Source organism: Temnothorax nylanderi, unplaced genomic scaffold (genome assembly GCF_030848795.1).
Source record: "Temnothorax nylanderi isolate EJ_2023f unplaced genomic scaffold, tnyl_v1.0 TNYL_tig0423_pilon, whole genome shotgun sequence".
In the NCBI taxonomy this organism is placed as follows: domain Eukaryota; kingdom Metazoa; phylum Arthropoda; class Insecta; order Hymenoptera; family Formicidae; genus Temnothorax; species Temnothorax nylanderi.
The window spans coordinates 1-120000 of NW_027249485.1; the positions used below are offsets into that span (position 1 = coordinate 1).

Below are 120000 nucleotides of genomic sequence, written 5' to 3' on the forward strand. Positions count from 1 at the left end.
TTGATACATATTTTGCAACAGGCTATTATAACCGTAAAAATATAAACCTATTAACATCTCCTAGATTAGACTTAGATAAGAATTAAAAGTTAATGTGAAACATATGGAAAAGAAAGGTAAAAATTTTATTATGATTACGGATTAAACTGTAATTTAAGTTAAATTTATTCGCTGGAGCGAGCGTAAAACCGATAATAAAGAAACAATTATAAAAGGAAAAAGAAAAAAAAGAAAAAAGAAAATAAAAAAAACGCAAAATTATAATATGAGAGAACGTAAAATTAAGAGTCTAAAATTATTCGCTAGAGCGAGCGCAAAATTAATAATAAAGAAACAATTACGGCTTAGAAAAGGTAAACCCAAAGAGAAAAGAAAGGTTACAATAGACTCGCTCTAGCTTGCTCGTTGGGATTTTTTTTGTTTTGTTTTTTATAATAATGTAGGGGATAATCCCAGGGATGGCCACCACCTCTTCGAATTGGCTGTGCTGGAACATCCCATTTGTACGAGCAATTGCGCCAGGTCTGGCGTCTCGTCTTCGTGCTCGGGCTGCGCTCGGAAGTCGATGATGGCGGCCTCGTCCTTGACCGGCAGCCGGATCTTGATCCATCCCTCTCTTTTTTCGACTAGGTGTTTCGTTAAGGCGATGGACCTACGGGACCATCGGAGTCTTCCTTCGAGTGGTCGGAGGTGGGCTAATCCACAGGGGATGGCCTGCCACTCTAGCTCGCGAAAGCGATCCTCGAGGGTGTATATCTCGAACATGGGCCGCTGGACAGCGCGGCCCCAATCTCTGAGGGCAACCGTAACCGGTTCCCTCTTTCAACTCGGAGCACGAGGCCCCTCTGCCACCGTCTTCCCTCACGAACGGCGACCTCCATTTTGGGCACAATTTCGTCTGGCGGGAGATGGAGGAACTCACTCCTACGCATCATTCTCCGCGTTAGGTCCTCGATGAGCTCGTCGAGGTCTTCACGTGAATTCTCTAGATGGACCCACAGGAAGGTCGGGGAGTCCACCCGGATGACCTTTGCCTTGAGCGGGCCGCGGGTCAACAAGCTAGTGTTGATGCATTTGATTTCCATGGCTTCGGCTACAAGAATTCGTTGTTAGATTATCTGCATGTCGCAGCATGCGATTATAGGGGCAGGGCGTTAATGATAGATAATGAGGTGTCGTGCAATTCGTCCCCTTTCCCTTGTGCCCCCCTTTTTTTTTATTATTATTATATATATATTTTTTTTTTTTTTTATTTTACCCTCTGAGTTCGAAAGTATAGGTACTCTCTTTCAAAGGTAGAGAAGGATAGGCGTGTTCCGATTTTCCGTTTGTTGACCCGACAGGCTGGACATTTGCCTGCCATTCAAGATCATGGAGTGGTGCGCTAGCTGACGCTCCTTGTTCCGGATCGTCTTTCGGAGCATTGGCATTTTTAGTTTTAGGCCTTGCCTGTCCCAGATGTAATAAAAGCTGAGTTAATGAATCCCATATTGCTCCTATTAGATATATTGACCACCCATATACTGTATGAAGAGCATATCCATGTACAAGTGTATCCAATATTAATTTAATGCCTCTTATAAAAAGATATATTCCAAGTAGGCCAGCGCTAATATTGCCAAAGATTAAAAATTTGCTCCAGAAATTTTCCCAGGCTGAGAGTGCAATTTTTTCGATTGAAGCTTCGTCGATTAGGTTGGCGAACGATCCTCCACTCAGCACGGTTGATTCTCCCATTACTCCTCTTGCTACGGTGTTAAGGACAGCGGGTCTCTCAGCGGGAAACATTATGTTCCTTTAGATCTTCCAGATCCTTTTGTGTGTATATGCCGCTGGTAGCGAGTGCTCCAGGGCTAGTGTACTTCCAGGTAGTTTTGGTCATGGGTTTTATGACAGTAGGTGCTAGTGTTTCTATTGGCCTTGGCGTAATTTTATACCAAGAGTCTCCCAAAAGATACATAGGAGGTGCGAAAGAATTACAGTTAATTTGTGTTCCTTGCCGTAGTAGTACGTGTGTTTGAGGCGTTAGGAAGAAGGTCTTATTATTAAACATTACTGGGAGTTGCTCATAGCATTCTTGGGTGTGGACTAATTTTACCTCGACTGAACGATTTACTATTTTTTATTATGGTTCGCCTGCTAGAAGGGCCATATATCCAGGTCCCTTCATAAAATGATAGGCGAAGATGTCGGGAGATTGTGTAGCTATTGCTAAAGCGTTTTGCAACATCTTTAACTCAAGGTTACATTGTTGTAGTAAGATGTTCCTGTACAGTTGATTAATCTGGTTACGGATGTGCTTTTCTACGTAAACGAATTTCGAATTCATATAAGTAAAAAGGTCGAGATTTTCTACACGGCCGGTTCGTTTAGCGATGTCCATTTCAGGTGAGGTTTCCCAAATTACTAATTTTGGGTGTTCAGTTCGAATGAGCGAATATCCACACGCTAAGTCTCTCCCGGTGCTGGTTAAAGCAAAGACTGTATCGTCGGCATTCACAGTATAAGCGGTTTGAGAGTGCTCGTTTACGTTATCGATTACCTTTTCCGCGTAACCTCTATATAAGGTGCTATATGAAGTGAATTTACAGGAGTCATTAGGTATGGACTCCCAAAAGGTATCTCCTCCTTCTATATCGGTGCATCTGGCGGTACTAAAATCACAGACCACTCCTGATCTAAGTTGTATACGGTTAGTGTTTAGTTTAACGTTAGCTAAGTAATCTTGCAAGGTGATTGTGACAGTTGCCTGTACGAGAACATTTGTCCACGTTCCGTAAAGGTCTGAATAGGATCCTCCAGAACATTTTCCGTCGGCGTCCACAACGCCAGTTAGGACCGCCGGGCGACTGGTGGTCTGGTTAGATTTTAGTGCTACTATGTATGTTCCTTTAAATTCGAGAGTTCCATAATAATGCATTCGTATGCAGGCCTCCCTGGTTACTTCGTGTATATATGCGTATTTTCCATTTAGAACGTCCGAATTATGAGAAAACATTCCACATTTCCGGATCGTACGATCGATTTCTACTTTGCATTGTATCACTTTTACAGATTCGAATTCGTTGAGCTGCAATAATTGTATGAAGACTTGGCTAGAATTGACCTTTGGTAGTGGAATATCGCATTCTTCAACGTTTATTAATGATAAGGTTGTTAAATTGGTAGTTGGGGAAGTACAATCATATCCTATTATTCCGTAGGTTTGGCGTATCCATATGGTTATTATTAATATTGTGGTTACTCCTTTAATCCGGGGATCCATCTGAAATTTATTGAGTTGTTTTTATAGTATATTGTATCTATTTAATTATTCATTTATTTATTTATTTATTTATTGGTTTGATATGAGAAATTCGCAATCGGTTGGGGTGTACAACTCGGCTATTTTTCTTGATTCTGATTTTCACGTTGTTTTTATTCAGTATTTCTAAGATTTCATGAGGTCCAGTATATTGATCTCCAAATTTACCTGGTTTAGGCCCTTTTAGCAAAAACACGTGGTCTCCAGGTTTAAAGGTTCGAGGGTTAATTTTTTTGTCGTAGTGTTTCTTGGATTTGAATTTAGCTTCGACGACGTTTTCACGAGCGTTCGTCTGTATAGTGTGAAGCTGCGTGACGAGATTTATCAAATATTCGTTGTAATTTCCTAATTTATCTTCTGGAGCCAGAGGCTCGCTTGATGGAATCCTGGCTATTTTACCGAAAACTAATTCGTACGGGGTATGTTTTGTTGCTTCATGTATGCTGGTATTATAATTAAACATTGCAAGACTAATCCATCTATCCCACTGCTTTTGCTCATTTGCATATTGTTTAAGATATTCTCCTAATGCATGATGTGATCTTTCTAATGATCCGTTTGATTGAGGGTGAAAGGCAGTTGTGCGAAATTTGCGTATTCTGAATATCTTAGCAATCTTTCTCATTAAATCGCTAATAAAATTTCTTCCTTGGTCGGTCAATATTGCTTTAGGTGCCCCTAATACACAGATAAATCTGTCCACGAAGGCTTCCGCTATTGTTTCGGAAGTTTGATCTGGTAGGGGTACTCCCATGCAAAATTTAGTTAATTGATCTTGTAAGGTTAAAATATATTCGTTGCCTCTTTCGGTTTTGGACAGAGGTCCTACGATATCCATTGCTACCTTGTCGAAAGAAGATCCTGGTGTGTCAGTAATTATCATAGGTTGTTTAGTTTTTACTCGCACTAATTTTTTCAATTGACATTGTAAGCATTGTTGTATATATTGTTGAACGTCGGATTTTAAGTTCTCCCAATAATATTTATGTTTAATTCTATGATATGTCTTTGTAACACCTCGGTGTCCTCCGGTAGGCGAACAGTGCATTTCGCCGATTATAATAGAACGGAGATCTCTAGGAGGGTATTTAATTAATCCGTTACATATGATTAGTTTGGTTGTTGAATTAGTAAAATTAATTGTAAAACAGATTTTATATTATTCCATGGTACATTGTTAACAAAATCTGTTTTTGCGATGCTGAGTGTTTCTAATTTTAGTCCTGTCGGCGAACGTCCTGTAAGTGTTTTATAACTGTAATAATCTGCGTTAGGGTCATTGTTGGGCCCTCCCGTTGTCCTTCACTGATGGGTAGGCTATATGGTAATATTTTTTTATACTTTACGGCCTTTGCTTTACCTAAGGTAAGCGGGCTCAAGCGTGGGATCTCGTTTCGTTCGAATAGCTTTGTGATCCGGAATCTAATGGTTTTCCACTAGTGTCGACAAAGTATGCCACGTATCTTTACGTAAAAATAGCAAATCGCGAGTTTCTATTATATTGCCTTTGAGTATTTGATATCAATAATGGTGGATTTTATTCGTGGATTTTTATTTTGTGAGCGGGGTCGTCAGATTCGTCTTTCTTCGTCTATTTCATTATCTTCTATGTCACTTTCTTTGTCTGGCGGATCGTTTCTTTCTTCTACCTCCTCGATTTCATCTCCCTGATCCTGTGATCTTTCTTGCTGATCATGCATATTTTTCGCTGTCTGGCTTCGAGTTTGTATTCTATTATAATTAGGAGGATCGTGGACTAATTGCTTTTTCTACAATTTCCGATTTCGGCGGCTCACGGCAGTTCTTCCTGCGTAAAAGGTATAGAATCTTTGTTTCTATCAGGTGGATTATCGTTAGGTGGTAAATCTTCCATTTTTCGTCATCTGAAAGGTATAGATCGAAATCCTCGTCTCCTCCTCCTCATCAGATTTCTTCCTAACATTTTAGCAATTGTTTCTGCATCTCTGGGATCATTCGGATTTAAAAGCTTTTTATGATTAATTACGTTGCAGTCTGCTTCTTCGAAATTTACCGGGTTTCTTGACAAGGCATCGGCGTTAACATTGGTCTTGCCTGCTTTATATACTACGTCGTATTCGTACTCCGCTAATTTCAATCTCCAACGGAGAATTCTCATGTTTGCATCTTGTGCATTTTGAACCAAAGCAAGGGTTTATGATCTGTAACTAGAGTAAATTTTCGCCCGTATAGATATGGTCGGAAATGTTTGACGCAATATATTATCGCTAAAGCTTCCTTTTCATAAGTGTCGTATTTTAGTTCGTTGTCGGTTAAAGTTCGCGACGCGTATGCTATTGGCCGATCTTTGTTTATTTCTCCTTGCGATAATATGCCCCCTACGGCAGTTCCGGAAGCGTCGGTAGTTAAAATGAAAGGTGTCGAAAAGTCGGGATATTGCAAGACTGGTTCTTCGCATAATTTCTGTTTCAACATTTCGAAAGATTCTTCTTGAACAGATGTCCAGTTAAAAGGCGTAATCGTTTTTTAATAAATTTGTTAAAGGTTTAGGCTAATTTGGAAAAATTTGGTATAAATCTTCTGTAATACCCTGCTAATCCAAGAAATTGTTTAATATTTTTCGGTGTTTTTGGCCTAGGGAATTGTCTTATACGGCTTCCAATTTTTTTGGATCGGGTTTAATTCCATCGCTACTTATTATGTGTCCCAAGTACGCCACTTCGGTTTTTAAGAATTCACATTTATCTGGCTGTAATTTCAAATTAGCTTGGCGGAGTCGTTCTATTACTAATTTGTATCTTCTTTCATGTTCTTCTAACGTAGGAGCGGGAAATAATAATATCGTCCATGTAGATAAATACACCTTCTATTCCTGTTAGTATTAGGTCCATTAGTCGTTGGAAAGTGGCGGGAGCATTCTTTAAACCCGAAAGGCATTCTTACGAATTCATAATGGCCATTAGGAGTGGTAAATGCGGTTTTGTGGCTATCTGCAGGATCCATTTCTATTGGTGAAATCCAGAGGCGAGATCACATACTGTGAAATATTTTGCATTGCCTAATTGATCAATAATTTCGACAATATTCGGTAATGGGTAGGCATCGCCCATAGTTTTTTTCGTTCACACCTCGGAAATCTAATACCATTCTCCAACGTTTGTTTCCTTTTGAGTCTTCCTTTTTTGGCACTATCCAATGGGTGTATTGTAAGGTGACTGAGAGGGTTTTATGATCCCTGTTTCGAGCAGTTCTCTTACCTGTTTATTTATTTCCTCCTTGTGGATTTGCGGAAATCTATATTGTCGAGTATTTATAGGTCGATCATCTGTTGTCGGTATTGATGTCGCAACACATGAGTTGCTGTTAATTTGTCTCCGGGAATATGAAATCGATCTTGACTATTACTTATGAGTTTATAACGCTTTTCCTTTCTTCAGTATTTAAATGCCTAGTCGTAGCAATTTCGTAATCTCCGTAAGCCTATCTTTCTTAGGTTCTCCGGATGATACAAACATTCACTTGAAATAATGTCATTAGTCGGTGCTTCTGACATTAGCTGATGTTGCTTTGATTTACGTTTATACCGGAAATTTTCCATTATTTTTTGGAATCGAGCTTGTGCGCAAGCCAAGTTTTTGAAGACGGTTTACTTTTTCTGTTAATTCATAAATCTTTTCCATATTAGGATTATATGATTTTACTCTTCTCATGAGTTCTCCAATAGTAACATGAGAAGTATTATTCTTATTAATATCTGCACTTTTTATGGGTATTCCAACCCTTGGAAATATTATTTTCTCTACATGATTTAAAGAGCTCTCAACTTTCGGCCCTCTTAAACAAAATTCTGTCGTATTACGTAGTGAGGTTTGGTTACTTCCCTCCTCGCAATCGACGGGAGTAGAATATATTAGAAGAGTCTGGAAATTTACCTCTGCAATTCTAGGATTATTTAAATCTTCTGGAGAGGTTTGGTAACCCCCTCCTCCGAGATCTTGTTATTCAATATTTCAGGAGGGGTTTGGTAACTTCCCCCTCCAGGATTTTGGGAATCTTCTGGAGAGGTTTGGTAACTTCCCCCTCCAGAGATTTTGGAATTATTTAATATTTCAGGAGGGGTTTGGTAACTTCCCCCTCCAGGATTTTGGGAATCTTCTGGAGAGGTTTGGTAACTTCCCCCTCCAGAGATTTTGGAATTATTTAATATTTCAGGAGGGTTTGGTAACTTCCCCCTCCAGGATTTTGGGAATCTTCTGGAGAGGTTTGGTAACTTCCCCCTCCAGAGATTTTGGAATTATTTAATATTTCAGGAGGGGTTTGGTAACTTCCCCCTCCAGAGATTTTGTTATTCAATATTTCAGGAGGGGTTTGGTAACTTCCCCTCCAGGATTTTGGGAATCTTCTGGAGAGGTTTGGTAACTTCCCCCTCCAGAGATTTTCGAATTATTTAATATTTCAGGAGGGGTTTGGTAACTTCCCCTCCAGGATTTTGGGAATCTAGCATTTCGGGAAAGATTTGGAAACCTTCCTCCTGAATATCTAGATTAAGAGTTTTATCTGATTTCATACTTTCTCTCATAATTTTATTCTCATTTATAATCCCGTCTTCACTATTCGAACCTGCATAATTATTTTTATTTTCATTATTGATGTCATCTTTTGTTTCTTCTTCATTTGTTCCGTCAATTATTTTACAATAAACTTGATTATCCACTAAGTGTCGAGGGTTAATTTGCGTATTCGCAATTTCTTCTCGGTTATTATGCGTCTCCATATTTGACTCAGGATTGTCAAATAATTCGTTTAATGGTTTAAGACGCAGGGTTGGTACTTGAACTTCCACTTCTTCGTCCAAAGTACTTATAACTTTTAAATATGCCTTTCCGGAATTGTTTTCTACTATGGTATCTGCTAGATAAATCCCGTGGGCTATTTTTAATTTTGGTAGATATCCTATTTTTATTTTCTGGATTTTCCACTCTTATAAAAAATAGAGATTCTGACCGCGGAAAAGCTGTAATAGTTTCCGGTGAGAGGAAAGGTATACTAATTCCTGATACGTTAAGTGTCCCGTCGCGTAATCTATGTTTGAGGAAGTTTGCTGAAAAAAGTCGTTCCCTAATAGACCGGCTTGTGGAATCGGCAAATCATCTGACACTACGTTAAAAGTTACTGGCTTTTCAAAAAGTGGTAAAATAACCTCTCCGAGGGTATAAACGGGGTATTCATTTATACCGCTTAATTGCAAAAGTTTATTGTGATTGACTGTATTGTTATTGATAAAAATTTTTCTTTAATTAAATTCGGGCCGGAACCGGTATCCAGCATAAGGGTAACGTGTGAAATTGGTTTACCGAAATCTACCTGAATAGTCGGCACGCGACGGTGTTTATCGAGATTTACGGTTACGGGTCGTATCTCTATTGATTTTTTGTCTATTGAGTTTTCTGAGATGTTGATGGGTGTGAGATCCGTTCGGACCCCTGCTGCACACCCGACTTCGAGGGGCCATTGGAGTTTTCCTGATTAATAATTGCTTGCCTGCGGTTATTACTCGCAATGCGTAATTCGCAATTTTCGAGGAGATGCCCTTCTCCTTTGCAATAACGACAAAATAATGAGGTTTTAGGTGTCGCGTTTGTTCCATTTTATTTCGACAGTTTTTTGCGATATGCCCGACACCATTACAAATCTGGCAGACAATTTTCGGTCTGTTTGCCGTGTCGCGTTGTTCGTTTGCTTTTTCCAGCAATTGTTAGCCGAATGTCCCGGTTTATCACACCATTGACAAATTATGGTCGGTTTACTCTGATTGTTAATAGTATTTGTTCTACAAGATTTAGCATCGTGACCGGATTTTGAACACAATTGACAAGTGACATGACTTTCTTGAATTACATTGACGGATCGTCGGGCCTGAGGGTCGCGGAGGCGACATTTGTCGGCGCTATGCCCGCGTTTTTTACATATCTGACATATGAGAATTTCGGTTCCAAGATCAATTTTATTATGAGGTTGCGGCGAAAGGCTGAGTTAATTTCCTACAGTTAGAGGCTGAATGTCCCTCTTTATAACAGATCTGGCAGGTTTCCCGCAAACGATTAGTGTTCGATGTTTTGCCTGCAAGATTACCTTGACCCTGTCGTAAATCTGTCATTTCGTACAGCTCTCTTTCTATTCTCAATGCGTCGGCCACAGTGGCTTGGACATCCAAATTTCTTGTCACTCTTTGTTCAATTTCCGGTTTCAACCCTCTAATGAAACATTTACACATGTCCCTTTCTAAAGAGGCTTTAATATTTTGACCGGAGCGGCAGCATGTCCTGAATTTTTATGTGCTTCTAGTATCTGTTTTCCCAACAATTTGACCCGATTCGCGTAAGTTACTACATCTTCCTCTATTTTTGATAGATGCAACCTAACTCTCCTTGTAATTGATAAATATTTTTAGCAGCGCCATAGACTTGTTCTAAATATTTTGTTAACGAGGCTACCGTATCGAAATCTTGATCTTGTATGGTACGACGAGCTTCGCCTATAATTCGGGTTCTGATTATTTTAGTGAATTGAGATTCTGCCTCAGCGGGCAGCATAGCTTTCGCTTCCTCGCATCCCTCGATAAAATATGTTAACGGAATATTTTTTCCGTCAAAGAAGGGAACGGCCTCTACCGCGTATTTTAATGTGGCGAAAGGGTTAACGTGGGCCATTGTTCCTGCGATGCTTATAAAAGAATTATACTGATCTTGCCGCACAGGTAGTATTGTTTTATCCCAGGAATCAGAAACGCGAAGGGTGAAATCGGACGCGTCGGTTATATTTGATTTGTCCTCCGCGGTCTCGCCAACGTTTGGGGTGAAAAGTTGTCTAGGTGCTGATTTAATGTTAGGAAAGGGAGTGGATGTATATGGTGTAGAGCTAGGTATAATTTTGCCTTGATTCTCTAGGGCTTGTTTATAGAGATCGTCAACTTGATCTTTATCAGATTTTGACCTCGTATTCATCACCACTCTCGAAAAATCACACCAAAATCCCGGACGAGCCCCCAATTTTTAAGTTCTGTTACGTCCAACCCCGGGATTAGTATAAGAAAATCTGGGAAAGCGAAGGAAAGGCTAACCAGAGGGGTCGGGGTAAGGAAGGACGCAACTAGACGCTTAAGAATACTGCTCGCAGGTACGCGCTCTGAGGCGCGTGGCGCGAGCCGAACGCACTTTTATGACTCTGGAAGGGTCAGGGTCCGCAGGGACCCTAGGACGCCTTCCGTGAGCGGTGCGATCGTCGGTCCTTTTTTAAATCAAGGAATTTAATCCCTTTAACTTAGGATCGGACCTCGTGCGATTTCGAGTGGGAGATGGGTGGTAATTGAGGTCTTAAATTAAAGAAAGAATGGAGATGTCTTTAACATAAGTAATTATATTTATTTGACATAAAAAAAATGTTATTTAGTATAAAAAAAAATATATTTATAAACTAGGGGTTAGTGTAAAATGTGTATATGTATATAATGGAGAGTTGGTATGCGCATTCTTCGCGGGTATAACAAAAGTGCGGGGCGATCGGGCAGGACCTTTTGAGGGGAAATCTATTTGCAAGTGGACATCCTGCCCGCTATTATTACATCGAGATCGGGATTGAATAGCATAATGATTTGGTTAGGTGTGGGTGCGGTGTTTATGAGTACTTGAAACTAATTTAAGTCGACATTAAGAACTAAATATAAAGAAAAATTTGGGGAGTGAAAGCAGAGGGACAAGAATTTATGGATAAAAAAAAAATAATAATTGTCAATCTAGGGTCACTATTTCGGGACCGACCATTTCCTCGTGGGTGTCAAGGGTCGAGGCGGTCGACGGAGTCGGGGATGGTCCTCGGGAAGAGGAGGGGGAGTGGGGAGGTTCGAGGAGGGTGGCGGGATCGGGGTTGACGGGGACCACGCGAAACGGGGCCACGCGACAAACAGGGCGAGAAGATGGGGGGGAAAGGGCGAGAAGGCAGGACGACAGGGCGAGAAAGGGGGAAAACGGGGCGATTCTGCTGTGAAGAACAGGGTTCTTCTGTAAAAGCTGGGGGAGGGGGTGGAGTGGCGAGTCGCGGAGGACCTGCGTTGATCGATTCCTGCGGGATGTCAAGCTCCCTTCGTCCCCGCTTGTTCCGACGATTCCTTTCGTGTCTCGCGGCGTTTTTCGACCTCTTGTGGGTGGGACAGCCCGAATCCACTACAAGTTAGCGGATTGTTAAATATTAAAGTCCTTTAACTGTGGGGAAGTCACCTCGGGTTTCGGAGATTAAAGAAATCAAAAGAATACCTCGAATCCACTGACGAGTCAGCTAACTCGAAATAATAGAGAGAGATTATTCCGAGCCCACCGAAAAAATCGGCTAACTCGGAACAACGAAGGGAGATTATTCCGAGTCCACCGAAAAATCGGCTAATTCAGAACAATAGAGACTATTCCGAATCCACCGATAAATCGGCTAACTCGGAACAACGAACAGAGATTATTCCGACTCCACCGAAAAATCGGCTAATTCAGAACAATAGAGACTATTCCGAATCCACCGATAAATCGGCTAATTCGGAACAACGAACAGAGATTATTCCGACTCCACCGAAAAATCGGCTAATTCGGAACAATAGAGATTCCCCCGAATCCACCGATAAATCGGCTAATTCGGAATAGTGAAAAGAATTGGAGGGTTGGAAGGGTTAATGTTTAATGTTTAACCGAGGGACTTCCCGAACGCGTGAGTGTTCGAGTGAATACAAAAGGGGTAAGATAATGATAAAAGGGGCCCGATATCAGTATGTGAATAGGTATGTAGAGGACTTACTTCTTGGTGCTGATCGAACTAAAGTAGAACAGCTGAATCTTTTTGAGCCCCGTGGGTAACTAGCTGGATCTCTTTGGGCCCTGTGGATAGCCTCTCGTCGACACTCGGTGAGTTTAAGTCCACGCACAGAATTTAACTTAAAACTTGAGATCGGATTTGAATGTGATAGTGTTCGTAAACGGAAGAGAGGCGAAGTAAATTGAACTGGGCCGAAGAGGTGAACCGTCAGAAGAGAAGCTGAACTAAGAGAGCAAGTGCTGCGATGTCGAGATTTATATAGGAAAGTTCTAAGGATGGGAAGGGTGAATCGCGTGTGGGATGTGTCAGGTTTTCATTTTTGGGAACTTCTGGTTGGAGGGATGTTTCTAATTTTTGTCTGAAGGATTTCTTATTGGGCGAGATGTTTCTCATCCAAGAGCTAGATTCTTAAGTCTTTGCCTATCCTAGAAGTTTAGAGACGGTTGTCGATTTTTCCGACTGTTCATTGGCGAGTCTTCTCGTAAGGCCCCCACTGCCTTATTGGGGGTGCAACCCATCGCTTCCTCCAGTGACTCACTTGTTTTTCGGTTAGGTTTCTCCTTTATTAGGGTTTCTTTTTTAGTGTTGACGGACGATGCACACCTCTCAATCTTAAATGCAAGCAAAAACTCCGCCACGTGTATTTACGGACACGTCTCAGGCTTTGTTTCCGCTTGCCGGAAACATCGTACGTGCATTTTGAAAGCTCGCTTGATGCAATAAAGATCTTCATCAACCCATTAAGGCCCATTTGGCGCGTCGAGTCGCCAGGTTTACATTCTTTCAGTTTTAGGCCTGACAAAGCCGATGAAAATCCTGTTACGTATGCCCCGTCCGTCACTAATTCGTCATTTGGAAGGTTGCGTTTAAGCGCCTAGGTAAACAGATACTTTACCCTTATAAAAAAAAAAGGAAAAGGAATGTGCAAGGATCAAGGCTCACTCGTCGATCGACAACCGTCCGTGCTTAGTTTACCTTATCCTAATCTTAACGGCTATCCTGAGCGCAGAGGAATTTAAGCGAAAAAGGGAAATCGTGGAGTTCGCAGGACGTAACAACTGTAAAAGGTACCAACATGATTGGACATTAATTTTTCCATTACTCGCTTGGCTCATTCTTTATCACTGGTCCCTCTAGCAGCTAGACACAGTCTCTTGATCTGAAAAAGATATGACAATGTTAATAAAAAGCAGAGAATACTGAATAATTAATAACTTCTTTATACTTACAACATAGTCTTTCTGTGACTCTTCTCGATTTATTTTTTCCTCCAAGTGTTTTGAATCAGCATAAGCTTGTAGAGGCAGCTTTGGTAAATTTTTAGGGTGAGTCAAAGTCTCTGTTCTAGAAAGTAGAAGTTGCTTAATCTCCTCGATATTGTTTTCTAAGTTTGTCTGCCTTTGTTCTATTTTTTTAGTTTTCTCATACATTTGTTTCAAAAGTGCTGAAAACCAAGAAATGTATTAAATTTAATATTCATCAAACTATACAAATAATATTGTACTCATGAATATAGTAAATGGTACCTATGACGCCTGTTCTTTTTCCATCTGTGTCGGCGGCTGTATCTGTTTGAACTGGATCGTCCTCATTTGGTTCTTCCTCTTCAGTTATGTTCTCCAGACTTTTGTTTTCGTCAGCTTCTGAACTCGCTGTGAAAAACCAAATTAAAGAAGAATCAAAGAAGTTGTAATTGATATATAAAGAGGGTGTACACAAACTGACTTACAATCAGATGAACCCCTAATATCCATATCTATATCCATATGCGGGTCATATGTCCTGTCGGACATATCTTTTTCTCGATCATCATGACAATCAAAATCATCTTCACCTGAGACTGGAATCTCGTCATTATTTGCTGTAAAAAAGGAGAAGTATAAAATATCTCTGTATGCTTATGACAATGCTAAAATAAAAAACATCACTAACCATTCTCTTCGACTGTTTTGGAACAACTTAGTTTTGATGTACCATTTTTGTTAGGAGTACTCGTGGCACAACGTTTTAATCCAATATTCCCTGCAAATAACATTATATGAAAAGGTATTTCCTTTATTAATCTTATTATAAGAATATTTATAGGTATATACCACAGATTCGTGCATATTGTAGTGCATTAATGCCTTAAGACATAAATTTGCGTCAAATTTTAATATTTTTGGCGGGTACGACGTATGTATCTATAGATATTTGTGCATCATGATTGTTAGTAAGAAATCCGAAATTACTTTATAAATTTACTTATTGTATGAGCTATTTCTTTTTGTTTACATTTAACTTTTCACACATATTAAACGTTTAATGATGCCAAATTATCAAACAATCCTGAATCATGATACACAAATATCTAGATACATGTACCTCGAAATATCCAAATTTGATGCTGCTTATGGTGAAACATTAATGTACTTGAGTGTGCTATAGAAAATGATGTAAAGATCCATATTACTTACTCTGTAATTTCACTCTCTATATAAAAAACACACCTGTTCCAGTTTTGCTCTTTTCTGTACCATTAATCCTTGAGACAAACTCTGTCATAGACATTTCTTCAAAGCTTTTATCTAGAAATTACAAAGCATTGATGCGAGAATCTCAGATACAAAACCACATATGTCACATAGATTGCAGTATTACAATGCAAAAATAAAGTTAAATACCAGATTGGTCGTGTTGATCATTCAGAGCAATATTTTCTTTTCCACCTTTATTTTCAACAATTTGACCTGGCTTGTTTGATATTCGTCTTTTTGTGGAGGTCCCTTTTGCATGAAAGAGGTGAAATGTAACATTATCCCAAAATAAATTAAGAAAGTGCTGAACATAATTTAATCAAAAGAATAACAGGTACCTTCAGTTTTCTTATATGATAAATTTTTATTGCCTCGAAAGATTTTACCTTTCAATGTTCTTTTGGAAGACCCTTCAATATTTCGGGTTGTTTTATTTACATCAACATCTGAAGATTTAAATTAAAAAACCTTCTAAGAAATATGAAAATAAGTTTATCCTATGAGAGCGCTCAGACAATGTTTAGTAATCAGTTAATGTGTTAAAGTCCATTAGGATGGATATATTGAAGAAGTTACTTATAAATAGAAAAAAAAACAGATAAACAGATTTAAAACAGATTTTAGTACTACAACATTTGGATCAGATTTGGACGTACATGAAAAATAAAGTAAATAAAGTAATAGATTATTTAAAGCATAAAAAACTTATTTGTTTTACAAATAAGTATTACAAACAAATTCTTCACAAATAAGTCTTTATAAATAACAATTTATTTTTACAGCATTACCCGGCAAAGAACCAAAGATGGGGAACTGAGGCGGTTGGATTTTGCGCTTCTTGACATTACTGATACCACTTTCACCCTTCTTGCTTTTCTTTCTTGAGTAGTTGTCTAATTCTTCATCTGTATAGTCATTTGAATTTTCATCTGACACATCTTCAATCTGTTTTTTTTTTGCGTTTGGCCCTGCTTGCTTTGTCATCCGCAGACTCAATATCCGTATGCATTGTTGCTCGATCTAATCTTGTGCAACCATAAAGTTTCATCATGGAATATAAACACACCGGAGCACTTTCACCAACAATCCTAACTTTGATTGTAATCGGTAAGCGCACATAGCGATGAAACGAAAATTCAATTTCAGACAATTTGCCGGGAGAGTTATTTAAGCCGAACGCGGGGATCGAGGCGCCGCGCGGTCGCCGCCTCCTAATTCGCCTTCCCGCCTCCTTTGTTATCGCGTGCTCCCCGATACACCTGATTCTTCCTCCCTGCTCGTATTCCCCGGTTCGCCCCGGGGAACTTCCCGATTCCCCCTCCCTCTCGCCTGCCTCCAATCCTCTCCCCATACAGGAGAGGTCATATTCCCCTGTTCCTTTCGAGGAACTTTCCAGAGGACCATCCCCGACGCTGTCGACCGTCTCGACCGTTGAGGTTCTAGAGGAAGGTCCTCAACACCCGCATTTCCTTCGCAATATACCCGCGTATTTTCCCCCCTATACTAAACACATTCCGGAAGGGACTTTTACCATTGGTCCTGGGAAGTTCGACATTAACGAACTTCGCTCGGTCATCCTCAAGGCCGATTCCCGCCACATCACTCTCGTTTTTATCCCCAACCATGAATTCCCGTATAAAATTCCCGTTTACCTCGTAAAAGAGTTATTCCATCGCTCAGCCACCCTCGAGAAAGTAGTCGATCCCGAGGTGATCACCATAGACTGATAATTAACACGTCTAATAGTATAAATATTATTTATTTTCCTTTATGTTTTAATCTAATTCAAATACTCATATACATCCCATACATACATAGTTAAATTCATGTAACTTCAATCCTAAACTAATTGTAATAATAGCGGGAAGGATGTGCATTGAATAGGTTTCCCCTTCAAAGATTCTACCCGATCACCCCCACACCAATGTAACACCCGCGGTAACTATACACTCACACACACACACACACAAATAACATACACTCCGGTTTATCACAATACCTGATTCTCTACTCAATGTCAGTAACAAGTATTATTTTATTGTAATAAATGTTCAATCTACTCAATGTCAGTAACATTAAAAGTTATTGAAACAGAAGACTTATTTGCACAAGTGAAAACTTCTATTGACAAAGGTAAGAGAGAAATATAATAGTAATAATAATAATAATAATAATAATAATTTATTATATTTTATTTTTACAAATTTAAAGATTTTAAAAAATAGTATACTTTTACAGAAACTATGAGACCACCGGTAGAACCGCTGGAGGCTGACGGGGTCCTCCTCGAAGTCTACGACGAAGATTATAGCCCATATCATATGTTGAACAGATATCATTGTGTAATCGGAATTCGACCGTTCTACGTATGGGGAGTGCACCCGCGAGAGCGATTATGCGAGGCGTGCTATCCGTTCCGTCGTAATCGCAGATTGCCAGGTTACGTATTTAAGCGGTCCTGGCACGCGATTATGAATGAGTTATACGGATTAGAGATGTTTAAAAAAATAGAATGCGTGGAATGTAGAAGTATATTATGTGTGATTAAACCGGCCAATCAATGTCGAGAGTGCATCGGCAAGTGGTTGGATTCCGAGGAAATGCTAAAAAGATTCGACTATATTGGTAGAAATTCCCTTATGGAAAAATACACTCAACTTTTGGTGTTAACCGTTAAAAAAACACCATAGAAAAACCCTTAAAGTTGAGTGTGATTTCGGACCGCCAATTGAAGGTTAACCATCATTTGAAGGTTAATCTTCAATTGGCGGTCCAAAATCACACCCAACTTTAAGGGTTTTTCTTTGGATGATGGTTAACCTTCAAGTGATAGTTAACCTTCAATTAATGGTTAATCCTTAAAAATGACGGTATAAACTCTAAACATATGAACCCTCAAATGAAAGTAACAAATATGGCGTCCCAATGAGAATCTCTTAAGGGCTCCGCTCGCTGAACCGGACTCCTCGCCTTGATCCTCCCTCTCGGACGCTAGCTGCCGCAGCTCTCCCTTTCCTGGCGGTGAGTTTTCCCTGGTGATCCGACTCTCGCTCGGTTGGTCTCCAGAACACGCGCCGCAACGATCAATCCGTCAAGAAAGAGGTAACGGACTCGACACGTTCGAAGAAACGCAAGCAAGTGCGGCCATGACACCTAACGAGTGAGGAAAGAGGCGGGGGCTCTTTGAGAGTGGCGACTCGCGCGTCGCGCCATCTAATGTGAAACGATCGGGTGTTATAAAACGCGAAAAGAATTCGAGCGCAATATCTGAACAAATTATTTAATTTTTAATAAGTTCAATTTATTAATATTTATTTTCATAATTGAACTTATTTTTTATTTTGATAAATGTAAATACAAATATCTTATTGTATTAATATTTAATATTAATAATTTATTTAGTTGCTTAATTTAACTTCTTGTTTAATAAATGAGCGGATGTAGTACTGAAAATGTACCTATTATATAATATTTTAATTTTCAAAATTGTGAAATTACAAACAGGAATTTTGTTGTGACTTTTACATTTATAAAGTAACTATTTAATGGAAATGGAAGCCTAAAAAAATTAATATTGTAACGCAATTATTATAATACTCAAATCATAAAATATTTACATTATCCATGTCTGCCAATACAATATAATTTTTTATTCATATTGCATTCTATATAATGGCAATGTTATTATATATTTGACAGGCAAATTAAAATAGCTTCGAATCGATATCGAAATGATGAAGTATCGATGTCTTAACAGAAAATACATAATTTGCCTGTTTACAGTCTGGCGCGATGAATGTATGTCACAAATAATCTCTTCTTTTAAAAAATGTCATATAGCACAAACATCGAAATAAGCTTCAAATTTCGAGCATTATTTCGATATGATGTAATATCGATGATTTCGACGTCAATTAGACGTTGATTCGATGGGTCATTTCTCGCTGGCCTAAGTCAAATTTTTTAAATGAAAACCCCTATTTTTTATTGTACCATCTTTCTCTATTAATTAATTTAAATAACTTTTGTTTGAAAAATTTTTTTATTTGCCTAATACTTTTTGAGATATTCAAGGAAAACTTGGTAACTTTTTCAATATTTAGCTTATGATATCTTGATAATTGTTTGCCAGAGGAAAAAGTGGTATAGAGGATTTTTTGACTTGATTATGTCTTAAGAATATGCTGTTGCAATAGCACTCCAATTTTTTTAAATATTTGTAAACACTCCAAGAAGATGCATACACAAATATTTAAAAAAAATTGGAGTATACTATCGCAACAGCACATTTTTGAAATAAAATTAAGTTAAAAAGTTCTCTGTATCACTTTTTTCTCTGGCAAACGATCATCAAGATATCACAAGCTAAATAATGAAAAAGTTACCAAGTTTTCCTTGAATATCTCAAAAAGTATTAAGCAAATAAAAGAATTTTTCAAACAAAAGTTGTTCAAATTAATTAATAGAGAAAGATAGTACAATAAAAAATAGGGGTTTTTATTTAAAAAATTTGACTTAGGCCCTATTGGGCTCAATACAGGCACTAGATCCAAAATCCAATGAGATCGTCTATTGGCCCCCTTCAAACCTTTCAACTTTTATCTGAAACACTTTTTCAATAAACCAAGCCGTCAATTGACACTTAACGAAGATTAACACAATAACATATAAACGACACCCAACGATAAAAGGATCATGGCGACACTGATTAAATCGACATAGAACATTAAAGGTTAACACCCTGTTAACACCAAACCAACATCCAACGATGACGATCAATCTCCAACCTACACTAAACATTGAGGCTTAATCCCCAACCTACACTTATCATTGAGAATAAACTCTCAATATAAACTCATCATTGAGGATTAAACCTACAACTTACCTAAACCTTAATGGTCAACACTTAATCTACACCTAAATTTAAGTGTTGACACTTAACTTTGATGACAAACACTAAACTTACGCCCAAATTTGAGTGTTAACTTGGTGTTAACACTCAACTTTGGGTGTCAACCATCAAAGTTGAGTGTACTTTTTCATAAGGGTTATTAATTACCATTGTATGTAGATTGAAATATATACATATATGTTATTACATTAATATTAAAAGTATTTTATTAAATAAATCAAACCGTCCTTTCTACACATAAAAATATATACTACCCGCAAGTAAATATTACTTGTTCTAAATATTTGATAAGTTCATATATCCACAAATCTACCATAAAGTCATCGCAAGCATCATATTTACTCAAAACATATTCTAGATATTAGCAAGTCTAGTAGGGGAGACCGGGGCCTAACCGTCAGTTTTTTTTCGGTGCCGATTTTTAACAAAAAAATAAATAATTTTAGTTAAATGTGGTATACCACTGTAAAGAGTGAACCTTTAGCTACAAAATTTATATAGGAAATTTTTATCTACGTCGCTTTGTTTAACCGGTGCAAAAACGACAACGGTGGAAAAATTGAAATCTCAAAAGTGCCGGGGTTTAACCGTCACACTGCATTTTCAATACATATTACGTACATCTAATCCTGAAAAATGATAGGATACATCTTAATAATTGTTTTTAAGAGAAAATATAAAAATTTATTTAAAATTTTTATGCGAAACATTATTAAAAAATAGTTACGAGGGTTCCTCTTTCCGCAGAAGTCACTCGCCCGACTTGTTTCACTCCTCGACGTCCGATGACTCTATTCGGTGTCTGAACGGTTGTAATTCCCGTCTCATCCATATTCCATGTGCAGTGAGCCTGGAAATGCCCGGAAATGCCTTGGAAATGCACCCGGACTGCTGACTGACGGATTAACCCCAAACACAAGTTTCAGGTTTGATCGCCCACGAAATATTAGACATCAACGATAATGAAAAAACTACACTGGATTCGTGTTCAGCATGCATTACTCTTTATAATCACGTACCTCGAGATTTGGAGAGCAAATATTATTGCAGATATTACAAAATTTCCACTCGCAGAAAATGTAACTTTCACCTTCCGAAAACACGTTTGCCCTCGTAAAAATCATAACACGGCAGGTAACCTGCCGAAACTCCGTTGGTCACATGGGTACCATAAGCAGCGTTTACAATGTTAATAGCGAGTTCGCACAATATACAGGTTCCGAGATATTTGATTTGACGGTTCAACCCCGGCGACGGTTAGGCCCCGGTCTCCCCTACTTGAAATAAGAATATTTAATTAATACAAGAATTCGGATTACTTACTATATACAGTCTACTGAAGAGAAGTACCTATAATATTCTTGAAAGAAGAATGAATTCTTGTTTTGAGCACAAAATTATGAGCTTTTCTAAGATTTGTGCTAAGTATATCTTAAAGCTATTATTAAGATAATATTTTCTATTGAAGAAACCTATTACTTAAAATAAATAAAATAAAATAAATAATTGCTTTTCTTGGCTGTAGAGTGATATTTTTCTGTGTGTATAGTACGATAAAATGAAGGGAGATACATGAAAATTTCTCAAGAAACACACAGCGTTACAGAGTGGTTAGAGACCCTTTACTAGAGACTGGCCATTCGAGGATTCCGCGTGATTGGTGCACGTGACTTGGGCCCACAAGATGACAGCGCCAATAAGGAACGCTGCTGACCGAGCGCAAACGGGTATAAAATTTAGATTGAAATACGCTTGTACTCTGAATGCATAGTGCTATAGTTGATGAATGATGTATAAACTAGTGTATAAATAATGATGTAAATAAATATGAATATAGTGATGTATAAATGTATGTCCTGAAAAATGTTTCGTAAGTGAAATAACATTGTTAAATAATAGGGAATCAATCGATAGTAATTACAAATAATATAATGCCGAAAGAAAAAATATTGTTTGGTAATTATTTTTATTTTTGTTTTTATTATTTTGATTTTTAACGTAGGTACAATATATATGTAAAATAAAATATAATGCAGTAAATAATTATATGAATTAAATACATTAAATAAAAGAATACAAGTTTAATTTTTTAAATGACTTACACAAAGTTAAATTAAATATTTAATTAAACTCTTTTATACATTTATTTTCTTTTGTATATAGCTATAAAGAACACTGCAACTTGGCATATTTATATCTACAAAATTAATTATTTAAATAATAAGAGAAAACACGACCGTTATACAATTAAATACGAATAACACGCCACATTCGGTCTGTTGCGAATCGAATAAAGGAATATTCGCGACGGAAATATTCCTGAGTGCGAACATTCTTCGAGATCGCTCGAGTGGCTCCAAACCGCGAAGGTTTACTTTTTTTGTTGTTTTCGAGCCAACTGCCAGGTGTTTCTCGCGTGATCGCAAGGAGCACGACCAATAGACGATTTGGAGCCCCTCAGTATTTCTCACACCACCGAATTCCTCGCGGCCTAACGCGAAGCTCCGGCCGCGATCCCTTGCCTGCTCCGGCCGGGACGGACCAGTGAGCCCTAGAAATCCGTTCGCGACACTCGTGCTTCTTGGCGAGTGTTCCGCGACAAAACGAATCCGTATCGTTGCGCGTGCGGTATCGTATCGGAGCGAGTGCGCGACAGGAAAGGTGCGAGCGCGAAACCGTCATCAGCTGTGAAATAAAGAACTATTTTTACGCTATCTCCGAGCGCTTTATTCATTGTGCTTTCCTCGACTTCCACGGCGCAAAAACCTGAGCGGTCCACTAACATTTAATGGTCCTTCGAGCCGGATTGTGATAAAAGACCGGCATAGACAGTTCGATCGCCTCAAAAGTGATCGCGTTGTGCTGCTCCAAAAAAGACGAACAGTCGCGCTCACTCGACTCGCTCGAAACGGAGTTCGCCGTTCGAACCGTTGTCCCGGTTCATCGGGTACTTCGCGATACGTGCCCTCGACTCCGTGGCTCACTCCGAACATTGAGCGCTCGGCACCCGCTCTCCTAAAGATTGGTGCCTTGTAACTTGTGAAGTGCTTCGGAGGCTCCTGCGTGACCTCCAGCAAACGTATCGTGCTCCTTGCGATACGCATCCGCCGCCCGACGGCGCCCTGCTTTGCGACGTGCTATACGTCCCTGCCTCCCGCGAGTATCGCCCTGCTACTCGCCGCGGAGTCGCACCCCGAGACGTGCGAGACGTCCCTGCCTCCCGCGAGTACCTGCTACTCGCCGCGGAGTCACCGAGACGTGCCAGACGTCCCTGGCTCCCGCGAGTACCGCCCTGCTGCTCGCCGCGGAGTCCTACAAGCTCCCGCGAGTACCGCCTTGCGGCTCCAGCAAACATATCGTGCTCATCCGCCTCCCGACGGCGCCCTGTTTGTGCGACGTGCTATACGTCCCTGACTCCCGCGAGTATCGCCCTGCTTCTCGCCGCGGAGTCGTACAAGAGCGTCTTCGCTCTTCAATCCGATCGACACACAGGTGTCAGATCGTTGCAAAAAAGATCCAGACATTTCGCTAACATGTCTTCGGATCTCGAAAATCTACTCGTTGCTCAAGGCAACGCGATGGACCAGCTCCGAAGGTCGCTGATTAACTTCAGGAAGCTTCCCAAGGCTCAGATCACTCTCCCTAAAACGAAGGGGAGACTGACGAATTTGGAAAGTCTCTGGGAGAAGGTTCAAGCCCTCCATGTCCAGCTGCTGCAGACGGCTACGGCGGAGGAGAAGAAGTCGACCCTCTACTTCAAAGAAGAGGAATTTCTTGCCGCTGAGGACGCCTACTTCGAAGCAGCGGACCACCTCCACGAGACCATCGGTAAAATAAGTAACGACGCTCCGCACGCGCCGTATCGAGGTAACGAATCATCTTATCGCGATGCGCACTCCGGAATGTCATTGCATCTGCCTCGTATCTCGCTTCCGAACTTTTCTGGTGCTTTCCCGGAACGGGAAAATTTTCGTGGAATTTTCGAGTCCCTCGTTGCGGGGAACGATTCTTTAACGCGAACTCAAAAGTTGCATTACTTGAAAGCGAGCCTCTCCGGCGAGGCTGCGTCGTTGATTAATACTGTTCAAATTTCTGACGCGAACTACGAGGCAGCGTGGCAACTTCTTCTCGACGAGTACGACAACCGTAACGCGATTATTCACGCGCACATCCATTCGTTCGCCGACTTACCGAGAATGAAAAACGAGAACGTTTCCGAATTGAAAAAACTTCGCGATAATGTGTCCGCGTCTCTCGCCGCGTTAACGAATCTCGATCGTCCCGTCGATACGTGGGACGACCTCTTGGTGTACATCATATCGCAGAAGTTCAGTCCGCGAACGCGAAACGAATGGAACCTAACTCGAGGCCATACGGATGCCTACCCTACGTACCATGAAATTCATGATTTCATGACCCGACGCATTCGCGGTCTCGCGGATTACCCCTCCGCTCTCTCCCCTCCTTCATCGGAAAGGATTAGTTAATCTGGCTGGGCGGCCGGCTCTAGAAACATTGGCCGACCGCTCACTCGCGGGCCGGACGAATGCGAATCGTTGTCGGTTACCTACGTCTACCTGTCCGTCCGCGACGGGAGAATCCCGTTAAACTTAAGTTAAGCTATCGTTGTTTCTCATTAGATTTAAGGACATTGTACAAAACATTTTGATAACAAGTGTATGTAAAGCTTTGAATCATAAGTCGTCCACACGCTTCTCTGTGCGACCATGTCCACCCCCGTTGTTTCGCATTATCATGCAAGGCGGGCGGTATGTTGCGAATCGAATAAAGGAATATTCGCGACGGGAATATTCCTGAGTGCGAACATTCTTCGAGATCGCTCGAGTGGCTCCAAACCGCGAAGGTTTACTTTTTTTGTTGTTTTCGAGCCAACGGCCAGGTGTTTCTCGCGTGATCGCAAGGAGCACGACCAATAGACGATTTGGAGCCCCTCAGCATTTCTCACACCACCGAATTCCTCGCGGCCTAACGCGAAGCTCCGGCCGCGATCCCTTGCCTGCTCCGGCCAGGACGGACCAGTGAGCCCTAGAAATCCGTTTGCGACACTCGTGCTTCTTGGCGAGTGTTCCGCGACAAAACGAATCCGTATCGTTGCGCGTGCGGTATCGTATCGGAGCGAGTGCGCGACAGGAAAGGTGCGAGCGCGAAACCGTCATCAGCTGTGAAATAAAGAACTATTTTTACGCTATCTCCGAGCGCTTTATTCATTGTGCTTTCCTCGACTTCCACGGCGCAAAAACCTGAGCGGTCCACTAACACGGTCCGAGCTTAGATTTTTTATTCTTTTTGTGGCTCAATATTAAATACCGTATACATATATATATAAATATATATTATTAATGTTTTTTATATTTATTATATACAAATTAGTTTTTCCAAAATAAATATTTGTTATATTAGTTATATATTAGTTATCGCAGGCACATCAAACATACTACTTTCTTATTTTTCAATTGATAAGATGTTACTTGTTATTGATATTGTTATTACAATGAAACAAATCATATTACTTACACGACGCAGTAGCGCAGAATGCAACGGATGACAGCGATAAACAAAGCGCACTGCACGCACACATATATCGAGTTCACGTATTAACACACACACATACGACTTCGCCGCCATTTTGTGGTCGCATTCCTGAAGTTGGCCAGTCTCTAGTAAAGGGTCTCTAAGAGTGGTGAGACGCGCGCGACGTTCCGTCCATCAATCGTGCAACTTGCACACGTTCTCCATGGCGCAGTTCTTCGCGTGGCGCCCGCAGAGGAAAGATCGGATCGCACCGAGGGTCTCCAGTCGTCCGATGTCTTCGTATTCGACGTCCATCGACTCGATTTTAGCGTTGAATTCACCGACGGCGTCGCCGAGAATCTCCTCCAGCCATCCTTTCTTTTCAGCGCCCTTTACGTAGACGAGCTTGAGCGTCTCGCAGTTCAGCCCGTCGCACACGGCGCGTCGGATGATCGTTCTCGCCCGAACGTAATTCACCTTTCCATCGTTCCACTTCAAACCATGATGATTCGCCGTCATTTACGAGCTCGTTTAAATAGAGGTGGTATTAAACAAGATAAGTTAGTCGATCATCTGTGTGAATATTTGTGGCGATATACAATAAACGAGCTTGTGAAGCGCGCCACGAACCCATGTGACAACTTGTCTCGCGTGGAAAGTATATGCGTGAACTTTTTCGACATATATATTAGTCATTTATGCCTTCCAATACTCACATATATTCAATATACAATTTATCAACAATTTACTGCTTTAAATGTTGTGTTTTGGTAAAGCAGCGACTTTTCGCGAAATAAAGTATTCTCTGCTTTAACAAAAAGACTTCAATTTATCAACAATTTACTGCTTTAAATGTTGTGTTTTGGTAAAGCAGCGACTTTTTCGCGAAACGAGGTATTCTCTGCTTTAACAAAAAGACTTCAATTTATCAACAATTTACTGCTTTAAATGTTGTGTTTTGGTAAAGCAGCAACTTTCACGCAAAACGAGATATTTTCTACTTAAAAAAAAAGACGTAATATTAATCGTTTATGCCTCTCAATACTTAAAATAACTGCTATATTTTCCAAACTTTTTTTGTTAATAACTTTTTAACGAATAACGAGCGACGGCTAAAACCTTCCGAAGGTCACTCAGGAGGGTGACCTTGACAACATATGTCAAGGTCAAGGTCATCGGAGGGTGGTCCCTATTACTGCATAATTACCGCTTTTTTTAAAATAAAAACATTTTTTTATAATGTACGCACGTATTGTAAATGTTTATAATATTTACTGATTACACACTTGTCGTTTGATTTAACAGCGATGAAGTCAATGTGAATATAGTATTAATTAATATTATTAACCATGCGCATTCTAAAAAGCAACTCGATAAGGTAAACTTTATAATTATAATCCAAAAACTATCCCACTTTATAGTACTTTATTATAAAACTTACTTATTTAATAACAGATTTTTTAATTATATCGTATGCCATAATTGTGCTGAAAGCCAAAACTACCCTCACGGAAAAAAACTTGTAGAACTATTGAAATGACAACTATTCGTAACTATTAGTGCACACTACTCAATAGTAATTTCGCGCACTGTTGGAATTCGCACTAGTAGTGTTACGTCCGCACTAGTAGTTATCGATCTAATAGTGATCCTCAAGTGTGCGCAACAGTGGACCATTAGTTTACTAGTTGCCAGTCCACTAGTTCTCACTGAAATTGAGACTAGTGCATTTTTTCTAAATAACGACGTGAATAAAAATGGACCTGCACAGTTTTTAATAAGAACGATATATATATATATATATTTCTATAGAAATAAAGCAACACTGTGACATTAATTGTTAATTGTACTTTTATTCGCATGATCAAATACAAATAATAATACAACAATCTGACTATTTGTATTGTAGTTGTATTGATCTCAATTATTAAAAAACACTGGAAAATAATCGTTATTCTACTCAACCTATTTACGACGCTTAATCCTGCATTGTTTAGGTTCTTCGCCTTTACGTTGGTTCCTTATTTAATCTTACTTAGTTGGTTTCTCCTTTATTATTTGGTCCTCTATTTCGAGGAACTGCATTATTGCACTTCTGCTGCACTGCTTTGCGGAACATCTTGTCGAAATCTTTTTCTTTTGGAAATTTCTTCTTAACGTATGCTAAAGCACGTATATTTATCAGTTTTCAAACTACACCTATATGAAATCAATACTGCATGTTGCACAAATTATAGTCATACCTTTCATAGCTTCAATTTTCACCGTGTCGAGTTTCTTTTTAGCGGCTATACCTTTTTCGCAATGAAAATTTGCCACAGTTCCTGTAAGCGAAGAGGTAGCTAACTCTTCTTTTGAAAATAGCAAAGACATCATCTCGCATATCAACTTAGAGACAGATGTGTGATTGCACAAGGAAAGGCGAATGGCATTCACTATACAAGGTTCTGGCCCTCCAAGGTCGACTGTCTGTTCCTGTGTTAAATATTTTGTATAAAATATGATAAAATTTTTAGATAATTATTAAATGTAACGATATTCATATTCATAAAATTGCATTACGTGAGAATTGAAAACCAAACCAACATCTATATACTACACTTGAAAATCAAAACTCCAAAAATATTAATTTCTATTTTAAATAGCATTGTAATTGAAATATATAATAATTTTAACCTTAGGCTTGTGTATTGCGATTGATTGATGATCATTCGAAGACTTCACTTTATCTGCTGCATGGTTCGATTCATGTACATGTTCCAATTCATGTGTGTTGACTACTTTTATCGCAACGTCTGGAGTATCAGGGAAGTCTTCCGGCAATGATTTTGGGTTGGAATTTTGTGGTACTAAATTATGTCCGAATGTCAGAGGTGTCGACTCATGTGATGCTGGTTCACAAAACTCTGTCCCCGATCTTTGAGACGATTTCAACTTATCGCTTGGTAGATCTAACTCCTTATTTTGCATTATCAATGCTGGCGATGCATCGGTTGCAGACGATTCCAATTTATTGTTTGGTAGATTCAATTTGCTGATGTAAAACGGATCTCTGTTGTTTGCTTTCTTGTGAACTGTTTCCTGTCATGTTTATCAAATTCAGTGACACCATACTTTTCCAAATTGTCTCTGATTTCGCGCATTTTGATCCATCCTAAAATTTTAATAAAGCATTTTGTCATTTTCAATTTTATATAAACTTATATTTATATTTACTTAAACTGAAAATGATTGCCAATTAAGACTCCTCTTTGGAGATAAAACTTTAAAAATGCTGCATAAAGATTTAGTTCAATGGTATGGAAAATTGTAGTGTAAACACCGACCATAATGTACAAAAATTAGGGATTTTTTATAGACATTATTCGATAAAACAAAAAAAATAATGCATGTTAGAATCATAATTATAGCCATTTTGCTATGGGATATCTTAGTAGTTAATTCTAATAACAATTAGGTATTTTAAAGTTTTCATCACTTCGTATTTTTTTTTGTGAACTGCAGTATAGATGCAATTACACAAAACTCAATTCAACTATATAATCTGCTATGCACATTAAGAAACCGATATTGCCGCATCGAATAGTTCTTTATTATTCAATATCGTTGCTTACCTCCATATGCTCGTAATTTTGTTACAACCATTTCCCACTGACAATTGGCCAATTTTTTTTTCATTGTTGCTGTTGCTGGGCCTACATCACAGCTTTTTGGCCATCGAACTTTCACTATCGTCCCACGTTTAATTATATCATCTAATTCAGTAATTGTAAATTTATCTTCCAGCCATTCCAAATATCCAATAGATATACTATCTTCTTCATTTGGAAACTCGCACACCATATATCTTTCGTGGTCCATTGTCTGTAAAAGCAAAATACAGGAGCGTTTCAATACTAGCTGCGAGTATACTGACAGCATTATCATGTCTATATTGAACTGCATACGTTTGACAGACACAACATACTCGCAGCAGTTCGCAGCTAATACTGAAATGCAGTTGCAATGTATATACAGACATACAACACATTAAAATACTTGAAATAACTGTTTTGATTAAACGCAACTTAGGTTAATTTACTTTGGGATGTCTATGATGGTTGCATTTATTAAATCATAGTTTCTATCTCGAATATGTGAGGAAGAAACTAAAAAGGTCACGCAATAAAATCTAACGGTGGCAATAAAATAATTAATTATATATTAATTACAGTAAATGTTATACAATGTGAATTTACTGACATATGCAAACACTAGCTGGTTACCCGGGCTTCGCCCCGGAGGACATATGTAATAAGACACGCAAATAGTCTCTCTCTCTCCCCCTCTCTCCCCCTCTCTCCCCCTTTCTCCCCCTCTCTCCCTCTCTCTCCCTCTCCCCCCTCTCTCTCTCCCCCCTCTCTCTCTCTCTCTCTCTCTCTCTCTCTCTCTCTCTCTCTCTCTCTCTCTCTCTCTCTCTCTCTCTCTTTCTCTCTCTCTCTCTCTCTCTCTCTCTCTCTCTCTCTCTCTCTCGATTAATTCCCGAAAAATTGAAAAAATTTCGGTACCGGCTTCCAAAAAGATCGGTAACGAAAAATTATACACTTTATAGCACTCCCCGGAAAATTCTATCCCTGTTTAATCTATAATTCTTTGAGATTCGGTCAATTATTTCCCGAAAAATTAGAAAAATTAGAAAAACCAGTTTCCATAAAATCGATAACAAAAAACTATACACATAGTGGCACTCCCCGGAAAATTCTACCCCTATTTCATATACTTTTGGTAAAAATTCGGTTCAGGGGTTTGAGATTCGGTCAATTATTTCTCGAAAAATTAGAAAAATTAAAAAAACCGGTTTCCAGAAAATCGGTAACGAAAAACTATACACATAGTGGCACTCCCCGGAAAATTCTACCCCTATTTCATATACTTTTGGTAAAAATTCGGTTCAGGGGTTTAGGCTGGGCGTTGATGAGTGAGTGAGTCAGTCAGGACATCTTCCTTTATATATATAGATTTAAATATGAAAATTGGCACGATATAATATTTGTAAACACTCGAGAATCTTATATAATGCCTGGAACACATACTCCGTGCGCAGATAATGCATTGGCCGGTATAAGAAGGATTTATAGAATCTTACTGAAAACACGAGTATAATTTCTATGAAAATGCATCTAAAACAATATTCTTATAAGCCTAATACTACTAACTTTCCTTTCTTTAATCATACAATAATAACTACCGTGCATATTTAAACAACTAGTTCAAACTTGAAACACGATTTATTATTTGCAAGAATGCAAAATTGAAATAAACAAATGTTCACAATGTGCATAGTTCGTCGATTACGATGGAATAATGCAGTACTGTTGTCAGAAAGAAATAACAAAAGAATAATATACATCATTTAGGTGCAAGCAACCGAAGTGAATTTTGTAGTGTTTGATGTAATAGAATTAAATTAATATACAGCAGAAAAAAAACTGTTCAAACAAAACTTTTAAACCGTTCAAACAAAACTTTTAAACTATTCAAACAAAACTTTAAACTTTTACAGATAAAAAAATACACGATATTTCATCAACAGTTCCAAGATTATTTTGAGAAATATTTTAATCAAAGAAAGAATATGTAAAATTTTTAATATTGCAAGAATATGATAGTTATAAAACTAAAGCATTTCCCTTGTATTTTAAATTGTTTTAAATTGTTTCTATTTCAAACTAATATTACAATTTTGCCTTAATCAGATTCAAACGGCAAGTAGAATGACACATTTTATTACATAATATTACATATTCTTTATACTCTTATAACTCTTCTTTAAGACTATAAGAGTATGACTCTTTATACTCTTATAACTCTTCTTTATAACTCTTATTTTCACGAAACATTTCGAATATTTTTTATTCTCATCACTATTCTCGCAGTTTTCAGAATTATCATCGTTGTCATCTGAATGAGCCTCGTTATTGTTGCCGGTGTGTCTGTTAATGTTAAATATATCTCTATAATTATCGTTATTTTCGAAATTAAAGTGTTCAGAGTACTCAAAATGATCAGAATTATTAGAAAATTCAGAACGGTGAGAAAGTTCAGAATGATGAAAAAGTTAAGAATAATGAGAAAGTTCAGATTCTTTTTGATTATGAAGAAAATCTGGTATTACGGAACTTTGGCTTTTAACGGAAGCATGTGCTTGCTGAATATGCGACTGATCGAATTCAATTAAAGAATCTGTTGAATTGAGTTCTTCTACAACTTCAACATTCACTTTCCTGCCTTTTAACTTTCTTAGAAAGCTTATGAAACGATGTTTTTTGGCATGTTCTAAAATAAACTGCAAATAAATTTAAATGTTATGTTTACATAAAATACATAGATTTCAAAATATATACTATCTTTACTCTTTAAAAACATTTATTTTTTCAGATTTTCTACTGCACAATCACTATAACAAATGGAATGTTAATGGAAAAAAATATAACTAAATTAATTAAACTAACAGTACAAAATAAACTTATAGGATGGAAGGCTGGCTGATTTTCTCGAGTTATAAAAAGGTCATCAATTTAAATTTAAAAACAAAATCTCGTTTAATTAAACAAATTTTAAATACAATTAACGTTTTACGTTTCGACTTTATATACTTAGTCTTCTTCAGAAACCTGATACATAAGAGATAATACATAAAAAATAATTAAAAAATAAAAAGAAATAAAATTGCTACAGATAAAAAGGATAGAGAACAAAGCCGCATACTTTGGACTGACTTGCCAGAAATGTAGCTAAGATCTACACTATGACATAGTATAGACCTTAGCCACAATTAATGTATATACGAGTTGTCAAAAATAGAATGAAATAAGTCAAGTAATAAAATTGTTACTATTATCTATACTGTTGTTATTATTATCAAACGATATTATTTATTATTTGACAGTGTAAAATTGTAATGCATATATTAAAATTACATTAGGGCTAGAATATAAACCAGACCCACAAGAATGAGAGCAATTCCAAGATCTCAAGACGAGAATTAACCAGATCTTACAGGGCGGAATTAAGGAGTCTGGATTACTGATTGAAATCAAAGTAAAAAAAGAAAAGAAAAAAAAGAAAAGAAAAGAGAGGGGGGCCTCTGCTTTTGTCTACGAGATCAATTCTAGGGCTAGAATATAAACCAGAGCCACAAGAATGAGAGCAATTCCAGATCTTAAGACGAGAATTAACCTTGCAGAGCCCCTTGTACTACCACGATCAATGTCGATCTTCCAATATGGCGTCCCAAATGAGAATATCGGAAGGGCCCTGCTCGCTGGACCGGACTCCTCGCCTCAATCCTCCCTTACAAGCTCTCCTTTTCCTGGCGGTGAGCTCTCCTTGGGAAGTCGAATCTCGCTCGGTTGGTCTCCAGAATACGTGCCGCTTAGCTCAATCAGTTACGAAAGAAGGAAAACGTACTTGTCTCGTCCGAAGAAACGCAGCAAGAGCGGCTATGACACTGAACAAGAGCGAGGAAGGAGGTGGGGGCGCGTTGAAAGTGGCGACTCACGTGTCGCGCCATCTGAATGAAACGCCCTAAACATTGCTTGGTATTTGGCGTCAATTTGTTCTTAAGTTTTGTTACCAAAATTTGCTCAATATTTGGCATCAATTTGGCGTTAGGTTTAGTCAACAAACTTTAACAGCAATTTGGTGCCAATTTGTTATCAGGTAGTTGCTAAGCTTTGCTCGGTATTTGGCGTCAATTTGTTCTCAAGCTTTGTCACCAAAATTTGCTCAATATTTGGCATTAATTTGGTGTTAGGTTTTGTCAACTAATTTTAGCGGCAATTTGATGCCAATTTGTTATCAGGTACTACTAAGCTTTGCTCGATATTTGGTATCAATTTGGCGTCAATTGTGTACGCATGTTTTGATACGTATTTGCTAGCAGTTTGTCGACAACATTTGATAAAACAAATTTTGATGCAAATTTGTACCATTTCTGAAACCAAAATTTGTAGCAAGTATTTGGCATTATTTGTTCGAACAGATTTGGCTATCTGGGTGGTTTGGAGGGGGCTAGACGGGAGGGATGCAGAAGAGAGGAGGGGTATGATGGAAAGGGTGGCTGAGAAGGTGTTAGGTAGGGTGCCGAAAATTGGAAGGGTGTGGGAAAGAAGCGGAGAGGGAGGGAGAGAGGTGTTAATAGTGGAGATGGAGGATGAGAGGGAGAGAGAGGAGCTACTAGAGAGATATGGGGTAGTTAGAAAGAGGTGGGGGTTAGGGGTGGATGAAGACTTATCCATGGAGGAAAGAAAGGCGAGGTGGAGGCTGCTGGAGAAGGCAAGGGAAGAGAGAGCCAAGGGAAGAAGAACGAGGGTGGAAAATAGGAGAATATGGGTGGATGGAAGGGAGATGGTGTGGAATGAGGGTGAGGGGAAATGGGAGGAGAATTGAGGGGAGAGGATAGCGAGTTGCGGGAGGAGAGAGACGACGGCGACGGGGTGCGGAGACAGAATATAAGAGTGAGGAGATGGAAGGAGGGATGAGGGAGGGGTGTAGGGCGAGGAGGGGAGGGAGGGAAAAAGAATGTAAAAGGCCGTTATGGTCAGGTCGGGTTAGGAAGGGGCAGGATTGTAAAGGGTTGGGTACGTCCCTGGAAAACGCCGGCTATGTAAAAGTTATGTATGTGTCTGTTGTGAGTTAAGGAGGATTGTAAAGGTTTGGGTACGTTCCGTAAAAACGCCTTGCAAACCCTGCGGGGACAAGCAATAAAGACTACTACTACTACTGTTTTTATTACTATATATATACTATTTCTATATTAATAAAACTATAATTATAATAATAAAATATATTTTTAAATAACCAAATTACGTTGTCTAATAAATTGATATTTATAAAAGAACTTTGCCGAAATTTTGATTTTGATAGAACGTTGCGCACTTGTAAGCGAAAAAACATAATTTTTTAATTAGTGCTAAAGGATAATTTTAAGAAATAAGATTATATAAAATAATAAAATAAAATTATCTCTTATACGTTATTTTGTCGTATAAAAGCCAATTTTCTTGTAAAATGGAGTTCTCTATCATCCTTATCAACTTTGATCAACTCCTCCTTTTTTTGTTTATAAATTTCAATTCTTTTTTAAAATTTTTCTTTAGTATTCTTTAATTTTTTATTTATTATTTATAGCTATATCAAAGATATGTATTTTAAAAAATTAAGAAAATAATTTTTTTTGTTAAAATTAGTAATCATTGGATTATGATAATATTGTAAAAAATCGAATTAAAATTGCATAACGTGCACAGTAAAACTTGACACTTCTTTTTTATTTTTTTCTCCAAATTTACGTAATGACAAAAAAACGTCCATCAAAATACTAATTTTTCTCAAAGTTTATAATAGTGGAATCGAAAAGCATTAGGTATATTATTTCGTTCGGCGAACACTTGATTGACGTTGTAATGACCTTACCTGTTATTAACTCTATGCTTCATATTTGTTATGAAATCAAATGTCGTTCAAATGAGCCTCAGTTCTCGATGATCTCTCGAGGCAGTAGAATCGCGATTGTATATTTCTAGCTTTAAGAATTTATTGTGATATGAGATACATTCACCAAAGTTAATTGCTACGAAGAATTGTACTTAACATTAACATCTTAATCTTAACATAATTTTAATATATAAGGTGAGTCATTAGAAATAGAATACACATATATGTCTTGTTTTGAAAATATAGCACAGTTTTTAAAATATGATTTGTAAGAACCAGCATGACAAACATATAGTTCAATATTATTTTTCAAAAATTATCAAGGCCAAGAATAGGTCAAGAAAATAACGTCTTTACAGATATTCGGAATAAAAATCATCGTAATGTTGATTTTTATTATGCGCATCTTGACATTAATGGGCATCTTATCTACTTGTCAAAGTTCCAATTTGGATGTTACGACTCAATTGCCACGTCACATAATACCTGAGCACTATATAGTCGAGTTAGATCTTAGTACAATCGAGAAAGATTTCTACAATGGTACATGTCATACTCGTATCAGAATCGATCGCTCAACGAAAAATATAAGTTTCCACGGAAGTCCACAAATAAGAATACATTACTTTCATCTGGATAAAATGTACGCAGCAGATTTCCACGGCTCATATTATATGGCGGGCATAAAATACGATAACGCAAATCATATTTTTACCATCCATTACGATAAAAGTTTATCAACTGGGCAATATATGATGGAAATATCTTTTACTACCAGATTGTATAGTGACGAAAAGTTCAAGACTCTCTATATAAATGAAGAAGAAAACAGAGTGTAAGTGAATATCAATATACTATGATAAAGAAATATCCAACAACATGCTGTTTTGCAAAATATTAGAACAATCATTCCTTATAATTTTTTTTTTATTATTCATCTTTATTATCAATCAATCAATCAATCATCTTTATTTCGCTCCCCTTCCGGGGCTGGAAAGGCGTTTTTTCAGTAAAAACGTTCCCAAAAACCTTTACAATTTATCTTATTTCCCCGACCTGGTCATTGAACGACCTCACAACTTATTTCCCTTCCCTCCCTCTTCCATCCTGCACCCCTCTGGCCATCTCCTTTAGTTTTCCCTAATCAGTACTCCTCTGACTCCCTCCATCCTGACGCAGCTCTTCTCTTTTTTCTGGTTCCCTCTTTCCATTACTTGACGTCTTCCTTCTTTCCTACTCTACCTTCCATTCTAAATATAAAATAGAGATTATTCATCTTTATTATATTTTACGGTCATTGGCATATGGAAAGTATTTAAGGCCCCGAGCACATAGAAAAACTTAAACAGTAAGACGTAAGCAGTAAGGAAATCAATGGTATTGATTCGACCTACTGTTTACGTTATGTCTTAAGTTCTTTACTGTGATTGATTTGCTTTTACTGCTAACGTCTTAATGCTTAAGTTTTTCTATGTGCCCGGGCCTTTAAACTACATATTTTGTAAAATTTAATGAGATAATACGTAAATGCACATATCTTAATGCACATAAACATTGCTTTATCTAAATATAACTGTATGATAATGTGAGGGTATTAATATATTAACAAGAGCGCTCTTTATATAAGTATTGCATTGTATATTTTGTATCCAATAGCGAATTTAATTATGGACATACTCAGTGCGCACTGGTGTATATTAAAACTGACGTACACACAAATCAATGTAAAAATGAGTGCTTGAAATAAATATATAAAAAGATCAAACCGCGAGGTCATCAACACACTTTATTATGCTGCTTAAAAAAAAATATATTTTATTATTCGAGATATACATATTTGCATTTCATTATACACTGAGATTAAATCAGTGTACAACATTAATATGGATTAATGTGCATTAGTGCGTCCCATTAAATTTGATGTTGGTGAAATTAGCATATCATTTTCCTGCAGATCAAAAATAAAAGGGAGTTCTTGTCGCATGCAGTTGAGTTTTATAGTTTCTGATACTTTTTAGTAATAGTTCTGGTGATTTTACCCAAAAAACAGTCGAAAAAATGATCTGCTAACTTCCCATAGCAGATAATTTTCTAGCAGATCAAAAATAAAAGGGAGTTCTTCTCGCATACAGTCAAGTTCTATAGTTCCTGATACTTTTTAGTGATAGTTCTGGTGATTTTGCCACAAAAAGTCCATCAAAAATATTATCTGCTAGTTTTCCGTAGCATAGAGTGAAATGCCGACGAAATCTCGGAGTTCTAGTTTATATAAAACATTTTTCGAATAGTTCTGAGCATACTAAAACATTTTCTAAGGAGTTTCGTGAGGACCTTTGTACTTAGAAAAAATAGAGTGATATGCCGTACAAAATGTCGGAGTTCCGGTTTATGTAAAATATTATTGCAAAATTAATTAGCTCTCGCAGCAAAAAATGTTAGTTGTCCCATATTTAACAAATAGATTTGCTGTTGCAGCAAAACCTTTTTTTTCCGTGTACGGGAAGTTAGCAGATCATTTTTTCGATCGACTGATTTTTGGGTAAAATCACCAGAACTATTACTAAAAAGTATCAGAAACTATAGAACTCGACTGCATGCGACAAGAACTCCCTTTTATTTTTGATCTGCTGAAAATGATATGCCAACTGCACAGACACCTAAATTTGCTGTAAAAAAATATATTAGAATCCTGATATTAAAAAATAATGTTAAAATTGTCAAAATAATATTAAAAAGTTGTATAATTTATTTTAAATTTATTAATTATAAATTTATTAGCTAATAACGTAGCTACATTCTATTGGGTTTACCTAACATATTATAATTAATAATAATATTAATTAATATTATTCCACAATTGTAATAAAAATATAATGATAGCAATATAGTAATAATATAATACACGTTAATATATGTATTATTATTTAACTATCTTATATAAACCGCACTTATATACATACGTACATATGTATATATCCTCGATAATGCGTCAACTTTAATATCAACAATTATTGAGCGTGCAGTATTAGCTAAGGCATATCGTTAAAATGTGACAGATGGTTGCTTGGAATGGGAATAATTGGAGTTCGACGAATATTCCCATGTTGGGACGATCCGGCTTTCAAGGCAATCTTTAAGGGGGCTTTATACGTCTATTGCACATATTTTCAAGAATTTTTTTTTCATAGTGAAATGTATTGAAATATCTCGAAACTTTTATATATTTTCTCACATATATTGAAGTACATAAAAAAAATTGTTTTTTGTTTTTCTTATTTATGGCGACAAAATGGCAACTGTAAGGGTACCCCATAGAAATCTGGTTGACATGATATCTCGAGTTAGAAACGTCTGAAACAAAAAATTCAAACGGAATATTAAAATATAAGTAAGTGGCTATAGCCGGTACTAGAATTAAACATTTTGGGTAAAAAGAAACAAAATGGCGGACTTTTGAATATCTCGACCCTTTTTTTGCAACTAAAATTGTTAAAAAAAAGGGTTAAAAATAATTAAAAATTTATGATTCTAGTACGGGCTGAAACTACATATGTGCTGAACAATCCCTGTAAATTTCAGCCCAATCGGTTAAATAGTTTCTCCAAAATCGTGTCAACCAGATCGAAAAACGAAAAGTGTTTGTACACTAATTCTACATATATATAGTTCACGAAAATGGTGTTTTTAGAAAATCGAATTTTTCACCAAAATAGACGTATAAAGCCCCCTTAACATTTCTACAATAAAGCATCTTAGCAAACAAACAGTTTTGTCGAATATGCCAGTACTAATGACAATTAGGAGCAATGACCTAACGTGGACGCACTTCGATGAAACTCCTTCAATTCCACCTTATCTCGTTGCAATTGTGGTATCTGATTTTCCTGTTATTCCTGTCACAAACAATGAAACAATCAATCTTCAATTCAGACCACAAAAAGCATTACATTTGAGATATGCAAACATGGTTATTGAAGATTTAACACACTATTTGGAATCTCAATGGAGACGTTGCGAGGGGCTTGCAAAAGTAAACCATGTCGCAATACCGGACTTTCCTCAAGAGGTCATGAATAAGTTGGGTTTTGTTTTTTATAGGTAAATACATGTAATTAGTAAAACAAATACTTTTTGTAAATTAAAAACTTTATTCAGAAAGAAAGATACTATTTCTAACATAACGAATTATAAGATATTTGAGTTATCACGTCGGCGTTACATCTTAGAAATGTCTTTTACTACCAGTCTGTATAATGATGAGGAATGATGAAAAAGATATATTTAAAATTTATATAATAATAACAATATAATAATAACAAATAGATTTACTAGTAATAGTTCCAGATTTTCAACATTGTTTTTACCACATCGACGAGAAAATTATAAGCGTGGCATATAAATCCCAAATTGCGTTCATATTTATATAATTAATAACAACTTACGTTTTAAATCATTCTTTGTCTGCGCATTAAAAATAATCTCTTTACAATTCAAAACATTTGACACTATTGATAATAATTATTTAGACAACAATATATATTTAACAATAACTACTTGGATAAGTCCAATTTACTCTTTTCGCTTTTAATCTATTGAACCTTAAATTATTTAATTGTTACAAGATATTTATCTTTCTTCAGATATTATATATTAACAATAAATACACAATGGTTAATTGAAACGTCGAGGAATGAGAGTGATTGGCGCGCAAGCATGTACATAATAATCTTTTGACTTTTGAATTAAATGCGATTACATTTCTATATTTTCTCTGATTATAAGTTTGCTTTATATAATTTAAAATCTGCATATAGAATTACAATACAGTCGTAGAAAAATAAAATAATATACTATCTATTAGACATATGTATATAATATCTTAAAAATTGTTTAGATTCGATTTTAAATTAGATTCTTTAGATTTAAATTTATACTTATTGTTAGTAATTCTTGGCTATAATTAAATTAATTTTATACCTATTTTTGAACAGTTAGTTTTTTATTTAATAATGTTTATACCTTTAATGTTATTTATGTACTTGGACTACATTTTTATAAGGTGTTTTTATAATTATATTTGAAAATTATTTTTAGAGAAACAGCTCTAATCTATGATGAAAAATTAGATTCTGTTATGCGCAAAATAGATGTGGCGCGATTAGTAGCACGTGCGGAAGCACATCAATGCTTTAATTATTTCGTCAGCTTTTCCTCGAAGTCTCATTTATGGATGAAGGAAGGAATTCTTACTCTGTATGCAGCAGATGTCATCAACAAGGTTTTTTTAATTATTTCGTATTGTTTTACTTACATAATTGTTTCTATTGGTACCGCTTAACATTATGTGAGCCATGTAAAGCTTATTAACACACCATGCAGAACACGGGGTGATGACATCAAAGTGATGTTGATGTGGCATTCATATAACTTTTAAATGAAAATAAAGTCATGATGATGGCATTATAATGTTGTTATGAGTTTTATGTTCTACAGGGCACCTTATAATATTCCGTGAGAATTAGGCTATCAATTTTAATCGTTTTAGTCTCCAATTTTACAGATTCCAAGGACCTTTCAATCTATGTTAAGATTAATCCCTATTTATTCCTTCTTGAAAGATAAACTGGAAAACGAGAAACTTTTGTTTAAAACTTTTTTCCTAAAAACAATTTCATGAGAAATTGCAATCGCTTTTATATGTTTTAAACCTAGATCGCACATTATTTGACTTTTTAGAATGTTAAAACATCTAAAGTATAAAGAATTGCTCTAAAGTAAATAATTACCAAATTGCTTTTCCACATAGTTATTCTTATTAGAACAATATAATAATATACAAAACAGACAGCAAAGGCTATATTGCAAATAATTTCATTGTTGATACATTTCTGTTATGTTCTACTTATCAAGTAAAGAAATTAAAAAATTTATTTTATTTTTCAAAATAAAGGCACTTTTGCGATAATATTGTAGAAAATAAGTGGTTATTAAGTGGTCATTAAGAAAACATTATATAAAACTTAAAGATTCTATTTTAATTTGAAATTCACAATGCAAGTATACATATATTCTCTGATTTAATATCCAGCCATCAAAATTAATCGTATCAAAATTTTCGCTTTCAGATTTATCCAGAATTCCGAATATGGGATCTGTTTGTAGTCCAGATCCATCAAGAATCTCTCCGTTTGGATACTCATTCCATAATGAAGCCTCTTATGTCAGAGGCCAACAGTGCTGCAATAAATTCACCTTTATCCTTTTCCTGTTACATCAAAGGTAAAATTTACAAGTGTAATTAAAAAATTGTCTGCAAATTCTGTTAAATAAATTACATGGGAAAATTAAAAAATCGATTTTGAAAGTGTCTAGTACTTTCTCGAGAAAATGCAAAGAAATATATAACAGAATTTGCTAATAAAAGATAAAGTTAGATTGTCTGCATAAATTGAATAGAATCTGCCGTTTCGTAACCATTATAGACAAATTTGTCTCTTTACATTGTAATAAATTAATTTTGCTATCAAAATGAAAGGAAACATATTCTCATAATACGAATTATAATTTATTTTTATTGAAGAAATTAAGTATTTTTGTGAATTTATCTCAATTGCAATATACATATGTATGTATGTATGTATGCATGTATGTATGTATGTATTTATGTATGTATGTATGTATATATATATATATATATATATACACACACATAAATACACTGCTCAAAAAAATTATGGCATAGAAAAAAATTTGCCGAAAATTGGCTAATTTTGACTGCCGGTCACTTCGCGAAAAATTGTCGTAGACAAATGATTTTTTTTTTAAATTGAAGCTTGAAGTCTCTACTTTAAAAATGTATCTCCATTTTTTGCATACGATACATTCATAACCCCGTAACCCCTGAAATCTGAGGGCATGTTTGGCATACTTGAAAATTGCAAAGTTTGACGGAATGCACGAAGGTGGAAAAATTTCTTTCGGGGACGCCGTTTGCATCATCATAAAATTCAAATCTTATACTTCAATTAAAAAAAAGAAGCAAAGTTGCTACGATTTTTTTCCGCAAAGTTACAGCCCTTCAAAATTATCGTTGTTTTTTGGTCTTTGAGATAAGGACTTCGTCCTTATCTCCACAATAATTATTGACTCCAAACCCTTTCTTCTGTGCACGCGTGTGCGCGCGTGTGTGTCAACAAACACTTTTGCTATTGCTCTACTATAGCTTGCAGTCATTAAACCCGCCGGCCGGTACTTGGTCCAAAAGCCAAAAAACAACGGTAATTTTGAAGAGCTGTAACTTTGCGAAAAAAAATCGTAGCGACTTCGCTTTTTTTTAAATTGAAGTGAAAGATTCGAATTTTATGACGATGCAAACGGCGTCCCCGAAAGAAATTTTTCCACATCCGTGCATTCCGTCAAACTTTGTAATTTTCAGTATGCCAAACATGTCCTCAGATTTCAGGGGTTACAGGGTTAGGGGTGCATCGCATGCAAAAAATGAAGATACATTCTTAAAGTAGAGACTTCAAGCTTTAATTTAAAAAAAAATTATTCGTCTACGATAATTTTTCGCGAAGTGACCGGCAGTCAAAATTGGCAAATTTTTTTTAGCAGTGTGTATATATGAATATTAACTTTATTTTAAAATATATATACTTTTATATTAAATATATACATATAAAAATATATTTTATCACATTTTTTTATGACATGTATCATCGTAGCAGCACCAGCTATATTACATATGTTGCAACATGTATTGGGTTATGACGTTTTTTGGAATGGTATCAAGATATTTCTTAATGATCGAGAATATAAAAGGTAAGTATGTGATTACTTTCTACATACAAAAATTTAAATAAGTGTTATAATTGAAACATAAAATATATAATTTTATTTTGTTTTATTTCTTTATACAATTCTTTTCTTTATTCCAAAATCGTTATTTATTTTGTGTATTATTTAATAGTAATATTTTTCTTTTCCTGTTAGTCAATTGGTGCCATTATACTTATCATTTTTGCATTTATTTTGAGCTGCATTAATTATCAGAAAGCTCTTAGTCTATGTCACTGTTTTTTATTTAAAGTAAAAGAGGGGAAAATAGCATTCACGATATTTTAAAAAATTAAAACCTAATATAAGAATACAAAAATTGTACGTCATTTTATTCGTGTAAATAAAATAGTCCGTCAAGCTAATATATTTTTCTTAAAGTGGCATTTTATTTTATTGACGAGGAGAAGAGACGAGTACTACCTCTCTGACTCTCGTCACACTGACATCATAGAAGAAATAGCTATCGGGTCATAAGACAGCCATTTTACATGATTTCAAAATATGTTAAATAAATTCATTTTTAATAAAAAGAAATTATGAAAAGTCTCAAAGAAGAGTACAATATTATAAAAAGCCTACTTATTACTTGGTTTGAACAGATCTTTTCAGATTCTTCTGATTTAACACGATAAAATTGGAAAAGTTTGCATGTGTCACTCGTTATATAAACAATCTCATTTCACGTTAACGACTAGAAAACATTATGACATCTTTCCTCGACACTTACCTATATTTATATTATTATCTTATATAAATACTTCTTCTCATTGCAATACATTTTTATCTCTTTGTTTACTTTTTTCTCTTTCTTTGTAAATATTATGCCTTTCTATTTTCATACATATATACTGTTTTCTTGTTCGTCCGATCTATGTAATTTTTCCGATATTATATTATTTACATTTTAATCTTTCTTTGTGTTGTTATGTAACACTGCTTATTACTTGTTCAATTATTTTATTTCTTTTTGTTTTGTTTTTTTTTTATTTTTCTCGCTTTCCACATTTTTCAATTTTAATGTTCTCTCTTCAATTTTTTTTTATTTTGCTTGTGCAAGGGTCGGTACAAAAGTAATGCTTTTTAATTTTTTTCTTTGGAACCCGGTGCTATATAGAAAATTTTTCACTGAGTTGTTACTTGAAGTTGCATTAGTTGCATGAGTTGAGTGGTGTTGTAATCAGTTACATTAGTGTGTCACACGATAACCTTGGATGGCTGGCCCCCGGGATATGCGGCATGTGTAAGATCTCTCTGACTACCATCTTAGGGAACCTCGAGGCTACATGCAATAGGCATTTTCTCCTTCTACCGTAAAAAAAAGTGTCACAAACAGTTCAAATTGGTGTGTGTTTTAAATACACTTAACAGACAAGGGCGGTGATTGAATTTCTTATCGTGGAAGAAGTGAGTCCTATTCAAATCCATTCGTATTTCAGAAATAGTGTTATCATAAATATTTCTTAGACGCGAATGAATTTCAATGGCTGCGTTTAGCAGAAAAAGCAGCGATCAGTAATTTTTAAAGTAATTTTTAAAGACCTAAGTGTAGAAACCAATCGTAATAAAGAATCATTGAGCTGCTTCCTCCGCTGAACGCAGCCATTGGTACTTACTTCTTCTTTCACGGTAAGATATTCAATCACCGCCCTTGTTTATTACGCATATCTGAAACACACACCACCAATTCGAATTGCTTGTGTGACACTCTCACGTAAATAATCATACACTACTCAACATAGTGCAACTAGAGACATAACAAAACTTAATGAAATACAAAATATTCCATGGTGCCAGATTAGAAAGAAAAAAAATTAGGAGGCATTACTTTCGTACCAACCCTTGTATTTTATTTCTTTATTTATATACCATTTTATCTTATAATTATATTATTATTGTGTTTTTTGTTTTAAGCTCGTCAAATTTCGATGATTTGTGGACCGCCATGCAAATCGCTCTAAATAATTCAAATAGTACCTACAAAATTAATGTAACAGATAAGATGAATACTTGGACACAACTAAAGTATTATCCTGTGCTAAACGTGACGAAATTTGATCTCGTAAACGTGAAAATCTTGAATAATAATGTACAAAATGAGACGGTGAATATACCTGTAACATATACTACACAAGATCGTTGTAATTTTAATGACACTTCCCCTTATGAGGTATTCACAACACCATACGTGAGTGTATCTCCGCTATGGATATATACTACTGGCATTAAACTTTCTTCAAATGTAAGTAGATGGATGATAATCAACATACAACAAACAGGTAAATATAATAATTAAATTTGTTTTCTTTGTCTTTCTCGGATTATTTCCTTGTATAAGCAAATTTAGCTTAAAGTTCTGGAAGCACAATTTAAGTCAACATTGTGTTTAAAAATAATAATAATAACATATAGTGTTTTAGTTAATAATTTAAAATATAGATACGCATTTCTAATTAAAATAAAGACCATTTATTCTAATATTATACCACATTAAAGATATTAACATCTTTATTACATTGTGTAAACATTTTTATTACATTGTGTTACTTGTGTATAATTATAGTAACTAAAATTTATTTTATTCATTTTAGGATATTATCGTGTCAATTACGATGCTATATATTGGGGCCGGATTGTTCATTATTTGACATCTGACGAATATACAAAGATACATGTGCTTAATCGTGCTCAAATTATCGATGATGCATTTTATTTTCTGATGCATAGTCAACTTCCCTTGTCCACTTTTTTGGAACTAACGAAATATCTACAACGAGAGACTGACTATGTGGCATGGTATCTTATGTTTAAAGTTCTTGAATATATGTCTAGTTTCTTCTTGTTTGAGACAAGTGCACACATGAAGGTACACAATAACAAAAATTGCAAGAAAAAAATTTTTAAGCATTACACTACATTTTTATTATTTGTTACAAAATAATAAGAGATTTTATACAATTAATTTACATATTTCTTAAAAAATTAAATATATAGTAATAATTAAATACATGTAAATAAATAGAAAATTTTATTATACTGTCTTTATATAATACCAGTTTCAAAAGAATATAAATACAAATGTCAGCTTTATTTCAACGTTAAATATTATACACATTTCATACACACATATACAATGCTAATAACGTATTATAAAGTAAATCTGCATACCGCCCTCTGAAAAGAATACTGTCACAATTCAAAACATTTTTATTTTGAGTCAACCCATAAAGAGTATGTCTAAAATGTTATCTGCGTATTATAATAATGTCACCAACCTAGGCAAAATCTGCTGCAAGGGGCAGAAATATTAATTGTTATTCTTTTAAACCAGTTATGTTGCGGTTTCTTGTATTAACCTGGATGAATATAGTGTGATAAGAAAATTGAAACATAAATCACAGCAAATCTCTTCAAGAAACAATATAAGTTTCTATACATAGAATATCGTAATTATAATTGCGTTATAGTTATCTCACAATTAAAAAAAAAACTTAATTTTTGTTCTTTACTCCTCCTAAAAATAGTGAATTTTTTAGATACGACAATATTTTTCTCGGGGTGTGATAATCATTTCTGCAACGTATATAAAGATATAATTTATATAAAAATACAAAAAAATTATTGCATATTTTATTTATGTATATACAAGTATGTTACGGAAATATAACATTATGTTCGACTACCGTTATTAGACTCATTTACAAATTAATTACTTCATGATTTTTAGGAACACTTGCGAGACATCTTGCAAGAGCTTCTTAAGCATATAACATATACTGAGAAATCTGATGAAAAATCTGATGATTTTATTAAATGTTTACGGCAAGAAGCTGCGAAATGGGCATGTGTCCTTGGTGACTCCACTTGCAAACATTTTGCCACTTCTAAATTGAAACAGCATTTGGATGATATTAAACCGTAAAACATTCTTAATAATTTTATAATCATATTTTCGTATATTTACGATGACATTACAATATAATATAATGAATTCGATACAAGTGCCATAAAGTACAAATTTTTTACATTTTATTATTCTTTCTCCATATTGTGTAGACTCCGGCCAGAATGGAAGAAATGGGCATATTGTAATGGTTTAGCGAATAGTTACGATATTAGGCGGGATGTATTTGATACGTGGATGAACAAAGCAGATAGTAAACTTTTGGAATATTTATCTTGCCCTGCGTCTCCTTATATCATCATCGATTACTTAAACATAATAGTCAATAAATTGAAAATATGCGATTTAAAAGTGCCAAGCTGCAAGTATATAAGAATGCATCGCAATGAACTTGTGAACAGTTATCTTATTACTATTGCAAAGCATGTAATGGATAATGAAGTACTAAAATATATATTAAAAAATTTTGATAAAATAATACTAAGGTAATAAAAGCTTTTTTTAAATAAAAACATATTTCTTTATGATGTACGCACGTATTGTAAATAATGTATTGTAAATGTTTATAATATATACTGATTACAAACTTGTCGTTTGATTTAACAGCGATGAAGTCAATGTGAATATAGTATTAATTAATATTATTAACCATGCGCATTCTAAAAAGCAACTCGATAAGGTAAACTTTATAATTATAATCCAAAAACTATCCCATTTTATAGTACTTTATTATAAAACTTACTTATTTAATAACAGATTTTTTAATTATATCGTATGCCATAATTGTGCTGAAAGCCAAAACTAATTCCGTCAAGCTTATATACTTCGAAATAATAACGACTCTTATTTATGATTAATGTTAAAATAATCCATTTCTAGATACTTGAATTTGTGGAAGATTATTGGAATCAAACATTTGTGGAAAAAACTGTTAAGGTTGACTATTCCAAGTTGGACATTTCACAAAAACTAAAAAGAGAGGTACTTATACATTACACTAGATTTTATACATTTTTCTTATTTTTCTAAATATTTATCTTTGTACGTGACCTAGGATAAAACGGTGTAATACGCCCCACATTTTGTTTTTGTAAAATAAAACACATTTATAATCAAATATTTTTATTTGCTTTGGTAATCAAATACAGCCATTAATTTGGTAAGTAAAAATTGCACAAATGTTTCATTATAATTAATAATCTAGGTATGAAAACAATTTTTAAAAACTCTGAAAAAGGGCAAATTCCTCGGCAGCTCAGTCAAAAACGCCCCAGGTGGACTAGTACAAAAATAGACTAAAAAATAATTATTTTTATTTTCTTGTCCTACATAGCTCTCGAGCTCTCCCTAGAAGATCTTTCCTTTTCCTAATATTAAATGTTTGAGTATTCTTGGTGGGATGCTATATTCTCTGCTGACTCTATATTGACACTCAATTCTTTATTCCTCATCTTAGCCATGGGATTTTCGAGAGCTTCAGTCCATGAAGCTCTGGTGGACTTCTTCTTTTATAAGTTTTTCTCATAATCTGTTAAAAAGAAATAAATAAACAATTCATATAATCGGAGCGAATTTTCCCCTACAAAAAGGGGGAGTTTTAAAAATTTTCAAGATAAATATGCCTCAATAAAATAGGTACTAAACCAATGTAAAACTAATGACAAACAGTGATTGCATTTTGGAGATTATATTTCATAGTATTAATACGAAACAATCAAATCTGGTATAATCATACACTTTCATATGCTCAAGTACACATAAATAAACTTACCAAGTTCCTTTTCTTCACGAAAATTTTCAACTTTTTTAATTTTTTTTTCTAAACTAAACACGCGGAGCGTGCCGTTTCTATGAGCCGGTATAGGATGTCACACTGATGTCATCGACCGGACGGATAGACCATAGACAGATCATTTGAACGAGTTGTCATTTGTTTTACATTTATGATGGAGCATATTCCCTGTCGAGGCGTATTACCCCGTTTTACCCTATATAATTAACATTATATTATAATGGCTCGATATAATATAATAATATCTTGTTAGATTTTAATAGTAAATTTATAATTTTTTATTGCTGGTGAACATTAGAGTTATTTGTTTCAGTTAAATAAAGTTCTGAACAAAATTACAAATTACGTTAATGTGAAAGTATTGACTGTTAAACAAAAAATAAAGGCACGCTTGTGCGAAATTACAAATCAGCAAAATTATTTTAAAAATCTTGTGCTAAATTAATGGTTTATAATATAGTGAGACGTATCTCTAATTTCATTGGAGATAACATTTTATATCATTACTGCATGTCTCAATAAATAGTCAGTGTGAGAGACATTCATGAATATATATTATTCTAAGACATATTTTGAAATAATATGTTGTATGTATCTTTTAATATAGAATATATAAAATTTCGTAAAAAGTTGTCATGCTGATTACAAAAGTGTTGTAATGTAAAGGGAATACGTCTATATGTTTAAAATATAGTTGGTAAAAATTAAATTTGATACGGATATAATTCATAAGTTTAGACAATAACTGTAATTTTAGAAAGAAATTCGATTATATAAGTATGAATTCGTACAAAAGTTAAAATATAATGCGTGTACAAAATTAACATATATCTATAATATGCGCAGATTATATTATTTTTTTTAAATTTGTCAAAGTATATTTGCATATAAGACCGTGCATTAATTTTTTACATTTTAACTCAATTTGTAATAAAATCGCAAAGATAAACCAAAGATCTTTTTTGCATTAATAAATATAGATGTTATTTTATGATTTTGATGTTATCATTATAAAGTTGTTATTATAAAAACAGAACTGTCAATCAATCTATAAACATTTGTTTACATCATTAGATTTAAACTTTGTATGACGTGCCCTTTACTACTAGTTTACTTTTCTATCGCTGTACTTGTAAAACTAAATGTAAGTACAGATCATCGAGTAATTTCGGAATCTATGAAACAAAAAGCTGTATATAATTAATGAGTCCCAGAATAATTCGTTTAATGTCTCTTGCTCTGAACATCTCTCTTTATTTTTAGTTCTAAGTAAGCTGTTTATTATTACTAATTTCTTAAATTACTCTTAATTGTTTTTAATACCTTTAGTATATTTATATTATTATTATTTTTAATATTATTAACGTGAAAAAATTAATCATTGTTATATTAAATATTCAATATATATAATATTAGATATATTATATATATCTGCTTTATTAATATTAAAGATTGTACCATGTTATTATATTAAAGATAATAATGTTTTTATTATTTTTATGTAACAAATTATACATCTTAATTTTGGTTTACACTTTTTTAATATTTCATAAATGATTAATGATTTCATTACCGTATACATATTATTTTTATATTAATAAAACTATATATAATTATAATAATAAAACATATTTCTAAATAATCAATAATCCTATTGGCTAATATTTGTTATTTATAAAAGTACCTTGCCATCCCAGAAATTATGATTTAATAGAAAGTTGCGTACTTGTAAGCAGAAGAACATAAATTTAGAAAGGTTTCAATTAGTGCTACACGGAAAAAAAGGCTTTGTTGAATTTACCAAGTTTTTCTTGGTTACATACCCAGATAGCCAAATCTGTTCGAAAAAATAATGCCAAATACTTGCTACAAATTTTGGTTTCAGAAATGGTACAAATTTGCATCAAAATTTGTTTTATTAAATGTTGTCGACAAACTGCTAGCAAATACGTATCAAAACATGCGTACACAATTGACGCCAAATTGATACCAAATATCGAGCAAAGCTTAGTAGTACCTGATAACAAATTGGCATCAAATTGCCGCTAAAATTAGTTGACAAAACCTAACACCAAATTAATGCCAAATATTGAACAAATTTTGGTGACAAAGCTTGAGAACAAATTGACGCCAAATACCGAGCAAAGCTTAGCAACTACCCCTTAGGAAAATTTACTTAAAATTTTTTAAAGTTACTTAAAGTATTTTAAAGTATTATAAAGTATACTAGCCGTAATAATAGTATACTAATAGTATAATAGTAGACTAATAGTATACTGACAGCCGAGCGTAAAGTTTTCTTTAAGTTATTAACCTCAATAAAAACTTTATAAGCAAGTCGCAAATATACTTTAAATTTACTTTTAACAAACGTAATACTTATAAATATACTTTAACTTTACTTTTTATAAAGGTAATACTTAAAGCTAATTTTAACTTATGCGTGTTGTTTCAACAGTATACTTAAAAAGACAAGTTCCCTTTTTCACCACACTTGCACCACACGAGACATTAAGAAATATTATACCATATATCCAATTCAAAATTTTATTACTCTTTTTAAACTGAATTTGTTTCTTAAGATGATTTTTGGAAAATTATATATTTGCGCTGGTTATGACATATGTAGACTATATATAACACTTACATCAAATTAAGAAGTAGTCTACCACGTAAGGCAGTTGGCTCACGATCCAGAGGTCCCGAGTTCGAATCCCACCAAGGTAAGTGTGTTTTTCAAATACGAGAAAATATTTATAATCATAGACTGCATCTTAAGAAACAAATTTAGTTATAAAATAGTAATAAAATTTCGAAATAAATAATTTTTTTTTATTCCGGGTGAATATCGGAAATCAGTGTCCTCTAGTATTAAGAGGACTGTAATCTTAAGTCTAGTGTCTCATGGTTAGAGGATATTCCTCTAGATTTTAAAATATCTTCTTGAGACCGTATTTCAGAGGAAAATCCTCTAAAATCAAGTGGGAGCCACTAAATGACAGAATATTTTTTTTGGGGTGATTAATAGTAATTGCATGAGTTAACTTAAAGTAACCTTTAAAGTATATTATAGAAATACTTAAAGTTTGGTTCGAAATCACTTCTAGTTTATCAATAGTTTATCAATAGTAATTTCTTTGGTAAACTTTCTAGTTTATTTTAAGTTTTTTAAAGTAAATTTTCCTAAGGGACCTGATAACAAATTGGCACCAAATTGCTGTTAAAGTTTGTTGACTAAACCTAACGCCAAATTGATGCCAAATATTGAGCAAATTTTGGTAACAAAACTTAAGAACAAATTGACGCCAAATACCAAGCAATGTTTAGGGCGTTTCATTCAGATGGCGCGACACGTGAGTCGCCACTTTCAACGCGCCCCCACCTCCTTCCTCGCTCTTGTTCAGTGTCATAGCCGCTCTTGCTGCGTTTCTTCGGACGAGACGAGTACGTTTTCCTTCTTTCGTAACTGATTGAGCTAAGCGGCACGTATTCTGGAGACCAACCGAGCGAGATTCGACTTCCCAAGGAGAGCTCACCGCCAGGAAAAGGAGAGCTTGTGAGGGAGGTTTGAGGCGAGGAGTCCGGTCCAGCGAGCAGGGCCCTTCCGATATTCTCATTTGGGACGCCATATTGGAAGATCGACATTGATCGTGGTAGTACAAGGGGCTCTGCAAGGTTAATTCTCGTCTTAAGATCTGGAATTGCTCTCATTCTTGTGGCTCTGGTTTATATTCTAGCCCTAGAATTGATCTCGTAGACAAAAGCAGAGGCCCCCCTCTCTTTTCTTTTCTTTTTTTTCTTTTCTTTTCTTACTTTGATTTCAATCAGTAATCCAGACTCCTTAATTCCGCCCTGTAAGATCTGGTTAATTCTCGTCTTGAGATCTTGGAATTGCTCTCATTCTTGTGGGTCTGGTTTATATTCTAGCCCTAATGTAATTTTAATATATGCATTACAATTTTACACTGTCAAATAATAAATAATATCGTTTGATAATAATAACAACAGTATAGATAATAGTAACAATTTTATTACTTGACTTATTTCATTCTATTTTTGACAACTCGTATACATATACATTAATTGTGGCTAAGGTCTATACTATGTCATAGTGTAGATCTTAGCTACATTTCTGGCAAGTCAGTCCAAAGTATGCGGCTTTGTTCTCTATCCTTTTTATCTGTAGCAATTTTATTTTTTTTTATTTTTTAATTATTTTTTATGTATTATCTCTTATGTATCAGGTTTCTGAAGAAGACTAACAAGGGAACGGTCGGGGGTGTCCGAGACCGATTTGGATGCGCTTTGGATATGTTGTTGAGCATCAAAAAATATTAGACTCGTATTTTTTTTGCGGCTTATCTCGACGTTTAGGGATTGAAACAACCCCTCGAAAATAACGGATTTTATAGTTTTTAGCGAATATCTTCGAAAATATAAGGCGTATGAAAAAAAGTTTGGTACAAAAGGTTTATGGCTTTTTGTGCTCTTTACAATGGCGTAATCAGATTTTTCAAATTTGTCACATTTTTTAATTTAACCCCACCCCCACCTATTATTTTTGCCAAATATAACAATTTTTCCAACGCAAATTTAAGAGCGTCAAATGCCAAATACATCCATGTGTATTTTTATTATGATACCATTATTAGATTTTTGGCAAGACGAGATGATATGTGGTATAGGCGTCGCGCTGTAGGTAGGTGTTGCGTTATTTCTGTTCAAGTTGCGCCGTACGCTTAAAAATTTCCATTTCAACTCCGGGATGACCGAAAGCGCTGATGCGAAGGCCAGCGCAAGGCTATTTCGAGAGTCCTGGACTAGCAACGGAATGTAGACAGTCATGCAAAAACATAAGTTGCCGTTATAGGCTGTGGCGGTCAGCTGTCCGCCACGAGCAAACTTGAGAACGCTGTAGAAACCCTGCCGAGCTGCCCTAGATATAGAGGTCGATGTTGAATTTTAATCACGCGAGAATATACCGGCGATGCGTCGCGTAGCGGGCGCGAGCCGAACCCTCTCGCCGCGCGAGCCCGCGTTGCCGCTCGCGCCGCGCGCCTTCCGTCGTCCACGATCGTGTTTACTATCGCATTTCTATGAAGAACATAGACTACCCTTAGGAAAATTTACTTAAAAAAACTTAAAATAAACTAGAAAGTTTACCAAAGAAATTACTATTGATAAACTATTGATAAACTATTGATAAACTAGAAGTTATTTCGAACCAAACTTTAAGTATTTCTATAATATACTTTAAAGGTTACTTTAAGTTAACTCATGCAATTACTATTAATCACCCAAAAAAAAAATATTCTGTCATTTAGTGGCTCTCGCTTGATTTTAGAGGATTTTCCTCTGAAATACGGTCTCAAGAAAATATTTTAAAATCTAGAGGAATATCCTCTAACAATGAGACACTAAACTTAAGATTGCAGTCCTCTTAATACTAGAGGACACTGATTTCCGATATTCACCCGGAATAAAAAAAAATTATTTATTTCGAAATTTTATTACTATTTTATAACTAAATTTGTTTCTTAAGATGCAGTTTATGATTATAAATATTTTCTCGTATTTGAAAAACACACTTACCTTGGTGGGATTCGAACTCGGGACCTCTGGATCGTGAGTCAACTGCCTTACGTGGTAGACTACTTCTTAATTTGATGTAAGTGTTATATATAGTCTACATATGTCATAACCAGCGCAAATATATAATTTTCCAAAAATCATCTTAAGAAACAAATTCAGTTTAAAAAGAGTAATAAAATTTTGAATTGGATATATGATATAATATTTCTTAATGTCTCGTGTGGTGCAAGTGTGGTGAAACAGGGAACTTGTCTTTTTAAGTATACTGTTGAAACAACACGCATAAGTTAAAATCAGCTTTAAGTATTACCTTTATAAAAAGTAAAGTTAAAGTATATTTATAAGTATTACGTTTGTTAAAAGTAAATTTAAAGTATATTTGCGACTTGCTTATAAAGTTTTTATTGAGGTTAATAACTTAAAGAAAACTTTACGCTCGGCTGTCAGTATACTATTAGTCTACTATTATACTATTAGTATACTATTATTACGGCTAGTATACTTTATAATACTTTAAAATACTTTAAATAACTTTAAAAAACTTTAAGTAAATTTTCCTAAGGGTATTGCCAGATACGCAACGAATATTTCTATGCAGTTCATATTAGGTACCACCCTGGATTATATTTTTCCTATACTGTCTTAAGAAACAACACGCAATCCAAGACATCTGTGAAGTTGGCAATTCAAGCTACAACGTCGAATATACACATATTAGTATGGGACTTTTTGGACTTTTTTTACTTTTCTCATATTTCCTTGTTAGTATGGCAAACTTATTTACCTTCAGGTTACAAGATGTATCTGATCAAACTATTACTTTTCTATTGTCATATATTAATTTCCGGTTGAATACGCGTATATCCTACCGGTGCCGAGCAAATCTAGTAAATTTTATTATGAATATTCTACATTATTCGAGAAAAATTTTCTGCGTGTAGTGATGAGAATAAAAATATTCGAAATGTTTCGTGAAAATAAGAGTTATAAAGAAGAGTTATAAGAGTATAAAGAGTTATACTCTTATAGTCTTAAAGAAGAGTTATAAGAGTATAAAGAATATGTAATATTATGTAATAAAATGTTTCATTCTACTTGCCGTTTGAATCTGATTAAGGCAAAATTGTAATATTAGTTTGAAATAGAAACAATTTAAAACAATTTAAAATACAAGGGAAATGCTTTAGTTTTATAACTATTATATTCTTGCAATATTAAAAATTTTACATATTCTTTCTTTGATTAAAATATTTCTCAAAATAATCTTGGAACTGTTGATGAAATATCGTGTATTTTTTTATCTGTAAAAGTTTAAAGTTTTGTTTGAATAGTTTAAAAGTTTTGTTTAAACGGTTTAAAAGTTTTGTTTGAACAGTTTTTTTCTGCTGTATATTAATTTCTATTACATCAAACACTACAAAATTCACTTCGGTTGCTTGCACCTAAATGATGTATATTATTCTTTTGTTATTTCTTTCTGACAACAGTACTGCATTATTCCATCGTAATCGACGAACTATGCACATTGTGAACATTTGTTTATTTCAATTTTGCATTCTTGCAAATAATAAATCGTGTTTCAAGTTTGAACTAGTTGTTTAAATATGCACGGTAGTTATTATTGTATGATTAAAGAAAGGAAAGTTAGTAGTATTAGGCTTATAAGAATATTGTTTTAGATGCATTTTCATAGAAATTATACTCGTGTTTTCAGTAAGATTCTATAAATCCTTCTTATACCGGCCAATGCATTATCTGCGCACGGAGTATGTGTTCCAGGCATTATATAAGATCGAGTGTTTACAAATATTGTATGTGCTGTTCACAAAGTTAAATGTTTGCATATGTCAGTAAATTCACATTGTATAACATTTACTGTAATTAATATATAATTAATTATTTTATTGCCACCGTTAGATTTTATAAATGTCTTATAATGTTTTATAAATATAAAGATTTCTTTTAACATATGTAACATATGTATAAAATAATTTATTGTAAATCAATAACAAATTATATGCTTTTTTATAATTAATGCTTTTAATTTTTCCTAAAAAAAAATATTTTAGTATTTATTAATGGCTACGTAACAAGGCTTGCTGCAATTTGGCGTCAAGCTGTGTCATCAAGATTTGCTCGGTATTTGGTGTCAATTTGGCGTCAAGTTCTTTCGTCAAGGTTTGCTCGCAATTTGGCACCAATTTTGCTGTCGAGCTTTTGTTGGCAAGCCTTGTTCACAATATGGCGCAAATTTGCCGTTGAACTTTTGCTGCCCTGTTTTGCTCGATATTTGGCGTCAATTTGGTGTCAAGTCATGTACACAAGCTTTGCTAGCAAAACACAAGCGTATTGCAGACACAGATCGCACCGAATTTGTTGACAAGTTTTGCGCGTATTTGGTGTCAATTTGGTTACAATTTGCTGACAAATTGTTTACTGGGTATATATTGGTAACTACAACCTTTGACTTGGTTGCCGTAACCATGTACACTAATTTTGTTTCACAATTCAAATTTGGTAGGAACTATTGGTGCTTATAATCAACGCAATTGGTTGAGGTAACCAAGAAACTGTATTCCGATTGGTCACCCAGAAATTAGTTCTCACAAACCAATGATCGTAGCTAGTTTAACCAAGTTCTTGGTGAATTAAGCCATGGCAGCATGGCTGCACTGCAGTCGAAGACTGAACGTGCTGGCTGACATTACGCGGATGTCGTTCGACCTGTCGTTGCGTCGTCGTTGACGATTTTTCTCATCGGCGTCGTGTGCGGGTATCGGTCGCGGTGAAACGCGAACGGTAAGTAATATAGTAATGCTAATTCGAAGCCAAGGTGCTCGCGCGGTACAGGGCGAGGGGATTCCCGCGCCGCTGAGATCCCCCCTCGCCCCGTACCATGGCTTCGAATTGGTATTGCTGTACTATTGCAGTAAACCCTTCGGCAGTGAGTTTCTCGGTCGTGTCCCGATAACTGCGTGTCCGCGGTGTTGTGAGGTATCTTGGAGAACAGGAGCGCGGCGGGAATTGCCGGCGGACCCGCGAAGTCCTTCACCAACCTAATCTAACCTTCAACGCGCGGCGGCCAGCGGAGAATCTACGTCCCGGATTCCCGGCGACGCTCGCGAGCCCCGAGGGGCTCGTCGACGTTTTCCAGCGCGCCGTCATCGTCACCGTCATCATCATCGTCGTGGTTACCGTCCCGCGATCGCCGGTTGCATCGCCGCAATCGAAGACTTTTGACACGAGTGCTTCCCTTTCTTCCGTTCGTCTGCGACGACGGCGGCGGCCGCGCGAATCTTCGTCGTCGTCGTCGTCATCGTCATCGTCACCATCGCCGCCGTCGTCGCAGACGAACGGAAGAAAGGGAAATCACCGATGTGTGTTACCAATTTCTTTTGGATGGTCCAACCAAGTACTATGGTTGCTCCAACTACGGCAGTATAACCAAGTACTATGGTTGCTCCAACTATGGCAGTATAAACAAGTGCCGTTGGTATATGTGACCAAGATATCAGCTGGCGCATATATAATCAAGGCACTTGGTCGAGGCGACCATTTTTTTTATTATCTCAACCAAGCCTTTTTTTCCGTGTAAAGTACAATTTCAAGAAAAAAAATTATACGTACGTTATTTTGTCGTATAAAAGCCGATCTTCTTGTAAAGATCCTCCGTCATCTCCGTTAATTTTAATCAGTAATCTCCCACATTTTTTATTTTGTATCTTTATTTAGTACTTTTAATTTTTAGTTCATTTATTTGTAAATAAAGAATTGTATTACACAATGCAAAAAAATAAAAAATAAAACAAGTTTTTCCTTTAAAAAAGTAATTTCCGGATTACGTGATTAACACATTTTACAATTAGATAAAGAAAGACTAATCCGCAGAAAACTATTGTACTCGCACAGTCGTGATCAGAGCAAACGGCGCGTTTGTTGATAATATGCGACAAAAAACATATTATACTTCAAATATATAACCCAATTAACACGAAAAGCTCGTTAAAACTGAATACACTCATTCTGTAATAATATAGTCCTCGATTAAATTGTTTAGTTGATAAGAAATTGTTGTTGCTGCTCGACATCGATTAAACAGTTTAGTAACGATGTAAAGTCGATAAAATGTCCCCAGCCTAAGGGCCAAAGCACATAACATGGCGTAGCGATATACGACGGTCGTAGTCCCCGACCTGACAGATCAGGATACGCCAAAGCTTGTGCGTTACTTACGTCCACAACTACGACTGTCATACGTGCTTTAATGGCAAAAAACAAAACGTAGGCTCTTACGTTTATCGTATAGTCATAAACGTGAAGCAAGGCAGAGAAAACCGTATTGCGTAAACGTAATGTACTAATCCTGCAAAATAACTTATCAAGAGTAATTTTTAAATTAATATCAATTTACGTTTAAGTAAAAGAAATTGAAAAGTAACTTATTAGAAAATAACATTTATCCACTTGTATATACTTTGATAATGTTTAAAATGCAATTTTTTCCTAAAATTACAGCATAGCTTCAAATTCAATTCATGTGATAGAATCAAATTAGGTAACAAAATAATTTTAAGTTGCAATTTTAATCTCTATTTAACCACTGATACATGAAAAAGCATATTACCATCAGAAGTAGCAAATAATGTCGGATAACAGCATTATTTTTAAGCTTTAACAATCCATCAGCTCGATTTTGTTCCCAAGCTTCTGGTGCAAAGTGAACCTTTAATTAAAAATTGAATATAATTATTATTATATAATGTAAATAGACTAAAAATAAAGAATTCCATTTTAATTGTTACTTTACATAGCATCGAATGTTTGTTTGGTGTCCAATTTTTTTGTTTCATATTTTCAACCCAAACTGCACACCTTTTTGGGTCTTTTAGTGGAAGTACACATTTTGAATTTTTTTTTGTGATGAATTATAGCAGTTGGGTGCTGCGCAGCCAGGCATTTTATACTTATATTAATAACAACTGTAATTGTATTAAAAGTTTAACTGCATAAACAAGGGTTAGGTTAGGTTTTACATTGTTATTAAATGTTTGTCGGTTGAATTTTCGAACACCCTGTATATATATATACATAATTTTATTCTTAAGCTCTTTTATATAGGGCGCCGACATGGTGTCAACGTCTAGACTTCTTGTAGCCATAGTTGAGATCTGTTTAGAGGCAAAAAATTGGTCAGCGCTTAATGAACACATAATTTTATTATCAAAGAGGCGCTCTCAACTTAAACAGGCTGTTACAAAGATGGTTCAAGAATGTTGTACTTATATAGACAAAATGCCTAACAAAGAAACTATGGTGAAACTGATAGAAACTCTTCGTTCGGTTACAGAAGGAAAGTTAAATATATTTTCACCACTATATTGGGGTAAAACATAGAAGTTTTATAGTAAATCTTGATTTAGTTATAATTAAGTATTAAAACATCTGTGTGATTAATTCCACTTTGAAAGGTTTGCTTTAACATATTTTTGATTATCCAATAAGAGTTTACTGAACAGTTCCAGATTTTACTAATTAATGTACGCTAATTATAATATTTCTGTATGATTTACACTAAATAAGAAATTTTTTTACAAAGATATGCGTGGAAGTGGAAAGAGCAAGACTTACTCATCGCTTAGCCAAAATAAAAGAAGCAGAAGGAGACATTGCAGGCGCTGCAGTCGTAATTTAATGCTTGAATTACAGGTATTTATAATTTATAACGATAATAGGTACACTTTGGTGAAACTTAACTATATTATACTTAACTATATATAACTATATTATACAAATTTACAAAGATTGTAGTACTAAATAGCATATCACGTAAGTGGAAACATATGGCAGTATGTCACGTCGAGAAAAGGCTTCTCTTATCTTAGAACAGACTTGAGACTTTGTTTGGCGGCAAAACAAGATTTCATGAGAACTCAAATCATAGCAAAGAAAATTAACGTCAAGTTTTTCAGTGACGAGAACGATGAGGAAACTCAGACACTGAAATTAAAATATTACGAGTATGTATGCCATATTTTATACCTTATTTATTTACACAAGAGTTTTAACAAATCTAGTTTGATGATGGAATTGGCGCGTCATGAAGGTTGGCATTTGGAGTAGTGTCGACATAATCGAGCAGTATTGGAAACTCCAACGATTCGAGACGATCCAGAGAAAATACATATTGCACTTTCTCGAGCTGTCCTCTATCTTGTACTCGCACCGCATGAGCCTGAGCAGGCTGATCTAACTCATAGATTACTTGCTGATAAACTCCTTGATGAGATACCCACTTACAAGTAATGATTGCAATTACTTTGAAATATTTAAAATACCTATTTTTGATTCTCTGAAAGTAATATGAGTTAAAACAATCTGCAGAGAACTGTTGCGCCTATTTGTTAATCCCGAACTGATAAAATGGTCAGGATTATGTGAAATTTATGAAAGAGATCTTAGATCAACTGAAGTCTTTTCGTCTTCAACTGAAGAAGGATGCAAACGGTGGGCAGATTTGCGGAACCGTATTGTAGAACACGTAAGTTTAAAAATTATTTAGAACGTGTTTAAATGATAATGAAAAGTATATATTAAGTTATACCACATAAAATTGAGATAAAGTACTCTTCAGGTTGTGCTATTTAAAATTTATAGTAGCGTTGTCTCTTTCAATTCTCTTTGATTGTAAATTTAGGCTGGCACATAGCGCTGCTCAGTCAAGTAGGAACATTAATTCGGTCTTTAGAGAGAGCTGTATTAACAATAGGATATCCACTGAATAGGATACTATTCAGTGGTGATTTGGAAAATATTTTGAATCTCATGAGCTTTGAGGTAGACTCAGATTTTAATATTAACAATGCATACATGAATGAAACTTACTTTTCCTAAAATACATCGTTTTTATTTTGATTTTCGTAAATGACAACTTTATATGATTTAATATGGTACTTGATATTGTACAAGATGTTTTCTTTAAGTTGTTTTCCTTTATATTGTGAATTTTTTGCCTATTTTGAGTTAATTTTCTCTTAACAATGTAAATTTTCACTATTTTCCAGTTACCAAAATTATATATTTTTATAACTATTTTATCAGGTAAATTCTATTTCAAATTAACTGAGAAATATTATTTTATCTTTTTGTTCTTCTAAAATATAGTTATAAAAAATTATAGTTTTAACGTAATGTTTCTTGTATTCGTTCAAAAGTTACAAATTAATTATTCAAAAGATTCTTCGATATAACAGGGTGTTCCTCAATGTTTGGTACTTTTTTCATATTTAGATAGAGCGAGCCAAACTGAGTCGAAAAGTCATGTACCATTTTGCAATTTTCGCAATAGTTGATGAGTTATTAATGATTCTAGTCTGGCACTGTAAGGAGACATGAGAGGTGTAGCATAAGTGGGAGATGGCAACATCGCCGGTGAAATACCACTACTTTCATCGTTTCCTTACTTACTCGGTTAGGCGGAGCGCGTGCCCCGAGGGCTTCGTGCCCCGGCGGTCACGGTGTTCTAGAGCCAAGCGTGTCAGAGTGGCGTGAGGCCTCGCGGCCGATCGCCGTTAATACTCCCGCGTGATCCGATTCGAGGACATTGCGATAGAGATGCGGCCGCCCCGCGGTCGGCGCGCGGGCAGTTGTTTTCTACAAGCGTCGATGATTACGCACGAGCGGCGCGTAACGCCGGGCCCCCGTCCTGAGCGATGATAGTTTCTCGCCTTTTTAAATAGAAATAAAATTTTCTAACAACATAGAAAAATTTTTTGTGCGTACGTATGTACATACGAGTGTACATGCATACACAGGGAAATATCAATTGTACTGCTTAAAAAAGCGATTACTCAATTTACTTTTTTTCTTTTAGTAAGTAACGGTTGTCTTTAAGAAAGAATATTTTCTTGATAATAGTCTCTTAAAATGTACAAATTTTAGAAAGAGTCTTTATCATGTACTCGAAAGAAGAATTTATACTCCTTCAAAGAACATAATAAAATTTTATCAAAGAAAAGTCAAAATAATAAATAAAGTAATATGAGGACCCTCGAGATTAAAATAGGAGAAGTCAAGGCTATGAGGGTCAGAGGCAGATCACAGTGCGTAATATCAGAAATAACTGATTTATTCGTCGTTTTGATACATTACATCGATCCGTACGTTTCGGCTCAGTTTTGAGCCATCTTCAGCGGCAGTTACAGAAATTAAGTTACACGTTCTCCGTACCGTATGGTGAGTTTACCGATTCAAAGTATCAGAAACATAGACCAATTGATCCATATCTGTAAATTTGTTCAATTAATGTTGAGATATTAAAAAGATTCCTTAGGAAACTCACCATTCGGTCTGAATAACGTGGAATACAGAGCCATGTACATAATAAATACTCTCTCCCTTAGGAAAATTTACTTAAAGTTTTTTAAAGTTACTTAAAGTATTTTAAAGTATTATAAAGTATACTAGCCGTAATAATAGTATACTAATAGTATAATAGTAGACTAATAGTATACTGACAGCCGAGCGTAAAGTTTTCTTTCAGTTATTAACCTCAATAAAAACTTTATAAGCAAGTCGCAAATATACTTTAAATTTACTTTTAACAAACGTAATACTTATAAATATACTTTAACTTTACTTTTTATAAAGGTAATACTTAAAGCTGATTTTAACTTATGCGTGTTGTTTCAACAGTATACTTAAAAAGACAAGTTCCCTTTTTCACCACACTTGCACCACACGAGACATTAAGAAATATTATACCATATATCCAATTCAAAATTTTATTACTCTTTTTAAACTGAATTTGTTTCTTAAGATGATTTTTGGAAAATTATATATTTGCGCTGGTTATGACATATGTAGACTATATATAACACTTACATCAAATTAAGAAGTAGTCTACCACGTAAGGCAGTTGGCTCACGATCCAGAGGTCCCGAGTTCGAATCCCACCAAGGTAAGTGTGTTTTTCAAATACGAGAAAATATTTATAATCATAGACTGCATCTTAAGAAACAAATTTAGTTATAAAATAGTAATAAAATTTCGAAATAAATAATTTTTTTGTATTCCGGGTGAATATCGGAAATCAGTGTCCTCTAGTATTAAGAGGACTGCAATCTTAAGTCTAGTGTCTCATGGTTAGAGGATATTCCTCTAGATTTTAAAATATCTTCTTGAGACCATATTTCAGAGGAAAATCCTCTAAAATCAAGCGGGAGCCACTAAATGACAGAATATTTTTTTTGGGGTGATTAATAGTAATTGCATGAGTTAACTTAAAGTAACCTTTAAAGTATATTATAGAAATACTTAAAGTTTGGTTCGAAATCACTTCTAGTTTATCAATAGTTTATCAATAGTAATTTCTTTGGTAAACTTTCTAGTTTATTTTAAGTTTTTTTAAGTAAATTTTCCTAAGGGCTGCGAGAAGACTTGACGATCTTGTCGACACGACACATGCACAGCAATGATATGGAAGGTCTTGCAAGAAGAGGCATGTCGTAGGTCAACACACCGGCGAGGATTATAACAAAGCACGATCAGAGAATCGAAATTAACCAGATTGTTCCAACGAGCGTTATCAGGGAAGGAGCATCTGGTCTTGATAGTTAATGTTAATACACTGCCGAATCTTTATGTTTACCCAAACCTTTACTCTACTGCCCTTTCTCCTCTCACTTTAACCCTATTTCTTTTTGGACCAACGGTTTAACGTCTCTTCCGAAAGACGGAGCCCAGTTTACCATCTAGGGATACTGTATCATACGATATCTATCCGCCAGATGGGGGGGCAGCGTTTTGCTGAGAAAAATTCTCATCGGCCTAGCGGGATTCGAACCCGGCTCTCCGGATTACGAATCTGGCGCTCTACCCACTAGACCAGCCGTCTCCCCAGGAAAGAACAAAGCTTCTTTTGAGTTGGGATTTTCAAAGGAGGAATTGAAAGTAGCGAAAAGTCTTCTAGAAACTGCTCAAAAAGATATCTGCTCTACTCAAAATAGTAAAATTTATATAAAGGAAATGGCATTACAGTTACTCGGTAAAGAGGAACAAATCAAGAAGCTAAAAGAAATTCTCAATGAAGCAAAAGAAGATTATATTACAATTACGTCTGATTTAAGACAGAAGGAACTTTACATTGATAAGCAAGCAAAAATTATAGTAGAAAATGAAGAAAAAATTGAAGATTTAGAATTCTATCTTGAACAAGCTAATGTTTGTTTAATGGAAAAAACGAGAATAGTAGAGCTTCTAGAAGAAAAACTAGATAAAGATAAAATCCTACAGTTGCAAGAAGAAATTGAAAAGAGTACTCACAGGCTAGTGTAACAATAACCACGTTAGAAGATACTAGTAACAAAATGTCTCTGTTAAAAGAAGAAACTGTTCAGACTGACGAGAAAAGTGAAAATGACGATATGATGGGAGCAGAGTTAAAGAGCGCTATAAACGAATTGACACAGACGAAAGAGACGCTTTTCCAAAAGAAGCAGTATTTAAAAAAATTGAAAATACGTTTAGAGAATTCTGAAAGAAATGCGAAGCTTAATTTGCTCGAACAGAACGCGAAGGAGCGACAGGTTGATAATGAACGGTTACGAAATCTAAACGACGAACTGAGAACCAACTTGACGCAGAAAGAACGCGAGATGGATGCGTTTATGAAGAATCGAGACGAGACAGTAACCAAGCTAGCAGTTTACGAGCAGTACAAAGCTTTGGTTAAAAATCAGCAGGAAGAGTTGGATATGCAGAAAAGGGAGGTGATGAGGTACCAAGAACTATTCCGTCGGGAACTTACACCGACGCCGAACAAAGATGATTGCAAGAAGTTGCAGAATCGTATAAAAGTACGCCAAGATAGATTGCAGAAGTACGAAATTAATGCGAAGGACAAGAATGATTACGACAGCACATCAGAGGAGGAAGTTTCAGCTCAACGTCAACCGAAACGGAGGAAAGAAGACGGTCTTATCTAAACAGGATAATATACCGTATATACAGGACTATATACGGTTATAGAATTGTCTGGATCTGAATCAAAGCGCAACACTAGAAATACCGCTTTGCCACCACCGGAAACGTCAACCGAGAAAAGACGCACTCGCAGGAAGAAGCTGTTCCTTGAAAATGAATCGTTTGAGCCCGCCGTGACGCCACCAACTCGAAATTTGAGGAATCGAAAATATATTAAACATATTGTAAATACTTTGTATATGCTTAAGGAAACCTGAAAGGGATAGCGGAGTATAAACGAAAAAAGAAACACAGAAATATGTAATGTAGATCGAAAGTGAGAATCGCTTTTTCTGTAATATGATCAAATAAGTTCGCACATATGCTTGATTACATGTTTATTAAAAAATCACTGTTCCTTTTCTTTAATATCATACATTTAGGTACAATAGCATCATACATTTAATATCACATTTTATATACAAAACTTATTACATAATGTTAAAAGATTATATGATATTAATAATAATAAAGTGATTTATGTTCTATTTGTATCAAAGGATGTACAGTATAATGATTATTATCCATAAAAATCTTTATTATCGTTGCCTTATCATTGCTGCACAATTTTAAAAGTTGACTAGTAAGTACATATGCTTGATTACATGCTTATTAAAATCACTCTGCCCTTTAAATATTATATATTTAATATATTTTTTTTACATGTACATTTATCATCATATCATACATTTACCATCATATTTAAAAAAAACTTGTTACATATAATACCAAAAGATTACATAGCATTAGTAATATTAAAGTGATTTATACATATTCTATTTATATTTTAAGAAACAACAGCGCTCATAATGATTATCATCGATAAAATCTTTATTATTTTTCATTGTATTATCGTTGCTGTACAATTTCAAAAGTTGATTATCGGAAATGTCCTTGTATGCAACACGGATAATGTGACAAAAGATCTAACAATTATATTAAATTATTATATATAATATCATTATATTAAAGATATAATATCGTAATTATTTATTGAGAAAATTATCTTGAAGTTTCGAAAAATTAATCTAAAAATTCTATGATAGCAGCGACGGCATATAACGTACATACATACAGAGTGTACCTGCTTTAAAAATGTGTCAAGGGTGAGTTTTATTTCGTGTGCCAATTATCTCAGAAAGTATTTGTTTATTGGAAAAATGTTTCAAGTAACAAAGTTGGAGGGTTCAGAGGAGGCCAACAAACGATCTTCTTATTTTGGGTCCGGGGCCCGTGTTGGGCCCAATAAGGCCCAAGTCAAATTTTTTAAATAAAAACCTCTATTTTTTTTTGTATTATTGTTTACTACTATAATTAATTTGCACAATTTTCGTCTTTTGTCTAATACTTTTTGAGATATTCAAGGAAAATTTGTTAACTTTTTCAATATTTGGCTTACGCGCGCGAAACAGCCGTCATAGCCTGTCTACCAATAAAACATATCTATACTATTATTATAAAGAGACAGAGTTTGTCAGTTTGATTGTTTGTGTTCGATGATCTCGGAAACCAATGGACCGAATTTTTACCAAAAGTATATGAAATAGGGGTAGAATTTCCCGGGAAGTGTCACTGTGTGTATAGTTTTTTGTTACCGATTTTCTGGAAACCGGTTTTTTTTAATTTTTCTAATTTTTCGAGAAATAATTGAACGAATTTTAAAGAATTGTATATAAAACAGGGGTATAGAATTACCCGGGGAGTGCCATAAAGTGTATAATTTTTCGTTACCGATCTTTTGGAAACTGGTATCAAAAGTTTTTCGAATTTTTCGGGAAATTCGCGGGGAGTGCCATAAAGTGTATAATTTTTCGTTACCGATCTTTTTGGAAACCGGTATCAAAAGTTTTTCGAATTTTTCGGGAAATAATTGATCAAATTTTAAAGAATTGTATATAAAACAGGGGTAGAATTTCAAGGGGAGTGCTATAAACTGTATAGTTTTTGTTACCGATCTTTTTGGGAACCGGTAATCTTTTTGGAAATCGGTTACGAAATTTTTCCAATTTTTTAGGTAATAATTGAGTGAATCTCAAAGAATTGTATACGACGGAATTGAACTTTAAAGAGAAGGAGAGAGAGAGAGGGAGAGGGAGGGAGAGGGAGGGAGAGGGTGGGAGAGGGAGGGAGAGGGAGGGAGAGGGAGAGAGGGAGGGAGGGAGGAAGAGGGAGAGAGAGGAAGACAGAGGGAGAGAGTGGAGAGAGAGGAAGAGAGAGGGAGAGAGAGGAGAGAGACGAGAGAGAGAGGGAGAGAGAGGGAGAGAGAGGGAGAGAGAGGGAAAGAGAGGAAGAGAGAGGGAGAGAGAGGGAGAGAGAGGGAGAGAGAGGGAGAGAGAGGGAGAGAGAGAGAGAGAGGGAGAGAGAGAGAGAGGGAGAGAGAGGGAGGGAGAGGAGAGAGAGGGAGAGAGAGAGGGAGAGAGAGAGAGAGAGAGAGAGAGAGAGAGAGAGAGAGAGAGAGGAGAGAGAGAGAGAGAGGGAGGGGGGAGAGAGAGAGAGAGAGAGAGAGGGGAGAGAGAGGGAGAGGAGAGGGAGAGAGAGGGAGAGAGGAGGAGAGAGAGAGAGAGAGGAGAGGAGAGAGAGAGAGAGAGAGAGAGAGAAGAGAGAGAGAGAGAGGAGAGAGAGGGAGAGAGAGAGAGAGGAGAGAGAGGAGGAGGAGAGAGAGGAGAGAGAGAGAGAGAGAGAGAGAGAGAGAGAGAGAGAGAGAGAGAGAGAGAGAGAGAGAGAGAGAGAGAGAGAGAGAGAGAGAGAGGGGGAGGGAGGGAGGGAGGAAGAGAGAGAGAGAGAGAGAGAGGAGAGAGAGAGAGAGAGAGAGAGAGAGAGAGAGAGAGAGAGAGAGAGAGAGAGAGAGAGAGAGAGAGAGAGAGAGAGAGAGAGAGTATTTGCGTGTCTTATTACATATGTCATCCGGGGCGAAGCCCGGGTAACCAGCTAGTGTACATAGAAAAGTATGTGCACTTTATTGCACTATAGTGCAGACTTTAGTGCAGACATTAAAGCGGAATATTGACCATTAATTAATTTTTATTAGAATAGAGTTGTTTTCCAAATAATAAAAATTATATCGACACTTTATCCAAATGATTCCGGAGCGATTGGATTAAAAACAAATTTTTTAAGACACTTTCTGCTAACTATACGCTTAAGGGTCGGCAGGAGACACGGTGGAGACCTCTGTCGGGTTGGCTTAGCTGCGACTCGCTGCGAGTTCGTATTTTATTTATTATAAATTTTTAAGAGCAAAAATGCAAAATCGGGCTCTGCGTAGCTGACTGCATTATTATATAAAGAGTATATAAAAAAAAATTCACGAATCTATGTAACTTATTTTATGAGAAATCTTATAAATGTTATACTAAAAAATGAAAATCCCCTTAAAATCCATACCAGTCGACAGATTTTAATAAAATTAGAGGAGAACATACTTTCTATGATACTCTATTTGTGTGCAAAATTTCAAATTGGCACATTGCTTAATCAACATTTTATTTCGCTCATAAAGCTTCCTCTATGAGGAAGCCAAATTAATAAATATCTAGAGGAAAGACTTCGATTATGAGATACCACATCTATTTTGTGTGATTGCCGGAAGTCTATGGGCAGAATTGAAAAATATAGTAGGTCATTATGAAGGAAATTTAATAAGCTTTAAAATGCTGAAATGTAAAATTTAATTTAAATATTGATTTTTCTGAAAATTAGAAAAATGTAAAAAATAAGCTTTCAAAAAAATCGAAAAAGTGTGCTCCTAATATGAGAGACCCCGGGAAATCGCTAATAAAGTGCAAAATACATCATAGTGCAATTAAAAAACTTTATTTAAAGTTTTTGAAAGACAAATGTAATGGAGAAGCATATTTGCAATAATCGTAAACCCACTTATACTCAATATTGTACCTAATCTTCCCCCTCCACCCTTTCCCCTCAAATCAAGGTCAGCACAGTCTTATAAATTTGTATAAACCTTCCCTTAACGTTAATGTATTTTCTCTTCTTTTATTACCACACAATAACTTTCATACTCCAGCAACCCAGGAGTACCCTGAGTATCTCATGTTACGAGCACCACGCCTTGCTGTTTTGCGATCACCAAATCTAATCTCTACAATTGAACAACTCAACATATCCCGTATTTTCCTATTAATACGACCTTACTCTATCGCTGCATGCAGAACTTATTGCCAAATATTTATTAATTATATAATAAACAAGGTTTAAAGACTCATATCCATGGCACTTGACAACATCCAATTTTACAATTTCTTTCTCTGCAACGACTACACGCACGATCAAACAATGAATTTTCCACTAAATAGGTTTTATCCCAAGGGTAATAAGTTCATGGTGGAACCAACAGATAGGGCCTATTAGTTTAGTAGAAACCTTGCTGTCGCATATTAGGAGCCTATCTTATAATAGGGGACTTTCCTCTACTAATAATTATGCATAAAAAAACAGGCTTCCTCATTGATGAGCGAAATAAAATGTTGATTAAGCAATGTGCAAATTTATAATTTGCATACTTAAAAACTGTGAGGAAGTAATGTTCAAATTTATAATTTGCATACTTAAAAATTATGAGGAAGCAATGTGCAAGTTTCTACTTGCACACTTTTTGGACGACCTTTTTAGTTTTAGTGCTAGACACTGCTAGAACATTTTTGTCCTTGTCAGTGGGTTGAACTACGAAAAAGACGGTGCCACTCCAGCGCCTAATATTAGGCTTCCGGTCGTGGAGAGGTTAGTGTGACCCCCGCAAAAGTGTGACTACCTGGCGATGCCGGCGATAAATAAATTGTGTTAAATACAAAACGGTATTATTAAATGTGTTTAATGTTTCTTATAAAAAAAGTAATATCAGTAATATATAATCAGTAATAAGAATGTTAATATATACCCAATAAGTATGAAATTAAACGACCGTGTAAGATATACAATAAAACAAGGGAAAACGCCGTAATCGGTCAGGACTGGATCTTGCTTGTCCGAATAATCTATATTAATTTTAGAGTGACTTTTTACGAACAATTCTTTAGCCCTTGGCAGACCACGCGCCGTTACTTCCGGACATAACGCAGTCTCAACCAAAGCCAGAACGATACAGTCACACGATTAAATTGATATCAATTTAATCATATTAAAACATACACAAGAATTTCGAATTAAACGATATGATATATCTATATATATATATACATATACATATAGGATAGGATACTGAGAATATAAAAGAAAATGTTGCGAAAAAATAACACCCCAGCCAGGATTCGAACCTGGACCTCTCTCATTCCGTGACGGGCGTCTCACCAATTCGACCACTGAGGCATGTGGTGATATTCTTTCGCAACATTAGTTATAAGGAAGAACGTCTTTTTCGGCGACGTATATAAACAATAAGTATGAAATTAAACGACCGTGTAAGATATACAATCAAACAAGGGTTTGATATCTTACACGGTCGTTTAATTTCATACTTATTGTTTATATACGTCGCCGAAAAAGACGTTCTTACATATACAATCAAACAAGGGTTTGATATCTTACACGGTCGTTTAATTTCATACTTATTGTTTATATACGTCGCCAAAAAAGACGTTCTTCCTTATAACTAATGTTGCGAAAGAATATCACCACATGCCTCAGTGGTCGAATTGGTGAGACGCCCGTCACGGAATGAGGGAGGTCCAGGTTCGAATCCTGGCTGGGGTGTTATTTTTTCGCAACATTTTCCTTTATATTCTCAGTATCCTATCCTACATGTATATGTATTGTGACGTTGCAGTTTCGCTGCAGCGTTGCAGCGCCCCGCCGCCGTCACAAGGCGCGGGTTTCGCGACCTTTTCACGCCCGAGGACGGTTCAACGAATCGATGCGAGATCTCCAGGGGCATATTAGTCATTGCGTTACGATATACTGATCCCTTTTATTTTGTATTATTGCGTGGCGCCTCACCGAGCTGAGACTGGAGTTCCTGAGAGGATACAGAGGAAGCGGACGCGGAGTCGACGAGAAGGATAACGGCGAGAGCTCGGACGACGGAAAGCGGATCGAAGCGACCCGCGGGCCGCCGAAAGCGACGGAGCGCAGGAACACGCGCACGGCGCGTGAAACAGCGGCGGGCGGACCCATAATGGCAGGGCCCCGGGACGCCGGGGCAAAAATCAGCCCATCTGTCCTCCTCACACTGCTGACCGGATTCCGGGATGGATGGCCACCATTCCCGAACCGGTGCGGGAAGGAACACGGAGGCAGACACGTCCCGTCCGCCGCCGGGAAGAATCCCGGAAAAGTTGCCGCGCGAGCGAAGGGCCGTTTAGCGCCCTGCGGAAAGCCGTAATTCACGGCCCTACGCACGAATCCGCCGCGAGCCTGCGAGCTCACCCCTCATTGGTCCGCGCTCCAACGTCGCGGGGCCGCGTACGCCCGGGGTGGGGTGCGCTATCGATTCCGCCATCGAGCGAAATTTCGGGAGCATTCGTAAATCGTCCTCGGTGATCGACGCACGTCGAAAGTCAAGTCACGGTATCACGTTAAGTCGCATTCCGGAGCCGAGTACGACGTCCGGCTGCTATCCTTTTCGACCCTTGGGACGACGGCGAGGACCCTCGGAAGAGAATCTGCCTACGGTGAGGTTGCCTCGGTAACATATTATGTAAAGCCACGACACCGCTCCCCGGGTCGCGCTCTCGCTCGGGAAAATTCGCGATAATTAGCGTATTCGCCGACAAGGCGTATTTAGCGATCGATAGCGAGAGCGAGGGGCACCGGAATGGTCTCGTGGCCGTGGGATCGCGATCGAAATATACGAACCTCTGGAGATCGCGGTAGGCGCGTCGATGACGACGTTCGATATCGCGAATACGCCCTTTTCTCGCGCCCTTCACGTCCACGACCGCGTGTCTCGTTAGGCGTAGTATTTCGCCCGGTCGAACCTTAGATTCTGTACGCGAATTAATGGCGTCAGAGGGATATTCGCGTTGGTGTAATCGCGTTACTCACGATTCGCGTTCGGACATTTAGACTATCCTCGCGATATCGGCTGCGTTGAGATATTATTCGCGGTAGGATGTGGTTCGCCTTAAGATACCATTCGCGTCGACCTAATGTTGCGTCTCGTTACTCCTCGCGGTAATTCCGTATCTTTCTCGCGTTAATTCGAGTATTTCGCGTTATGCCGAGTGTCTCGGCGCCTCATTTTTCGCGTTGGACGATCGCTGACGATCGCGTGTGTTGCGTTCGATCAGAATCACTGGCGTAATCTCAGTTCTTGCGTTAGGATAAATCGGTCATTTCGCGTTAGTTATAATATTGCTCGCGGTACTTCCGTATATTTTCTCGCGTTAGTTTAGTATTTCGCGTTTCGTCGAGCGCCCCGGCGCCTTTATTCTTCGCGTGAGGATATCCCTGGCGATATCACATGTTGCGTTCGTTCCTTCTTGCGTTGGGACGTTACTCGCGTCGCGTTCGTTGCGTTAGTTTAAGATTATTCTTTGCGTTAGTTTAAGATTATTACTTGCGGTAGATTAAGATTATGATTTGCGTTAGGTTAAGATTATTTGGCGACAGAATCCCGGCACGGGTTTGGAAACTTGCGTTCACGCGCTCCAAGCGTGGCGCATTATAATTTCGCGGTATTGCGCGCTATTATTTCGCGTTTATTTCCGTTATGTCGTAGTCAGTCGTAATTTGTACCGATATTCTATGTTATTTGCCCGCGAGCTTTTCTACTATTGTTAGCTGTGAAATTATATGATCTCGATGATTTGGTAAGTTTAGTTTTCCTCACACGTTCTCTTGCTGCGCCTTCCGCGCGTATACTGAGTTAACGTAATTTTCCGTTTATTTCTGGCGTCCGCGTTATCATATTTTGTATTCGAAATTTGACGCCCGCGTTATCTACCACCTGCTATTTGCTTTTGTTTTGAAAGCCCCATTGGCATTTACTGTTCATCCGGGGATCATTACAGAATAAATGTTATTCTTTATTTGTTAATGGCTTGAGTTACGACATTCGTTATTAATTAGGCGTCACCCCGCCGAATACTGCGCTGCCCTTCATCAACCCCGCCCTGCTATTAGGTCGAGCTAGCCATTCCCTCGCACACCGACTTATTCGTTTTGCGTCTCGTTTTTGGTTTCTCGCGATTTCGCGGACGCGAATTTACGCGTCTGGCGCCCAACAAGAGAATCGCTTCGTGAAGTGTCGGAGGTGCGAGAGAATCACCGGAGAGGCCTATCATCCCGCTCTCCTTTCCCCTTTTGATCCGGCACACGTCCCGGACCGCTCCGGGAGTGAAAAAGTCGTGACAAAATTTGGCGCCCAACGTGGGGCAGCCGAAGATCGTCGAAAGACAAGTACGTACAGGGCATTAGCGCTACGTGCGGGTGACAAGGTTTTCGCGGATTGCTTCTTGATTTAATATTGTGTCTGTCGAAATAAAGAATTGACCCTATCCTTATGTTATATATGCTATGTTTTTGATGCGATATTATTTGTGTTGTGCTATCTTGTGTTCTGGTATAATTCGTTTAACCATTTATTTTCAGCTTTACATGAAATATTATCGGAAACATTAATGGAGTAAATGTGTTTGGGTGGGTTAGCGTTAGATTCGTGATATTCATTGCGGCCAAATAGCGCGTTGGAATTTGGAGAAAGCGCGATCGCGATACCATCGGAATTCTGTTTACGTCGGCGGAAGGCCGCTTCGGAAAAACTATTACTCTCGAGTTACCTTCACATTCCTTTCGCGTGTATTGTTCGCGTGTTATGCTATTCGATTTAAGAAAGGAACATCTTGATGAATAAATTTTCGCGCATTTAGTGAATGATTCGGTCGGACAGTTAGCGATAGTTTCTCTTTTTTTTTTGGAGCACAGTAGGATTCCGTCGGTTTCTTGCGAGCGGTAGATTTAGCGTTTAAGAAGATTTTGCGATTTTTCGAAATGGATCCAATTGAGCTGAGCGACGAGTGGATTCTCCACGCTACTCGTGAACAGCGAATTGCCGAACTGAATCGCCGCGGGTTGTCTATCGACGGATCTGACACCGAGCTAGCGCTCCGGTTATTACGTTTGTTGACGGCCGCGCGCCGCAGTGGAGGCTCCGAAAGGGCATCCGATTCGAACCGCGTAGCCGACGCTGACTCGCACCGCATGGCGGACGCTGAGTCGAACCACCCGGCCGACGTCGCGTATCTCGATATTCCGGTAGGCGACATCCGCCCGGATAGCCCGTCCGCGGGAATAGGTGCACACTCGGGGCACAGCCCTTCAAGCGTCCCCGGAGATAACGCGCATAGGGCCTCTCGGGATACGAACGGCAATTCCGCGACGACCATCTATAATATCATGCGGAAATGGGACTTAAAGTTTTCGGGCGCGCGTGGAGAGGATGCCGAGACGTTTCTGTTGCGTGTCGAGGAGGGCCGCGAATTGATCCCCGTTGCGGACGAGGATATTCTGCGATGCCTTCCGTTCTTCCTATCGGGTATGGCGCTTTACTGGTTTCGCGGAAAGCGGGAGCGCCTGACGACCTGGACCGCGTTTAAAACCGCGTGGCGTACCCGTTTCGGCAACCCGGATTTTCAGTTTGCCCTTCGCGACGAGATAATGCGGCGTACGCAGGGGGAACAGGAGTCCGTAACGGACTACCTGACGTGCTTAAATACGCTTTACGATCGATTATCGCCGCCGTGGCGCGAGGAGGAAAAGGTCGGGTACGCACACCGACATATGCTTCCCCGGTTACAGACACAGATACATCGAGACTCGGTTCAAGATATGGACGCGCTCGAACTATGGGCCGCGCGTGCAGAGGCGAGTTACCGTGCCGCGCAAAACTATCGCGCTCCTCCTCCGCCAGAACGCTCTTTCTTCCCGGATTTAGCATACCGAACGCCCAAGGGCGCTAATCGCAACCCGGGGGGGAAACAACGCGACACCGTGGCCGCGCTCGGCGTGTCCCCCGCGAATGCGAGCGGCACAGGGACGGGGGCGAGAAAAGGTAAGGCCGGCGGGCCGAAAGCGAGGGCCCCGGCCGCGACCGCCGCCCCTGCGACAGGCGCGTCGGTCGCTTCTCCGACTTCCGCGAGCGTGAATCCCGCCGCCACGTGTTGGAACTGCGACCAAGCAGGACACTTTTCGCGCGATTGCCAGGCTCCGCCGAGAAGGCATTGCTACCGTTGCGGAAAGGTAGCGGTTACCACCCGTACTTGCCCGACGTGTTCGGGAAACGAATAGAGGAGTCGCGAAAAAGGGGACAACCCGACTCCTACCCCCTCAGCCCCCGAAAATTTATCAATGGGAACTCGGGATGCCGCGTATAGCGCGTATAGCGATCGAGGAGGCTCGGCCTCTCTCAAGTTCCTCCGCGTGCAAATCGCGGGCTACGAAATAAGCGCGTTAGTAGATTCGGGTTCAAGTCGTACGTTTGCCGGTCCGGAAGTTACGGCGTTAATTAGGCAACTCGGTTTTTCGTTCACTTCGACTGGCGGGAAACGTGTGACGACCGCGACTAATCAAACCGCGAGAGTGAGGGGGGAGGTAAAGGTTCCCGTTAGCATACACGGTAAAACTCTGAATCTGAGGATTCATTCGCTACCGACTTTAGCGTTACCGTGTATCTTGGGAGTAGATTTTTTGAAAAATTTCGGGATAAATGTGAATTTCGCGAGCGATACTTGGAGTTTCGCGGACGATCCTTCGCGGCAGTATTCTTTTGAAAAAGGTTCGTCGAGTTCTCTCGCGAATGTTCGGGTGATCTTGTCCGAGAATGAAAGCGTAAATCTCGAGCCAGGTCAATCGGGTGAAGGGGAAAAGACACGAAAGCCTGAGGCGTCACCTCTCGTTTGTTGTGGGTTAAGTGAATTGACGCCGGACCAAGAAAAGCGTCTACAAGAATTTTTAGCGTCTCAAATTACGATTAATTCGGACGAGCTCGGGGCTACCACGTTAACCGAACATAATATCGAGGTCGGAGACCACCCTCCTATTAGACAGCGTTGCTATCCCGTATCGCCGAAAATAAAGGAGGCTATCTACGACGAAGTAGATCGGCTGTTAAAAGCCGGTATTATCGAGCCATCTCAGAGCGAGTGGTCGACGCCGATCGTGATGATCAAGAAGCCCAACGGGACGTACCGTTTTTGCCTAGATTTCCGGCTAGTAAATAACGTTTCGAAAAAGGACGCGTACCCGTTGCCGTACATGAACGGAATTCTCGATAAACTGCGAAAAGCCCGATACATTTCGACCATAGATCTGAGCCAGGCCTACTTCCAGATTCCGTTATCGAAAAGGAGTCGGGAGATCACGGCTTTCGCGGTACCGGGAAAAGGCCTTTTTCATTTCAAGCGGATGCCGTTTGGCTTAACGGGAGCCCCCGCAACCTTTCAGAGATTATTAGATCGGTTGATCGGACCAGAGATGGACCCGTACGCGTTCGCGTATTTAGACGATATCGTGGTGGCTACCGAAACGTTCGAGGAGCATCTCGAGTGGTTGAGCCGCGTTTTCAAGCGTATTCGCGAAGCGGGCTTGACAATAAACCCCGAGAAGAGCAAATTCTGTCGCTCTCAGGTGAAGTATCTAGGATTTTTGGTCCAACGGGAGGGGTTGAAGGTCGACCCTGACAAGACCGTTACGATTAGGGAATATCCCGCGCCGCGTAACCTTCGGCAATTGCGGCGATTTATTGGTATGGCGTCGTGGTACCGCCGTTTTATTCCGCAGTGCGCTACTCGCTTAGAGCCGTTAACGCGACTACTTAAAAAGAATCAGGCGTGGGAGTGGGGCGAGGACCAGCAAGCCGCGTTCGAGACTATTAAGGAGTGTCTCACTTCTCCACCCACATTGTCGTGTCCGGACTTCAGCATACCGTTTGAATTACAGACCGACGCCAGTTCCGTCGGCTTAGGCGCGGTGTTAACGCAACAGATAAACGGGGCCGAACATGTAATTGCTTTCGCGAGTAGGGCCCTGTCTGACGCGGAAAAGAAATATTCGACAACCGAACAAGAATGCCTCGCAGTCATATGGGCGATTAAAAAGTTTAGGCCGTACCTAGAAGGCTACCGATTTACTGTCATAACGGACCATAGCAGCCTCCGGTGGCTACATAATTTAAAGAATCCGACCGGACGTTTGGCGAGATGGGCTCTCGAACTCTTAGAGTACGATTACAGTATCGAGCATAGGAAAGGTGCGATGCACCACGTGCCGGACGCGCTCTCGCGAATTTACGAACAGGACGTTGAGTTGTGCGCGGTCGCCGCCGTCGAGGACGAGTGGTACGTAAAACGATTAAACGAGGTTAACGAACGCCCGCGTCGATTCCCGGGATGGAAAATAGACGAAGGAAAATTATATTTCCGCCGACCTCGCCCTGTCATAAACGAGACCGTAGTTGATTTAGACCAATGGAAGCTCGTCGTGCCGAAGGAGTCGCGCGAGGAGATAATACGCGAGAGTCACGATCCGCCTCAGGCCGGACACTTGGGCGTGGAGAAAACCTACCGCCGTATCGCGATAAGATATTATTGGCCGCAGATGTTTAAGGATATCGCCCGGTACGTGCGCCGGTGCGATACCTGCCAACGGACAAAAGTGGAACAAGACGTTCCCGCGGGATTAATGGGTCAGCGAGTAGTCGAGGCTCCGTGGACAGTTATCGCCGCGGATATTATGGGGCCGCTCCCGCCCAGTAAATCGGGGCACGCGTATCTTCTCGTGGTTCAGGATCTATTCACGAAATGGATTGAGTGCTGCCCGCTCCGGAAGGCGACCGGCAAAAAGATTCGGGAAGCGATCGAGGATCTCGTCATTTTTCGTTGGGGCGCGCCGCGCGTGCTGCTGACCGATAATGGTACCGAGTTCCTAAATCGCGAAATACAATCGTTGGCTGAGCAATATGGGTTTCACCATTCGACGGTACCGCCGTACCACCCTCAGGCGAACCCCGTCGAGAGGGTTAACAGGGTTCTCAAAACAATGATTACTGCCTTCTTGGGACGAGACCATCGTGAATGGGACCAACATATTCATGAATTTCGTTTCGCGTATAATTCCGCGTATCACACGTCGCTACAAGCGACACCGGCGTTTTTAAATTTCGGGAGGGAACCACAGCCGGTCAATGTATTCCGCGGCCGAAACGAGGCGGCCGAAGTGGAACTCGCGGACCCGGAAAAGTGGGGCGAAAGGATGGCGCGAATCCGACTACTGCGGGAATGGATCGTGGAAAACTTGGAGGCCGCGAGACAAAAGCAAACGCGGTATTATAATTTGCGTAAGCGGGATCGGCAGTTTGCGGTAGGCGAACAGGTGTTAAAAAGACAACACGTTTTATCGTCCGCCGCGCAACACGTTTCTGCGAAATTGGCCACGAAATTCCATGGCCCTTTTACCGTTTACAGGATTCTGTCGCCAGTCGTGTATGAACTCGCCGATTCGTTAGGCAACTCGGTAGGAAAAATCCACGTTAAGGATTTAAAACCTTATCACGGTTAATTTTATTGTAAATAGAGTGAAATCCTTGAACCCACCCCCGAGACCTCCGTTCGCTCGTTAGTTTCCGAATTGCGAAAACATCGCCGTTAAAGTAATCGGCGTATCCGAGAGTAAGCGTTGCCGCGTGAGCCCGATAATACATTGAAGAGCCGCGATGGAAATAAAGTTGCGCTCCCGTTCTGGGGTCGGCGCGTCATTTCGCGTTGGTGTTGGTGTGCTCGCCGAACGCGGCGTAGCGAACTTAGCCACGGTACAAGCCGGCGTACCGGGCTACTAAGGGGTGCATCCCCGTTGTGGTCGACGCGTCCTAAGAATAGAAGGGCGGTCGACTCTGACGAAAAATCGTCGACGCGTCCTAGGAATAGAAGGGCGGTCGACACTTAGCGTGGTTAAATCGGCGACGCGTCCTAAGAATAGAAGGGCGGTCGACATTTGACATGGGTTTAGGCGGTCGACACCAAGCGCGAGGCAACTAATCGTCGTAGGCCATCGTAAAAGTCCGACTTGCGTCGCGTCGGTACACGAAGGGAAACGGTCGAAACGTGCGTTCCGAACTACGATTCCGAGGTTCTTGCGACGCGTGGGAAGGGGACTAGAATAAGGACTATTATTTTTGTGTGATTTTTTTTGTGTTTTGTATCGTCACATCTTGTGTTGGTCTGGAGCCCTTCGCTGGAGATCTCGATCGCACGAGCGCTCTCACGGTAAGCCCCGGGGAGGACGAGTGACTAAAGTGGAGGCAACCGAGCCCGGTATGCTCTCTCTTGGGGTGGGGTGTTGTGACGTTGCAGTTTCGCTGCAGCGTTGCAGCGCCCCGCCGCCGTCACAAGGCGCGGGTTTCGCGACCTTTTCACGCCCGAGGACGGTTCAACGAATCGATGCGAGATCTCCAGGGGCATATTAGTCATTGCGTTACGATATACTGATCCCTTTTATTTTGTATTATTGCGTGGCGCCTCACCGAGCTGAGACTGGAGTTCCTGAGAGGATACAGAGGAAGCGGACGCGGAGTCGACGAGAAGGATAACGGCGAGAGCTCGGACGACGGAAAGCGGATCGAAGCGACCCGCGGGCCGCCGAAAGCGACGGAGCGCAGGAACACGCGCGCGGCGCGTGAAACAGCGGCGGGCGGACCCATAATGGCAGGGCCCCGGGACGCCGGGGCAAAAATCAGCCCATCTGTCCTCCTCACACTGCTGACCGGATTCCGGGATGGATGGCCACCATTCCCGAACCGGTGCGGGAAGGAACACGGAGGCAGACACGTCCCGTCCGCCGCCGGGAAGAATCCCGGAAAAGTTGCCGCGCGAGCGAAGGGCCGTTTAGCGCCCTGCGGAAAGCCGTAATTCACGGCCCTACGCACGAATCCGCCGCGAGCCTGCGAGCTCACCCCTCATTGGTCCGCGCTCCAACGTCGCGGGGCCGCGTACGCCCGGGGTGGGGTGCGCTATCGATTCCGCCATCGAGCGAAATTTCGGGAGCATTCGTAAATCGTCCTCGGTGATCGACGCACGTCGAAAGTCAAGTCACGGTATCACGTTAAGTCGCATTCCGGAGCCGAGTACGACGTCCGGCTGCTATCCTTTTCGACCCTTGGGACGACGGCGAGGACCCTCGGAAGAGAATCTGCCTACGGTGAGGTTGCCTCGGTAACATATTATGTAAAGCCACGACACCGCTCCCCGGGTCGCGCTCTCGCTCGGGAAAATTCGCGATAATTAGCGTATTCGCCGACAAGGCGTATTTAGCGATCGATAGCGAGAGCGAGGGGCACCGGAATGGTCTCGTGGCCGTGGGATCGCGATCGAAATATACGAACCTCTGGAGATCGCGGTAGGCGCGTCGATGACGACGTTCGATATCGCGAATACGCCATTTCTCGCGCCCTTCACGTCCACGACCGCGTGTCTCGTTAGGCGTAGTATTTCGCCCGGTCGAACCTTAGATTCTGTACGCGTAATTAATGGCGTCAGAGGGATATTCGCGTTGGTGTAATCGCGTTACTCACGATTCGCGTTCGGACATTTAGACTATCCTCGCGATATCGGCTGCGTTGAGATATTATTCGCGGTAGGATGTGGTTCGCCTTAAGATACCATTCCGCGTCGACCTAAGGTTGCGTCTCGTTATACTCGCGGTAATTCCGTAATCTTTCTCGCGTTAATTCGAGTATTTCGCGTTATGCCGAGTGTCTCGGCGCCTCATTTTTCGCGTTGGACGATCGCTGACGATCGCGTGTGTTGCGTTCGATCAGAATCACTGGCGTAATCTCAGTTCTTGCGTTAGGATAAATCGGTCATTTCGCGTTAGTTATAATATTGCTCGCGGTACTTCCGTATATTTTCTCGCGTTAGTTTAGTATTTCGCGTTTCGTCGAGCGCCCCGGCGCCTTTATTCTTCGCGTGAGGATATCCCTGGCGATATCACATGTTGCGTTCGTTCCTTCTTGCGTTGGGACGTTACTCGCGTCGCGTTCGTTGCGTTAGTTTAAGATTATTCTTTGCGTTAGTTTAAGATTATTACTTGCGGTAGATTAAGATTATGATTTGCGTTAGGTTAAGATTATTTGGCGACAGAATCCCGGCACGGGTTTGGAAACTTGCGTTCACGCGCTCCAAGCGTGGCGCATTATAATTTCGCGGTATTGCGCGCTATTATTTCGCGTTTATTTCCGTTATGTCGTAGTCAGTCGTAATTTGTACCGATATTCTATGTTATTTGCCCGCGAGCTTTTCTACTATTGTTAGCTGTGAAATTATATGATCTCGATGATTTGGTAAGTTTAGTTTTCCTCACACGTTCTCTTGCTGCGCCTTCCGCGCGTATACTGAGTTAACGTAATTTTCCGTTTATTTCTGGCGTCCGCGTTATCATATTTTGTATTCGAAATTTGACGCCCGCGTTATCTACCACCTGCTATTTGCTTTTGTTTTGAAAGCCCCATTGGCATTTACTGTTCATCCGGGGATTATTACAGAATAAATGTTATTCTTTATTTGTTAATGGCTTGAGTTACGACATTCGTTATTAATTAGGCGTCACCCCGCCGAATACTGCGCTGCCCTTCATCAACCCCGCCCTGCTATTAGGTCGAGCTAGCCATTCCCTCGCACACCGACTTATTCGTTTTGCGTCTCGTTTTTGGTTTCTCGCGATTTCGCGGACGCGAATTTACGCGTCTGGCGCCCAACAAGAGAATCGCTTCGTGAAGTGTCGGAGGTGCGAGAGAATCACCGGAGAGGCCTATCATCCCGCTCTCCTTTCCCCTTTTGATCCGGCACACGTCCCGGACCGCTCCGGGAGTGAAAAAGTCGTGACAGTATATATATATATATATATATAGATATATCATATCGTTTAATTCGAAATTCTTGTGTATGTTTTAATATGATAAAATTGATATCAATTTAATCGTGTGACTGTATCGTTCTGGCTTTGGTTGAGACTGCGTTATGTCCGGAAGTAACGGCGCGTGGTCTGCCAAGGGCTAAAGAATTGTACGTAAAAAGTCACTCTAAAATTAATATAGATTATTCGGACAAGCAAGATCCAGTCCTGACCGATTACGGCGTTTTCCCTTGTTTGATTAATATATACCTTTTGTCAGTGATAGGGATGTTTATATGTTCGTCGTCTGTCAGTAATTATAGAGGCATGCATACGAGTATGGTACAAATTGGGACAAAACCAAACTGACATGTCACTAAATGGTACTTCAGCCACTTTTGAGAAAATATTATAGACAAATTAAAATCTGTCCATAAATAAAAAATAGATAACACAATTAAAATCCCAAATGTTCAAGCTGTCTAACAAAATCAATTTTGTATACTTTCTTTAACATGTATCTTATTAATTTATCAATTTATTATTACGATGAGGTTGCTAGGTCACTAATTGGGACATTTACCTTACCGGTCTCGGCTTACGGGATCAAAGCTGACCCGCTGTATACCTCCATTACAGGATGGATAATGGTTTCTTTGCACCACGAAGAAGATTCCCTCTTGGAAATATTGCTTCTGGTTGGTAAAAGAGCGGAAAAGCCTTCCACCATTCGTTCTTATCACGCTAGCGCAGGTTTAACGACGCAACGTACTGATACATGAACTTAACATCACATCGTTACAAGGTTCTAAATTTAATACAAACGCTGCAGTGCATGAAACGCTAAATTAAATCTGTCAACGCTAAATTTGTCGCTAAATTAAATCTCACAACATTAAGTGAAACCTGTCGACGCTAAACCTCGCTAAATTAAGCTGCCAACAACAAGATGTCTCGCTAAATAAAAAAATCTATATTTCGGTTATATATGGAGGGGTAAAAACCACAGTGGTGTAAGTCAAATTTTTTAAAATATTTTCTCGTGTGCATAGATGCAATCTGTACAATATATAAATTGCATCTATGCACATAAAAAAATATTTAAAAAAATTTGACTTACACCACTGTGGTTTTTACCCCTCCATATATAGCATATGTATGTATTTAATTTAATAATAAATCACAATGTTTCTTTAAATAATAATTACACATTCTTGGTAAATCGCAAGCAATTGTAATAAATGTCGCGTAGAAAGATTAGCTATAATCAGAGTAAAAACATTGTTAATAGTACTTCCTCAAATAAAATATATCAAATCTTCGCTATATCTAACGATGACTCATCAGTGCATTTACTACCAAGTGCGAGAAACGAAATACCAACACGGAAAAAAATTTAGCTAAATTTAGTCGTAAAATATGGATAACTAATATTTTTTGCAGCAAGAGCTATATTTTTTGCAGCAAGAGCTATAATTTAGCAATAGTAGCAAAACCTTTTGTTCTCGCTGCAAAAAATGTTACTCTCGTTGCAAAAAATGTTAGTTATCCATATATTACGACTATTTTAGCTATAATAGCTAATCCTTTTTTTCCGTGAATGATATTTCGACGACAGGCGATGTTTGCCTATATACATATACATGAAACCGTCTTTAGTTATTGTTAGAAAGAAAAGCTCATATTATATAAAAGAAAAGATGTAAAAATAAATTTACAAACGTTGATAAATCGGACGATTGCACCTATTACCTGATCGTTCTCGGACTGCATTACGAAGGAAAAGTAGAACCGCAGCATTAAGATTTTTTGCTACTGGTGCAACGTGGAAATCGAGCTATCGAAAATCCGTGTGTTATAAATGAGCGAAATCAAGATACATACAAGGAGGTTAATATACCTATCTCAGTAAGTCAACTCAGGCTGAAAGATCGTATTACTAAGTAAATCACTTGATTCGGGAAGAGTTTTTATTTTTGAGGTAAAAGAGTATCGGACGGGTACGAAAGGGAACGAGGAAACAGGAATCATGCATAAATTATCAAAGTAATTAACATATTTACGTCTTCTGGACCGCGCGTTTATACGTCGTAGCGAACATTCACGTGAGAAAGAGGGCTAAAAAATTCCTGAGTAATGTACACATTACACGCACGACGCGAACATTTGGAGCGAGATGCAAATAAAATCGACGGAGCACGTGGTTGAGGATGCACGTACGAGTGACGTCGCGCGACGCACTGACTCCGTCGCGACGGCGCCGCGGCGCCGACGTATCGGCCGGAAGTAATACCCTTTGCGATTATAGTCACGAGAATGAGCGCGATGCGCATCGAGATCGCGTCGCACGTGCATAAGATACCCCGCGATAAAATCGATCTCCCCGAGGGGCGAACCCCGTATATATGGTCGCGTCACGAGGCGCAAAAGAAAGCCAATGACGTCACTGGAACATCCGAATGCGGTTAAACAGTATCCGTTAAACGAGAAATAAATCGCGTGTCAAGACATTAATGGAAAACCATTACCCACTTATCCCTCGATGCACGATTTAATCATCCAACGTTGAGAATCTTCTTTTCAACATTAAAATATATACTTCGGTTTATTTGTTCAATTACCCGTCCACATTGTAATTGAATTGACTTGAAGATTGAAGAAAATGATACACGAGTTGCTTCTCCGAAGTGACCGTCTTAATTGAGATTCTAATTAAATACAGTTACACCTGAAGACAAACCAGTTGCGGTGACGGGTTCGCGAATATCGAGCGTTGCATTAACGCTGTTACGTACGGAAATTTTATCCTAAAATTTCGGACGACGCACGTTGAAATTTTTTAACGGTTTAGACAACGCACGCTATCTCAGAATTCCGAGCGAACACTCAGGTTAATACAAATGTTTGGTTTATCCTACGGTTATCGGACGGCTGTTGATAGGCTGAAGCCCAGATGGGGCCCGAAACTACGTTTCTAGAAACTTCTAGAAAACCTCCCCCCTTAAGACGTGTAGGAAGTGGTGAGAATCTCGCGCGGGGGGTTCTGGCTATTTCGAGTATAAGAAGGGCGAAAAACGCCGCACCGTGACTCTTTTACGCGACGCGACGAGTTGCGAGTACTCGAGATGTGGTCATACGGTGGAGTTTTGGTTTTCTTTTTGCTGGGTTTTGCCACAACTGGTTTGTATATACATATTTTTTACTTTAAAAAGCTTTATTTTTTAGCGAAGCTTTTAACCATTATTGATTTAGAGGTATTGTATTAAGTTAACCCTAATCCCTCCAACCATGCTCTTTCGTGTCCCACGCGTTTCTATCGGTCGTTTGTTTCGGGAAACCAACGGCCGTGGGATAATCCCCCTCCACCCCTAAAAAAAGTTGTTATAGTAGGGAACATCAGGTAGAAATTTCAGAGCCCTAGCTCATTTACTCTCGAAACGGCAAATAGTCAAAATCGCGTTGGGACACGAAAGTGCATGGTTGGAGGATTACGTCAGTGTTGTGTGTAGGTAAGTGAGAATTTTTTTTTTATAAAAATGTATTTTTGTGTACAATTTAAGCGTATTTAAAATATTTTTGTCGTTAAAAAAAATTTGACATTCTACAGAGAACTATTATGGCTCAGAGGCAGGCGGAAGAGGTGGGAAGAAGCTTGCGATTATAAAAAAAAAAAAATAATTTTTTTACATAAAAATATCTTTTATACTCCAAATTCGTCTTTTCTTATTCAGAAATTGTTTTTCTGGCATCCTTAAAGTTCTTCTGTACCATTTAAAAATTACCAAATTTAAGGCGACGAAATTAAGTATTCCTATTTAATTAATAATTATCTCATATTTTTTTTCTCATTCGTACTACTTTTAGCTTTAATTTGCGCGCTGAAACATTAAATTTCGTCAATTTGTTCGTGAGTTATGATTTTATAAATAAAACAAGTCATAATGTGCATTTTTCAACATATAATTGTTGTAAAAAAATATTTAAATAAATAATTTCCAAATTTTCTTTAGATTGATTTTTAGTCGAAGGTATTAAGATATTACAATAATTTTGGGGGAATTTTTTAAAGCTATTAACATACTGAAAAACGCGTGGGACACGAAAGTGCATGATTGGAGAGATTAAGTGGCGGAAAAAACGTTGGAGGGATTAGGGTTAAAAATGTTATAAGACTGATTTTTTTTATTATTACAGGAATACTCTATCATGGAGAAGATAAACTTCTTTATTATCCAGAACTGCCAGCCGATTCAAGAGTTAACGTACCAGCTCCTTCAATATTTAATTTGCCTTATGAAAGTATACATACCAAAGCTAGAGATGGCACAATGCTGCACATGTATTTTGTTTCTCAACCAGAAGATAGAATGAGGAAGGCGCCTACATTGCTGTTTCTTCATGGCAACGCTGGCAATATGGGCCATCGGTATTCATTTTACTACATTAATTTAGTAATATAGTAACAAGTCATATCGTGATATATCATATTTATATGTTTCTTCCAGATTACTGAATATAGCAGAACTCTATCATAATATTCAATGTAATATTCTAATGTTAGAATACCGAGGTTATGGCCTGTCGCAAGGTACTCCGTCAGAGGAGGGCCTTTATATGGATGCTCAAGCAGGAATAGATTACCTGTTTAGTAGAACGGATATTAATACCAATGAAATCATAGTATTCGGTAGATCGCTAGGTAAAGAATCTAATTTCACTATTTGGAATATTTATTATAATTTTTTAATTTTTTTAAATTTATATTTTATTGTATCAAATTTCTAAGAACAGTTCTTTACAATCTTCTTACTAATTTATCAGTATTTATAATAATTAAATTTGATTAATTTATAATTTGTATAGGTGGAGCAGTAGCCATTGATTTAGCCTCGAAGGAGGAAAATTCACAGAGAATTTCGTGCCTTATACTTGAAAACACCTTCACCAGTATCCCAGATATAGCCGCCTTATTTGTAAAATTTTTACACTACTTGCCACTTTTTGTATACAAGAACAAGGTAAGCAGAACAGGGAATATTAAAAATTTTTTTGATTATTTTATAAACAATTCTTCTGGTTCTCTTTTTGTAAATTAAAGGTTTTATAAAAAATATACAGTATATCTCTCTCTATACTATTAAAAAGTGTCATGATTAGTAAATTTTTATGTATCATTATTTTTCTTCGAATTTATATATTTATTATATTTTATATGATCTGTCTTATCTATATTTTTATATTTATTTATATTTTCATATATTCTTTTTTTATATGATTTCTCACATTTTTATGCTTTTTATCACGTTGCAGTATTTGTCTATTGAGAAAGTTCGCTCAGTCACAGTGCCCACTCTGTTTATTTCTGGTCTGGCGGACAAACTGGTACCACCCCACATGATGCAGGATCTTTACAAGAATTCCCGAAGTACATATAAACGTATAGTTCCAATCGTGAATGGCACACATGATGAAAGCTGGCGTCAACCGAGTTATTATGAAAACATTACCGCCTTTCTGACCGAGCTCAGGAAATCCACCTCCAAGGGTAACGTCTAGTCATTGGCAAATCGATATTTAGTGATATAGCGCGTCTATTGTTACATCTATTATTGTCTACTGTCATAAACGTAAAGGTAATTTTTACATGTTAAAGACATGTAAAAGAATTGACTTTTCGAATTGAACTTTTTCTACTTTTCGTAGAAATTGTTTTTACGCCTTGCAGAAAAATTCGATCTTATCGATTTAAAAGTGATTAATAATTATTGTTACGTCCAAATCAAATCATAATTAAATGAATTAATTATTTCAAATTATTGTGAGTCAATTTATTTAATTAATATAATTAATTACTTAAACCTAATTCGTTTAAATTAATTTGATTTAATTATGATAAGTTAAATTAAAATAATCAGTAATCGAAAAAAAACATTACTTAATCAGTGGAAAATAGATATAACTAAATATCTCAAGAGATTCTATAATGTGGAAACGTGTGAATTAAAAATAGCGAAAGGTAAAAATCCTTAAAAATATTTAAAAGGTATTTAAAGAGAATATTATAAGTTTATTTATATTAAAATAAATTTAATTTTGTGACTACCAACGTATGCATGTGTCCATAAAGATAAAAGTTTTGATATTTCTTCATATAAATCATATTTTATGGATTATATTATTATATATTATTCCTGACCGTTCCCGGGTGGAAATGTGTCTGGGCGATCCAAGTTTCTATTTTGGGCCCCGTGGGGAATGTCATGGCACGCCCGTATCGGAAATCTAGCCAGGCGCTGCCTATAGTGTTTCATCTAGGCGCTAGACAGAATTGTGCGAGGGTGCCAAGATGGGAAATCCAGCCGGGGGCTAGCTAGCGCCCGGCCAGTGAGGCAGGATTATAACCCATGTGCAAATGTCGGACTTCTGCCAGAGTTGTCCGCATGGCCCAGAAATGGCACAATATTGGCTGCCAAGACTTGATGTGTGTGGGTGGTACTGCCCCAGTACGGATAAATCGCTAGATCAGTATTGTGCCAGTCTCGGTGACCAGTACCCCCATGCAACCATATTCTGTTCCGAGGCGAGTCTTGTCTCAGTACTGACCGTGTATAAGGCCAGAAATGATATTGATCTACGGCCGAGAGTCGGCTCAGTACTGGGCATGTATTGGGTCGACTTAGAAAATTTTCGCTCGAGCGGCGCCGGAGGTAACAACCGCGCGAAAGCAACACGCCGCGAGGGGACTTAGAAAACTTTTTGCTCAAGCGGCGCCAGAGGTAACGACCGCGGCACGAAAGCAACACGTCGCGAGGGGACTTAGAAAGCTTTTTGCTCGAGCGGCGCCGGAGGTAACGACCGCGTTCGTGCCTCTCGGTTACAAGTACCCCGAATTATGGTGTCATTCGTCTCGCTTTGCGTCAACGTGGCGTATCGTCGACCCCCGAGACTGGCTGCCGGATATCTCGTACGGTAATCGAATTCGCGTCGTCGTCGCTCTCAGCGGTCAAGTCCCGATGGTCTCGATGGTTTCGCCTCCGGCGCCTCCGGCCCCGTAAGCGACCGTGCGTAAGACCGTGCGTCGCCGATCGCTCGGCCGGCTGGTTGGGTACTATAAGAGGTGCGGTGCGCTCGGCGAGCCGAGCGACACGAGCGATACGTACAGACGTGCAAACGCGTTTCGCTTGGTCCGTACGAATGTGTAAAACATATACCTTTGCTGGCAACTTTGTCGCTGTCGCTATCGCTATCGCTATCGCCTATTGTGCAAGGGGCTTTATACGAACACAGCATTGCCACGAGTTGGTGTCGAAAGACCGAATTGGACTTGGAGAAATTCTCGCTCGAGCGGCGCCGGAGGTAACGACCGCGGCACGAAAGCAACACGCCGCGAGTATGATATGGCAATCAGTGTTGTCTTGGGGCAACATTGCTCCGCGAGCCAGCCCTTGGCCCTTGGGAAAATTTACCTTAGAAATCTTTAAAAGAAATCTTAAAACTTACTTTAAAGAAAAACTTAAAAAAAATTAAAGGTAAATTTGGACACTTTAAAACTATTGTTTAAGGTAATCTTATAACTATAAGGCAACTTACTTCAAAGAACACCCTAAAAAAAATATTCTGTCGTTTAGTGGCTTCCGCTTGATTTTAGAGGATTTTCCTCTTAAATACGGTCTCAAGAAGATATTTTAAAATCTAGAGGAATATCCTCTAACCATGAGACACTAAACTTAAGATGCAGTCCTGCTCTTAAAATGCTAGAGGAAAAACGAATATTCACCCGACAAAAAAATTATTTATTTTGAAATTTTATTACTATTTTTTAACTAAATTTGTTTCTTAAGATGCTGTCTATGATTATAAATATTTTCTCGTATTTGAAAAAACACTTACCTTGGTGGGATTCGAACTCGGGACCTCTGGATCGTGAGCCAACTGCCTTACGTGGTAGACTACTTCTTAATTTAATGTAAGTGTTATATATAGTCTACATATCCCTTGGGAAAAACCTTAGAAATCTTTTAAAAAAATCTTAAAACTTACTTTAAAGAAAAACTTAAAAAAAATTAAAGGTAAATTTGGACACTTTAAAACTATTGTTTAAGGTAATCTTATAACTATAAGGCAACTTACTTCAAAGAACACCCAAAAAAATATTCTGTCGTTTAGTGGCTCCCGCTTGATTTTAGAGAATTTTCCTCTTAAATACGGTCTCAAGAAGATATTTTAAAATCTAGAGGAATATCCTCTAACCATGAGACACTAGACTTATATAAGATGCAGTCCTGCTCTTAAAATGCTAGAGGAAAAACGAATATTCACCCGACAAAAAAAAATTATTTATTTCGAAATTTTATTACTATTTTTTAACTAAATTTGCTTCTTAAGATGCAGTCTATGATTATAAATATTTTCTCGTATTTGAAAAAACACTTACCTTGGTGGGATTCGAACTCGGGACCTCTGGATCGTGAGCCAACTGCCTTACGTGGTAGGCTACTTCTTAATTTAATGTAAGTGTTATATATAATCTACATATGTCATAACCAGCGCAAATATATAATTTTTCAAAAATTATCTTAAGAAACAAATTTAGTTTAATAATTATTTCAGGGATAAGTAAATTTTAAGGTAAGTATTAAAGCATTTTAAAAATTCCAGATGCAATATAGAAATAATAATAAAGAAAATAACTTAAAAGTTATCCTCTATAACTGTAAACCTTATAACTTTAAAATACTTATAACTTTAACTTTATAACTTTAAACCTTGAAGATTTAACCACATGAAATAAATCTTCTTAAAAGTTTGCTTCCATGTAACTTTTAAGTTAAGATCGAGATTTATAAAAAAACTTTAAAATTTAATGTTGTCTTATAATTACCTAAGATTTATTAAAATTACTTTAAAGCTACTTTTCCACTCCTTTAGAGTACCAGAATACTATTTTAAAGTCAGTTTTTAAAACCTTTGGTTTTCTAAGATTATTTTACAGTCAGTTTTGAAATACTTTAAAATTTCTTAAATTACTTTAGATTAACCTTTTACACACTTTAATTTACCTAAAAATTTCTTAAGTAAACTCTTAAATTTTTAAGATTACTTTTAAGAACTTTAATTTTATTTAAAGTATATTTTCCCAAGGGTATGTCATAACCAGCGCAAATATATAATTTTTCAAAAATTATCTTAAGAAACAAATTCAGTTTAATAATTATTTCAGGGATAAGTAAATTTTAAGGTAAGTATTAAAGCACTTTAAAAATTCCAGATGCAATATAGAAATAATAATAAAGAAAATAACTTAAAAGTTATCCTCTATAACTGTAAACCTTATAACTTTAAAATACTTATAACTTTAACTTTATAACTTTAAACCTTGAAGATTTAACCACATGAAATAAATCTTCTTAAAAGTTTGCTTCCATGTAACTTTTAAGTTAAGATCGAGATTCATAAAAAAAACTTTAAAGTTCAATGTTTTCTTATAATTACCTAAGATTTATTAAAATCACTTTAAAGCTACTTTTCCACTCCTTTAGAGTACCAGAATACTATTTTAAAGTCAGTTTTTAAAACCTTTGGTTTTCTAAGATTATTTTACAGTCAGTTTTGAAATACTTTAAAATTTCTTAAATTACTTTAGATTAACCTTCTACACACTTTAATTTACCTAAAAATTTCTTAAGTAAACTCTTAAATTTTTAAGATTACTTTTAAGAACTTTAATTTTATTTAAAGTATATTTTCCCAAGGGAGGGCCTAGATAGTTTTCCAATATTGGAGCTGGCCATTATTGCCGTTACCACCCAGTACATCCCCAGGCTAGCCTTCCATCATAGCGCCCACATTAACTCGTGGAAAACTAGCCGGAGCCCATACAGCGCCAGGTTGTAATTTCCACCCGAGTTCCTGTTATACAATAAGTACTATAGTAAAAAATTTTAAAAAATATAAATTATGATAGCTAATCTATACAATTTTTGGAAAAAACTTGCATAAATTACATATTATGTAAGTTGTGCTAAGAAAATAATAAAAAATATCTTTTATGTTTTTTCCCAATAGCAGTCTTCGTGTTTTTGTAAGAATAAAAAGATTTAAAGTCTACGATTGATTCGTCTTCTCTTCGCGATTATTCTTCGAGTTAATAGAATGCCGATTATCGTTAGAATTGCGAGCAGTGCGATTGCCGTAGCCAGAACAGCAATCATTCCAGGACCAGTTCTGAATGTCGCAACCTGTTTGTTAGAAATACTTGCAATATTAACAGTCATTCTCTCCAAAAAATGTGAAAACTCATTACAAAAGACTTCTCCCTTCCATTTGTATCAATGAATCATCCTTTTGTTGGCTAATGGAGGTAGACCAGCACATCTAATTTTATTAGATTATTATAATAAATTGTGAAAAATAGGACATATTTATTTATGACTGTTATGATATTCACAATAAAAAATAAGAAAAAAGATGGAGATTAATTTGAAATATTAGATATAACGATATTAATTTGAAATATTAGATATAACGATATTAATTTGTACTAGATTTTTCGCCCGCGCTTCGCGCGGGCTCAAAATCTATTTTCCTCTCCCCAAACTCACTCATTAATTAGGAGCACCAATAGAACCCCATAAAACCTTCAATTTTCAACCCCATAGTAGCCATCCCCTTAAAATTAGTAATCTTTTGGTACCAGTTTTATCAAGATCATCAACTAAAAAATTAGAAAAATTTTGGCACTGGTTTCAAGAAAATTGATCCATTAATAAAAAATTATCCATTATAATAAAAAATAAAACTTATCCTTCAAAAATTAAAAGACTTTTGGCACTGTTTTCAAGGAAATCGGTCAATTAATACTTATTATTTCTCTAAATTTGAATAATTTCCAAACCGGTTTCCAAAAAATCTATTTCATATATGATTCTTTAAGATTCGGTCAATTATTGAAAAATTGAAAAAATTTCGGAACCGGTTTCCAAAAAATCGGTAACGAAAAATTATACACTTTGTGGCAGTCCCCGGATTGCCTAAATTATACCATCCCCGAATCACTAAACAGGTGGACGCTTTTATTCGCGGCGATGAAAAGTTGCTTCTTCTTTTTCCTTCTCCCCGCACTTCCCGGAAAATTCTACCTTTACTTCATATACAATTATTTGAGATTCGGTCAATTATTTCCGGAAAAATCCAAAAAAATCGGTAACGAAAAATTATATACTTTATAGCACTCCCCAGGAAATTCTACTCCTACTTCAAGTACAATTCTTTGAGATTCGGTCATTCGGAACCGGTTTCCAAAAAGATCGGTAACGAAAAATTATATACTTTATAGCACTCCCCGGGAAATATAGCGCTTCCGGCGTCGATGCGCGCGGGGACGACGATGCGGCGGGCACACGACGGTGGGCACCGCGCCTTCGGCGATATCTCGGCGCACTTCTTACAGACTGGGATTGCCTTCGACGGCTGTCTCCTCGCGCGGCGACATCATCCACTTCCCCGCGACGTGTGTGACTAGTACCCCCCTACTTCATATATAATTCTTTGAGATTTAATCAATTATTTCCCGAAAAATTGGAAAAATTAGAAAAACCGGTTTCCAGAAAATCGGTAACCAAAAACTGTACACATCATGGCGGTCCCCGGACCAAATCTTAAAGAATTATATATGAAATAGGGGTAGAGAAGACTGAAGAATATAATAAAATTAGAAATAGCCCAATATTTCAAAATTTGCAAAAGTTAGAGCAACCACGGGCATTTCTAAAAAAATTCAAATTTTTTTAAAAAAAGAATCCCTTTACCGATTATCGCCAAATTCAATACCAACCTTTTTTGAATGATACTCTATCGATTAAAAAAAAACAGCCTGATATATCAATGCAGTTAGAGCAACGGACATCAAATCCGCACACACACACACACACAAACACACACACACACACACACACACACACACACACACACACACACACACACACACACACACACATACGGACATTTTTTTAATGCAATATTTCGACGTTTTAGAACACTCTGAACATATTAGCATCAAAAACTCAAAACCATTCTTTTCTTTGGTTTCTTCTACCCCTATTTCATATATAATTCATTTAAATTTGGTTGATTAGACCCAACTTTATACGCAATCAAAGATTTATATGCGAAATTTATAAAAACAAAGCTTCCTCTATGAGGAAGCAAAACCGGTTTCCAGAAAAGCGATAACAAAAAATTATACACTTTATAGCACTCCCCGGAAAATTCTACCCCTGTTTGATCTATAATTCTTGGTAAAAATTCGGTTCACTAACAAATGAGTAGTTCGCGGTCAGACAGACAGGACAGACATAAGACGGTACTTATATATGTATATAGATCCGAACTGGTTTCCAGTGGCAATTAAACCCATCCTCAAAAAATTAATAAAATTTTTGAACCGAGAAATTGGAAAAATTTCTGAACCGGTTTCTAAAAAAATCGGTAACGAAAAATTATACACTTTATAGCATTTCCCGAAAAATTCTACCCCTACTTCATATACAATTGTTTGAGATTCGGTCAATTAATTTCCGAAAAATTGGAAAAATTTTGTAACCGGTTTCCAAAAAGATCGATAACAAAAAATTATACACTTTATAGCACTCCCCGGAAAATTCTACCCCTGTTTGATCTATAATTCTTTGAGATTCGGTCATTTCCCGAAAAATTAGAAAAATTAGAAAAACCGGTTTTTAGAAAATCGGTAACAAAAAACTATACACATCATGGCACTCCCCGAAAAAAAAATTCTATCCCTATCTATCTATCTATCTATCTTCTATCTATATATATAAGTACCGGACGTCTGTCTGTCTGTCTGTCTGACCGCGAACTACTTATTCGTTAGTGGACCGAATTTTTACCAAAAGTATATGAAGTAGGGGTAGAATTTCCCGGGGAGTGCCATAAAGTGTATAGTTTTTTGTTACCGATTTTCTGGAAACCGGTTTTTTTAATTTTTCCAATTTTTCGGGAAATAATTGACCGAATCTCATTCGTTAGTGGACCGAATTTTTACCAAAAGTATATGAAATAGGGGTAGAATTTTCCGAGAAGTGCCATAAAGTGTATAATTTTTTGTTACCGATTTTCTGGAAACCGGTTTTTCAAATTTTTCCAATTTTTCGGGAAATAATTGACCGAATCTCAAAGAATTATATATGAAACAGGGGTAGAATTTTCCGGAGAGTGCTATAAAGTGTATAATTTTTCGTTACCGATCTTTTTGGAAGCCGGTACTGAAATTTTTTCAATTTTTCGGGAATTAATTGACCGAATCTCAAAGAATTGTATATGAAGTAGGAGTAGAATTTCCCGGGGAGTGCCATAAAGTGTATAATTTTTCGTTACCGATTTTTTTGGAAACCGGTTCCGAAATTTTTCCAATTTTTCCGGAAATAATTGACCGAATTTCAAAGAATTGTATATGAAGTAGAAATAGAATTTATATATGTTATATATCATATTTCATACTATAATATAAAACCCGACTGTTTGTCTGTCTGTCCGCGAACTACTCATTCGTTAATCGACCGAATCTTAAAGAATTATATATGAAGTAGGGGTAGAATTTTTCGGGGATTGCCATAAAGTGTATAATTTTTTGTTACCGATTTTTTGGAAACCGGTTCCGAAATTTTTCCAATTTTTCGGGAAATAATAAGTATTAATTAACCGATTTTCTTGAAACCAGTGCCAAATTTTTTTTTAATTTTTGAAGGATAAGTTTAATTTTTCATTAATGGATAATTTTGCTTCCTCATAAAGGAAGCTTTGTTTTCGTGAAAAAAATTTTTTTCAACTATCTATGGCAAAGTGTTTAGAATGTTCTAAAACGTCGAAAAATCACTTTTGTACAAAATGTCTGTGTGTGCATGCGTGCGTGCGTGCGTGCGTGCAAGTAAAAACTTGCACACTGCTTTCTCATAGTTTTTAAGTGTGCAAGTAGAAACCTGCACATTGCTTTCTTATAGTTTTTAAGTGTGCAAGTAGAAACCTTCGCTCACAAAGCTTCCTCTATGAGGAAGCCAAAACAAATAAATACTAATAATTATGCATCGAATAAAATACAAGCTTCCTCATAAAGGAGCTTTGTGAGCGAAGGTTTCTACTTGCACACTTAAAAACTATAAGGAAGCAATGTGCAGGTTTCTACTTGCACACTTAAAAACTATGAGAAAGCAATGTTCAAGTTTTTACTTGCACACTTAAAAACTATGAGGAAGCAATGTGCAAGTTTCTACTTGCACACTTTTTTTTATTGTGATAAACTTTATTTTTTATTAATGGATCGATTTTCTTGAAACCGGTGCCAAAATTTTTCTAATTTTTTGTTGATGATTTTGATGAAATTGGTACCAAAAAATTACTAATTTTATGGAGATGGCTACTATGGGGTTGAAAATTGGGTTTTATGGGGTTCTATTGGTGCTCCTATTAATGAGTGAGTTTGGGGAGAGGGGAATAGATTTTGAGCCCGCGCGAAGCGCGGGCGAAAAATCTAGTCTATATATATAAGTACCGGACGTCTGTCTGTCTGTCTGACCGCGAACTACTCATTCGTTAGTGGACCGAATTTTTACCAAATATGAAGTAGGGGGTTTATATGAAGTAGGGGTAGAATTTCCCGGGGAGTGCCATAAAGTGTATAGTTTTTTGTTACCAATTTTCTAGAAACCGGTTTTTCTAATTTTTCTAATTTTTCGGGAAATAATTGACCGAATCTTATTCGTTAGTGGACCGAATTTTTACCAAAAGTATATGAAATAGGGGTAGAATTTTCCGGGTGCTATAAATTATACACTTTATAGCACTCCCCGGAAAATTCTACCCCTGTTTGATCTATAATTCTTTGAGATTCGGTCGATTATTTCCCGAAAAGTTAAAAAAATTAAAAAAATCGGTTTCCAGAAAATTGGTAACAAAAAACTATACACTTTATGGCACTTCCCGGGAAATTCTACCCCTGTTTCATATACAATTCTTTGAAATTTAGTCGATTATTTCCCGAATTCGGTCAATAATTTGCCGAAAAATTAGAAAAATAAAAAAAACCGGTTTCCAGAAAATCGGTAGCGAAAAACTATACACTTTATGGCACTCCCCGGGAAATTCTACTCCTACTTCATGTACTTTTAGTAAAAATTCGGTCCACTAACGAATGAGTAGTTCGCGGTCAGACAGACAGACAGACAGACAGACGTCCGGTACTTATATATACACCAACTGCGGACCATCAAGACGCCACAAGTTTAAATGCTATGAACATAGCATTCAATGCTATAGTTATAGCTAAATGCTATAACTATAGCATTGAATGCTATAATTATAGCATTGAATGCTATGTTTATAGCATTTAAACTTGTGGCGTCTTGATGGTCCGCAGTTAGTGCGACAGCATAGTAAAATTTAATATAAAATTCTCTCCGTGTTGTTTAATTTAAATATAACTATACAATATGTTAGCGTATTAACCAGAAAGGAATTACTTTCTTTATGTAGCTATTGTTTAATTCTATTATGTACTTTGGCTGAATTCGGGGAACGCGCTATTAGCGCTATTGCATTATTGTATCTTTATCGTTCGTCAGGTGTAAAACAAGGATAGAATAAGCAAATAGCGCTAATAGCGCGCTCCCCAAACGCAGCCTTTGTATCTAATGACGAATTCAGTTGTGAACGTACTCAGTGCGCACTGGTGCATGTTAAAGGCGACGTACAAATAAAAAGATGTGTTTAATACAAATATACAAGATCGGGTAAAAGTACCTAAGTACTCAATTTAAATTGCCTATAACTATACAGGGTGTCCGGTTGATAAGGACCTGAAAGATGGAGGTCAAACTGAATGAAAAGTCGTGTTTATATTCTATATTTTACAATAAATATTATTTTTTAACTCCTTCAGTGTCTGGCTTGTCTGCATGGATCCTGTCCTTCAAGTATCCTCACAAGAAGAAATCAGGGGATTGTGGCGCAAAAAATGTCAAAAGAACACAACTCTGTGTGAACATATGAAGGACCTGATTCTGTAACTTATATTGTGACGACATTATCGTTAAGAGTTATAGAATAGGGCAGTGATCGGCAAAACGCTGAAATTGGGCACGGGCGCCCGCGAGTGCCCAAGGGCGCCCGCGGGCTGTTGTGCATACTGCATGTCTACAGACAACTTCATGCACAACTCAGAAGCGCATTTTGTTCTGGATGTACTTTCGGATATAAATGAATAAAATAAATGAATAAATGAATAAATGAATAAAAGAAAAACTGTAGCCAAGTGACAGTAGCGATAGTAAATTTTCTCTAACCGTCTAGTCTAGAACTGTCAGTCACGTTTGTGTTTGCGATTTCGTAATTTAATTTAATTTGTTAAATGGCTAATCAAAGTGCGAAAAGATCCTTAAGTATAGGTTATGAGAGTTTATGGGAAGAGAATTGGTTCACAATCAAACTTAATAAACAAGCACAATGTTTGATCTGTAAAATGTGTATAATTCCAAAAAAATATAATGTCGAAAGACATTATAACACAAAACATGGAACTACTTATGACAAGATAGAAGGATCGGAGCGAGTTAAACTTGTGCACGATTTAAAATTAGCTGTCATCGATAATAAAGTAATTTTTGTTTATAATATATATTATCATGATATAAAATATGTGTATTTTACTACATTCAGAGTTTTAATTTAATTACACAAAGATATTATATTGTTTGATATTATATTATATGCAAAGATATTATATTCAAAATATTCTTTGATGCTGTTCTGAACAGCGCGACGCTCCCCCCGCCCACTCCCTAACGCCCAGCGCGCTGAGCTATTGCCCGCGGGCAGCTGGGCGCCCGAGAGCAGTGCCCACTTGCCGATCACTGACCTAACTTAACTCAAGTGACATGTATTTCAAAAAAAGATGTAAAATCTTTAATTTCTTCTTCACAAAATTATATTACCTAACTTAACTCAAGTAACATGTATTTAAAAAAAAGATGTGATATCTTTAAATTAAATTGCGCCAATTGTAAAGAGAATATGTAGGGGAGACCGGGGCCTAACCGTCGCCGGGGTTGAAGCGTCAAGTCAAATATCTCGGAACCTGTATATTGTGCGAACTCGCTATTAACATTGTAAACGCTGCTTATGGTACCCATGTGACTAACGGAGTTTCGGCAGGTTATCTGCCGTGTTATGATTTTTACGAGGGCAAACGTGTTTTCGGAAGGTGAAAGTGAAATTTTCTGCGCGTGGAAATTTTGTAATATCTGCAATAATATTTGCTCTCCAAATCTCAAAGTACGTGATTATAAAGAGTAATGCATGCTGAACACGAATCCAGTGTAGTTTTTTCATTATCGTTGATGTCTAATATTTCGTGGGCGATCAAACCTGAAACTTGTGCTTGGGGCCTATCCGTCAGTAAGCACCCGGGATTTATCCGTCAGTCTCGTCACTGTGGCGCGCCGGGCGCACGACTTCGGCTCACGGCGATTTCAGGTTAGGTTTCCCTCGAGCGTGATTCTGTCTTCCCTTGCACGTGCGTCAGTTTGTATAGGAGGGAAATAGTACGCACGTATCGTCGCAAAACGGGTGTTTTGGCCGACCGAAAAGATGGCGGACCGTTGTTTTTGAGATCGCTCGCGCTCACGGCACGTCGGCGAGGTACGGCGAGGCACGGCACGGCTCTGAGATCCCGCGATTTCCGCGCGAGAGTTGACATGCCGCGCGCGCGGTAGATTGTCGTTGTTGGTCGTTGTGTCAGTGACAGTCGCGCGTGCGACCGCATCGTCCAGCGTTCGCCGCATCGTCTCGGCGTCATTGTCGCCGGCGTTGTAGTGGTGGTGGTGTCGGTGGTGGTCATCGTCGTCGTCGTCGTCGTCGTCGTCGTCGTCATCGTCGTCGTCGTGGTGGTCGTGGCCGTCGTCGTCGTCGTCGTCGTCGTCGGCGCGTCGAGGAATCGGCGCGAGGACGCCGTCGAGTCGGTAAAATGGTCGCGCTCCACCGCGAGCTTTTCTAACCCCCCTGTCGCTATTTATCGCTCCCCCGCGAGAAACGCGGCTTGGTTAGGTTGCTCGAGGGTCCGCGCTGATCCTATGGCACCGGAACGCCGTCACGCGTGTTCCCCGTGGTTGCCCGCGTTGACAATATGACGTGCCGTTGGGGAGTTTACGATTTGGTTAACCTCTGTATTCACGTGCCTAAATTGTTTTATGGAATAAGTAAAACAATTATTTTTTAATAAATTTTTATATTTTTCTCTTAAAAAACAATTATTAAAATGTATCCTATCATTTTTCAGGATTAGATGTATGTATATGTGTTGAAAATGCAGTGTGACGGATAAACCCTGGGGGGGTGACGGTTAAACCCCGGCATTTTTGAGATTTTAATTTTTGCACCGTTGTCGTTTTTGCTCTATACCGGTTAAACAAAGCGACGTAGATAAAAATTTCCTTAATAAATTTTGTAGCTAAAGGTTCACTCTTTACAGTGGTATACCACATTTAACTTCAATTAGTTATTTTCTTGTTAAAAATCGGTACCGAAAAAAAACTGACGGTTAGGCCCCGGTCTCCCCTATATTGCTTTGAAAGATAATTGTTGTGCAACTACTTTAAAGAAATAAAACCCAAGTGGTATCTTCGTGTTCCTATTCAAGGGTCTTCCTATTCCAATCCAAGTGGTAATAGCTTCTTAATTCTCTTTAACAAATTTTTAATATTACAAAGAATCATTTTAATTACAAAGAATTAAAGAAGTAACAGTACAAAATAAAAATATTTAATTAAAACAAAATAAATAAGTTTTTCTTGTAAAAAAACTTGGCGCTGCTTTTTCACTCCTGTCGCATTTTTCCCTAAATTATGTTTATTGTTTTTTTATTCGATCAAAAATCTTAGTACTAATGTTTAAATTTTAATGTTTAAATTTCAAAGTTTAGCAGCGCCAAGTTTTTTTACAAGAAAAATTTATTTATTTTGTTTTAATTAAATATTTTTATTGTACTGTTACTTCTTTAATTCTTTGTAATTAAAATGATTCTTTGTAATATTAAAAATTTGTTAAAGAGAATTAAGAAGCTATTACCACTTTGGTTGGAATAGGAAGACCCTTGAATAGGAACACGAAGATACCACTTGGGTTTTATTTCTTTAAAGTAGTTGCACAACAATTATCTTTCAAAGCAATATACATATTCTCTTTACAATTGGCGCAATTTAATTTAAAGATTTCACATCTTTTTTTAAATGTATTTTACAAAAAATTAAAAAAACAATTTTTTTCTTTAAAAATAGTAATCTTTGGATTACGACAATATTGCAGAAAATCGAATTAAAATTGCATAAAAGTGCACAGTAAAACTTGACACTTCTATTTTCATTCTTTTCTCCAATTATCTTTATTTTACAAATTTACATAATGACAAAGGGACATTCATCAAGATACTATAATTTTTTTCAAAGTTAAAATTTACAAATTTACGTAATGACAAAGGGACATTCATCGAAATACTATAGTTTTTCTCAAAGTTTATAATAGTAGAATAAAAAAGCATTAGGGGAGACCGGGGCTAAACCGCCAGTTTTTTTTCGGAGCCGATTTTTAACAACAAAATAAATAATTGAAGTTAAATGTGGTATACCACTGTAAAGAGTGAACCTTTAGCTACAAAATTTATTAAGGAAATTTTTATCTACGTCGCTTTGTTTAACCGGTATAGAGCAAAAACGACAACGGTGCAAAAATTGAAATCTCAAAAATGCCGGGGTTGAACCGCCACCCCCCCGGGGTTTATCCGCCACACTGCATTTTCAATACATATACGTACATGTAATCCTGAAAAATGATAGGATACATTTTAATAATTGTTTTTTAAGAGAAAAATATAAAAATTTATTAAAAATTTTTATGCAAAACATTAAAAAATAATTGTTTTACCTATTCCATAAAACAATTTAGGCACGTGAATACAGAGGTTAACCAAATCGTAAACTCCCCAACGGCACGTCACATTGTCAACGCGGGCAACCACGGGGAATACGCGTGACGGCGTTCCGGTGCCATAGGATCAGCGCGGACCCTCGAGCAACCTAACCAAGCCGCGTTTCTCGCGGGGGGAGCGATAAATAGCGACAGGGGGGTTAGAAAAGCTCGCGGTGAAGCGCGACCATTTTACCGACTCGACGGCGTCCTCGCGCCGATTCCTCGACGCGCCGACGACGACGACGACGACGGCCATGACCACCACGACGACGACGGCTACGACCACCACGACGACGACGGCCACGACCACCACGACGACAACGGCCACGACCACCACGACGACGACGACGACGACGACGACGATGACCACCACCGACACCACCACCACTACAACGGCGGCGACAATGACGCCGAGACGATGCGGCGAACGCTGGACGATGCGGTCGCACGCGCGACTGTCACTGACACAACGACCAACAACGACGATTTACCGCGGCCGGGAGTCGGGACGATCTACAGCGCGCGCGGCATGTCAACTCTCGCGCGGAAATCGCGGGATCTCAGAGCCGTGCCGTGCCTCGCCGTACCTCGCCGACGTGCCGTGAGCGTAAGCGATCTCGAAAACAACGGTCCGCCATCTTTTCGGTCGGCCCAAAACACCCAAAAACACCCGTTTTGCGACGATACGTGCGTACCATTTCCCTCCTACACAAACTGACGCACGTGCAAGGGAAGACAGAATCACGCTCGAGGGAAACCTAACCTGAAATCGCCGTGAGCTGAAGTCGTGCGCCCGGCGCGCCACAGTGACGAGACTGGCGGACCAACCCCGGGTGCTTACTGGCGGATAAGCCCCAAACATAAGTTTCAGGTTTGATCGCCCACGAAATATTAGACATCAACGATAATGAAAAAACTACACTGGATTCGTGTTCAGCATGCATTACTCTTTATAATCACGTACCGCGAGATTTGGAGAGCAAATATTATTGCAGATATTACAATATTTCCACGCGCAGAAAATTTCACTTTCACCTTCCGAAAACACGTTTGCCCTCGTAAAAATCATAACACGGCAGGTAACCTGCCGAAACTCCGTTGGTCACATGGGTACCATAAGCAGCGTTTACAATGTTAATAGCGAGTTCGCACAATATACAGGTTCCGAGATATTTGATTTGGCGGTTCAACCCCGCTGGCGGTTTAGCCCCGGTCTCCATTATATATCAATTTTGTTTAATAGACTTTTATAAGAACAGATTTTCCGACTTCCGGTTCCGGTGTGTCGAAGGCAACAGGTGTGCATGTGAGAGAGAGAAAAATCGAGGCAAAAATACGTGTTGGAGAGAGCTAGAGAGGTCGAGAACAGCGGAACAGGGAGGCGTGGAGGTGAGAGAGGGCGGAGGCGAAAGGATTGAGAAGGGGCGGAGGCAGTAAAAAGGAGAAGAGGTAAGGAAAGTGACGGGTGAGTGGTGACCGCGCGGCATAGACTAGAGATATTACAGAGGGGCGATAGACAGGAAGGCGGTGTCGCGCAAGCGGGCATAGGCTAGTTAGGATATAAAGGGGATACCTACTATAAGTGCTTTCAGCCATAGGATAGATAACGAGTAAGAGGGATAGGCAAAGATAGCGGCGACGGATGGAGGTAGAGAAGGAAATAGGATTAGAGAGTGAACAACAGGGAAACAAAGGAAAGAGGAGGGAAGGCGAAGGAGAGCTAGAAGAAAACGAGAGGCAGGCCTACAAAGGCGGAGGAGCTCGCCAAACAAAGAGGAAGATCGGACAGCCTAGGATCGGTCGTAGATCTCATCCAGAAGAGAAAAAGAAAAGAGTTAGAGGAAGAAGCGGCGAGAGCAGCAGAGATAGAGATCCTTGAAAAATTTAACGAAGTAAGAAGGGTCAACAGATCACCGCCAGCTAAGATCAGAAAAGAAGAAGAGGGTAAAAGAAACATGGCGGCAGAAGAGCTGCTAAAAGAGATATTAAGGAAAATGGAGGAACAAGAAAAGGAAAGGAAAAAAGATAAGGAAGAAATAAAAAACGATATTAAGGGATTAATGGAGGAATTGAAGAGGAGGGAGGAAATATGGGAAAAGCAGAAAAAGGCGCTGGAAGAAAAGGTAAAGATAATGGAGGAGAAAATCGAAAAGTTAGAGGTGAAGGGCGCAGAGGAGAAGGAAGGTAGGGAGTTGATAGGGAAAATGAAGGAGATAGAAAGAAGTATGGAGATGACGGAAAGAAGAAAGAGGAAAAACAACATAATCGTGAAGGAGGAGAAGGTAGGAAACGACAAGGAGAGGAAAGAGGAATTTGAAAAGTTGATAGAAGAACTAGACAATATAAAAGGGAGCATTAAAGAAATACAAGAAATAGGATACGGAGACAATAAAATGAGATTGTTGAGATGCAAAAACTGGGAAGCAAAAAGAGACATCATGAAGAAAAAGAAGGAACTAGGAAGGAAATATGGAAGCTTTCTGGATGATGATCTCACCAAAGAGGAAAGACAGATACAAATAGAGATAAGAAAGATAGCAAGGGAGAAGAGAGAGAAAGGAAAAAGAGTTGCAATTGGCTATCAAAAGATATGGGAAGACAACAAGGAATGGAGATGGAACGAGAGCAAAGGAAGATTAGAGGAGAGGGAGGACTTTCGTAGGGCATAAAGAAGAGAATGAGGACAAAGAAGGCGGGGAGGAAGGAGAAAGTACAAGGGAGGAGGGAGAGAAAGCCGCAGGAGGAGACTATGGAGAGGAGGAGGACGAAGACATAGAGGGAGAGGAAGGAGAAAGCAGGAGGAGGGAGGAGACTAAGGTGGTCTTCTGGAACGTAGCGGGTACAACAAATAAAGATAGGGACTTTTGGGATGGGATAAAGGAGTGGGATGTGATTGTTATGATGGAGACATGGATGGATGAGAAAGGATGGGAGAAGATGAAAGAAAAGTTACCAAAAGGATTTAGATGGAGAGTACAATTAGCGAACAGGAGAAATAGGAAAGGCAGAGCGTGCGGGGGCATGTTAGTAGGAATAAGAAGAGAGTTAGAAGAGATAAACGAGGGAAGAGGGAGGGAAGAGGAAGAAGGTAAAATCGAAGTTAAGATAAAAATAGGAGAAGAAATCTGGAGAATAATAGGAATATATGTAAACAAAGACATTGATAAGAAGTTAGAAGGCTTGAAGGATTGCACTGAGGAGGGAGAAATAGGAGTAAGGACCATAATAGGTGGTGACTTCAATGCGAGAACAGGAGAGGAGGGAGGATGGGAGGAGAAAATTGAGGGAAAAGAGAAAGAAAGAGGGAGAAGATCTAAAGACAAGAAGGTGAACAAGGATGGCAGGACACTACTAGAATTTATCGAGGAAAGAGGATAAATAATCTTAAATGGTGGTACGAAGGGAGACGAAGAAGGAGAATACACATACACAGGAGGAAAAGGTGAAACAGTGATAGACTATATTATAGGTGATGAAGATAGCAGAGGAAAAGTGGAAAGATTAGAAATAGGAGAAAGGGTAGAATCAGACCATCACCCTTTAATACTTTGGATAAGAGGCGGCGCAAAGCGAATGCAGAGAAGGAAAGAGGTGAAAAGGATAAGAAGAAGAGGTATATGGAGTGAAGAAGAAAGAAAACAATTCGTTGAGAGGCTAGGGAAGATAGGAGGAAACAGAAAGTTGCAGGAGGAGATAGAGGAAGGTGTGTCGAAAATAAGAGGAGTATTAGAGGAGAACGAAAAGGAGGAGTGTCGAGGAGCTAATAAGAACAGAAGAGGATGGTGGGATGAAGAATGCAAGGAGAAAAAAAGAAGTGAGGAGAGAACTAGGAAAATGGAGAAAAGGAAAAAGAGAGGTGGAAAGATATAGGGAAGGGAGGAGGAAGTATAGAGAAGTATGTGAAAGAAAGAAAAAGGAAGAGAAGGAAAGGATGATTAGAGAAATAGGAGAGGCGAGATCGGAAGTTAAGGTATGGGAATTGATAGGTAGAGTAAGGAAAAGAAGGAAGAGGGTAAACGAAGATATAAGGCTGGAAGAATGGAAAAAATACTTCATGGAGCTACTGGGAGGCGTGGAGAACAGGGTTGTGAAAGGAGAAGGAGGGAGGGACAGACAAGAAGAGGAAGAGATAGAGTTGGAGGAGGTAAGAAACGTAATAAAGAAACTAAAAACAGGAAAGGCAATAGGCAAGGACGGAATTCCGAACGAGGCATGGAAATTTGGAGGAGAAGAGATGGTGAAATGGGTATGGGGAATATGTAAACGGGTATGGAGGGGTGAAGGCTGGCCGGAACATTGGAAGGAAGGGGAGATAATACCAATAGTGAAGAAAGGAGAAGGAAAAGAGGTAAAGGACTACAGAGGGATAACGATCATGTCCTCAATGTATAAGATATACACGGCGGTATTAGCAGAAAGAATAAGGAAAGAAGTAGAAATGAAGAACTTGATTCCCGACAACCAAGCAGGATTTAGAAAAGGAATGGGGACGATGAACCAGATATTTGCGCTGAATTATCTGATAAACAGACACCTAGGAAAGGAGAAAGGGAAGATGACAGTTCTATTTGTAGATCTCAAGGCGGCTTTTGACTCAGTAGATAAGGAAGTTCTAATCAAGGCAATGAAAGAGAGAGGTGTGAGGCAAGGACTGATAGACAGGGTAGAGGAAGTGTTGAGAGAAACAAAAAGCAGTGTGAGAAGGGGAGAAGAAAAAGGGGACTCATTCTGGATGGCGAAGGGATTAAGACAGGGATGCCCGCTAAGTCCGATACTGTTTAACTTACTAATTGCGGACATAGAGGATCACATGAAGAAGGGCGGATGGGGGGGTGTGAGATTAAAGGGAGAAAAGGTATGCACATTAATGTATGCAGATGACATAGCAGTACTAGCGGAGGAGGAACATAATATGAGATCCATGATAAGCAGGCTTGAGGGGTATCTAGACAGGAAGGGACTAACGCTGAGCATAGAGAAGACAAAGATAATGAGATTTAGAAAAGGAGGAGGGAGGAAGAAGAAATATGATTGGAGATGGAAGGGAAAGAAATTAGAAGAGGTCAAAGAGTTCAAATATCTGGGGTACACATTGAAGGAGAATGGAAGGCAGGAGGCGCATATTAGAGAGAGAAGAAGGAAGGCAGCAAGAGTAATGAGTAATGAGAGAGGTGTGGGGGATAGGGAAAAGGATGTGGAAAAAGGACTGCAAAAGAAGGATCTGGCTATATGACACCCTGATATGGACGGTGATGGGATACGGGGCAGAAATATGGGGATGGAAGGAAAGGAGGGAGGTGGAAGGGATACACGAGAGATATCTCAGATGGACACTCGGATTAAATTAGAGGACGCCAGGATATATGGTTAGAGATGAACTAGAAAGAGAAAAGATGAGAGCTAGAGCAAGTAAGAGAGCTTGGAAGTTTGAAAGAAAACTGAGAGAAGGTAAAGGAGGAGAAATAGCGAGAAAGTGTTTGGAAGAAATAAAAGAGAGATGGAAGAGGGGAAGGATAATAGGAAGATGGGAGCGAGAGAGAAAGGAATATCTGGAAGAGATCGGGGTAGAAGTGGAAGGGGAGGAGGAGTTAGAAGAGGAGGCATTGGAGAATAGAGAGAAAAGGAGGCAAAAACAAGAAAGGATGAAAAAGATCACGGAATCAAAATACAATAGGTGGTATAAGAGTATAAGGAAGGACGGGATACCGAATTATCTAAAGAAAGGTTGGGAGGAAGCAAGGTGGAGTAGGGTTGCTAGATTTAGACTCGGTAACGAAGTCAGGGAAGGACTATACTGGGGAAAAGAGGACAAAATGTGTAGGATGTGTGGGAGGGAGGAGGAAACATGGGAACATATTTGGGAGGAATGCTCAAGATGGGAGAATTGGGAGGGAGAGGTCTGGCAAGAGGTGGTAGGGAGGCTACTGGGAGAGGAAGGAGAGGGAGAGGAATGGATGAAAGCGATAGAGGAGATGAGGCTGAATGGAGGGAGGAGAGAGGAAAAGGAGACTATTCGATAGATGGTAAATATGATCTTCTGTTACAGATAAAGACAAGGGAGAAGGAGAGAAAGTGGCAAGAGGAGAAAATGGAGTTTAGAGGGAAAGTAGAAAAGGAGACAATGGAGAAATTGATAAGAGAGCAGATAAAAGAGTTAGTGAGAGAGTCGAAGGAAGATACAAGGAGACGAGACGAGGAGATAAGGAAGCAGAGAGAGGAGATAAAGAAGCAGAGAGAGGAGATAGAGAGCTTGAAGAGAAAGGTACATAGACTAGAACAAGGCGCAGGGAAAAGGAAGAGAGAGGATAGCGAGGAGAGTAGAGACAGGCAGGAGGGAGAGAATTGGTGGACTGATGATGAGAGGAATTATGAAGAAAGAAGAATGTGATAATAAGAATAGAGAAAGATAAGTGGACCAGAAAGGGATTGAACTGGGAGAAAGTGAGAAAGCTGTTCGGAGAAGGCCTGAAAATAAAGGTAGAGGTGAGGGAAGTGAGCGTGATAGGACAAAGAGGAGATTGGGTGACGGTCCTAGTGAGGATGGGAACAGAGGAGGATAAATGGAGGGTGCTAGAGGCGAGAAGAAGGGAAGGGAACAAATTAAGGATTAAAATGGACGAGGACAAGTCGGTAGAGAGGAGAGTAAGAGAAAGAGAGGAGAAAGAAAGGAGTAAGGAAAGGAGGAAGGAGGAAGGAGGAAGGATATACAGGACAGCGGACGAAGAGATAGCAAGTAAGATGGAGGAGAGCCTTCTGATGGAGTCAGACGAGGACGATAAAGATAGAAAAGGAGGAAAAGCGAAGGCAGAAGTAAAGAGAAAGGACAGTGGCAAGCCGGAGGAGGTGGAGAGGCGGAAGGAGGGGAGGAAGCTGCGACAGGAAGAAGAAAAGAAGAGGAACGACGAGGGCAAGAGAAAGGAAAGAGGATGGACGACGAGACCGCGAAGAAAATGGAGGAGAAGATGCTCACGGATACGGACGACGACGAGGGCCACAAGAAGACTAATGAATGAGATTATGATATAAAATATTGTGTGTTACGAAGATTGTTATTTGTACAGGGTTGGGTACGTCCCTACAAAACGCCCTTTCAGACCCCTTGGGGTAATAAAAAGTAGCATTTCTAAACTCTAACTATCTAATAATGAAATAATAATGTTGAAATTTTAATAAAGGTGACCGATGAATGAAATTATTTTTTTTACAGACATATCAAATTTACCTGTACAACGATCAAGTGAAAAAACAGAATTCCAAAAAACATTTTTAAATTTCTCAACCAGTAGCAATTGTTCACCGTTGAATGTTTCAAACACAAACTGTCTAATGATAATTCATTTGAAAATAGTAGTAGCCTATTAGAATGTATTTTAATAGACGTACCAAATAGCGCATTAGTTCAACAGCCATATTGTGAGCCAGTTACTTGTTCAACAAAAGTAATTATAAATAATACAATACATTTTTTGAACTTTCAATATTCAATCTTTTTATATAACACTTATAGAAACCATTTTTTACTGTATAACAACAATTTTTAATTAATATGAATTGACTAATAAAAATAAAAGAAATTGAATTGTACGATCTATTAAATACAATATTTAATAATAAAAAAATTATTAGTTAAAATATAAGATGTGTTAAATATATATACAAACTTTTAGGTTTACAAAACGATAGATTACAAAATTACGTGTATCAAGTTTTAAATGAAAGTGGTAAAGGACAATTTTTAATACAATTATATGATTTTGAAAGTATAGCAGAAAATAAAGAACTGTTATTGAAGAAAAAAAATCGCACTTATTTTCAATTAACAAAGTAGCGAGATTACTTATATTTCATGAAATTCGACGTACAGGATCATATGCGTAAGTGTATGAAGTATTAACACATTATATAATATTAAAATTACTTATTTCAAAAGAAATTTATAATACTATGTACATTATTTATTCTAATTAAAAAAATGAAATAAATTTTCAATTTTTATTTCGTAAAGTAAATTATTATTATTTCTAATTTAATGTTTTTTTTGTGCAGTTTTTTATGTTTATTATGCAAAGGCCTTAAGTTACATTGTATACTTCATTTTTTTCTTTTAGAATTAATTATGAAAGATTGGAATTTTTTGCTGAAAATGCAGCTAAACTATTTCCTAAATATTTAAAGGAAAGCTTTTATACAAAATCCAATAACAATCATAATGCGCATGGAGTTTTGCAAACATTTTATTCTAAATTGAGAGAAGTAGCTTTGGCTGTCAATATAATAAAGCCAAAGTCAAGATGTTATAAAAGAAAGTTGGATGATGGTTCATATTTTAATTATTTTATTAGAGTAACAGTAGATATCATACAGATAACATGTTTTTATACAACTTTTAATATAAATTAAATATTATTAAGGTGGTTCTTGCAGTACTTTGAAGTCACAAAAACAACTATTGTTACTAGTGACAAATATGAATGATTTAGTATGTAAAAATCAGCATACATTAAAATTAATTATTCCTTAAGGTTTTTTCTCATTTAACCGTTGCTATAAACTGAAAATATCAGAGCAAAGTCACAAATTTGACTAGAGTTGGTGATATAACCATAAATATGATTACGCCGGTAAAGAATAAAATATAGGGTTATGTGGGGTGATGTGCAACATTTTCACGCGTTGCTCGGAAAACATATCCAAAAATCAAATTCTTGAATATATCATGGCTGTATAATGTAGAGGAAGGAAAATACTAAAATTCTGCGTGATTAGATTTTCAAAATTTTAAATTTTTCCTAAAAATTTTTCGAGTTTTTAAAAACGTCTGTTTTAGCATTTTCAAATTTTCTTGGGGTGATGTGCAACACAGGTAAAATTAAGGTAAAAAATGCATGAATATCGACATCAATCGACTTAAATGTTAAATTTGGGCCTCTTAAATACAAATTAATCGAAATCTGGTGAACAAAAAATTTCACTGTGTTGTGATCGACCTGAAAAAAAAAAAATTATTTTTTATTTGATTTCTTATTTATTTATTGCTTAAAAATTAATATAATGAAAGGAAAAACGCAAAAAACTTTATTTTTCATCATCTGAATCGCAGTTGTCACAAGTAAAATAGTTGCGACCTTGCATGTCGACACATTTCACATCATGTTGCACATCACCCCAAACACGCTATTTTACGCGGACTGGCGTGACACCAACACAATGTAAGAAAATCACAAAATCGCTTTGGATTATCAAAAGTACTTGAAAAACTAACAATATAAAAATATTTACCTATAAGATGACTAAAACCAATTCACGAAATCACTATGAATGTGAAAAGCAAAAATTACATTCAGCTCGAGAAATTTAACTCGCTTTTCGTACAGCAAACCAGGGTGCGTGCTATCTCGCGAGTTATTTATCTAAAACAAGGTACTGTCAACACAAACAGATGGCAGTATGCGGTTCTGTCAAATGTCGACATGCAGACCAGGAATCGGAAATGTTGCACATCACCCCATGTTGCACATCACCCCACACAACCCTACTAAAATAGAAAAAATATACGTCACAATTTCTACAATTCCGCGATAGTGTATATATTCATACAACTGCCGAAAAAGAAATGTTATCCTTATAACCTCCATTCAACGGTGGGATAATGGTAGGACACGCGTCTTGTACGTCAGCTGACGCGTGCGACGTTGCCAAGCAGCCACTCAAGACGGCCGCCATGACTCTCGTGTCGTGTCGAAACGCCGAAAGTTGCCGAAAGTTTGTCGAAAGTTTAGCTTTATTATATACGGTACGGTCAATCAGTTTGGTGTCGCGTCAGTATCTTTAGAAATGTTTATTGCATCGATTAAACAGTTTTTTATTCGTTTATCTATTCGAGAAGTATGAACGTATTCCATAAATGTGCGATTTGACCCTCCTTTGCCTATTATCACCATGTAAAATTGGCAAAGTTTACGGACATATATCTCCGGAACCAAGCGGTAAAAAAATCCGAAATTTTTCAGACACACTCTAGGAACGTTAACCTTTCATTTAATATCATATTTTCCGGGCTATCTAAATTTGACCTAAATGCAAGAACCACCTTAATAATTAAGTAGATTATATTGTTATACAAATAAATAATATAAATATTAGTCACACAATATTACATTAGTTGCTTTTATATAAAACTTTTCATTATTTTTATTTTTACGTATAATTATTTATATTATAACTAAAATGTAATACTAAACAACGTATTTTAGAAAAAACTTTTTCCGACGAATTTAAAGATTTGCAACAGCCAATAAACGTGATCGATGAATCATATTAAAAAAATGGTCTACAACAGCTACTAATGAAAAAATAGCATTTAAAAAAAACGGCTTTTTTAACGTTTCCCAATTTACAGCTTTCTCTAGGTTATACTTTGGTAATATGTTTTTCCATCTATTTGCTATAATGCTGCACTCTTACTTGCTGCTTCTAATGAATATGTTTTCTTTTATAGATACAAGCGGATTTTAACACATTCTTTAATAAATCTAGTGACATATTTTGTCGAAATTGGCCTAACGTTGCACATAAAATAATTAAATTGGCAAAAACTAAGAAAAATGACAAAGAAATTAAAGGAATTTTAAGATCTGTTCCAAATGATAGTTAGTACATATTTTATTTTAATAAAATTATATTAGAATCTAATTTCTTAATTTTGATCTTTTTTAGAATATGTAGAAATACTCGCATTAATGGTATTACCATATTTATTTCCAAAAATTACAAAATTGACGAATAGATCAAAGACAGGAAAGTCGTGGAATCCAGAAAAAGCTGTTGTTTTGAAAACTTTTATTTACCATATAAAGGTAATATTTTATTATAAACATATCTAATAAAAAAATCATTAATTCTAAGCTTATTAATATAATATTTGTAGGGTAGACCGGGGCACGTTGTCACACATTTTTTCAATATTTTTTGTATTTTTTACATTCAATATTTGAGAGTACTGTGATATGCCAAAATTTCGAGTGAATCCTCAGCTTCAATTAGACAGTATCGAATTTTGTGTGATTGTTACTCTACAGTTGTTACATAACAATAAATAACGACAGGTCGCTTGTGACAACGTGCCCCGTGACCGGGGCACGTTGTCACATCAAATGTAATTGCATGCAAAATGTTATCCAAACTGTATTCAACGTAAATATCAATATATTATAGTGCGCTGCAATGTAAAAAAGTAAAATCCTTCACAGAAACATTTATTTTATTTCAAAAAAGTACAAAAAGCACGAAGTTTTCGTCTTAATCTAAATACAAGAATTCCATTTTAGGGCCATGCGGGAACATGCTCATGAACTCAGGAATCTGTACTAATTATGTGACGAGTCAATAGATGATAGGTATTGCTCAATATTTAATAACGTCGTTAACTTAATATTGTCTCGATTTATTTATATAGTTTTTCTTTTTCGCTGTTCCTGTTTCAGTTCGCACTTGAAAAGGGCTCGAATATAGAGCCGAAACGTTGTGCATTCTTGTATATATCACGCCAGTTAATCGAGAAATAAATTGAATTGCTGATTTTATTCACTGGCGGACGAAATTATTATTGATACAAGAATTCCACTCGAATGCGCAACTTATTGATCGTTAACAGCAAGACGAATTACTTCTAGATCGACTACTGCGGCTCTCGCAGTTTTCCGTTTGTAGGAGCGCACCATATCCCAATTGCACCTAGCTATGACATTAAAATTCGTGACAACGTGCCCCGAGGGCATTTTTTTACTCCAAACAGCCTCATGGCCGACACGTTTGAGATATTCATAAGATTAGGTATTGCACGCGGTAGGTAAAAGTACATACTTTAAGATAATATAAAGGTCTATTCTGAAAAAACATAAGCTTCATGTCCAGTACGTTGAATATTAGACAATAAAATTTTACTTACAGTCGCAAAAAACTTTCAAGTTGATTTTACGTCAACACGGCTGGAGCAATCTCAACACTGTAAACACACCAAAGATGGGCATACACTAACACGTTTTGGGAATGACGGGTGCTGCCCTCTGGTTATTAGTTTTTTAATTAAAGCCGATGTGACAACGTGCCCCGTGTGACAACGTGCCCCGGTCTACCCTAATAGGAAACAGGTAATATTAATAATTTGTTACAAAATGCATATTCCGAATTACAAGAATTACATGTTGAAAAGAAATTGATACTGCAACCTTATGTTGTAATAAATGGCCAAAATTTGGATACGATAACGTCTGCCTATGTTATACTTGGTACTCATACATATCAAGTACCAACGACTATATTAGCTGTCGATTTATGTTTCCAATGTATAAAAGTTTTACACAAAAGTTTTCCTCACGTATGCAACTATGTGTGGCAATTTTTAGAACATCAAGTTTATAAATTTGATGTTCCGCACTTGTGTGGTGCAGTTGCAAATTTAATAAATAAGCTAAATGATTGTTTATAATGTACAAACCTTTGTGGTTTGTAAAAAAGCACTGTGTTATTTATAATTCATTCATTTCTAGTATAGGTACTGTGTTATTTCTTAAGTTTAAAGTTTAAAAATTCATTAGATATAAAAACGTGTATGCTGTATTTCTCTTATAATTAAGATGGATTTTTCAAGAACCTCACAAAATGTGGATATTAGAAGTAGAGAATCATTAAATAAAGAAATATTAAATTTCACACTTTCATTATATAATAATCCGCTTCTTTCACGGAAAGCTGTAGATTTTATTATAAATACATTTAATGATTTTCTTTCGAAAGTATTTGTTCCGTATATTGAAAATGAAATGGAAATTCATTTGAAACCGATCACAAATGAAGTGTCATACGCGAAAGCTCAATTTATTTTAGCAAATAGTAAACATATATTTAGCAAGTATAAAACAGAGCATTCAAGAATCAAGATTTATGAAGAAGAAAGTGGATACATACCTCCCCAATTATTTGAAATTGGAAAAGAACCTACATATGTTAATAAAGATCAAACTATACATGTTGAGATGAAACCCATATACGGAGCATATATTCCATTAAAAGAAACGTTACAAACAGCACTATCAAGGCCAAGTACATTTGAACAAATATTAAATTACATAAATTATTTAAGTAAAGATAAATTTTATTTATCAAACGTTCTTCAAGGAGATTTATGGAAGAAGAAATATGCCGATTGTAATAAAATAATTTTGCCTCTTTTTGTATATTACGATGAATTTGAAACACGAAATCCTCTAGAAAGTCATGCAGGAGAGGAAAAATTAGGGGGTGTATATGTTTCTATTGCCTGCTTGCCTCCTCATCTAACTGCAAAATTAAACAATGTTTATGTTTCTACAATTTTCCATTCAAAGCACTTAAAAAAATTTGGAAATGAAAGCATTTTTAGAAAGACTATTGAAGATTTGAATACTCTGTCAACAAATGGTATAATAATAAAACTTAAAGGGTCAAATCAAGTAGTTCACTTTCAATGTGTACAAATATTAGGCGATAATTTAGGACTGAATACAATTTGTGGATTTTCAGAAAGTTTTACTGCCAAGTATTATTGCAGAATTTGTTCAGCTACATATAAAGAATGTCAAAATATGATTGAAGAAAATGAAGCCCTTGTGAGAACAGTACAATCGTATACACTAGATGTATTACAAAATAATTACTCAAGTACTAATATAAAAAAAGAATGTATTTTTAATAAAATTAATAATTTTCATATTTGTGAAAATATTACTGTAGACGTGATGCACGACTTATCTGAAGGAGTTGCAGCTTGTACAATCGGCAAAATATTACAAGCATTAATTACAGCTAAAATATTAAGTTTAAGTATTATAAATAATCGTATAGAAACTTTTGAATATGGTGAATTAGAAAAATCAAATAAGCCAAGACCTTTGTATTTTTCTTAAGGAAAGAAAGGTGAATAAAAACTAAAAATTAAGCAGTCTTCATCGGAACTTTTATGCTTATCGAGATATTTAGCCTTAATGATTGGTGATATTATTCCTGCTGATAATTCTTATTAGAAGATTTATCTTTCTTTAAGAAAAATAATTGGTATTGTGACATCTCCAACATTAGATAGAGGTCAAATAAATAATTTTCATTTACTTGTGAAAAAACATAATATACAATATCTGCAGCTTTTTGGCAAATTTAAGCCTAAAATGCATTTATTGTTACATTATACTAGAATAATGCTATTAAATGGTCCTGCAACTCATTACTCTTCTCTGAAATATGAGAGAAAAAATAGGAAATTAAAAGAAATTGCAGCAGGAACTTTATCTAATGTTAATTTACCAATAACTATAGCGATTAGACATCAATTACAATTGTGTATTATTAATGAATCTTCCTCAACTATTCAAGGAGATGTAATATTTGGACCAGTGGTTGATCCTAATGCGCACAGTTCTTTAAAACGACTTGTTCCTAATTTATGTGAAAATATATCTGTAGTGAAGTTTAAATACGTTGAAATACTTGGCAAAAAATATTCAACAGGAACAGTATTTGTAATAAAAGTGGCAGAAGATTATCCTCAATTTGGAGTAATAAAAAATATATTTTATTGTGCAAATGTTTATTTTCAAGCTAAAGTTTTAAATACGATTAATTTTAACCATAACTATCACGCATATAACGTATGTTCTAATTCAAATAATCCGAATATTGTAATTAATGTTGATATGATACCTAAAATACCACCTTGTTTATTAGTTTCAAAAAATAATAATGAATTAGTATCGATGAGATACGATATTTAGAATTAAATTATTTCAATAATATTTTAATAAATTATTTCAATAAATGTTTTGCTTTTAATTACTATAATATGTAAAATATGTATAAGATCATTAAATAAATGTGTTATTTGTAATTTTATATAACTTTATTATTTATTAATGTCCAAGAATACGTCTTTTCTTAATAGACCGGGAGCCCGCGATAAAATTTGTGTCAGATCTTATTCACCGCCATATTAATAGAATTAGTTGTTTTAATCGAGTAAGAAAGGTACATAATATTGCTGAGGTCGGTCGGCGGGACATAGATGCAGAAAATTATAACGAACATGTAATTTTCGAAAGTGTCCTTGTCAAATCTTATTCACCTTGAAACTTGTTTGCTAGTTAGTTTTTAATAGATAATTTATGAAAAAACGTTTCTTACACCTGGCAAGCGGGACAAAATTGTTCTTACAGGTTGTAAACAATGTAATATTTCACGAGGGTGATGTCAAATATTATTCACTTAGAAATTTATATGAGAGGTAAGTTTGAACTATAAATAATACAAAAAAAAAATTCTTACGGCTTGAACGCGGACCAAACGAGTTCTTACACTGCTTTGAAACTAAAAATTAAGAGCGCCCACGACGCTCTTTTGCTGCAGTGCGCACACGGTAATTTTCCTTTAATGTAGTATGTTAGTATATAAATCGGGTTTGTCACTTACGAACATGCAAAATAGATGGACAATAAAATGTGGAATAATTTTTCATTGTATATTACTCATTCTTTTTATTAAAGTAATACGTATAATGTATAAAATCAAATATTCTGAATCTCATCGTCACTGTCTGAATCCTCAGAGGAGGAGTTCAAATTTATATCTGAATAATTTAATTCTAAGTCGTCCATAGAATGACCGATTTCATCGTCATCCATTTCCTCTGATTGATCTGAAATTACATAATTCATGAATATTTGCTAAGAATTGTAGAGGAATCAATTTTAAATAACAATACAATACTTTCATTTTCTTCATTCGGATTCTCCACGACGATATCGTCGATATTTATTGGCATTTGATCGCCTTCAAACCATTTGAAGGAGCATGTGTCCTCCTCTAATTTCCAACCAAAGTCTTCCATCATGAGATGATTTATCTGTTGTCTGTGCGCGTTTCGCCAAATGTTTGCGATATAGATGGATCTCAGAATGTGTTGTTTTAATTCTGCTTTGCTAGGAGGTAGCACTGACCCATCAAAGTTTTTTTTCGTCATTTTGAAAATGTTCTCTTTATCACTTAATTTGTAAGTTTTACAAAAAGCCGCGATTCTCGCTTCATTAATACATTTCAGTTTACTTACAATAACCGTAAATTTTACATACATACTCTTCGAACGCTACAATTGAGGTGTCAATGTTCAACTCGGTGACATTACAAAAAGTCTGAATGAATTTTTTATTTCTCTCGAGCACTTTCAAGGGTCGACTTTTGCCTTTTCTGAAAAAAGCAGGGTTAAAATTACACCCCGTTAGAGCATGGAAGATAGGCAGCGCTGAACATAATTCACTTCCTAAAACTTGAAATAATTTGTTGACGTCAATAAATCGCTGCTTCTTCCCAACGCCAACATGCATGTGAATCTTAATCCCTGCTTTTACGTGCATCATATTACCTAACATTATGATCAAAACGTCTGTATCAGAACATCTTATGGTGACGTTAGCCTCTTCTGTTAATTGACAGACATGAAAAACTATTTTCGTATCCGCCTCTTCATGCAGAGGACAGGATAACAGAGAAAATCTCAATTTTCTCAAGTTTCTATATAACAAGTTAAAATTACCGTGTGCGCACTGTAGCAAAAGAGCGTCGTGGGCGCTCTTAATTTTTAGGTTCAGAGCAGTGTAAGAACTCGTTTGGTCCGCGTTCAAGCCGTAAGAATTTTTTTTTCGTATTATTTATAGTTCAAACTTACCTCTCATATAAATTTCAAAGTGAATAATATTTGACATCACCCTCGTAAAATATTACATTGTTTACAACCTGTAAGAACAATTTTGTCCCGCTTGCCAGGTGTAAGAAACGTTTTTTCATAAATTATTTATTAAAAACTAACTAGCAAATAAGTTTCAAGGTGAATAAAATTTGACACACCCTCTGCTTTTTTTTCCACTCCCCCGCAGGGGTTGTCCCACCCTCCAGGTGTAAGAAATGACTTTTCAATATTAGAAGGATGTACTCTATCGAATATATAGGGTTTCCCGGTGAATAAGATTTGACACAAATTTTGTGTTACGGACTCCCGGTCTATAAACTGCTTTCATTAAAGTTAAATTAATAATATATTATTTCTTAATTGTTTTATAATTTACTTTGTTAAATAAATCAAATTAAATCCAAATTCATCATAATATACAAAAAGAGGAAAATTATTTTATTACAATCGGCATGGATGTCGGCATGGACGTAAGAGTATCACCTCCTGGTGGCATGAACTCTTTGCGTTACAAGCATAACCGTGTTCACACGATCTCTGTATGAAGTTGTTGCTTTTCGGACACGAAACGCCTGTCCCTGTGAAGTAGGATATTATCCTTGCCTTAAACGGACAAATTCATGCGTTTGATGCAAGGCAGCGCTACATGCTTTTTATGCATGGGAGGCGCTCATACCACAGAGGTAAGATTTTTCTCTCCGTGAGATGAGACATGACGTTCTTGCGTTCAAAGCAAAGCAGCTGACATGCGCTGTTGGTAAGAACTGCAACTTCCCGAGCATGCCGTTAACAGCGTACACGCATGAAGATTTCACTAATATAGTAGGGATATCTCTCGTACTCGAAACGCGTTATTTCTTACTATAGGAGTATATATGATTTTTGCTAGTGACGTATGCGGAGAGGTTATGCGTTATAAGCATGGCTCTCCATGCCACAGAGGTAAGATTTTTCTTTCCGCGTGCACGGACATTATTTTAACGCAATTTTTCGATGTTTTAGAACACTGAACATATTGACATCAAAAATTCAAAAAACAATATTTTCTTTGGTTTTTTCTACCCCTATTTCATATATAATTCTTTTAAATTTGGTTGATTAGACCCAACTTTATACGCAATCAAAGGTTTATATACAAAGTTTACGAAAACAAAGCTTCCTCTGTGAGGAAGCAATAGTAGTAGGGGAGACCCCGGCTAGTTGGTATACTTTTTTTTAAGATTTTACTTGTAACTAATAAATGGAATACAAGCCGCAAAATAATTTTTTAATAGCCGTATGCTTATACAACACAAACATTATTTTTTTATTAAATAGTATAATTAATTTTGTTGCACCAATAATAATTATAAGGCGACGACATTTGTAACAACCAGTCCCATTTACGGGGTAAGTTGTTACAGTACTGGATTAAGTTGTGAAAGATCCAGTTTTCAAAGTAGATATAATATATTTCATAAAGAGAAATAACAACATGTAACAATATGTGTTATATATTACACTTACATTACTGAGTGCAAAATTATAATATAAATATAATTTAACTGATGTTCTGTGTGTTGACTGGTTCTGATACGTAATAAGACGTTAACGGTCCCAGTTAGAAAGGTGACGTCGATTTAACGTTAATTTGACGTCAAAGAGGTTGACAG

The 120000-nt window shown here is 37.2% G+C and overlaps 4 protein-coding genes, 2 long non-coding RNA genes and 2 pseudogenes across 6 annotated transcripts; 5 read left to right on the plus strand and 3 right to left on the minus strand.

The window, feature by feature from the left end:
• Positions 1-13196: 13196 nt before the first annotated feature.
• LOC139782543 (uncharacterized) lies at positions 13197-14256 on the minus strand (annotated as a pseudogene).
• Positions 14257-23097: 8841 nt separating this feature from the next.
• On the plus strand, positions 23098-24051 carry LOC139782544 (uncharacterized). The gene has a single exon (XM_071721567.1). It carries the CDS (start codon positions 23098-23100, stop codon positions 24049-24051), a length of 954 nt encoding a protein of 317 aa, XP_071577668.1.
• A 2878-nt stretch (positions 24052-26929) lies between these two features.
• On the minus strand, positions 26930-29027 carry LOC139782550 (uncharacterized; annotated as a pseudogene).
• A 1850-nt stretch (positions 29028-30877) lies between these two features.
• LOC139782554 (uncharacterized) lies at positions 30878-32213 on the plus strand. The gene is made up of 2 exons (XR_011720921.1): positions 30878-31644; positions 31814-32213. It is a non-coding gene; the product is annotated as an uncharacterized lncRNA (long non-coding RNA).
• A 7530-nt stretch (positions 32214-39743) lies between these two features.
• LOC139782548 (aminopeptidase N-like) lies at positions 39744-59860 on the plus strand. Its single transcript, XM_071721569.1, has 11 exons — positions 39744-39851; positions 40699-40852; positions 42298-42394; positions 44324-44688; positions 45001-45275; positions 46137-46327; positions 46466-46798; positions 46920-46992; positions 47193-47294; positions 59667-59714; positions 59801-59860. The coding sequence occupies exons 1-10, from the start codon at positions 39804-39806 to the stop codon at positions 59667-59669; spliced, it is 1641 nt and encodes a 546-aa protein (XP_071577670.1). The 5' UTR covers positions 39744-39803; the 3' UTR covers positions 59670-59714; positions 59801-59860.
• A 9-nt stretch (positions 59861-59869) lies between these two features.
• On the plus strand, positions 59870-87383 carry LOC139782549 (protein ABHD13-like). Its single transcript, XM_071721570.1, has 6 exons — positions 59870-59996; positions 60079-60235; positions 85744-85975; positions 86055-86248; positions 86413-86567; positions 86860-87383. Exons 2-6 carry the CDS (start codon positions 60193-60195, stop codon positions 87103-87105), a joined length of 870 nt encoding a protein of 289 aa, XP_071577671.1. The 5' UTR covers positions 59870-59996; positions 60079-60192; the 3' UTR covers positions 87106-87383.
• A 13813-nt stretch (positions 87384-101196) lies between these two features.
• On the minus strand, positions 101197-101640 carry LOC139782553 (uncharacterized). The gene is made up of 2 exons (XR_011720920.1): positions 101536-101640; positions 101197-101433 (listed from the first exon to the last, which is right to left on the minus strand). It is a non-coding gene; the product is annotated as an uncharacterized lncRNA (long non-coding RNA).
• A 1147-nt stretch (positions 101641-102787) lies between these two features.
• Positions 102788-104327, plus strand: LOC139782551 (uncharacterized). Its single transcript, XM_071721571.1, has one exon. The coding sequence runs from the start codon at positions 103536-103538 to the stop codon at positions 104247-104249; it is 714 nt and encodes a 237-aa protein (XP_071577672.1). The 5' UTR covers positions 102788-103535; the 3' UTR covers positions 104250-104327.
• The last annotated feature ends 15673 nt before the right edge of the window (positions 104328-120000 follow it).

What these genes read in the sequence shown, in the direction of transcription:
- LOC139782544 (XM_071721567.1), top strand. Translation starts at nt 23,098, where the DNA reads ATGTCTTCGGATCTCGAAAATCTACTCGTTGCTCAAGGCAACGCGATG.
- LOC139782551 (XM_071721571.1), top strand. Translation starts at nt 103,536, where the DNA reads ATGGCGGCAGAAGAGCTGCTAAAAGAGATATTAAGGAAAATGGAGGAA.
- LOC139782549 (XM_071721570.1), top strand. Translation starts at nt 60,193, where the DNA reads ATGCAAACGGTGGGCAGATTTGCGGAACCGTATTGTAGAACAC. An exon ending in GCTGGCAATATGGGCCATCG is followed by an intron (nt 85,976 to 86,054) that starts GTATTCATTTTA and finishes TGTTTCTTCCAG; the next exon opens with ATTACTGAATATAGCAGAAC. An exon ending in AGTATTCGGTAGATCGCTAG is followed by an intron (nt 86,249 to 86,412) that starts GTAAAGAATCTA and finishes TAATTTGTATAG; the next exon opens with GTGGAGCAGTAGCCATTGAT.
- LOC139782548 (XM_071721569.1), top strand. Translation starts at nt 39,804, where the DNA reads ATGAAGGAAGGAATTCTTACTCTGTATGCAGCAGATGTCATCAACAAG. An exon ending in CTTTTCCTGTTACATCAAAG is followed by an intron (nt 40,853 to 42,297) that starts GTAAAATTTACA and finishes GTATCATCGTAG; the next exon opens with CAGCACCAGCTATATTACAT. An exon ending in AATGATCGAGAATATAAAAG is followed by an intron (nt 42,395 to 44,323) that starts GTAAGTATGTGA and finishes TTTTGTTTTAAG; the next exon opens with CTCGTCAAATTTCGATGATT.